The 144179-nt window shown below is 35.7% G+C and overlaps 2 protein-coding genes and 1 pseudogene across 3 annotated transcripts; 2 read left to right on the top strand and 1 right to left on the bottom strand.

The window, feature by feature from the left end:
• The first annotated feature begins 8801 nt into the window (after positions 1–8801).
• SLCO1C1 (solute carrier organic anion transporter family member 1C1) lies at positions 8802–57664 on the top strand. 2 transcript variants are annotated; one of them, XM_039249015.1, is made up of 14 exons: positions 8802–8930; positions 10108–10249; positions 16653–16785; positions 25440–25564; positions 29238–29384; positions 31158–31256; positions 33234–33479; positions 34539–34703; positions 42609–42804; positions 47059–47224; positions 49662–49846; positions 51865–51929; positions 55319–55436; positions 56969–57664. In XM_039249015.1, the coding sequence occupies exons 1-14, from the start codon at positions 8802–8804 to the stop codon at positions 57189–57191; spliced, it is 2139 nt and encodes a 712-aa protein (XP_039104946.1). In that variant the 3' UTR covers positions 57192–57664. The 2 variants fall into 2 exon arrangements, with proteins under 2 accessions (XP_039104946.1, XP_039104947.1); XM_039249016.1 differs by lacking the exon at positions 29238–29384.
• Positions 57665–77562: 19898 nt separating this feature from the next.
• SLCO1B3 (solute carrier organic anion transporter family member 1B3) lies at positions 77563–135680 on the top strand. The gene is made up of 14 exons (XM_039249012.1): positions 77563–77649; positions 105433–105574; positions 109537–109669; positions 112842–112963; positions 114088–114234; positions 114396–114494; positions 114760–115002; positions 116024–116188; positions 117970–118165; positions 121430–121595; positions 123666–123850; positions 129416–129480; positions 132597–132714; positions 135467–135680. Exons 1-14 carry the CDS (start codon positions 77563–77565, stop codon positions 135678–135680), a joined length of 2082 nt encoding a protein of 693 aa, XP_039104943.1.
• LOC120243013 lies at positions 106545–106923 on the bottom strand (annotated as a pseudogene).
• Positions 135681–144179: the final 8499 nt, after the last annotated feature.

The raw sequence follows: 144179 nt of genomic DNA, 5'->3' as shown, positions 1-144179 counted from the left end.
GAGTTTAACATGTGCTTTTTTTGGAGTATTATGAATTTATGAATTTAAACATTTTATATATGTCAACCATTATAGTTCCTATTCTTAATGATACTGGAAATTTCCTACAGTTGATTAGTGGGAGCTTGTTCAAATTCATCCATGAGTTACTGGGGCACAGTCTAGTCTTCAAGGCTTCCCTGCTATTTGGTATGACAAGATATTCTGAGCTCATCATATTCTCAGACCTGGTAACAGTCACATATCAAGAAGCCATAATTCCTTTTTTTTTTTTTTTTAATGTTTTTGTTTATTTCTAGGAGACAGAGAGAGACAGCGTGAGCAGGGGAGGGTCAGAGAGAGAGGGAGTCACAGACTGAAACAGGCTCCAGGCTCTGAGCTGGAGTCAGCACAGAGCCCGACGCGGGGCTCGAACCCACGAACCGCGAGATCATGACCTAAGCGAAAGTCGGACGCTTAACGGACTAAGCCACCCAGGCGCCCCAACCATAATTCCTTTTTAATAGTACTTATAGACCCCAATTCACTGCTAGTTGCACTTATTGCCACTGGTTGATCATTATTTTTAGACCTTTTCAGTGAAGAGAGCTAGGATATATATCACTCAGACTGAAAACTGCTGGTTCAAATCTAGAACTACAAAGTTTTTCTTAACCTCATTCATTTTCAAGTATAAATGACACTTTAAGCCATGAGCCTGGATGAGGTCATTAGGGAGTGAATGTAGATAGGGCAAAGAAGATATTCTAAGGACTGAACTGTGGGGTGCTGTGGCAATGAATATTAAAAGGAGGAAATGACCCCTGAGCCAGGAGGAAAACTAAGAGAGTGTGGGGTTCTGAAAACCAGGTAAAGAAAATGGATTAAAGAGAAGGACACAATCATTGGTATGCAGTTTTGCTAATAGCTCAATGAAGATGAAGCTCAGAAACTGATCACTGAATTTATTAATATGAAGGTCTTTGATGTTATTGATTAAAGTAGTTGTGATAGAGTGGTAGAGGCAAAAAAAAAAAAAAAAAACAACTATATCTGGTGGGAAAAGAATTGGAGAAGAGGAATTTTAGATAAGGAGTAGAGATGAAAGCTTGGTCTCAGAAACATGGACCATACAAGCATAGGAACAGAAGAGAAGACAAATCATACGAATACAATGGAGATTAAATGTGGTGAGAGCAGAATACAGTATTTCTCTCCTGATTTGTAAGATTTCATCATTGAGTTCCCTAAGCAAGGTCATCAGCTGATAATGAAAATTGGGAAAAAATGTTGAGGGTTTGAGAGAAATCATTTGGAAGAAAGGGAAAGGGATATTAAAGGGTATGTTTAACAATGCCTCTAAGACCCAGTGATGTCAGTGGTCATAATTTAAGATTAGCCCTTAGGGCATGTTAATGAGTTTTTCTTCAACTATTTAAAACTGTGTGGATGTAAATACAGAATAGAGAGAAATTTGAATTTAACCCAACTGTGGTTTGTCAAGGAAAAACAAATTGACAAGTGGACAAAGTGATGCACTGTGGAAGTGAGTGATTAAAACAGTTGTGTGAAACTCAACTAAGGAGGGAAATGACAATATGAATGATATGGGTTAAATTTTGTCCTCCCCCCTAAAAACATATGTTGAAATCCTAATGCCCTGTATCAATGAATGTAACCTTCCTTATTTGGAAATAGGGTCTTTACAGATGTGATCAAGTTAAGATGAGGCCACCGGAATGAGTCATCATTCACTATGACTAGTGTCCTTTTCAGAATAGAAAAAGACAGAAACACACAGAGACAATGGTCATGTGACACTAGAGGTGGAGATTAAACTGATGAATCTGCAATTCCAACAATTGTCAGCAAACACTGAAGGTAGAAGAGAAGGAAGAATCCCTTCTTTTGGTTTCAGAGGGAGCATGGTGCTGCTAACACCTTGGTTTTGGACTTCCAGCTTCCAGAACTGAGATAGATAATAAAGTTCTGCAGTTTTAAGCCCTCCCTCCCCCCAGTTTGTGGGGGCTTTGTTAATGCAGCCCAGGAAACTCATTCATTTATGGTTAATTTCACACCACAGCAGCAAAGTTGAGTGGTTATGGTAGGGATTATATTACCTGCAAAACCTAAAATATTTACTATTTGACCTTTTGCAGGAAAAGTTTGCTGATCTAAAATATGGAAGTAGGATACAGTCCAATGAAAGACTACATATGAGAAACTGAATATTATGTAAAGTAAGGACAATGTACATTCAAAACTGTAACATTAACTGTGGACTGAAGAGGTCGGAGAAGGAATCATGTTAGAGAGTGAACTTGAGTAAGCCGAGAATAGACCAAATTATACACTCTGGAAAATTGCATTTGTTGGTGGGGAAACATGGGCTCTCTGCACTTTGGGATAGTCAGTACTGCTTCCCTTTGAATGTACTAATGGCCATGCTGTTAAACACATTGAAAATACAAGACCTATTGCAATGCTTGACCACTAGGAAAAGCTGGTTTGATTGCTAAAATAAAATATTTGATCTTTCAGAATCTGAATGTGCTGTTGCTTCATTGTAATATTTATTGCTTTCTTTGTTTTTTTTTTCTTTTGTAGTGAAATGTACTTATAACATTTGATTTTTGGTTAATGATCCTTACCATTCTGTGAACTGAAATTGTATATGTAATGATGATACCTTCCAGTCATTTATAACATCCTGTTATTTGCGGTATGCTTTTGAATATATCATATAATTTAATCTTTAAAACAGCCCCATGAATCTGTTTTATTTTGAATAAAAACTCTGCTTCACAGAGGAGGAAGTTGAGATTCAGTAAAGTTTAGTGACCAGGTCAGAGTCACAGCTATTTAAGAATACGTTGGATCTTGGATGATACCAGTAGCAAATTTGCTTATACCATAAACCAAAGTCAGCTAATACAGCTCAGAATCCTCCTAAAATGCTACTCTTGGAAAAAGAATTTATTGTAATTGTAGAATTTTTCAGTGCAAGGAGTTCTTTCTCCTTGGAATTTAGATAGAAAAAACAATTGGATGCCAAAAATCCCATGTTTTGGTTTTGTTTTTTTTTTTTCTATTGAATTCTTGTCAGTTGTGGATGTGAGCAACTGGTTCTGTGTCTGAGAGTTAACTCTTTCTAGAAAGAACTCTGCAGAGCATTGATCCTGACCTGGTATGTGGTCCCTAAGATTCTAGAATCCCAAGTGGAAAAGAAATCCCGCAGAGATTTAGCCTATGAGCCTTTTTTTTTTTTTTTCCCCTTAACAGAAGGATCCCAGTGATGTCCTCAAGGAGCAGCTGGCTTAAAAACTTCTTGGAAGGAGAAGGAGGGATCTTTGTTACAGACTTCCGCCCCTCCTCCGGCTTCTGTTCCCTTCCCCTCTGCCCCCTGCAGAGTTGTGTTTCTGGGAATCAGCAAGTAAGATCACAAGTGGTCTTTTCTCTTTTCACTCCCATACAGAAAGCTTTATCACGTGTGGCCTTAAACTTGCAGCAAGTTACAAAGAAATGGCTCAAAAGCTTCAGCTCTCTCTGTGCCCTGGGAGCTGAGATGCACGTCAGTGGCTTTGCCAGCGTGGCCTGTTCTCTGCAGACTGCCAGAGAAAAGAGGCCAGGAGGAAAGAGGAAACAGTCGAAATTGCCCAGGGGTGAGACCATGCCCTTCATCTTTTCTCTTCCCTAATTTGCTCTGTCTGTGTCCCTCCAGGCTCTCCCTACCTGGCAAAACTGCTCAGAACTGCTGTAGAACTCACCCCGATTTCCTCTTTGAGTCTGTGGAATGGGGTCCAACCTCTCGCTGATCAAATTGAGAGGAATTGGCTGTCTTTGATCTCCACCTCCAGGTAAGATTTAGTTCTCTGCTTTCATATTTTGTGACTATCACACCAGTTTCTCATAGTTCTGCACTGTAGTATCTTATCCATACACACCATTAAAGTTGTTGGGGCTCTTGTCAGGTTAATAGAAATAGGAAAGGACACTGGTTAAAGTCAGGTCAACTCAGATCTGGGTTCAAATTTTGACTCTGTTGCTTATTAGTTGCGTAGTACTTGACAAGTCACTTACCTGCTCTGAGTCGTATCATTTTCTATAAAATGGGAATTCTAACGCTAACCTTGCTGAGTTGCTTTTAGGATCAACCAAAAGTATATAAGTCACCGGGCACATAAATAGCACTTGTTAAATCTAAATCCGACACAATTACTTGTATTTAGGGGGGGCGGGGTCAGCTTTCTTAACAACACACACTCCATGATGGCAGCAAGTACCATGAGATTATTTGGTGTCCAGAAGACAAGCCAGTCCAGAAGTTTTCCTGTTGAGACTCAAAGAAGAGGGTGAAGGGGGTGGCTGCTTGCTTTCTCTCTGGCAGCCTTTGGGATTTGACTGTGGATAGAATCTATGGTGTAGGATTCAGGGTATCTGCGTGATCCAATTACAAACTTTCTAGACTATCTATGCTCTTTCAAGACTAGAAGATTCATTTTCTAACTCATATGAACAGAGAATTTCATTCTTTTTAAGTGAAGGAAAAAAAAAAAGAAAAGAAAAAGCAGTTGGCTTCTTTTTCTTTGGCTTCCAGAGTAAAATCTACTCCAACCCAGGATGTTGGACGAAAACTTTGCTCATAACTCTTTTCCTGGAGGAATCTGTTCAAGTGGTGGAAGAACAATTAAGGATTTGCCAAATGCAAATCCTTCTAAATAGTTGTGTGCTCTTGTTCTACTTCTGCAACTGCAAATGAATAGAGAGAGGGAGAGAATCTGGAGGATCTTTCCATTCATGTCCTTGAGCTTTCCTTTCCCTTCTTTTCACACAGGAATGAAAAGCTCAACACTCATAAACATAGCCTCCTTGTAAGAGTATTCTTGAGATGATCTGCAAATTAGCCATCAAGATTAAATGATATTTTCAGTAAAAATATACAGTACCAGTGTTTTAAGCTGAATATTATTTTGCCCTAACACAACATCAACTAAGATGACTGTAGTTTTCTTATTTTTGTCATCACTTCTGGATTTTTGTGTCAACACCCCCAAATATAAAAAGACAATGGGTTTTGGTGTCTCAAGTTTTTAATATTGTTTGCAACATGATTGTTTTTCTCTTTAGCATTAGCATTTTAGATGTAACCCTTTGAATCTTTTAAAGATAAATTTATTATAAATGATAGTATATTTAATTATTAAATAATTTATTTGCATATTCTGGTAAATTGGCTTTATTATAACTAGCCAGAAATAATATATTGAAGCTCTGAAACAGTAGGCCAATTTGAATTAAACTTACATTTTTTCTGGGGTGTATATTTCTTGCTTGGTGATAGTTTTTATACCTTTGATATTTAAAATATTTTTGTATGTTCATTATAGACACGTTAGGAAATATGGAACACAAAACATTTTTAAAACATTGCCTGCGGTGTCACCAACCAGAAATAATGTGTTAACCTTTTCTTCATAGACTTTCTGAAACTTCATTTGTATTCACATACATATTTGAAAATGTGTATTTCTTTTGTAAAATTGACTATTATATATATTGTTCTATACCATGAATTTTTAAAATCAGCTCTATAATAAAAATATTCTATATAGCTATATTTACTTCTTTACACTAATTTCTAAAGGCTTCAAAAGATTTCCTTGCATGAATAGACTGTAATTTGTTAGACATTTAGATCATTTAGATGTTTTAACTTTTATTATTATTATTATTATTATTATTATTATTATTATTATTTGTTACTGGCAGTGGGTCTCCAGCAGTTTAATGAAACATACCCAGAAGTCTTTTAGTAGAGAAACCTATGTAACATTGCATAACCCAGTGTTTCTCAAACTACCTCTTCATTGTTCTGACAAAATGTAGTTCTAGAAAACTAGTTTCAGTATCTCGTTGGCCACTGGTATCAGATAGACAGTAAAGAAGAATCTCTATGTCCTTATTTTCTAAGAATTTGTGTTTCTTTTTTAATCAGGAATGGATGTTAAATTTTATCACCTGATGTTTAGCATCTACTGAAACTTTATTATTTTTTTACTTTGAATTTTTTCAGCTTTATTGAGATGTGATTAACAAATAAAATTTGTCTAAATTTAAGATATACAATGTGATGTTTTAATATTTATTATAACATGTAACATTATAAATGTATATTCATTAATGTAATGATTTAGGTGAATAAAGTTCCTAGTATTGTTACATTTGTAAACTAGATCTTAGTTTTAGAATATATTACTTTGGATTTCCTAGTATTTAAAATATTAGCATCTCTGAGTTTCATCTGAAGTGTTTTTTTCCTTGTGCTATCTTAATAATATTTTGCTGTCCAGATAACTCTGACTTCTTAAAATGAATAGATTTTTTATCATCTGTTTTAATTGCCTACTATTTTCTCCTTAAAGGATATCTTTTGATAAAGCTCTCCTTATTATTTTGTGTAAGGGATCTATCCTTAATATTTTTGTTAACAGCTATTTTTCTCCTCTCATCTGTATCCCTACAGGTAATGAATATTTGCCAGAAAGTTATCTCTTTGGTCAAGACTTTGGAGTTATTTCTATATATTGTGCATAACTTTTGTTTTATACTTCTAAACATCTATGTTTAGAGCTCACTAATACTGTATTCTTAGGTCTTTGTCTTTTGATCTTGCTTACTATTATCTACTCTTTGTTTAGTTCTTTGGTTTTTAACATTTTTCCTGGTTCACTCAATTTTCCTTGCCCATTTCTTAAAAGATAAATTTATGCACCAAATAATCTAAAAATCTAATATTTAAAAAAGAAAGGAAGAGGCCCTTGCTCTACTCTTCTCAACTTGTTTCTTACTCCCTGGAGGAATCCCCTCCAGTTTTAATTGTTCAGGTCTTACTTTTGATATATAACTCCATATTTCAAAATAAATTCTTGATTTTTCACTTTGGATAAGTTATCTATGAATTCAGACAGTGAAGGATAAAGTTTAGGAAACACAGAATAAGTATTACATAAAGTCAAGGTAATATACACATAGGCAGAATAAACCTAAATTTTCTAAGCACATTAAATTTTACTCCTAATGTAATTCCTTTAATTAGTGTGTTGAAAATATGCAAGATTTCTATTAACATGCAAATGCATCATTAGGGTGATCCAGAAATTATTTTGTTTTTTTAATCTCTTCACTTCTTTTTCAGGCAGGTATTGAGCCATGCAGAATCCTAAAGAAGTAAGGAGAAAATAGGTTCAGAACATGCGAATCTGTCCAGGGCTTGATAAAGATGGGAGGATGGGAAATTAAACATAGGAAGGGAGCCATCTTTCTTTTCTTTTTTGTTTTTTTAGGCATGTACGTTGCCTTTTTTTTCTAAATGAAAATTTCTTTTTTTATTTCATTTTTTATTTTATTTTATTTTATTTTATTTTATTTTATTTTTTTACAAATAGTTTATTGTCAAATTAGTTTCCACATAACACCCAGTGCTCATCCCCACAAGTGCCCGCCTCCATGCCCATCCCCCCTTCCCTCCCCCAAAATCCATCACTCCTCAGTTTTTGTCAGCATTCAAGAGTCTCTCATGGTTTGCCTCTCTCCCTTTCCCCCACCATTTCCGCCCTTCTTCTCCCCCTTGTTCCTCCATCAAGTTCCTCCTAATCCTCCTATACGTGCACACATATGATATTTGTCCTTCTCTGCCTGACTTATTTCGCTCAGCAGAACACCCTCAAGGTCCATCCATGTTGCTACACATGGCCAGATTTCATTGTTTCTCATTGCCATGTAGTATTCCATGGTATGGATAAACCACATCTTCTTGATCCATTCGTCCGTTGATGGACACTTAGGCTCTTTCCATGTTTCAGCTATTGTGGAGAGTTCTGCTATGAACATTGGGGTACATGTGGGAGCCATCTTTCTTTAGCAGGCTAAAGTAACTTTTGCCTGAGTTAAATGTAAGCCAGAGGCCCAAATCATGCTGCTTCCTTATGTGTCAAACTAAAATGATACATAAATTGGTCCTCCGCTTTCTCTTTTTTTGCCATATTTTAAGCCTTACTTTGGATGCTGCAGATCTATAAGAATAACAGTGTGCTACTGTTGAGCATCAGTCTTTTCTACCCATTCTGTTAAAATAGATTAGAAGGCTTTAATGACTTAATTTTTTTTATTTTTTTTTATTTATTTTTTTAATTTCTAGGAGAGAGTGAGACAGCGTGAGCAGGTGAGGGTCAGAGAGAGAGGGAGTCACAGACTCTGAAACAGTCTCCAGGCTCTGAGCTGGCAGTCAGCACAGAGCCCGATGCGGGGCTCGAACCCACGAACCGAGAGATCATGACCTAAGCGAAAGTCGGACGCTTAACTGACTAAGCCACCCAGGCGCCCCAATGACTTAATTTTAATGAATCGATATTCAAATGGTTGAATTCCTCTTCCTTTCCTGCTTGCTTCTAGTTTAAGCTGGCAAGACCACAAAGTTAGCAAAATTCTGTCTCGTTATGTATTCCAAAGACAACATTTAAATTTATTCTTTGCCATAATGAGGCTTAAACTGGAAGGATTGAGAAAGAATGCTGGCTAAAGAGTCCTGATAGCTGGGTTAGTTAATCAAATATCCTGGTTAATTTTAATTGAAAAACTTTGCCAGTTTACTGTTGTAAAATAAGGTAGCTTCACATCAAACTGTGTCTCCATAATTGTGATCTGTGAAATAAAAACATTATTTAATAAAGAGTCGATTTGAACTTTTGTTTTGTTTTGTCTTTGTTTTTGTTTTACTTTCAAAAGCTACCTTGACAGGATCAGAGTCAAGGAATATTTTCATAATGGACACTTCATCCAAAGAAAATACACAGTTATTCTGCAAAAGTTCAATGCGACCTGTTGGGCGACCTTCCTTAACGACAGAATATTCTTCCTCAAAGGAGAAACAACAATGCTGTGGTGAACTGAAGGTAACAAACAATCAAACAGTAAACAACCAAACAACCCTATGTCGTGAACTAAAGAGTAAAAAGGAATTAGGTGGGTGGAGGAAAGGGGGATGGATAATTTAGTGGAGTTCATGTTTTTTACTCTCCATCTAGATGTTTGCTACACAATTTTATAATTCATGTTTCAATACAATCACATATTTTCCATATGTAGTTAGAAGCAAGGATCTTTTTTCCTTTTTAAAAAGTATCTTTCATGCAATTTATTAAAACCACACTTTCCCAGGCAGTGAAAGCAATCTCTCCCTACCATGCAGGTTGTTACTATATATTACTTTCAGGCCCCATTTGAATGCCCCTCCTACACTGAAACAAGAGAGAGAAGAAACTAATGTTTATTCAATTTCTACCATGTACCAGATATTATGCTAAGTATCATTACAACATTTAATCTTTGCAATGTCCATATTATTCCCATTTTGTAAATGAAAATTTTGAACTTTCCTTGCTGCACAGTAAGGGGTGGCATTGCTTTTTAAAAGTGCTCAGTGTGACTCCCAAGTTTCTATTCTTTGTACCAAACATTCACTCAGCAAATATATGTGTGTGTTTTCGTACAAATGCTCACCTATTCTATGGATACTCCATCACAGACTCAAGTCTGGCAAAGTACCTTAGCCGGCTATTAAAAAGTGTGAATTTAACTTGAATATAAACTCAATCACAAGGATAGTAGTCATACTTCTTTTGGTCTATTATGTTCCTTGCTGGTGCCTGGCACCACTGTAAAACAGACAGTCATGAGTAGTAGCCTTGATAAGATGTTAAGTGTTTGATTTTATATTCTTGTTTTATTTTCTTACCTACGAATGGCTCCTTCCACTCTTTGCTTCACCATAAAATGAATCTTCTTTTCAAAGTGAAGACTCCTTTAAGTGTCCTTGGGAGGGGGAGGGGAAAGAAGGGAAGAAACAGAATTCAATATACATTCTGAAGGAAATCTGTTTCGGAATTTGTACTTTTAGGAATCTACATGAGCTTGAGGCTGAAGAAAGCCTGTACCTTTCCTTGAGAGAAATTGTCAGTGATATCAAGCTTGTTAGGTTGTTCTTGGTTTGCATTTTTGTCTATTTGTTTAGTAAGTTAACACTTGTGTGTCAAGCTGGAGTCAGACTGTGTGACTTGTTGTATTTTCCAGGTATTTTTGGGTGCCTTGTCTTTCGTTTACTTTGCCAAAGCATTGGCAGAAGGCTATCTGAAGAGCACCATCACTCAGATAGAGAGAAGGTTTGATATACCCTCTTCACTGGTGGGAGTTATTGATGGTAGTTTTGAAATTGGTAGGTATTGCAGATACCTGGCTTTACTTTTAAGTACAAAGTCTTCTAGGCATGACTAAATGACATCCTCACTGCTTTCTGTTGTTGCTAGGATCAGACTCTCTCTGTAAATTCATGTTTAGACAGAATTTGCTAGGGTCTGTTACAGTGGAGGCAATTAGTTCTCTCCAAGCAACTAACGATGCGTTTCCTGCCCCAGGTGTTCACTGTTATATGACTCATACAATTCAGAGTTTCCAATCAGAGCAAAAAGCTTTCCTAGAGGAGAGGTGAGATGATATTGGGATTTTGAGTTAAAAATATTTGGAAAGTGTCTTTATAGAAGAGTTATATATCCTGAGAGCCCTGTGATTCAAAACTGGGAAGAATTCACATGGGCTCTACAAAACTTTATTGTAATGATTTAAAAACTGAAACCATAAAAGAAGTTTTCTGCCCAGTGTGCTAGAAAGAAGAGAAAGAAATCCTATTAATGAGAACAGTAGAGCAAAGCAGGCAAGAAAACTTCTTCTCGGATGTCTTCGGTAGCAGTTGACTAGAGACTTCCTCTTGGCACTTGAAAAGACCAGGTGATTTCAGTCACTGTGTTAGAAGTACTTTAAAATGTATAATCACGCTTAGAGATTCCTGAATTGATAAGCTACAAGGCTATAATGCTTTGTTGAAATAAAGAAACAATTGGGGTCCTTACTACCATGGGTCTCAAATATATACTATATGAAGTAAACTCTCTAATGGCTCTAGGTTCAGCTCATGTGAACTTAAAGAAATGTGAAGAAATATTTTTCAACTCTTCAACAATGACTGTTTTAGTTCATACTATATATTTCTGTTCGTACCCTGAATATCACAGAAATAATTAAAAGAATGAATAGTGACCTTTTACCTTCAGAGTTTTCTTACCAATTCCATCTTTCATCATCTTACCCAACAATGGGATTGCTTAGCTCAGTACTAATCATATGTTAATGTACATGTGAATAACTGGGCAACCTGGTGAGAATGCACATATTGATTCTGTAGGAAGAGGAATAAGACTCTGCCTTTCTAACAGGCTCCCATATCACATAAAGCTGTTATTCAGTGGGCCATATTTTGTGTAGCAAGTTTCTGAAACATCTGATCATATCACACTCTTGAGTAAATTCCTTAGATAGGCCTGGATAGTTGATGTAGAACTTGTTGCCTGTCTTGTCTATAACCCGAAACTGAATGAAGGGCCATGGAGAGTCAAGATAAGGGTGACACACTTAATCACAGGGAAAAATGAGTATCAAAAGGCAATTAGTACCAACTGAAAGAATAAATGACACTTACAGAAAGAACAAATGAGCAGATAGAAAATTATATATTAAGTGGTACTTATTGCTTACTCTAGATTATAGTATAAAAACATTTTGGAGCTGAAAGGACTTAGAATATGGTCCAAACTTGAGTCCCCAGGTGCTGATACAACTTGAGAGAGTCTATATTTGATACAGAGTCCTCCTGTTTCCCAGAAGTGACAAAGGACCCTGAGAATAAATTGATATTAATTCTTCTGGACTATTCTAATAGAAGCCGTTTATTGAAGTAGATACAGTAAAACTCCTTGAAATCCTCTCACTTCCATTGCAAACCTTTGGTCCAAACATCACTAGGTTTGCTCTAGTTATTTGCAATCCACAGTTTTTCAGAAAAGTGGCTTTTCCTGACCATAATCTTACTTTATTCCTTTTGCCTCTCTCCACATTCCTTCCTTCCAGGATTCTGGACACACTCTCCCCGTTTCTTCTTATTTGCATAACAATCTCATTTATCCTTTGGCATCTGTTGGCATTATTATCTAATGTCCACACACCAGATACTCATTTTTTTCCCAAGTATTTTTTCAAACCAAAGACTTTCTCCAACAACAGAAAATAAAATGTTTTCTAGATTATCACCTCCTAATATATCCAGATACTCTTCCTTTCAAATGTTTTCCCATGTGTTCTTATAAATATTTAAAAGTTTTGCTTTTCATATTTTAGTATTTAATCAAATTCATGTGGGTGTTATAAAAACTTTGTTTCTTAGAGTAGTTTGGGGTTCAGATCAAAATTAAGTGGTAGGTACTGAGATTTTTCATATATCCCCTACTCCTACCTATATAAAGCCTCCTCCATGATCAACATCCCCCTCCAGAATGGTACACTGATTACAACTGATGGACCTATGATAACATTATTATCATTCAGAGGCCATACTTCATATTAAGGTTCACTTTTTGTTTGTGTAATCTATGGGATTGAAATATATATATAACATATATGTATAAAATGGTACATATCCATACAAACTACTTTCACTGCCCTAAAAATCCACATGTTCTACCTATTCTTCCATCATTTTCCCCTCCCCTCTGGCAACCACTGTCTCCATAGTTTTGCCTTTTCCAGAATTTCATATCGTTGGAGTCATACAGTGTGTAGCCATTTCAAATTGGCTTCTTTCACTTAGTAATATGCATTTGGGGTTCCACCATGTCTTTTCATAGCTGGATAGCTCATTTCTTTTTAGTGCCAGATAATAATCCATTTTCTGGATAGGCCTTAGTTTATTTGTCCATTCATCTACTGAAGGACATGTTGATTGTTCCAAAGCATTAGCAATTATGAATAAAGATGCTATAAACATCCCTGGGCAGATTTTTGTGTGGACATGTTTTCAGCTCCTTTGGGTAAATACCAAGAAGTATAATTGCTGGATCATATGGAGAAAATTATATTTAGTTTTGTGAGAAACTGCCAAATTGTTTTCCAAAGCTTCTGTACCATTTTTCATTCCCACCAGCAATGAACAAAAATTTCTTTTGCTCCATGCCCTCCCCAGCATTTAATACTTTGGATTTTGGCCATTCTAATAAGTGCATAGTGGTATCTCATTTGCATTTCAATTTACAGTTCACTTACATCATATGATGTTCACTATCTTTTCATGTGTTTATTTGCTATCTGTAAATCTTTTTTGGTGACCTATCTGTTAAGTTATTTGGCCCATTTCTTAATTTCACTGTCTGTGCTCTTATTATTGAGTTTTAAGTGTTCTTTTTATATTTTTGATGACAGTCCTTTATCTGATATGACTTTTGTAAATATTACCTGTCAGTCTGTGGCTTGACCTTTTATTCTCTTTCCATTATCTGTAACAGAGCAGAAACTTTTAATTTTAATGAAGTCCACCTTATTCATTTTTTGTCACAGATTATGTTTTTGGTGTTGTATCTGAAAAGTCATCACTAAACCTAAGGCCATCTAGGTTTTCTCCTAAATTATCTTCTAGAAGTTATAAAACTTCTAGAAAACTGTAAAGTTTTGCATTTTACGTTTAGGACTGTGATATATTTAGACTTTATTTTTGAGCAAGGATTATCCTTGCTCTATCTTATTACATTTGCTCCTTTGTTAAAGATCAGTTAACTATATTTATGTAGGTCTGTTTCTGGTCTGTGTATTCTGTTCCATTAATCTATTTGTCTATCTATTCACCACTGTTACACCGTCTTGTTTAATGTGGCTTTGTAGTATTATAGTAGAGTAGTATAGTAGAGTACTATAGTAGTATAGTAGAGTTTTCTGAATAGACAATCATATTGTCTGAGATTGCAATCAGTTGTATATTATTCCTTCCAGTTCTAAGTCTGTTATTTCTTGTTGTTTGCCTTATTACATTGGCCTCAGTACTACTTTAAATAGAAGCAGTGACAATGGGCATTCTTTTCTCTTATGTGGCCTTAATGAAAATGCTTTTATAATTTCACCATTAAGTAATATGTGTGCTGTATAATATGGTAGATATACTTTATTCTTTAAAAAATGTTCATGAGAGAGAGAGAGAGTGATGAGGGAAGGAGGGAGGGAGAGAGAGAGAGACAGAGACAGAGAAAAAGAGAGAGAGAGAGAGAAAGAGAGAGAGAATCCCAAGCAGGCACCATGCTGTCAGTGCAGAGCCCAACAAGGGGCTCAGTCTCACAAACCATGAGATCATGACCTGAACCGAAATCAAGAGAGAGATGCTTAAGCAACTTAGCCAGCCAGGTGCCCCCTTGTAGATATACTTTAAAAGTTAATATGCTCAAATATTTTTCTTATCATAAATGAGTGGTTAATTATGTTGTATGCTTTTACTACATCTGTTAGGATAACCATGGAATTTTTCTCCTTCTATAATTTAATACATGATTAAATTAATATATTTTTTCTTATTTGGTAGTACCCTTGCACTTCTGGAACAAATTGAATTTGGTATTTACTTTCATTGTCTTTGTCTAGTTTTGGTTTCAAGGGTATATAAGTGTTATGAGTTGGATGGCTTTCTTTTCTGTTATCTAAGCACTGTGTGTGCGTGTGTGTGTGTGTGTGTGTGTGTGTGTGTGTGTGTGGAAGAAAGGGGGGCGGTGAGAATCTGTTCCTTAAAAGCTTGGCAAAACAATTTTAAAACATTCTGAATCTGTTGTCTTTTTCAGAAGCTAGTGATAGTATATGTGAAAGAATTTTGATATCCAATTTAAGTTTTTAGAGATTACTTATCGCCATTTATTTTCTCTGTGTATCTTCTGAGAACTCAGAGGAATACTAAATAAAGAAAGCAAAACTTCTATAGATGTCACATATACTAAAATGATTTTATGTAGTCTTTGGCACACTGACTAATGTAATACAGAAACAATTTGTAAACCCGAGTCCTTCTTTGTGAAGTGTTGGTGGTGTGGGAGTTGGGGAGAGTAGGCAATGTTGGTTGCAGGGATACAATACCTATAACTGAAGGTCACCTTTCATTTTACTTTGGTTTCCTTACGGTACCACATTAACAAAAGTATAGACATAATTATCAATGTTATGATACAAAATTTCTTCTACCAAATGCTTAAATATCAAATGAGAAATCTCATACTCAATGTTTTGGTTTTACCCTGTGAAAATTAAAAGAAGTTTAATTCTGGAGCCATAAAATCTAGAGCCCCTGTGCAGGTTAATTTTCTCACTGTCATTATTGTCCTCAAGGCTATAAAAACTGCTGCTCTTTTTGCACTTGACTAAAACTGACAATGTGAACAAACAGTAGTAAATTAGATGATTGCTTACAGATGTAAGCAAACATACTCTTGCTAGAAAATTGGAACCATAGAAGAGAGCTTCAAAGCAACACTACCCATCAGGCATCACAATCAATTGGTGGGGAATTGCTAAGTTCTTACTCTGTCTAGCACTGAACATTTTAAAGACTATTCCAAATGCAAAGAACTGAAAGTTTAAAGCCTTTTGAAATCTAAGTTTCTAAGCAGTGTTTATCACATTATGTTCCAGGAACCATCTTCATCAGCACATTTTTAAAATTTATAAAAATATTTTACTTATTTCTGAGAGAAAGAGAGAGAGACAGCGTGAGCAAGGGAGAGTCAGAGGGAGGGGAAGACACAGAATCTGAAACAGGCTCCAGGCTCTAGGCTCTGAGCTGTCAGCACAGAGCCCGAAGTGGGGCTTGAACCCACTAACTGTGAGATCATGACCTGAGCCAAAGTTGGATGCTTAACCAACTGAGCCATCCAGGCGCCCCTCCATCAGCACATTTGAGCTGGTTTTAAAAATGCAGATTTCTTGGACTACCCCTAGATCCATAGAATCAGAAACTGCTAGAAACTCACAAGATACTACATTTTTAAGGTTTCTGTTTCCTTCACCATCTCCTTCTTATATTTTTGGGTATAGCAAAATATGAGGACATTTTCCTTAAAGCATGTTTAATTACTCATCACCATCATCAACTAAAAGTAATTTATCATATGCTTCTCTAGAGATATTGTCTACAAGCATAGTTTCTACTTTCAAAAAATTCTTTTTTGTATTAATATGAATTTCATAATTTGCTTTCATAAAGTAAGGTGCAGTTGTGTTTGTTGTACCTTTTCTAGAAAGGCTATCTGCTGAAGAAAGAATAGGTAGTGAATGTTTTATTAGCAAATGGGAAACTGATAAAAGTTTTAATAGCAAATACAAATGAATGAAAAACCGGTAATCAGGTTCACTTCCAAATCACTAAGGAAAACTTAAGAGAACACCTAAAGGAACTTTCTACAATTTGATTTACTGATAAAACACTTTAAAAGGACAAATAATTAGGGTGGATGACAATGAAGAAGTAGTTGTGTTGGTAATTAAAATATTTTGATAAATGGATGAGATAATTGAAGTAATGAGCATGAAGACAATTTCAACAGTCAACTCAGATTAAAGAGAAGAAAAATAGGATGGGAAAGACTGTGGGGAGAGAGTTTAGTTAAAACAAATGTTTGCCAGAACCGCTATAGACATTAATTCATTTAATGTGCCGATGACTTTTTCTAATTTATCTAACTGATGTACATTTTATTCTTTACCTGAAGGGAATCTCTTAGTTATAACATTTGTTAGCTACTTTGGAGCCAAACTTCACAGGCCAAAAATAATCGGAACAGGGTGCCTAATCATGGGAGTTGGAACACTGCTCATTGCAATGCCTCAGTTCTTCATGCGGCAGTAAGTCTAAAGCACTTATTGTTTTCTTGATTTAACCAACTGTATTCCTCCCTTTTTATAATTACACTTAATTATTCAAATTTAAGAAAATGACACATGGCTTAAAGCATGATAATTTATATACTTTTTTGTTATGTCGTCTGGGCAACATTTCAGAATACTTACAACTTTGTGTATAATTTAATAATCTGTAAAAAATTTATATACAACTATGTATTGATGTCAGCAAAAACTAAAGGGAAATTTCACTAATATATCTTCATTCAAATATTTATCTGTGGAGACAAAATAAGTAAAAAATGTATATATTGTGGTAGATGTCAAATGGATAATGAATGAATGCTTCTAAAAATATGGTGGATCACTTGACTGTCAGTCATTGACTAAGGATAGTTTATCAATTCAAATAGCTGTTCAGTATCCAAATACTATCTCATAGAGCTTTTTCAGTTGAAGCAGGTTGTCTATATCCTTTACCCCTGAAGTCTACCTCTGGTACTTTTGCTAGTAAGTTTGTTAGTATTTGCATACAACTTTAGTAGTTCCAGAGATTTTCCATCATCATTATATCATTTCACCATTACCTATGAAGAGCATAGTTTGTAGAAGAGCATAGTTTGTCTTTTTTACTTTAGAGCTAATGATCATGACGTAGAGAGACAACTTTTTCAAGGTTAGGTGTCCTGTAATTATAGAAATGGACAGTCCCTGGTACCTCTGGAATTATTAAAGAAAGAAAATTGTATTTATCATGATTTTAATGCTAAATGTTTTCTTGCATAGCTAAGAATTGACAGTTATCCTCATTAAGTGGTTCTTAAATTATTTTGGTCAAAAAAACTTATTTTGGTCAGAGAACCATATGATAAAAGTAACAAAAACTCTGAACTTCTTCCCTTAAATACTAACATAAATACAAAATTATTCTTACTTTGAGAATGTAAATTGAATATTCAACCCATAATTGTTACTCATGGCTGACCAGGATATTATCTGGCTTTGTATCTGCATTGTTCATCATAGAACAGGTCATAGAAAGGTCAATGTCTGCAGAGTTCCTATACAGATTCATTTCCCAGTTTTGAGAGTTGTTCTTGTAAGTTCACTCCCCTTCCTGCCTATTAAAATTCTATTCTTCAGATACTAAAAAAAAAAATGTTCTTTTTCTTTTTTTTTTTTTTAATGTTTTATTTATTTTTGAGAGAGATAGACACAGCGTGAGCAGGGGAGGGTCAGAGAGAGGGAGATGCAGAATCTGAAATAGGCTCCAGGCTCTGAGCTAGCTGTCAGCACAGAGCCTGACTCAGGGCTTGAACCCATGAATCGTGTGATCATGACCTGAGCCAAAGTCAGACACTTAACTGACTGACCCACCCAGGTGCCCCTTTTCTTACTTTTTTTTGGGCTCCATGGACCTAGCAAGGTATAGATTATCCAAAACTGATATAAGGTGACCCATCTATCAGTCTGTATATTTTAAAAACTCAACACATCTTTTTCTTACATGATTGTTATTGCTAATATTACAAATATTACTCTGATTACTAGTCTTTAGTCACATGGTACCTGAACAAAAAGAGAATGACGATGATGTTAAGAAAAAGATGCTATTGTGTTGTCCTTTTATCAGGTACCTCTTTTTGGAGGGTGCAGTGGAGCAGAGGAATTGGCTCATGACAGATAATTTGAGAGGGAGCATGGCTGCAGAACTGAAGATAGAATTATCACATTGCTACCATTCAGCATTGGCTTTTCAGTCTAGCTGCCATTGTAACCTTACATCAGAGGAAAGAATGGAATTAGAAATAACTTAGAGCCAGAACAAAAAACCCTAGAAAAAGTACCATCCAGATAAATAGTTCAAAAATCCCCTTTTCTCAGAGGAGAGGAAGATGGCAGCAAAATAGGCAGACCCTAGGCTCACCTCATCCCATGAACACAGATAGATAACTGTCAAATCATCCTAAATACCCCAGAAACCAACTTGAAGACTGACAGAACAAACTCCACAGAGAGGACACATGGAAGAAGGTAGGAAATGCAGAGATGTGGTATAGGAGAGAAATGAATCACAGGTGCTGCAGAAGGGAGGTAGTTGTGGTCACAGAGAAGGCAGAGAGAGAAGAACACACAGGGGAATGTACAAGGAGAAAGTTTCTCCAAAGCCATTGGCGTGGAAAAAAAGAGAGGCTGAACCTCATAAGTTCTTGCAACTAGCAGGGCATACAGTTTGGAGTTTAAAGGTCAGTAGGCCTGGCTAACAGAGTCCAGAGGGCACTGTGCTGCTCCTGGAAAGAAGGCAGGCAAACAAGTCAGGGGCATACAGCATGGAAACAGCGATCTGAAGAGCACCTGGAGCACACAGGGGTGAAATTATTCTCTCTTCTTGTTTAGCTTGGAGCACATTCCTGAGAGATCCCTTAGAGACCACATTCACAGAGATGCCTCTCAGAACAAAGGAGCTGGCTGGTTCCATTGCCCTTCCCCACTGTCCCTCAGCATAAACACAGAACCATCTGCTAGAAGCAACACAGCACCAACACTGGCTTCCTAACTTGCTTATACCAAGCGCCACACCCCTGTGCTCTGGCAGGACTGCTCTACTCCATCAAGCTTGCTCAGTCCCAGTGCAGCAGGCTCCACCCTCAGAAGACCAGCATAAAACCCTGCCCACACCATGTCTCCCTACCAGAGTTCTCCAGGGTCTCAGTTCTGACAGAAGCAGTATCAAGTCTCATTTCATGACTAAACCACAGCACACCTAGGTAAAACTCACCACATTCAGGCTAGGGACTAAACACTGCCTGCAGCAGGTAACAAGAGCCTCTGAGGATGACAACTGGCCTGAAGGATAGATCAGCTACAACAAAACAGCAAAACACATGCAGCACATGCCTGAGACACCCGCTTAAGCACTAGGTCCTGAACACTTCGTAACCTCTTCATAAACTCATTACTTTCAGGCACAGGAGACATAATTGGCTTTTCTAACACAGAGAAGAAGACACAGACTTAGGCAAAATGCAAACATAGAGGAGTTTATCCCAAATGGAAGCACAAGATAAGGCCACAGCCAGAGATCTAAGTGAAGCAGTTATAATATACCTGATAGAGAATGAGAATAGAAGAAATCAGTGAGATTCTTACCACAGAGATAACAGTGTTAAAAAAAGAATCAGAAATGAAGAGTGCAATAAACAAGGCTTGATGAAATAATCAGCATCTGGAAGAAGCAGAGGAATGAATTATTAACCTAGAGGACAAAACAATGGAAAATAATGAAGCTGAACAAAAGAGAGATAGAATTATGGAACATGAGAATATACATAGGAATTCAGTAACTCCATCAAATGTAAAAGCATTCATAGTGTAGGAGTCCTAGAAGAAGAGAGAAAAAAGGGTGCAGAAAAATTTTTTGAGGAAAATAATAGCTGAAATCTAGGGAAGGAAACAGACATCCAAATCCAAGAGGCACAGAAAACTCCCATCAAAATCAACAAAAGCAAGCCAACAAGACGTATTGTAATTAAATTTGCAAAATATAATGATAAAGAAACTAAAGGCAGAAAGTCAAAATAAGTCCTTAACTTATAAGGGAAGACTCGATAAGGCTAGTTGCAAATTTCTCAACAGAAACTTGGCAAGCCAGAAGCAAGTGGCATGATATAGTCAAAGTGCTACATGGGGAAAATCTGTAACCAAGAATACTCTGTCCAGCGAGGTTATCAATCAGAATAGGAGAGATAAAGTTTTCCAGACAAACAAAAACTAAAGGAGTTTGTGACCAGTAAACCAGCCCTGCAAGAAAGTGCAAAGGAGAGACCAAACATGACAAAGACAAGAAAAGATCAAAAAATCTCCAGAAACAATGACAAAACAAATAATAAGATGGCAGTAAATACATATCTATCAATAACTACTATGAATATAAATGGACTAACTAATAAAAGACATATGGTGTCAGAATGTTTTAAAAAAATCCATCTATATGCTGCCTACAAGAGACTCATTTTAGACCTAAAGACACTTGCAGATTAAAAGTGAGAGGATGGAGAAACATTTAACATGCAAATAGATTTGACATCCAAGTCAAAACCCAGAGTAGCAATACTTATATCAGACAAAATGGACTTTAAAACAAAGACTGTAACAAGAGACAAAGAAGGGCACTGTCTCAAAATAAAGGGGACATTCCAACAAGAAGATCTAGCAATTTTTATGCAACCAACATTGGAGCACCCAAATATATAAAATAATAAAAAACATAAAGGAACTAATTGATAATAATACAATAAGAGTAAGGGACTTTAACACCCTCCTTACCTCAATGGACAGATCATCTAAGCAGAAAGTAAACAAGGAAAAAATGGCTTTGAATGACACACTGGACCAGACGGATTTAGATATATTCAGAACACCTCAGCCTAAAAGAGCAGAATACATATTGTTTTCAAGTGCACATAAGATATTCTCCAGAATAGAGAATTATCTATTAGGCCACAAATCAGTCTTCAAAAAAAATTGAAATCAACCATACACTGACCATAACACTATGAAGTAAAAGTCAACCACAAGAAAAAATTTGAAAAGAACCACAAATACGTAAAGGTTAAATAACGTGCTACTGAACAATGAATGAGTCACCCAGGAAATGAAAGAAAAAAAAATACATGGAAACAAATGAAAATGAAAGCATGATGGTCCAAAACCTTTGGGATACAGCAAAAGCTATTTTTTAAAATGTTTTTAATGTTTGTTTATATTTGAGAGAAAGAGACAGAGAGAGAGTGCAAGTGGGGGAGGGTCAGAAAGTGACGGGGACACAGAATCTGAAGCAGGCTCTAGGCTCTGAGCTGTCCGCACAGAGCCTAAAGCTGGGCTCAAGTTCATGAACTGTGAGATCATGACCTGAGCCAAGTGGGACATTTAACTGACTAAGCCACCCAGGCTTCCCACAGCAAAAGGTATTCTAAGAAGGAAGTATATAGTGATACAGACCTACCTCAAGAAACAAGAAAAATTTCAAACAACCTAACCTTATACCTAAAGGAGCTAGAAAAAATAACAAATGAAATCTAAAGCCATCAAAAGGAGGGAAATAAATATTAGAGCAGAAATAAATGATACAGAAACTAAAAACAAAACAAAACAATATAGCCAGATCAATGAAACCAGATGCTGGTTCTTTGCAAATATTAACAAAATTGATCAACATCTAGTCAGACTTATCTAAAAGAAAAGAGAAAGTTCCCAAATAAATAAAATCACAAATGAGAGAGGAGAAATAAGAAGTAACATCATAGAAATGTAAACAATTATGAGATAGTAATATAAAAACCATATGCCAACAAATTCCTAGAAACATAAACTACCAAACCTGAAACAGGAAGAAATAGAAAACTTTAATAGACCTATAACCTGCAAAGATACCAAATCAGTAATCAAAAACCTCCCCAGAAACAAAAGTCCAGATACCTTCACAGGGGAGTTCTACCAGACATTTAAAGAAGAGCTAATACCTATTCTCAAACTATTCCAAAACATAGAAAAGGAAGGAAAACTTCCAAATTCACTCTATGAGACCAGCATGACCCTGATACCAAACCAGATAAAGACTCCACTAATAAAGAGAACTATAGGCCAATATTCCTCATCAACATAGATGCAAAAGTTCTCAAGAAAATACTAGCAAACCAAATCCAATAACATGTTAAAAAAAAATCATTCACCATGATCTGGGGCGCCTGGGTGGCTTAGTCGGTTAAGCGTCCGACTTTCGCTTAGGTCATGATCTCGCGGTTCGTGGGTTCGAGCCCCGCGTCGGGCTCTGTGCTGACTGCCAGCTCAGAGCCTGGAGCCTGTTTCAGTCTGTNTCGGGCTCTGTGCTGACTGCCAGCTCAGAGCCTGGAGCCTGTTTCAGTCTGTGACTCCCTCTCTCTCTGACCCTCCCCTGCTCATGCTATCTCTCTCTCTCCTAGAAATAAATAAAAACATTATTAAAAAAAAAAAACTAAAAAAAAAATCATTCACCATGATCAAGTGCGATTAAGGGTGGTTCAGTATTCACAAATGAATCAATATGATATACCACATTAACAAAAGAAAGGATTAGAACCATATGATTATTACAATAGATGCAAAAAAGAAAGCATTTGACAAAGCACAAATCTTTTCATGATAAAATATCCTCAACAAAGTAGATTTGAAGGGAACTTACCTTAACATAATAGACATGTACTCTAAAAACTATAAAACACTGAGGAAAGAAATTGAAGATGACACAAATAAATGGAATGACATTCCATGCTCATGGATTGGAATGTTTATACTACCCAAAGTAATCTGCAGATTTAATGCAATCCCTATCAAAATACCAACAGCAGTTTTCACAGACCTAGAACAAAGAATCCTAAAATATGTATGAAACCACAAAAGACCCCAAATATCCAAAGCTACCTTGAAAAAGCAAAGCAAAACTGGAAGCATCACAGTTCCAGACTTTGTGTTGTGTTACAAAGCTGCAGTAATCATGACAACATGGTACCAGCACAAAAACAGACACATAGATCAATGAAATGGAATAGAAAACCAAGAAATGAACCCACAACTGTATGGTCAGCAGTCTTTGACAAAGCAGGTAGAATATCCAATAGGGAAAATACAGTCTCTTCAACAAATGGTGTTTGGAAAACGACAGCAATATGCAAAAGAAAGAAACTAGACTACTTTCTTATGCCACACCCAAAAATCAAAATGGATTAAAGACCTAAATGTGAGACCTTAAACCAGAAAAATCATAGAGGAGAACACAGGCAGTAAACTTTCGCATCAGAAGTACCAATTTCTGGGGCACCTGGGTGGCTCAGTTGGTTAAGTATTCGACTTCAGCGCAGGTCATGATCTCACAGCTCCTGAGTTCAAGCCCTGCATTGGACTTTGTGCTGACAACTCAGAGCCTGTAGCCTGCTTCAGATTCTGTGACTCCCTCTCTCTCTGCCCCTCCCCTGCTCACACTCAATCTATATCTCTGTCAAAAACAAATAAACATTAAAAAAGTACCAACTGTTTCTAAATATGTCTCCTGAAGCAAGGGAAACAAAAGCAAAAATAAACTATTGGTATTTCAGCAAAATAAAAAGGTTCTGCACAGTGAAGGAACCAAATAACAAAACTAAAAAGCAACCTATGGGCTGGAAAAAGATATTTGCAAATGACATATCTGATAAAGGGTTAGTACCTAAAATCTCTACAGAACTTATAAAACTCAACACTCAAAAACAAATAATCCAATTAAAAATTTAAAAGTCCAATTAAAAAAGACATGAATACACATTTTTCCAAAGACATCCAGATGGCCAACAGTCATATGAAAAGATGCTGAATATCACTTATCATTAGGGAAATACAAATTAAAACTACAGTGAGATACCACCTCACACCTGTCAGAATGGCTAAAATCAACAACCCAAGAAACAACAGGTGTTGGCAAGGTTGTGGAGAAAGGGGAACCCTCCTGCACTGTTGGTTAGAGTGCAAAGTAGTGCAGGCACTATAGAAAACTGTATGAAGATTCCTCAAAATGTTATGATCTAGCAGTTGCACTACTAGGTATTTACCCAAAGAATACAAAAATACTAATCTAAACAGTTACGTGCACCCTGGTATTCATAGCACTATTATCCATAATAGCCAAATTATGGAAACAGCCCAAGTGTCTATTGACTGATGGATGGATAAGGAAGAAGTACCATATGTATTTTATTATTATATAATATATATTTTGGTGGAATATTATTTAGCCCTAAAAAAGAATGAAATCTTGCTAGTTGCAATGACATGGATTGAGGTAGAGTATTATGCTAAGTGAAATAAGTCAGTCAGAGAAAGGCAAACACCATATGATTTCACTCATGTGGGATTTAAGAAGCAAAACAAATGATCGAAGGGGGGAGAGGGAGAGAGAGAGAGAGACCAAGAAACAGACTCTTAACTATAGAGAACAAACTGATGGTTACCGGAAAGGAGTTGAGTGGGGGAGAGTTAAATAGGTGATTAGGATTAAGGAGTGAATTGGTTGTGATAAGCATCAGGTATTGTATGGAAGTGTTGAGTTACAAAAAAATATATTGTATACCTGTAACTAATATTACAGTATATGTTAACTAACTGGAATTTTAAGAGTTTTTTTTTTTTTAAGTTTTTTAAAAACCCACATATCATCATCAATTCTCTAGAATCAGCAGTGCAGTCATTCTACTAAATTTACAACTCCAAATACAGCGTACAGCACCATAGTTTTTAAACTATTGCTTTTCCTCTGATTTGGAGATAGTCATGATTTTATCAAACATTGGACATTTTTTCACAAAGAGAGTAGGTGATTTATAGTCATTATTTATACATTAAAATGAATGTGAATAATTCTTTTATTTTCTTTTACTACACTGTTGAGATATGGTGCAGTACCTGTGAATGAGACTTTCTGGCTCTCTCTTCAGGGCACTTTGCTGTTAAATACTGGTTTGGTTTAGTGATTCAGATTCAAGGGTAGTTGAAAATCCAAACAGGTTCCATAATGAGTCATGTAGTGTACATTTAATATTTTTGGTATGATGTTAAATGAATCTGTAGTGAAGAAAACACTCCTTTTTCAGGTACAGATATGAAAAGTATTCTCCTCTCTCTAATTCCACTCTCAGCATCTCTCCATGTCTCCTGGAGTCAGACAATCAATTACCTATCTCAATTACAGAAAAATCACAACCCAAAAGAAGTGATGGTAAGACGATTTTTTACTTGAATAAGATAGTTTTTTATAAAGACTCTATATTGCTCTAGTATGAACAAAAATATATATATGATGTTTTTCTGTCAAAAGGTTTACTACTTCAATTGAAATACTATAATGCCATAAAAATTCCTAGAATATAAGGCAGTATATGACGAGATCTGAAGAAATATTCAGAGAATAAAAGCTTATGTAAAGCGCATTAATTTCTGGCAACTGAGAAAAGCTTCCCACAGTTCTAAATAAGGTGGGCCATGAAATTAGGATAAAACTAGCTTAGCACATACAAATCTCAGTCCAGTGTTCAGATACAAATGAAATATATTCTTCCCAAGATCTCAATTTAACTTCTGAGTTCAGCACATTTCCATCAGAATGGGAAAAATTGAATCTCACTCAACCTGTCCCTAACCTACCTTTCCCCGGGGTTTGCTTACATTCTAGGGAGGTCACATAAAAGTAAAGGGGGAAGTTGTGGGAGTGACCCTCTTGGTGTTATTGGTCCCCTCTCAACTTAGATATTTTAAATCCGTCTGAAAAATAAAAAATAAAAAAATCTTCTGGCCACAGTGTTTGGTCACTTCAGGGCCATCCCATGTCTACCTTTAGGTCCTTTATGTTAGCACAGCAGCTCTTCCTGATGCAGATGTGACAATCCTGGAAACTTGGGAATAATCCTGTTTTCTACACAAGACAGGATGCAGGGAATTTTGTCAGGATGTCTAGAATTCCATATGACTGATGTGTATTGTATAGCAATGCTTTGTGTGAGCCACCCTTGGGAACGTGGAATTCGTCTCTTGGAAACCTTTTGAGGAGCCAAAAGCAGGACACTTAGCCACAATGTACTACAGAGGTAGCCATCTTATCTTTTGGGTTTTGCTACCTCCCTGGGCTCTACCATGGTGGCCCAGGTTCTTCCTGCTCAGGGAATCTATAAATCTCCCCACATGTGTTTGCCACGTCTCTGGGATGATACACAGGCAGGAGCTCAAATGCCCTCTCTCCACTGCCCTTGAGCATTGACATGCTCAGCGCTTCCCCTCATTACTTCCACCTCACTCCGTATTCCTGGCCTACAGATTGCTGTATAGGCAGTGTGGAAGCTTCTCTTTTCTTTACCTGCTAGTCATGCAAATCTTTTATCTATACCATAAAACCTTTTCTTTCTCCTAATATTATCATCAAGGCTTTCTTCTGAGATGTCATTTTTCTGAGCAATGAACTCCAGAGGTCTGGTTATTTGAATGAAGGGAAGGGCCAGAGGATTAATAGAAATATGAAACAGGAAGGTAGGGAAGATGTAAACATGTAAAAAATGTGCCCCACTCTGCTGTATGAAAAGAAGAAGAAAAGCCCTCTGGAAGAAGAGTGTGAAATGTGGGTTTGGACTTTCACCTCCACATAGTGTAGTCGTCAAAGATATTTTATTTTTGGTTTTGATAGGAAAGGTGATATAAATGGCAGTACAACTAATTAGAAAATATTTAAAACTTTAATGTTAAGAGAAACATAGCATCTACAGGTGGGAATTAAAAAATTTTTTAATATGGGGCACCTGGGTGGCTCAGTCAGTTAAGCGTCCAACCTTGATCTCCACTCAGATCAAGATCTCATGGTCATGGGATTGAGCCCCAGGTCAGGCAGAGCCTGCTTGGGATCCTCCCTCTCTCTCCCTCCCTCCCTCCCTCCCTCTCTCTCTCTCTCTCTCTCTCTCTCTCTCAGAGCCTGCTTGGGATCCTCCCTCTCTCTCCCCTCCTCTCTCTCTCTCTCTCTCTCTATCTCTCTCTCAAAATAAATAAACAAACTTAAAAAATGTTTTTAATGTAGAGACAAGTTATTACACAGGTATACAATATAAGACTCACAATCTTATCCTGTCCTTTAAATGAGGTCCTTCTCCCTTAAAGTCATAGATCTGTGTGAACATCAGATCTGTTGAACACAAAGTTTATCCATATGATAGCGGGGTGAAAATAGGACTCTTCTCAAAAATGTTCCACCTACAGTCCCCATTCCCACGACACTGGAGAGCAGAGCTGTCAAAAAGAATTCTCTGTGACAGTAGGACTGTTGTATATCTATGCTGTCCAATACAGTAGCCATTAGCACATGTGACTGTTGAGTTCTGTAATATAGCTAGTGTGACTAAGGAACTGAATTTTCACTTTTCTGTAACTTTAATTAATTTACTTTTCAGTAGCCATATGTGTGTTTTGGAAAACACAGATTTAATCTATCTTTACGTGTCTACAAGATTTTCCTACCAACAAGCATCTTGGGATCACACAAATGTTAGGGGTAGAATTGACATTAAGATCAACTGTTTGGAAAAAGAATTCACATTATATTTCTGGGAGTGGAGTAGAAATCTAGAAAACATAAGTGAAAAATGCTTGGTCAGTTGGCTACATTTTTAGAAGAGGCAGTATTAGAAGCAACATGACTATACAATAGTCTTGTCTATTACACAGTATGATTCATCTGCCCAAAAGAATTCATCCCAGTTCCAAAAAACGCATATTTTACATTCAAGTTTTACTTTAAGGGCTACTAATAAGTGGAAATAACTCTTACCTCATATGATTCTTATAGGGATTTAATTTAAAAATGCCTACAAACCACTCATCCCAGTGCCTGGCAGAAAAGGAGCACTCAGAAGCGGTGATTGTTGGAGATTAATAATATTATCACTTTTATTAAAGCGATCAAATTCTTCAAAGTATATTTCACTTGAGATGTGGGAGTAATTCTCCAGCTTTACCTGATTATATCAAGACATGACTTCTACAAAAACATTTTAAAATTGTTAGCTTTGAATTTCTAAGAATACAGCCAAAAGGTTCTTATTGTTAGAATAGTTATATTACTAAGCATATAGGGTTTTAAATTTTTATGTGACTTTGTTTCCTAAACTTGAGCCCTAAAAATGGCCATTCACTAACATACGATTGTAATGCTGTCCAAAGTTGAAGTATCGCCGATATAAAGTTTTGAATTTCAGATAAAATTTGGTCAGCAATAAAATTATAAGGGATTTCTGTTGAAAAATAGAAAAGTTTAAAGATTAAGGTGAGAAATGCCTTTGTTCAAAATTGTGTGTTTTGTCCCAGACAGAATATTGAATGTTACTGGAGCATAAGAATTCAAAGTACTGGGGCGCCTGGGTGGCTCAGTCGGTTAAGTGCCGACTTCAGCGCAAGTCATGATCCCGTAGCCCATGGGCTCAAGCCCAGCATCAGGCTCTGTGCTGACAGCTCAGAGCATGGAGCCTGTTTCAGATTCTATGTCTCCCTCTCTCTCTTCCCCTCCCCAGCTTGTGCTCTGTTTCTTTCTGTCTCAAAAATAAAAAAATAAACATTAAAAACATTTTTTAAAGAATCCAAAGTACTCAGTATAAATATAAAATAAAAAGAGAAGAGAAAGAAAGAAACAAGGCATCAGAAACAAGAGTCCCTTTATCAAAATGTCTGGGGATTTACATTGCCTAAAATATTGAGGACAAAATATTTTCCAGTCTTCCTCAGACTCCTATCAAATTAAATCTGTTGCACATTTCACTTTTACATTCTAATCCAATTTTTAGGACAGCTTGTAGAAATGCAGAATAAGTATTTAACTTTGATACTGATCTAATTTCACTCTTGTTTGCTTTCCTTTCAAGAATGTGAAATTGATGCCAGTTCTTCCATGTGGGTTTATGTTTTCCTGGGGAACCTTCTTCGCGGAATTGGGGAAACTCCTATTCAGCCTCTAGGCATCGCCTACCTTGATGATTTTGCCAGTGAAGACAATTCTGCTTTCTATATTGGTAATGCTTACCCCATTCGTCTTCTTGGGAAACAGTGTATCTGGTTCCCTCAACTCCATTCCCAGATAAATATGGTGTGGAATAGGGTGTTATACTTCATATCCAGTTCCCATATTGAGGTTCACACATTTCTGATGTCCACACTGAGGATTTAGATGATGAAGAAAGTTGCGTTAGAAGGACCTGTCACATTAGAGAAAGAACATCAGAGTAAAAGAAAATAACTATAAGATCAATTGCAATCATGTACGACTTTGTACGATTATCTTTATGGACTTCAGATTTCATAGGTCCTTTTTATTGGGTTAACTGTGCTACTCAAGCATTTAGGTGTCATTTTTATATATATATATATATATATATTTGTCTCCAGAGCCCTAAAAATTGCTTTCTTAGATATAATCCCTGATTATTTAAAACATCTTTTTTCCTATGATGGATAGGCAGCAAGGAATTTTGAGTTATCAGTAGCAGGTATGAATGAATAAAGGAAAACACAGAAAGGATGAGAGCATGGTCTAAGATGAACACATGTCTGGATGGTCCCAGTGGATAGAACAGCAGCTAAAATCACACACAAAAAACAAAGTATAGCAAAAGCAAACTCCAAGTCCAGATGCACCTAAGTAGTATTTACTGAGTGCCTCTTATGTCTTGGAAACTAAATTTTTCTCTATTTCACACATCAATCTTGATTTCTTGGGGTTCTGATCTTTGAGGGCCTGGCCTTCAAGGGACAGAAGGACAAGATTGAAATTCATTGAGAATGAGTGTGGCTAGCTCCACAGTATAGTGCTTTCCTGGCTATGCACACGGAACTCCAGAGGGCTCTGATTACAGTCAGGCAGGCTATAATTAAAAACAGGTTACCTGCTCTAATGGAAAACTGCAGCATAAATCAGGAATTGGAATAGAAGTTGCTAGGCAATGGCTCTGGAGACTAGAGGAAAGATTGCAAGCCAAGAGTTGCAGGCATATATCAAGGAGTCCCCTTCCTCCTCACTCTCTTCACCCTTTCTTCTCTTCTGAAAAGGTTTTGGTAACTGTCATTTACTCCTCTTATTAATTTAAATTAATCTGCCAGAGAATATGTGTATCAAGCTCTATGGTGAAATGAAAGACGTATTGTAGATACTTTGCAAGGAAGAGTTACGTTTCTGGTAACCAGAAATTATGTCATGTAGACAATCTGCTCCACTTTCCTGCTATAGCTGCCGAGGCTGGTCATGATTGTTCCAAAGAGCACCTCCCTGCACTCCGAGGTCTGCCTCCTTTTGCTGGCTGCATCCAGGCATCTGCCTAGTTACCACCCTCGCACAGACTCTGAACGTATGCACTTTTTCACTAAGGTGGAAGAAATTGATTTTAATGTCAAAATAACTCTTAATGCTTAACCAGCCACAAAAAGGTTTTGAAAGACCGTCAAAATAGTATATTTCCGATTTTTTTTTTTATCATTGGGGGAAATCTAATCCTAATGAGTAAAGTTGGCTTCATTTGGGGGAAATTAGCTTCTTCAGAGTCTTGGTGTTACTTCCTTACTAAGAGTTAATTAATGCTTTCCAAGTGTTCATTCTTCTTCCAAAGCTGAGAAGGACTTATTTCCTGATTCAATAAGGTTGAAAAAAATGGACAAATTAATCACATTTAAGTGAAAAGTTGATGAAATATTTTCAGCTACTAACTGGATTTCACTCATATTTCTTGTTTAAAAATGTATTAATTTACAAAAGCAGAGAAATGCTCCACCCACCCCCTCTTTTTTTGGTGCAGGGTGTGTGCAGACGGTTGCAATTATAGGACCAATCTTTGGCTTCCTGCTAGGCTCATTATGTGCCAAACTGTATGTTGACATTGGCTTTGTAAACCTGGGTAAGGAAGTTTATTTTTGTTTATTTATTTATCTCCTTCACTGCAATTTTTTAAATGGGGACGATGTAAAAAATATCAGATTCCCTTTTTATAAAATGACAGGATGGTAATCTTTCCTAGAATGAAAATAATCCACTGAAAATTTGTTGTTGATATAATCACCACATACATTAATAAATGAAATATGAAAAATGGGCAGTAATTGAACTGGACGACCCGTGGTTTGTTATTCAGATGTATCCTTTTTCACCTCTGGTTTGCCAGTTCAAACACATTCCAGCATAGTTAGGACTTAAAACTGTGGCTTCTTGTTGGCTCTTGTAGGTTCAGGTGTATCAACATGACAGTCACATCAATTGATCATGTATTTTGTAGATTTGCCAGGAAGACCAAGAATTGAAACTCTTTTGGCAACCGAAATTCATTCTTTACAAATCATTTTCAGGTGGAAGCATATTACAGTGAGACTACCTTACCCCCTGAGAAAGTGTTTATGGAGGAAATAAATGGCAGACCTCCTCTTTCCATAGCTATTAACTTGTTTCTTTCCTTGTGAGATGTACCTCCTAGAAATGAGCATTAATTTTCTTTCTTTATAAATAACGTCAAAAAGCAGTTAAAAACAAGAAAACAAGTTTCCTTTTTTAAAAATTTTTTTAATAGTTTTTATTTATTTTTTGAAACAGAGACAGAGCATGAGTGGGGGAAGGACATAGACTGAGGGAGACACAGCATCTGAAACAGGCTCCAGGCTCTGAGCTACCTGCACAGAAACCGATGCGGGGCTCAAACCCAGGAACCGTGAGATCATGACCTGAGCCAAAGTCAGACATTTAACACACTGAGCCACCCAGGCGCCCCCAAGTTTCCCTTATAAAAATTCTGAAATTGCATTTTGAAATCCTTTTGTGTTAAAATTAAGTGCAAAACTCTTGCACTAATTTTCCTTTTTTATCAGATAAACGAAGATACATTCCAAAAATTTTACTTATTCATTCATTCATTTATTAATTTCATTAATTTTACATCTATCCCAGGTGCTGTTCTACCCCCAGATAGTGAACAAGATAGTAGTTGAATTCCTTGAGTTTCTTAAAATCTTGTCATGGAGATTGGTACAGATAAGAAAGCATAGGTGTGATGAGTGGTACAGAGGGAAATTGTTAACAGGAAGCAATGAAGATGCAGTGAAGAACTAGTATGAACATTTTATCATATATAATGTAATGGTAATTGAGCCTAGTTGTCAAAGGATGTGCATTTATTTTGTTCTCATAGAATGTGGTGGAGTTAAACCTGTTACTTGCTTTATGGGTTATTTAAATAGAAAAGAAAAAACACTTGATTTTATTCATCAGTACTTACCTTGTAGTTAAAAAATGGTGTCAAAAATAAAGTTTTTATGATGAATAAGATATTGACATTTTATTTATATATACAAATCTTGCCTCAGACCTCAAATATCTCTGAGGTATTATTAAGCGTCATTTATTAAATAACATTCTGAATGGGTTAGACCGGATTTGGACCAGAAGTTGTAGCATTTAGCTCTTTCTTTGAGTGAGATATTAGACGTTCTCTTGGTGAACCAGATGAAAGTGGTGCTGATATGGGGTAGCTGGTAGAAGGTTTTGAGCCCTCATAATTCTCCCTTACATGTTTCTTTCCTCCTGCCGTGGACCCAGGTGTCCTTCTGCAGAACCCAAGGGCAGAGCAGAGAGCCACTCTTCCAGTATTTAGACTCTATATTTCAAATCTAAGGAACAAAAGAAGAACAGCATCATGTTCTAGAAACACCTTGTTCCCTTCAAAAAGCAAGATGATGATAATGTTCAGACTAGAAAGTTATCATGCATGAATTATTAGGTATTTTATGATATGATAGAGCTAATGCTAGGATTTTGTTTAGAATATAGGCTTATTTCAACACACCAGCTTTGCTGTGTATGCTATTTAGCCATCCCCTCTCTCTTTCAGATCATATAACCATTACTCCCAAGGATCCTCAGTGGGTAGGTGCTTGGTGGCTGGGTTATCTAATAGCAGGAATTGTAAGTCTTCTTGCAGCTGTGCCTTTCTGGTGTTTACCAAAGAGTCTACCTAGACCCCGAAGTAGAGAGGATTCCAATTCCTCCTCTGAGAAATCCAAGTTTATTATGGATGATCATCCAGACTACCAAACACCCCTTGGAGAAAAGTCAAAAATAATGGAAATGGCAAGAGGTGAGCCATATTCTCCTTGATTTTGAATCCCTTTCAGTTTTCCATTGAGACCCTATAGGAGATCTATAAATAATACCCCTCTCTCCCCATCATTTGTTCAGAAAAATTGAGAGATTGTACAGGAAGCAGAATTGAAGATTACAAAATCAGCTTTATTACTGGAGAGTGGATTAGGGAACATAACCCAAAGTATTGGTAATCTTCTTGATGACATTCCCACCCTTACACTGCTTCAAGTTCAACCTTGCAGTCGCCCCATATGGGATTGCTACTTCACATCAGTATGGAGGACAGAAGATAGTGAGTCTTCAGAGCTTGTGGCCTTTTTAACAGATGAGGTTCAGCCATTTGACAAACGTGTGTCAGTGCATGTTTCCCACCAGTGACCAAGGGAATGAGTGTGTTGTAGGGCAAAAAGCTAGACGTGGTAGAATGAATTCCTTCCACATAGAAAAGGGTGGCTGGCTACGAGGAGGATTGGTCCTTCACAATTGGGCCCAGCAAGCAATATTTACATTTATAGAAAATCTTCACATTTCAAACTCTTTAGCTACATAATAAGAAGAAGGGAGAATGCCAAAGCTCATTTCTTACACTAAAGTTCATTAAATTAAATGGAGGTAATTTGCATATTTCTTTCTCCATGACCATTACCCAAGTTTGAAGAATAGGGACCAGAAAACTGAAGTTCTTGATACCCTGCCAATGACTTTCAGCTCTGGAGTGAGGGAATATTCTCGTCCCTTTTTCCTTTTTCCCATATCATTTAGAGGAATCTATCCCTGTCTGTCTTACACCTCTAACTGTAATCTAAACTATATGCTTCATGCAAGTGCTTATGTCTCTATGTAAACCTGACAGATCTCAGTCTTGACTGGGGGCAGTGTTTAATATCCATAGTGTGTGTGTGTGTGTGTGTGTGCGCACGCGCGACACATTGTAAATACTCCTGATAACTGTGACAGTGGGACTTAGGCATCTGTGCCCTGCTGCCAAGGCTGTATCTTCCGCCAAGTGTAACACTGACTCTAATTTATCCGTGTTATTTTTGTCTTACAGATTTTCTTCCATCACTAAAGAATCTTTTTGGAAATCCACTGTACCTGTTGTATTTGTGTGCAAGCACTGTTCAGTTCAACTCTTTATTTGGAATGGTGACCTATAAACCCAAATACATTGAGCAACAGTATGGGCAGTCAGCCTCCAAGGCCAACTTCGTTATTGGTATGCTCACTTGTCCTTCACGCTTGCCAGTCGGCACTGTCAGCTGCATCTCTCTTAACCCTTAGTAATTATAGAGAACACAGTTCTTATAGGTAGACTGAACATGATTTATGGCATTTTACATACAAAGTCAAAAAGTGAGTGAATAAAAATTTAGCAGAATGGAAAAAAATTCAGTGCAAAAAAATATTTAGATAGTCTGTGGTATAACCTTTTAGCAAGAATTATTCACACTGTAGATGAGTGACCTTGAGAATATTACATAAACCAAACATGCATTTTATTAGGAGGCTGTGATACTGGATATATGTCTTTCAGGTATAGCCAAAACTTTGTAACAGTGGCCATTTTACCTGAATAGTTTCTAGGACTTTAAAAAGTGAATATTCAGACAGGTTAAAAGGTATTCATTGCAAAACAAAGTTTGCATTTGCTCAGAGTTAAAGGACTTTTCTGAGTCCTGGCATTCAGGTCATTTAAAAGGGCTGTGTTTCTAGTATAGCAGATCAGTCAAGATTAAGAAAGCTATTCAGGGGCAAAGAAACACATGAAGAAACGAACAGAGAAGAAACAGAATCTACAGATACGAGAAGGTCATGCTCCAAGTAATTGTGGATACTTTTAAAACCTGGATTAACTCCTTTAGCTCATGAAGATGTCATTTAATGCTACTGGTTCAAGGCATAAATATATTTTATTCCTTTGGGTATATTCCTTTATGGTAGGAGACTTCTAAAGATTTAAAGACATTTCTTCTTCATAAATATTTCAAGAATTGTTCTGCATATCTATCTCTGAAAGAGATCTCTGAGTTTATTTTAGAATATGTCATTGTCCTGTAACAATCCTGTATAATTTAACTCAGATGCTAATTTAATTGACTCTGTTTAGATTGTGCTAAATTATAAATATCAAAGCTATGCCACTGAACTTATATTTTCAACATTAATTGGTTCAAATTAAGTTAATCACATTATTTAGTGGTTGACCTGAGGAAACATTTTAGGATTTTTGCCACCCCCCCCCCACCCCCGATGTCAATCAGTGCTTTATACTGATTTTAAAAAGAAGAGAAATGAAAGTTTAAAAGACATTCTTTTTATTTGATTTTTAAATCTCCTTTGTGTTTATTGAGGTATAGGCAACAGTTAACACTACACCCCCTAAATGGGCAGTGTAGCTGGATAAAAGTTTGCACAAAAATCTATATAGTAACCATAAGCTAGAACATGTAGCCCATTTCAGAACCCCAGGGGCTCCCTCAAACCTCCTTTTACTCAGTACTCCTTCCTAAAGCTAATAAGTATTCTGAACTCTGCCATCATAGATCAGTCTTACCTGTTTTTGAACTTTATTTAAATGTAACAATACGTTATGTACTCTTTTGTATCTAGCTTATTTCAACTGAAGTGAAATCTGTGGGATCATTCATGTTGTGTATAGCAGTTTGATCTTTTTCATTCCTGTGTCGTATCCTATCACATGAATATACCACAGTTGATTCATTTTATGGTTGGTGGGCATTTGGATCTTTTTATTTATTTTTTGCTTTTGACAGTTATAAATAACACTGCATGACTATCCTATATATATTTTGGTGGTGTATACATACATTTTTCTTGGCTGTCTCTTGGAGTAGAATTGCTGGGTCATAGAAAGTATGCATGCTTAGATCCAGTAAAACATTTACAGTAGGGTTGTGCAGATTTATAGTCATGCTAGACATGTAAGAGCATTCCAGTTGTTCCACCACCCTGTCACACTTAGTATTGTCAGTCTTTTTCATTATAATCATTCTTATGGGGTGTGGTGATATCTTATTGTAGTTTATTTGCATTTCACTGATAACTAATGACGTTGAGCACTTTTTTTGCAGGCTTGTTGGTTATTTCAACATTCTGTTTTGTTAATTATGTTCAAATTGTCTATTTTTCTTGAGTTGTCAGTCTTTTCTTACCGACTTGTAAGGGTAGGTACTTTTTTTGATACAAGCTCACGAATTGTGATACAAGTTATTGAATATATGTATTATAAATATTTTCTCACAGGCTTCACTTCTTTTCACTCTCCTAATGGTGAGCTTCTTAATTTTAATTAAGTCTTCTTTCCAGTCTTTTTCTTTCTCATTAGTGCTATTTTAAGCCTCTTTTAAGAGATTTTTGTCAAACCCCAAGTCCATGAAAATGTCTAGCTTAAGTGTTTTAACTTTCACATTTAGGTTATAATCCTTTTTTCTTTCTTTCTTTCTTTTTTTTTTTTCTGTATGATGTGAAGAAGAAGGTCATGGTTGATATATCAAATGGAAAAGCTGTCTTTCCCCCATGGGTTGCAATGAAATGATACATCTTTAAGTGTATGTTAGCTTATTATTATTCAATTTGTGCAGAGCACAAAATCAAAAGCAGGTCATTTGGTTTTGCTGTCACTAGAATAATAAATACATTTTTATTTCAAATTAAAAACATTTCATAAGGGAAAATTAAGAGCATTGTTTGGGGAAAGGTATTTATAATAGAAAACAAAATTAGATGTAATCTACTAAGTAGATAATAAATGAAATACATTTTGCCTATAAAATTATTTTTATGAAAAATTAGCACAGATGAAAGAACTTGTAATTCTGAGAGATTCAATGTCCTGCCTAATTGCATATATACATTATGATGTAGCCAAGAATAGAATTATTCCCCCTGAGTTTCTGTGTTACATTTCTCCTCTGGACATAATTATTTTTGGAAAACTGACAAAAAGAATCTAATAATTCTTTTTTAAATTGTGAGTGATATCATTTAACCATAACCCTTCTCTGTACACTCTGATGGTCTCTGAGATCCAAACTTATCATCAGTATTTTTTGATTCATCTATCAAAGTTTGCCTAAAATTCTGATTTTTCATAGTTTCTAGCACATCATATCTTTAGCTAATTCAAGTACTTTTGTGAGAGATAAGTAATAGTGTCTAATGATTTCAATCATTGTAGCTAGGATTCTTTCCTGAGTGCATCTTGGTTTCACATTAGTTAAGTAAGGAAAAGAGCAGAGTAAGAATCAGTGGGTAAATTAGCCAACCACACTTACTTTCATTATCCTTAGAATGGCGAAAATAAAGGCATCATTAGTTTAAAATAGAAATTAAATAAGACATATAGAAGGCAATATATATGTCCATAGCTGTCATTCACTAAATAATGTTTTCTCACTTCTTTCTTTTCTATCCTATTTCTCTCCTTAATTTTTCAGGGTTAGGGGAGGCTTCTGTGATTAAGTAGGGGAGAAGCACAAAGAAAGCACATTTACCCTCTCTCAGAGAAGACATTTGACATGGCATGGATGAAATAATAAACAGAAATTTTCCTATGTGTTCAAAGGCCAATTGTTACAATGAGGATTTATTTTTGCTATACGTGTTTTTATATGTTGGTCATATTTCTAAAATTTAGAAATAATATTTTCTCAAGTTAACTACTTTAATTTTGCAAATAAAATTAAAAATAAGCAACAAAAATGTTTCACATTCAGGGACTAGGAAGTATATGACAGAATGATACTACTTTTTCAAGCATATAACTTTTTTCCCCATTGCTGTCTCAATTGGAAAAAGTTTAGACAGACAGTTTTAATTTTTCTCTTTTTACGTATTTAAGCTTCTCTCATCACTGTTGAGTTACATGAAAATGATCTTATGTTTTGTTTTCCTTCTTACTACAGAGTGTAATTACTTAATCGTTTTTCTTAATTTCTTAGAGTTTTTAATTAAATCAGTTTCTAGTGGACATGATGCATTGCATTGACGATCATTCATAACAATGATTAGCATTCTCAATTCTTGGAGATGTTACACAGACAAATGAGGAAAAATTATCATTATTTGGGAAAAGTTGCTTATAATAGAAAACATTAATTTTTGTGGCTAAGCTAGCATAACAAATTAAATATGTGTTAAGCTGTGTTCTATATCTAGGTCAAGTTATATTAAAAATCTGCGAGATTAGGGAAATAATCTTAGTTTATAAGGAAAAAATACTTGAATTATATCCAATTGGCTAATTTTACTTCATTGTCTCTACCCAATTGGCTATATGTATGTGAAAAGTCCCATAAATTTTTACATGTATTTCCCCCTATAAAATTGAAATCTTAATATTTATATAATGAAGGTCCATTATACATTACAGAATTTTACTTCACCAGAAGAGAAGCTCCAAAACATCCCAACGTACTATTATTATTATAGCCTATTTTTATTCATCTTAGTGGCTAAGGCTACCACATATTTGTATGGAAATCAGAGTTTCCAGTTTATATTGTTAACTGTAGTTGACCATCTTAAAATATTTTCTACAAGTCTCATAACTCTTATTTGGGACAGTAACAAAGAATAAAGTCTTCAACATGAGTAAGTATACTGATATAGCAATAACAAATTTGCTCTTAAGTTTCTCCTAGCTTCCCAGTTATTTGAGTAAATATATGAAATTCAAAAGAAATTTATAAAATAAATTGAAACAAATTGTGGACGCTAGTGTAAATTACAATTAGTATTTCCACTTGGAATATTTAGATGGTAAAGATTTTAAGATCAACACATTTTATGCTGTAAGTAGAGAAAAAGTGTGTAATAAAGAAATCAGAGTGAAATTTCTACCTCATTAAATGATTTTAAGATGCTTCAGATCAAAATAAAGAAACTGAGAGGCAAGCATCATATCTCACTTGATATTCAGGAAATTTGGTATAAACTCAACTTGACCCAGCATAGATTGCTTGCAGATCCTACAGAGTTTGAAAGGGAGAGCCAAGCTGACAGTATATTTGAAATATACTGCTACTGTTTAACAGACTGTTATAATTCCATTATCTTGAAATACGAGAGTAGATATGCAGGAGAAATGTTATATCTGAATAAACTTAACTAAAGTTTCGTCATTTAGTACATTTTTTTTAAATTTTTTATTTATTTCTGAGAGAGAGAGAGAGACAGCATGAGCAGGGGAGGGTCAGAGAGAGGGAGACACAGAATCCGAAACAGCCTCCAGGCTCCGAGCTGGCTGTCAGTAGAGAGCCCGATGTGGGGCTCGAACCCATGAACCGCGAGATCATGACCTGAGCCGAAGTCGGACGTTTAACCGACTGAGCCACCCAGGCGCCCCGTCATTTAGTACATTTTTAAGGAAAATTGCAAGGTGCACAGTATATGATGGTGAGCACAGTTCTTACCTTGAAGGGGAGTTTGGAGGGTAAGGGGTACAAGCCAGGCAAGCTAACAGGTCATTGTGATAAGGACCAAGACTGCTGTTTATGGGACAAGGGCCACAGGCAGAGGGAGGAAAGGAGGTTCTGATGATCAACGTGTGCACCCTGACGCTAGGTATGTCCCTGAAGGCACCATCTGGCTGGTGGAGGCTGTGATAAGTCTCTATGAGGAGAAGCCCAGAGGACTCTAGGAAAACAAACCAAATCTTGGAGTTAGAAAAAGTTCTCTAGCACAAGGTGTTGATGCCTAAATCAAGAGCAAAAGAATAAGGAGGTGTTAAAAGATGAAAATATGGGAAGTGGGGCGGTGTTTTGAAAGAACGTTGTATCAGATGAAGCAAACAGATATCTTGTAAAGAAAGGCCTGGAGACAGTAGAACACATGAACCTTTCTGGAAGTTTTAAGAGAACACAGGCCTCTAAAAGGAGGTCAGTCAAGAGAGGATATCCCTGATTTTTAACATTCTGTACTGTGGGGACAATGCAATTAGAATAATTCCATTTTGATTCTCAGGCTCTTCTAGGCCAGATCAGGGTTGGGAAAGGCCAGTGGAAACCATCAGAGCATGAAGCTTCAAAACAAAGGGTGTCCTTTGTGCTCTGACACCTTATGTCCCAGGTTTGATTGGTACCTTACAAAACAAATGAAATTCTAAGCACATTCTCTGAAGGTTTCAGTTTAGAGTCTGTTTTTCAAAAGATATGTTTTGTTTTTTTTTTAATGTCTGTTTATTTACTTTGAGAGAGACAGAGAGAGCACATGCAAGTGCGGGGGAAGAGGCAGAGAGAAGAGAGAGAGAATCCCAAGCAGGCTCTGCACTAGCAGGGGGTGCCTGACACGGGGCTCAATCTCACCGTGGGATCATGACTTGAGCCAAAATTAAGAGTTGGATGCTTAAGCTACTGAGCTACCCAGGCGTCTCCCCAGAAAATATACTTGTTATAAACTACTTTTGGGGGCATATTGAAAGAGAGAATGGACTCTGCCCTTTTGTGTAAGTCTTGGGTCTATGAGAGGGGGATTCAAAGTCAAGTACTATGAATATGTGTGTGTAAAAATAGTGACTCAAATGATACACATCAAATCCGTGGCAATGCTTAGTTCTTGAGAAGGAAGATGGGATCTGGAACAGAAAAAATGTGTTTTATGTATCTCCATATTTAAAAATCAGAAAAATTGGGAGAAAATATTAGCATTTAATTTGAGTCATGAGAACCCAAGTTTGTTATATTATTTCCTTCTCTCTTTTTTCAAATAAATAATAATCAGGTTCCTCTTAGTTGACGTTTGACTCTTTAGGGGCCTCATATACATTCATCTCTGCCACTTTTCATAGCCACAAACCTCAGTTTAGCTGAGAAAACAAAAACCAGCACCTCCTCTTTTTTTGATTTCACTAATTTTGTGATTATGCCCCCTTCAAGGTGAGTTGATATCTAATGTGACCATATTAACATTACCATTTACTAATTTAAAACCCAGCCAACAAGTCATCAAAGAGCCTCTTTCCCCACCTTTTCTAATACAGACATGTTCTACTCTACCCACCTATCCCAATATTTCCATCTTTGTGAATCTTATAGATTGAAATGCTGATAATAACTTAATTGAATGATATTTTTGTGCCATATATTGTGCGAGGAACTTGCCATGTTATTCAGCCACCTCAGCACTATTATTTGCTCCATATTATACGTAAGGAGACAGATTTATTGAAGTTCAGAGTATCACCTGCAGTTGCACAGCTATTAACATATGTGACGGAGATCGAAATCCAGGCAGTTAGGTCTCCAGAGTCCAAGTATTGTTTTAAAATCATATTTGATTACTAGTGAGGCTGCATATCTATAAAGAATCCTGTCTCCCAAACACTTAGAAGGAAAGACAGTATAACATAGTGATTGAAAGCATGGGATTTGATATTAGACTCTGTATTGTCAAATCTGGTTTTAACACATACTAACCATGACCATGAATAAGTTTCTGTCTGAAGTGAAATTAACAATATAGCTACCTACTAGGGTTGTGGTAAAGAGTAAATGGAAGAGATATATCAAATGCTTACCTGAGTGGCTGGTACGTTATAAGCAAATAATAAATATAAAAGTAATCTATTAATACATTGTTTGGCTACTGTTGTTTTGTTGTGGTTGTTAAGGACACCAAACTCAGCAGATAAGAGTGTAAATACAAAAAATTTTGTTTGGGCCAGAAAAAAGAACCAACGGTTTTTTTGCTCCCTAAATTCCATGTGCCTATTAATCTTTTATGCATAACCTTAAGAACCATAACTTCACCCAGATGCCCCTTGATTGTACCTGTCAATCCTGGGATTAGACCAGAAAGACATTGAATCATTGATTACCTCAGTGTTTATTGATTTCAGACTCTGTGCTAGACACTGTATTAGGCAGACTGCTGAGACTCTGTTGTGCTGTCCTTAATCTATAATCTAGACATTCATCAAAATCTCTTGACATGTCAATAGACAATAGTGAATGAATATTTCTATCACTTAAAATGAGCAACGAGTCTAATAATTTTTCAGGAACTATTATAATTTTGTATAATCCCTTAGAAAGTTTATGTCAGTATACTCAGATTTCTTTTAGAGATCCACCAAATGACATATATATCTTTTATTCCTCAGGGCTCATCAACATACCTGCAGTGGCCTTTGGAATATTCTCTGGGGGAATAGTTATGAAAAAGTTCAGAATCAGTTTGTATGGAGCTGCAAAACTCTACTTGGGATCATCTGTTCTTGGGTACCTCCTATTCCTTTCCCTGTTTGCACTGGGCTGTGAAAATTCTGATGTGGCAGGACTAACTATTTCCTACCAAGGGTATGTTCACTCACTCATTAAGTAATCTGAGGACATTGGCTTGTTTAATCAAATTATTGATAGAATTTCAAATTATTGATATAATTTCAAAATTTTTAAAAATTTGATTTTAAGCATCATAACTATGAGAACAGATTTACTGTTTAATTGTGAAATAACTGCCTGTACTTTGACATGGAAACTGTTATTGTCACCAAAATCTGTCATCTCCTTTGAATTTGGTTGTCTAAGAGAAATTATCAAAAATACTAAGTCTACATCTTACTCTAGAGAAGCAACCTGATAGTGGAAAATACAGACCTTGAATTTTGCCTCTACCCATTATTGGTGAAGTGACATTGTACAGATCATCTAATCTAATCAAGCCTCAAATTTTTAAATAAGAATAATAGCTACCTTATAAAATTTTGTAAGACTTAAGCAAGATAATATACATGGAAGTGATTAGTACTTGCCTGGCACAAAGTAGATGTGCCATTTATAAACAATTATGTATTTTTTTCTTTAAATACTTGGATAACTGGAAGAGTCTCTGTGCTGCTTTTTGTACTCTCTGTTATACTCAAATCATGTGAAGTTTCAGGAGAGAATGCTATTCCTAAGCCCAGTAATCCACATGACAGCTCTCTTTAACTCTTTGCAGGTGGTCAAGAGAATATTTATCGAAGCTCTCAAATCTATGTATATAGAGTAGGTGATTAACTTTCTTAGTTTCCAGGGTTTGTCACTCTTAATACAAAGCTGGAATCTTGAAGAAACCACTCTGTCTTTTCATGAGTCCTTAATATCATTCTACCTCTTAACAAGAGTTCCCAGAGGTAGCTCTTTTCATTCTTCCACCTAACTATGCATTATCTATTTTAAAAAAATTATTAAGCCACTACTGTGTGCCAAGCCTATCACTCTCACTGCACTGCCTGACTGCCCAAAACTCTACTGATATAATGTTCTGTCTTCTGCTAGTTCAGGTGCCTCTTATTTACCGCTTGTTCTCCAGCTTTCTTCCTGTACTTCCCTCCAAGCTCACCTATCTGTCTTGTTTCCATATTCCGATCTCCAGCACCTTCATTAACCTGGTTTCTCCTGCTGTTAAGTGAACGTCAGTTACACTTTTCACTGCCTAAAATGTCCAAAAAATTAGTGACTGCAAAGTTTATGTACCATTGCTTCTGGGAGTTAACACAGCAATGTTAGACTTAACTGAGTGTAGCATTGGCTTGGTAATAGTCAGCAATGTAGACTAAGGACATTAATTGTCAGCAGGAATTACAAGAAGATTCTGGAGAGAGTAGAGGCCCTGTGCTATCTTTAATTGTCCCTATGATCCTAATGGTAGATAGACAGTGGTAAAGTACTTTGTATTTTTGCAATTTACAAAACACCATATCTTTCATTATATCATTTGTACTCTCAGAGCAACTTTATGAGATAAGTCTGTTATCCTTGTTTAAAGGAAAATGCATTTAGAAAGGTCAATTATCTCTTCAAAGTATAATATTCTCCCTACCTCATCATGCTGTCTAGAATCCAAAAGCAAACACATAAACAGACAATACTTAACTTTTGAAGTTCACATTAAAAGTATACCCACAAAATAAATGATTAAATATTTTTAAACAAAGAAAAAATAATATATCCATTGCATGAGTACTAGCCCTTGAAAGCAGACACCTTGAAAGACAACAACTGCATTGCAATGATGGTATCATTGTTAAAACATTCTAAAACTCCTCTTTTGCAATTGCTTTCCATGTTTTTCAGAATATTCTCAGCAATGGCAAAGATTTAACCTTTACAAGTAGCTTTGCTATTGGAAGCAGCCAAAAGAAATGGCAACACCCTGTGAAAAAGCTCTCCCATCCAACTTGACTATTTTGAAAGAAAAATCTCATTTCAAGTATAAACATTCTGACTTATTTGTTTACACCTATCTCAAAATTTTATTTCAAAAAATTTTTTTAACATTTCTTCATCTTTGTGAGAGAAATAGAATGCAAATGTGGGAGGGGCAGAGAGAGAGGGAGACACAGAATCCAAAGCAGGCTCCAGGCTCTGAGTGGTCAGCACAGCTTGACACAGGGCTCGAACCCATGAGTGGTGAGATCATGACCTGAGCCAAAGTTGATGCTTTACCAACTGAGCCACCCAGGTGCCCCTTATCTTAAAATTTTAAATAACAACACTGTAAGCACATCCTTTGTAAAATATGTATGTAACTAATTTCTGCTTCAAGATTGTCCTAGATGATAAATGTAACTTACATCTAGTAAAATAACATAATTAGCCTTATAAGATACAACATGCTCCACAGGGATTATCCTCAGTTGCTTTCTTCCACAAGGCTCTTTTGATTCTGGACACTCAACAGGGACATTGTAGACAGCTTTAGATGTGGTCATGGAAGTAGCTTTTCTTCTGTAATATTGAGAGTAAGTCTGATTTTATACCAGAATTTGAAATCCGGAAGCCTGGAAGAGTTCTCATTTTGAAGTTTGTCACTAATAAACATTGTGAAATTGAGCCAATAATTTGCCCACTTTGGTCCTGACTTTCCTGATTTGCCAAATGAGAAGTTGACCTAGATCTCCCCCAAAACTCTTTCAGCACCAAATGTCTGAGATCTTAATCCTGCTATATCCATAGTGGCCTGATTCTAGGCCTTCAAGGCATTTATTTATACTTTCAGATACTACCAACAGTCTCAATTCATTTAACGATTAGTTGAAATGTTCCTACATAACTTCTCAGGAAGCCTCTACCTCTACCCTTCTATTTTGTCGGGAGACATCTCAGAGGCTTTTGTTGTTATGTTTGAGGTAATCAAGTGCATAGGAATTCTACTGGATGAAATATTCCATCAGTTAAGAAATTATAATTGCAATCATATGAAAAACCTCTTAAAAGAAGGGGCCAAAATGACTAATTTTTCCCCTCCAAAATAGAATAGCATTTTGCTTTGACTTACCAGAAATCTTGTTTCTTAACGGACTATATCCCATATTATTCTTAGTGTTGGAAATACAGGAGTGAATAAAACAAATAGTTCCTGCCCCCATTCAGTGTACATGATAGTGTATGTGGGATGGTTTTGTTGTTATTGTTTTGGTTTTAAGTTTCTCAAATAGTTCTGGGAAAAAATTGAAAGGAAAATAAGCAAATAAATAAATTCAAAATAAGAGAAAAAACAGAAAGAATGATGTAGTGCCAAGGGATGAAAAATAAGGTGCTGGTGGAAGAGAAATACCATTGCATAAGTACCCCCTCGAAGAATAAAGGAATATAAAAAAAAAGCAAGGAGAATAAGGGTGGAAGGGTTAGGTAATTCAGGTAAGAGGAAGAAATAGATGTGAAAGAGAAGGAATACAGACAGAGATAAAAGGGGAAGGTTAGACAGAATGAAAGAGAGGGAGAGAAAAGAGAGAAAATCAAAATTATGTAAAGGTAATGATTAAAACAAAAAGCCAGCTCCCTAAGGGCAAATATTGTCTCACTCATATTTGTAACTCTCTTCTCTCTTCCCAAAGCTAACACTTAGAAGGCTTCCACAAAATTTTTGAAACATGAACAAATGAATGGGTAAGTCATTGAAAAAGCATGTGCAAGAGAGTCAGAAAGAATGCCTTAAGGTATGGATGAGCTACATAGTTTGGGAGATTATGAGAGAGAGAGAGAGAAGAGTTAGATGAACTGGTGACACATTTATTAGTAAGATACATAAATAGGATATGTTCCTCTTCCAAACCAAGGTCTGTTAAAATAATGTTGACTGCTTGATTTTTTTTTCTTTCACCACATCATCAGCAATGCCCATTCTACTGATGCTTAGAAAACAGTTCTGAAGGAAATTTACACACATGCATGCACATGCATACACTACTTGCAATGCATTTAAGTAATGTCATAAATTACTATAAAGTTTACTTTACTTTTCTGCCTTGTTAGCTATCTTCCTACATCTTTGCATAGAAATATATTAGAAGGTCCTGGACTCTGTTGACTTTAGTGAAAACCATAAACCAAGAACTGGATATTATGTGAAGTTGTAAACTTCTAAAGATAACTTTCAAGAGAAAGCTGCTTAAAAAGTAGACTCACATTTAATCATCAGAAGCTGGCATTTCTGATGACACTTGTTTTCCCAAAAGGCATACTCGCTTGGCAGTGCCATTTATATGTCAAGAACATTGATATTTGAAAATATTAGGGTGCTGCCTGCTGAGAGGTAATATTTTATACTATTACATTTCTTTTCAGAACCAAACCTGTCTCTTATCATGAACGAGCTCTCTTTTCAGATTGCAACTCAAAATGCAAATGTTCAGAGACAAAGTGGGAACCTGTGTGTGGTGACAATGGAATCACATATGCATCACCGTGTCTTGCTGGTTGTCAAGCCTCCACCAGGAGTGGAAAAACTATTGTAAGAAAGCCCTAATGTATGTACCTGTGATGCCTGCTACAGCACATAACCACACAGCTCTGCAGGGGCTCAAGGACCAACCCAGCAGCAGACCACACTGGTAGCAGACCTGGCTCTTATTCTACCCTTATTCTTTTCTGTGGAGACAGAAAACATAACCATTGCTAGTGGACTAGAGTTGTTGAAAGAATTAGGATAAGAATTTGAATCACAAACCATGCTGGAAAAGCCTTGCAATGATGTATGCTAGTTCTCTCATTTTGCTTATGAGGAATATTAGCCTCAGATGAGGAAGTCTCAGTCATAAGATCGTATGATAAGATCTGCATTGGGATCCATGTCTCCTAACCTCAAAGCCAATGATCCTTGGAGGTTTTAGAGACAGGACAAATAGGGGCCAGTGTTAGAAAGTCTAGTCCAAGAAGTCTAATCCCAGGGACCACAAATTGAGGAGATGGGTGGTTCCAAACACTCTGCCTGGAAATCAAGCTGATGTGTGTAATAATGAAAAGAGTATGGAGCTGGAATGAAGGGGTTCTATAGGGTGGATGAGGGAGAGGAGGTTGGTAATAAAAATAAGAAATCAGTTATGAAGGACATTAGGTACTTAAATCATTAAAAGGCTCATTTCTCCCATCACATCTTTACATTTCTGTCCCAAACATAGACTCTTTCTTGTACTCTCTGTATATATGGCTAGTGGTCACACTCCTGTCCGCTTGGGTCCTGGAGGTCTGAAAATTAACACACATGCCTATTTACATATGCTTAATCAACTAGATAAGAATGCTTAGGGAAAGACTTTTGTAGACACAGAGCAACATGTTGCTTTTCTCTGTTTATTGTAAGGTTAACATTTTATTCAGAGCATAAAGGATTGGCTTCTAGCAGCAGTGAATAAGACTACCTACCCCTCTAAAATCTGAGGGGTTTTTTTACTTTCTCTTCCTCTCCTCCTCTCCTGTCTCCCTTCCTTCCTGCCTCTCTCTCCCTCCCTTCCCCTTCTTTCCTCCCTTGCTCCTTCTTCTCTCTCTCTCTCCCCTTCTTCCCTTCTCCTCGTTCTTTCTTGTCTTTTAGCTTCTACTTGTTTGTTGTTCAAACTGCTTGGAAGTTTTCCTTAACTAGAATTTCCACTTACTGAATGCGTTCATGCCAGGAACTAAGAGAAGTGCTTTTTAAAAAAATTGAATTTAAATATCATGGCCTTCAGGTAATTGAGTATTACTTATTTTCCTCATGTGAGAACTGTGGCACTGAGATACCTAAATTCACATATCTAGTGTGAAGCAGAGTCAAGGTTCAAAAGCTTTTCACCTGGAATTAAAAAATAATAATAATAATTCAACATTGCTACTCTTCCTTTAAAAGGAAAAAGTGAGCCTTATTTTCATTGTTTATCTAAAAACTCACAAACTCATTTGTGATAAAAGTGACAACTCATTATACATACACATTTATACATGAAATTTACAAAAATTGTGCCTATTTATTTAACAAAGTTTTATTGAGTGCCCAAATGAGGACCCATTTTAGGTCCTACATGTACAATGATGAGGAAGCAGACAGTTTCTACCAGAGGTTTCATTCTGGCAGGGATATATAATTTAAAAATAAATAATTATATAATATTCTAATGGGTAGTGATAAGCACTGTAAGGAAAAGATAGGATAAAGATGGAGAGATGGGGATATTTATTTGAATGGGTGATTACGGAAGCCCTCTTTAATGAGCAGAGACCTGAGGTATGTGTGCTAGCCTTATAGCTGTCTGGCACAGCTGCCCAGCAGAGAAAACAGCAAGGCTATGATGCATGAGTTAACTTGCCATGTTTGAGGGTTTGCAGGGGCATAATGGAAACCCATGTGTGTGGCTGAAGCAGATGGAGAGGGGGAAGGATCATTGAAGAGTGAAATTAGAGCAGCATCAATCATAGTGTGTAAGCCACTATGAGGATTTGGGGTTTTAGACAAGTGTGATAAGAAGCTATTGGAAAGCTGAGAATAGTGACTGCCATTTTTAAAAGCTCACTTTGGTTACTGTGTGGGTAACAGATGATAGCTGGGTAAGGGTGGAAATAATTGAGTGTAAAGAGATCAATGCAATAACCAAGGCAAGAAATAATGGTGGTCTAGACTTGGAAGTGGCAGAGAAAGAGATAAGGTATGATTGGATTTACTAGGACTTACTGAGAGATTGTTCTCTAGGGTCACTAGTTTGAAGACCAACCACCTTCTGTTTAGATTTTTTTAAAAATGTTATCTATATAGGTTTCACTTTGCTTGATATATCCTAACACAGAGAAATAAAAGAATATTTACCTTATTGTTTATATAATGTGTGTCTGTTATACTGTGAAGTCTTTTTAAATAAATACTTATCTTTAACTTTATTCAAATGTTACCTCAATAATTGGGACTCTTTTCTGTTGTGTTACAGATGTTTTATAACTGCACCTGTGTGGGAATTGCAGCCTCAAAGTCAGGAAATTCCTCAGGCATGGTGGGCAGATGTCAAAAAGACAATGGATGTCCCAAAATGTTTCTCTATTTCCTTGTAATTTCAGTCATCACATCCTATACTTTATCCCTAGGTGCCATACCTGGATATATATTGCTTCTGAGGTGAACACTGATTCTCTCTGCCCCAATTTTAATATGATCATCTAGAGCATCTATAGTCATCTACAGCATTGATTTCAAATTCTGATCTATGGAATTATGATTCCTTATAGCTCTTTTAGGGAACTTGTCCTGCATCCTTGTTCTGGTTTTATCCTTTTCTCACTTTGTGTTTTTATGTAGACACATGGTTGAATAGATAATTTTTAGTTAAAAATTTTTCAGATCATTGGTGTATGGAGCCATGTCAGTGCCTACATCACTATAGCCACTTAAGAGATACAGTATGCTATTTCTAATGGTGGCAGTAATGTTAACCCGTATAGACTAAATGTGTGTATGTGTGTGTGTGTATTTTAAGATTTTATTTTTAAGTAATCTCTTCACCCAATTGAATTGTGGGCTTGAACTTACCACCCTGATATCAAGAATTGCGTGCTCTACCAACTAAGCCAACCAGGTGCCCCTAGACTAAATGTGTTTTACATTAAACGTGACTTCACTGAATTATGGGTGATAAAATTTTAAGATACTTTAAAGACTGATCTAATACCACAGTGTTTCAAATTTATTATTTTAATCTGTAAGGTTATTTTTATTCTGACTGGAATTATCTGTAAGTGTGTGGGGGGGAGGGTGTTCATGACTTTTGAATCCATTTTCTCTGATCCATGAATATATGTTAATGACTCCAAGGGTTTTTGCTTATAACCCTAAAAGAATTCTTAAAATTATGTACCCCTTTTGCACATTGTTAAGTAGACATCTAGAAATTTATCATAAGTTTATTAGTAATTAAGCATTGATTTCTAGCATATTATAAATATTTACATTTACAAATATAATGATTTTATTTTATCTCAAAGTATATTTATTTTGAGAGCGAGAACTAGTGGGGGAGAGGCAGAGGGAGAGGGAGAGAATCCCAAGCAGGCTTCGTCCCGTCAGCAGAGCCCAATGCAGGTCTCCATCTCATGAACCATGAGATCATGACCTGAGCCAAAATCAAAAGTTGGACACTTAACCAACTGAGCCACCCAGGTGCCTCCCAAAATATAACGATTTCAGTGTAGATCAATCTTTTAAATGTAATCAGTAAAGATCTAGAAAACAAATTGGATAACTAATATTATCTAATTTAAAATTATACAAAAAATGTTTACAGTAAATATGTTACATATTTCTTCTTCTTGTGCTTATATCTTCATTCAACTTCCCTATAGGCTTCTCATCTGTTGTAATATAATTTTTGTTTGAACATTGTTTACTTTCTCTCCTATCATACAGTTCTATTTAAAAAGTATATAAATTCAAAGTTTAAAATATTAGTTTTATAACTAGTATTGTCAGTGATAAATTTTTCATTATGGAATTAGCCTTGCAAATATTACTATTTTACAGTTAATCAAAATAACCTTGGAGTGCCTGGGTGGCTCAGCCGGTTAAGCATCTGACTTCGGCTCAGGTCATGATCTCACAGTCCGTGGGTTCGTGCCCCACATCGGGCTCAGTGCTGACAGCTCATAGCCTGGAGCCTGCTTTGGATTCTGTGTCTCCCTCTCTCCCTGCCCTTCCCCCGCTCAAACTCTGTCTCTATCTCTCAAAAAATAAAGACATAAAATTTTTTTGAAAACCTAAAGTAACCTAAAATATTACAAATATTGATAAAACTATTAAACATAAAAAGTCAAATTTATTGGAAACCAATCTTATGAGATGGATTCAGGATTTTTTAATTAAGGCATATAATAAATGAGGAATATTATGTTACCTTAAAATGAAACTAATCAAAAGTATTGTATACAGCTTTAATTTCCTACATTATATTATGGAAATTGATTAGGAAAGATAAACAAAAAATAGAAACCAACATCCACAAATATGTTCTTCACAAAAGGACTTAAGAAGAACTTGGATAAATGTGTTTTCAAGTGGGAGCATGATGGAAATCATTGCCCCAGAGTTCTTGGACCAGGATTGTTCTTCACTATATTTTTTTATAGTACTTTTGTTGTTTTTAGGTGCATTAAGCCACAGCTTAAGTCTTTTGCCCTGGGAATCTATACCTTAGCAGTAAGAGTTCTTGGTAAGTATTATTTATGTTTTAATTATGATAGCCATGATAAATGTATTTTTCAATACCTTTCTAAGTATTTTTATAGAATTATTGTGCATAACTACAATAATATAGGTGGTTAGGTCCATATTTTTTTTTCTTCCTTTCTTTCTTCATTTCTTTATTCCCTCCCTCTCATCCTTGACTTCTTCCATCCTTTGTTCTGGAAATATTTCTTCAGAGCCAGTGCTCGATCCATGGTATAATAAAGGGATTTTGTAAGATTAGTGACATTTTTTGTTTTAACAATCTTGTCGCTTCCAGCATTGGTCTATTGTCAAAAAGTCTATTCTTATTATGAAAAAGTCCTCTGAGAGAAAAGGAAGATATGAATCAGTAAGAAAGGCTGAGACTTTAATATAATTTTTTTAGTTATTAAAATTGAAGTCATTCTTTTGAGCTACTCTCAATGTTAGGATGTATCATTTGGTAGGAAGATCAGTTCATTCATGCAATCAAAACAGTTTGGCTTTGAATTAACAATTTTCTAAATGTAATTGGAATGTTTTTCCTGACTTGAAGATTTTTCAATATGCATTTAAGTTAAAGTCCATAAAAAATAGAGTTAATGAGTCAGATAAGTTTTCTCTCTGTACAAAGTTTATATTCTAAAGAAGAAAGTGGAACAATCATAAATATTCCTCTGTAATTTAACAGAAAAGAAGTACTAGAGAGAAAAATAAACTGATAACTTTAAAAAAATCTGAAAATAAATAGATTTTGATAGGAAATAGGTATATAGAAGATGCAATATAATCCTGACGATATTGGGGAAGCAGCAAATATGGAAATGTATGTCATCACAGCCGTCTTTAATTCTATGACATAAAAACAAAGATTGTTTTGAAAAATGTCAGATTATCAAACCTGAAGTATGTCCCTGGCTGGAGTTGGTTTCTAGATCTACCTCGCTTTGGAAATATAATGTAACCTACATTGTGAAAAAGATTTCAAGTAATAAAAATGATTCATTGGAGTGTCTGGCTGGCTCAGTAGAGCATGTGGCTCTTGATCTCATGGTCATGACTTTAAGCCCCATGTTGGGCATGGAGCCTACTTAAAAATAAATAACTAAAAATAAAGCATTAAATATGATTCAAAAATTAATTTCATAAAAATATATACAGTAAAACCTTGGTTTGAGAACATAATTCGATCTAGAAATATGCTTGTAATCCAAAGCACTTGTATATCAAAGCAAATTTCAAGAACTGTTGACTCAGTTGTGATCACGTGATGCTTGGCATCACATACTAAGATTGTAAGACACTGCTCATTTATCAAGTTAAAATTTACTGCAAATGTTTGGTCATCTTACAGAACACTCGCAGAACAAGTTGCTCACAATCCAAGCTTTTACTATACTTGAAAATGGCAAAAATATAAACAAAGTCAAAAGGCAAATAGTAAACCTGGAACAATTTTTATTTTTGCAACTTATGTAACAGAAAATGTATAATATCCCTATGATAAAGAGAGCCCCTAAGTATTTAAAAAAAAAAAAAAACCACTCATGTTGAAAAATGAGTAAAATATATGAATAGCCATTTCATAGAAAAATAAATGTCTCAATATATAAAAAGATGATCAAACTCTCTCACGATAAGGAGAGCACAAATTGAAATTGCACTGATATGACATTTTTTGCTTATCAGATTTGCAAATTACCAAATGTTGTTTGCAATGTATGGGAAAACAGATATACTTAGACATTACTGTTGAGCAAATGGTACCATTTCTCAATGGTCCCACCACTCAGTGGAGGTCTCTGTAGCAATAACTAACAAAATTACATGCAGATTTATCTTTTGACTGAGCAATTCCACTTCTAGGCATTGATACCAAACACTTGCTAGCAAAACTACGAAATAAGTCAAAGTTTGTGAATGTCTCATTATTGTGTCATTATGTATAATAGGAAAACTGCAGTCTAGTTGTCCACCAAGATGAGATATTTGAATACAGTATAGTGAACCCATATAATGGAATCCTCTGGAGCTGTAAGGACAAATGGGGAAATCTTTCTCTAATGTTAACAAATATATTAGTTAGCTCTAACTGCCATAACATAATACCATAGACTGAAGGACTTAAGCAACAGAAATTTATTTTCCCACAGTTTGAAGCCTGGGAAGTAAAAAGTCAAGATGCCCACAGGCCTGGTCTGTGATCTCTTTTCCTGGTTTATAGATAGCTGCCCTTTCACTGTATTCTCGCAAGGATCTTTCTCTTTGTACACATGGAGAAAGGGGAGAGCTTCGGTATCCTTTCCTCTTCTTATTAGGACACCAGTCCTATTGGATTAAAGCCCTACTCTTTATGGCTTCATTTAATCTTACTTACCTCCTGAATAACTCTATCTCCAAGTACAGTCATATTAGGGTTGGGGTTTCAACATCTGGATTTTGGAGGGACATAATAGTCTATATACCAAGGGATATCCAGGAAAGACTCAAGGGAAATGAAGTAAAATATAGAACAATGTTCATACTATTATGCATTTGGTGTAAGAATAATGGAAAATTGGAAATATTATACACATATGCAAATGTATTTGCTAATATTAAAAAAAGAAACAATGGTAGTATAAACTAAAACCATGATAACGATGGTGATGGTGGTGGCGTTGGTGGTAACTGCAAGGGAACAAAAAGTAAGAGAGGACAGGATGGAAAAAAGAGTTTGTAAATGTAACTCTTATTTATGTTTTAATTTGAAATTATGCAAAGGTTTTATATAATTAAAAAACAATGGAGAGAAACTAAGACATTTTTCAAACAAACTGAAGTTAGCTGTGTATCATATAGGCAGGCACAACCATAAAGAAAATCATGTTGACTTAAAAAGACATGATGATTGCCAAATCCACATAGCCTCACTACATTTTGTAGTCTTATCTTTAATACTAACTGGTGTTAAAGATACTAATTGGCATTGTTATGTTGAAACTATTGCATATTTTTAGCTAAAGCAAGTGAGATATTATGTTAATATCATTAGACATCAGTATTCTCAGCACAATAGGAAAGTGATAAAAGCACAAAATAGTAAAACCCATTCTTAAGTAATGGGAAAGTGGCCAGGAAAAGTAAAGCAAACAAGGGTTAGGTTTGTTATGGAGATTTAGGTGTGTGCCTTCTCCTTCAGAAAGCTCTCTTCAGAGCTCCTCCTGTGCCTTGTTTCTCAAAATAACCTTTATGCCAGAGGAAGATGATGAGGTGGCGCATCCTGGTGTCCTATAGGTACCCTGTTATCTCCAAAGCAGTATTTTTTTAGTCTGAAAGTAATTGGTTCCAGAGACTCATTCATTACAAAGATGTGTGTATATTTTTAATAGCAATTATTTGTTTTCCACACAGCAGGAATCCCAGCTCCTGTGTATTTTGGAATTTTGATTGACACTTCATGCCTCAAATGGGGATTTAAAAGATGTGGAAGTAGAGGATCCTGTAGATTATATGATTCAAATGCTTTCAGGTACTATATCAACCTCGTTCCTGCGTCTCACTGCTACAACATCCCAGGTTTGCCCAATGAAATTGGTAGTAATCATTCCTTATGTAGTTTCACCGCAAAAGGATAGTCTAAGAAGTGTGTTCTATTTTATAGAATAATTTTATTATTATTCATTTGGCTAGACCTGTATTTGTCCCCATTCCTAATCTTGACTCCCATTTTAAATAAGTAATCGTTTTTGTTTTTTTTTTAATTCACAAAAGATTCCAGAATACAGTAGAATTTTGCAAGTTTATGTGCACAAGTGGGTAATTCTCTGGAGCTCAGAAGCATTTAAATTTAGGTCACATTTTGGGTTCAATTCTATTCTTTTCAAACTGAGCCAAACTGTCCCATTTACGTCAGATATAATCCCCCTGGGCAAGACTTGGATTTGGCTCTAAATCTGTCTAGCTTTTATTGCCAAACTGATGTTCAATTATTCCAGTACTTGAGATGCATAAAAGTAAAAGGTTTTTACTGTGTGTATGAGTGTGTATGTGGCTGAGGGGCATGGCTTTTTCACTATGGTATCATTCAGTTCAGTTCATCAAACATTTAGTCCCCTTATTGCTTAAAGCAATGCTTCAGTGGCTTAAAGTAAGTTGTAGGTTATGCCTGCCTAAAAGCAGGAAGGATTTTTTTTTTTTTTAGACTTACAGTCTGAGCATTTTCTGGAGAAACTTGGTACTGAAGTGTGTAAGTTGGAAGTTGGATGTGAATTGAGCCAACCACCTCAAATAAGTTTGTTTGATTTAATAGGCTTTGATGTTATGTGACAAATTTATTTTGGTTTGAAAGGGACTTGACCTGTGAATAGAATTTGTACTTCGCTCACGTTTGCTAAGGCTGCACTCACTTTAATGTAAAGGCAGTGTACTTAAATCAGAAACTGAATATGTGTACAAGGTGACCAGAATAAATCATTTAACCTGTCCTGTTTTATGATAGAATGAAGAACCAAGGTCTCCTTTTTGAAGAATGTGATTCAAACATCATTCTTCTCTACTTAGGGTCTGATTCTCACTCAACATTGCTTCTTGCAGTTTTTTTGTAGGAGTACATTTGGGCAAGTTTCAAGGGTAGGGTAACCACATAATTTATCATTCAACCTGGACACTTTTGAGAGTGAAAAGGGGTAGTATTAAAAAGTACACTGGGATAAAACCAGCATAAGCTAGGACTGTTCTGGGCAAATGGGCATATGGTCACCTGGCCTAAGGGAATAATTTATAGAGAAGATGGAACTGATTATGTAATTAGTAACTAAAATTATGGCATCACTATAATATGGCTTTGTATTAGTACACTGCCTTCAATAGTCTGCCCAATGTTCACAGAAAGGTCTTTTATAGCCACCAAATCTGCATTCTTAAAGAAAATTATCCTCATGATGGTTTCATTGATAGATTGGTTTTGTTGATATGGATATTTACTGAATAATGTTACTTTCCTTTCACACTTTAAAGTTGGGTAGTTACAATAATTATGACTGAGCGTCTTTCTTCTTTTAGACACATATATCTGGGATTAACTGTGATGCTGGGCACAGTGTCCATTTTCCTAAGTATTGCAGTACTTTTCACTTTAAAGAAAAATTGTGTTTCAAAACATAGAAGCTTCAGAACCAAGACAGAAGGAACAATGGTGTCTACAACAATCAGGAAGGAAAACTGTATTACAAGTGATCATTTGCTACAACCCAACTACTGGCCAGGCAAGGAAACACAGCTTTAGAAAGATTACGACTTGAAGCCATGTTTTTCTAATTTCTGGAAACTCTGTAAACAAATAGATTTCAATCAAAAGGGTTTTAAAAGTGTACTTTTTTTTCCTTTCAAAAGATGTTTTGGATTTGACCCTTGGTATTAGATCAGATACCTGATAACAAATATAATTAAATACATAACAGAAAAATGTAGATAATAAAGCTAATCTAAACCTTTTAATTAATCATTATTTATATAAATTCCTTATATTATTTACTCATTCTGTTTAATTTTACCTTGTGCCCATTGATACAGTAGCCATATTCCTAGTAGAACAAGTGCCTAATAATCTAATGGCTGAGTATAATTTCTAAACTAAGATACATGTCAAGGAGAAGAGACTACTGTTAAAAAATAAAATTATATCTTGACCTCCTTTAAGTATGACAATAATGAAGATGTTAGGATAAAGTCAGAACATGTAGAGAAAGATATTTTTAAGCTCCTCCTTTTTTTTTTTTTTTTTTTTTGGAATACAGTGATTGATACATAAATATATTGTGGCAAATAATCTTGGGGGTTAGAATTTTGGATTATTACCTCTTCTACCATTCATTATATGTGCATTTTGTGTGATGCTTGAAGTGAACATGGTGGTAAAGTAATAAAATTAATATTAACATGCTTTATTGTCTTTCTATAAATTTAGTGGAGTAAAAGATACTGTTAATACAGTACTGCCCAAATTTGAATGTAAACTTTTTCACATGTATGCACATGCACACGTAATCCTAAAACATATTTGAAAGTTGAATTTCTGAAAGTACCGTAGCCATAGGTGTTATAACAGGATTGCAGAGGGAGGGGTTGAGTGATGGTGTGGTTCTTCAGTGCTCTAACTGGCGCTCATCACAGAGCTTAAGGGCTTCTGGGCAGGGTGCTGACACTGCTGCAGTTGCCAGATAGCTCTCTGTTTCTGCACAACCAAATGAGGCAGGCCAGCCCTTTCCTCTTGGTGGCCTTCCTGGTGCTCCTCTGAGAAGATATAGTAGGTTCAGCGGTAGGTTTAATCGTCAGCTCTGTTATTTTTATTCCTCCACTACAGCTGCATAAGAGGGGCTTGGGCCTCACAAGAAAAGTGTCTCTACTTAAGGTAGAGACACCCCAGTGGAATCTTGAAATTGTATCACAATTCTTAGCAGCCTTTACAACAAACAGAATGTACAATCAGGACGCTCCCAACAAGCAATTTGTTTGAGGAGTTTTGTGGAACCTATGTCCAACAAGAAGGTCCAGCTCAGAAATGCAATAGCCTTCAACCCTGGAAGTATCACAGAGTGCAAACAAAATGGTTTGCTGTCTTTTCATTTTTCCATTACATATCAATCCTGTAAGTATGAATGGGGGAAAAAAACGAGATGGAAAGCTTGGGGATGGAGAGAAGAAAAAATTTCCTTTAAGTGTATATTAATTTTGTTATTTGAATTAGTGATGCAAGATTTTCTCATATCTTACTATTTTGAAAATGAAAATAGACATTTTGTTTCCAGCATGCCTACATCAGACCTGCTGCTGTGCTAACTTGAGAACACAAATTCTTTTTTGTCATCTCAGTATTAGTCTTACCCACAACACATATACAGAGTGGGTGAGGGAATACACTTGTCAAGAATTTGCTCTGTAAAGATGTAATTAAAATTCAAGTTCCTCATCCTGACTCCCACATCCTCTTTATTTTTTAAAGCATTTTGTAGCAATATCCTGAAAAATAATTTTTGCAAGTAAATTTCTCTTCTGAAAAATGCAAAATAATCAGATAATAGGTGCTGTCTATTGACTCTCTTCATGTAAGATTAAACATTTAAAATGTTAAATTTAGAAGAATTCAATGTAAGAACTGAAACCATAAAACTCCTAGAAGAAAGCATAGGAGGTAAGCTCCTTGACATTAATCTGACAGCAATTTTTTGGACATGACAGCAAAAGCAGAGGCAACTAAAGCAAAACTAAACAAGTGGGATGACATCAAACTAAAAAGCTTCTTCACAACACAGGAAATCCACAACAGAATAAAAAGGTAACCTACAAAATGGGTGAAAGTATTTGTAAATCACATAGCTGATAAAGGGTTAACAGTCAAAATATATACGGAACTCATACAACTCAATAGCAGCAAATTAAACAATCCATATTTTAAATGGACAGAAGAAGAGAGTAGACATTTTCCAAAGAAGACTTGCAGATGGCCAATAAGTAAATGAAAAAGTGTTCAATATCACTAATCATCATGGAAATGAAAATCAAAACCACAATATGATATCACTTCATACTTGTTAGAATGGCTATTACCAAAAAGACCAGAGATAATAGGTGTTGACAGGAATGTGGGGAAAAGGAAACCCTTGTGAACTATTAGTGAGAATATAAATTTGTGCAGCCATGATAGAAAACAGCATGGAGGTTCCTCAAAAATATAAACATAGAGCTACGATATGATCCACCAATTCCCTTCTAGGTGGAATATCCAAAGAAAAAACAGGATATTGAAAAGACATATGCACTTCCATGTTCATTGCAGCATTATTCATATAGACAAGATTTGGAAACAACCCAAATGTCCATCAGTGGATGAATGGATGAAGAAGATGTGGTATATATCTATATACAACAGAATGTAATTCAGCCATGAGAAAGAAGGCAATCCTGCCATTTGTGACAACATGGATGGACTTTGCTAAGTGAAATAAGTCAGCTAGAGAAAGACAAATACTACATGATATCACTTACATGTGAAATCTATAAAAAAAAAATTCTTAGAATCAGAGAGTAGAAGAATGATTATCAGAGGCTACAGGCTGAGGGAGATAAGGAGAGTTTGGTAAAAGGGTACAGACTTTCAGATAGAACAATGAGATCTGTGGATCTACTATTAAACATGGTGACTATAGTTGATGACACTGTATCGTATAACTAAAATCGCTAAAAGACTTGAACTTAAATGTTCTCACACATCAAAAAAGTGAGGTTATGGATGGGTTAATTAACTAGATGGGGTATTCTTTCACAACATATATGTATATCAAATCATGACTGTATACTTTAGATATCTTACAATTTTATATGTCAGTTTTACCTCAATAGAATTGCAGTTTGCTTTAATTTAAAAAGCCAATCTAAAAAAAAAGGTTTTTATTTTCTATTTCTTCTTCTCACAATTCCAAGGTTGTTTTAGAATGTAATCAAAGAGGGCTAAGCTTCCATCTTCAGCTCAGGTCATGATCTTGCAGTTTGTTGGTTCAAGCCCCGCATCAGGCTCTGTGCTGACAGTGTGGAGCCTGGAGCCTGCTTTGGATTCTGTGTCTCCCTCTCTCTCTGCCCCTCCCCCGCTCAATCTCTGTCAGTCTCTCCCTCTCAAAGATAAATTAACATTTAAAAAATGATAATGTAATCAAAGATTTAAGACTTAAATTATTAATAAATTATTTTTATGTGACTTCTTTTTGGCATATAAAGAAATACACAAGGAAAATGTCATGCATGCATCCTTTTGCCTATATTTCTTCCTTTCTTTATAATAGATTCCTAGAAATAATATGTTTCAAATATACTAACCAGTGGCATTTCAAAACGGAAAGACAATAGAACCTCACAAACAGCATTTGAAAGATTAGCTGTCCTCAAACTTCACCAATCTATCAAATTTACAAATTAAAAAAGACATTTCAATGTTTCGATTTCTATTTTTTGCTAGTATGTTAAAACTTATATATCAGGGTGCCTGGGTGGCTCACTTGGTTAAGCGTCCAACTTTGGCTAAGGTCATAATCTTGTGGTTTGTGGGTTCGAGCCCCGCACTGGGCTCTGTGCTGACAGCTCAGAGCCTGGAGCCTGCTTTCAATTCTATGTCCCTCTCTTTGCCCCTCCCCAACTTGCGCTCTCTCTCTCTCTCTCTCTCTCTCTCTCTCTCTCACACACACACACACACACACACACACACACACACACACAAACGTTAAAAAATTTAAATTTAATGTGATCTTTGACTTAAATTTTTTTTTAATTTTATAATCCTATACTCCTGTATAGGATCTAAATTTATAAATGTGCTTAAAATAATCTTCTTGCCTTATGATGATATGATTACCTACATTTATCTATGTTTTATGATTTAGTTTCTAAAAATATTTAATGTCTTTTGATTTATTTATTTTATAATTTTTTTAACATGTATTCATTTTTAAGAGAGAGAGAGAGTGCGAGCCAGGGAAGGGCAGAGAGAGAGGGGGAGACATAGAATCCAAAGCAGCCTCCAGGCTCTGAGCTGTCAGCACAGAGTCTGATGCAGGGCTCAAACCCACGAGCGCTGAGATTATGACCTGAGCTGAAGTCAGACGCTTAACCGACTGAGCCACCCAGGCACCTCTGGGTTTATTTTGATGTAGTATTGTTTATGAAGATTTTTTTAAAGTACACCCAATGTGCAGCTCAAACTCACAATCCTAAAATCAAGAGTCACACACTACCAACTGAACCATTCACACAGCCCTTGATGTAATATTTTGAAATAAGGAACTTAATTATTTTGACAAATTGTTAACCACTTGCCCTAATAGTCTACATTCTCTGCCTTTGCAAATTCTTAAATTATGAGTGTCTGGGGTTTTCTAATCTCATTAATATGACTATTTCTGTCCAGAATGACACAATATAAGAATTATATATACATGAAGTATAAAAATACATTTTAATTTATGACAGCTCATGCTTTTCTTCATATGATTCATTTTCAAAGTTTCTTAAATATATTCATTTTTTCCTTCTAGATAAATTCAAGATTGTTTTGTCAGCTTCTAAAAATATCCAGTTGAGACCTAAGAGACCATTTTTATATAATCATCATATATAAGGCATTTATACATAATGCATATTTCCTTGGAGTCCATAAAGCATTTTAGTATATGTAATTTTTTATTCCACATAACCTTAAAGATCAATGTTTCTTTCCATTATAGATTTAAAAATCTGAGCCCATAAAAGGATTACATAAATTTACCTGACTTGCTAAGTTTGTAGTTTCAGGTTTTGACAGAGTAGAAGCTTAAACATATCTTCTGTTGCCTAGTCTAGTGCTCTTGACACTCACCATATGTGGTTAAAATATTTTCAAAGCTCCCAACCAGCAGAGACAGTCATACAATGCAGGGTACCATATATCCAGGATATTCAGTTTTTATTTTGATAGAATCACGTTTTCACCTCTGTTCCACAATCTTTGCCTCTATCTAAACAATAAAATTATTTTGCCTATGTTGTTGTTTTATTTTTCCTTTTTTCTTTCTGGTATGTATATCTAGGCTGGCTAAAGTGGTCTACTTGTTTAAAAAAAAAGTATTCTATATTCGGTTGCTCATGCAATGCAAAGACCCTCACAATGGTGGTAGAGCTGACTAATGAAAACAGAGTACCTACCACCATAGTAATCAGTGTCAGCACTGGAGGTGAACTCAGAAGTCATTAGTCAGGAGGATCAGGACCACAGAAGTGAAAGTTCTCAGTGTGCACAAAATCAAGTTACTCACTATCAGTGTGTGGGTTGCTGTGCAAGCTGGGCACCCTCTCACCCCCAAGATCTGTCATTGACCAACCTGAGTGGAAAATCAAGGCCTTTGAAGTTCAAGGTAGATTAATCTGGATAAAAACTTGTATGAGAAACCCTAATAATTTTATAAATAAAGCACTCACACTGATACAGCATATAATTTTTGACATTATATATATTTAATGTTACCATGGCTTTCCCAAGCCATACATATTTTAAGCACAGTTACCTCTCACCATAAATATATATATATATATATATATATATATATATATATCCCTGCAAAATATATATATATATCCATTTGTCCCTACAAAAATGTGTAAATAGACATCAAATACTGGAAGCTCACAAACTTTCTACACAAAGTTTTATATGATGAATTTTTACTGAAAAGCCTTATTTATTAAGGTATTATTTACAATTAATTGTACTTCACTACTGAGGTTATTCAGGTGCGTCTACACATAAGACTCTTTAACAGATTTCATTTTCTAACATTCAGCCTCCAACATCAGTACAACTCAATCTTAGGCTATACAGTGCTGTCGGCCAAGGCCTGGCTTGGATTATATCCATATTTTAAAAATTCAGGCATTGATTTATTTCATGCCTAAGGCCAATGTGATTGGAACATACTCCATGCTTCATAAGCAAAATCCAAAGTAGTGAAAGATTCCAATTCCAAGACAGAAAAGTATTCAGGAGGCTAACAAGTGCATCTGTTTTGCCTTATTCAGAAATGCATATTTTTTAAAAAAAAACCTGCCAGAACCCTGACCATTTTGAAAGTATTTAGTTTATTGCAATTCTGCTTGTGATGAGTGTTTATGGTAAATTTGTGAATGGAGTCTTTGCCATTGTAAATCTGAGTCTGGATTGCCTGGGAGTTGACAAGGTGCCATCACTGTACATGGATGTCAACCTACTCTCCTGTCCACTTCACCATACCTCAGGGAATCAGGGCTCCCTGATTCTTTGCCTCCATCAAAACATTCTGTGATCCCTAGGAATTTTCCAGGTAGCCAAAGGCATTAGTTGCCATAAATGTGCCCCTGCTCTTGAATGCTGCCTCCTCCCTGTTATCTCTGTGCCTCCTATTCCTCCAACTTGTAGGGACAGGGTTGCTCAAGCACTTAATTTCTGTACAGAAATGCTTGTTAAAGCTCTGGGTTCTGAAATAAAGTGCTGATTCCGTTTCCAGCTTTTTTCTTTTATTGTATTCCAACTAGAAGGTAAATTCTCCTTCATCCAGGAGATTGATCAAACTTTATCTCCAGAGTGAACAGGATGGACAGAATAGCAAATGGAGTCTGTGGGAAAATAGAATACCTATGGTTGAGTGAATGATATCATTATGATCAAGCTGGCATGCCCAATATGGAGTAAGATCTCAATCTGAGGTAATAGTAAATGAAGCAGATTCAATTTCTTGGAAGAGAATGGGCTAACTGGAACTATGGTCAGTGGTCTAGACAACTAGGATCATTTCTAGAGTGGAACATGATAACTAGATTATGTTTAAGATATCAAATATATTTATCCCCCAAGAAGGAAATAACAAAATAACATTAAATTTCATGTCCATTGGTCAGTTATGTTCATGCAGTTAGAGATATGTGAGGTGCATACTCTTAGGCACTAAGACCATAAGAAAATATAGTAATTTACTATAGTAATATAAGTGGAAAGAATTTACAGTAGCTGTTAACAGTATAAATGCCATTGAACGGTACCTGGAACCCACCCATGAGCCATGAATCCTGGATATAGTACAGCAACACTTATCACAAACCCCACCCGCCAGAGATTTTGTACATACAACATTCAGTGACACTCAGTTGAACATTTCACTACTGACAGTCTCTGGAAGAGGTAGGTATATGGAGGACAGCAGAGGAAGAGAGAGGAGGGTTGAAGAAGGCAGTTACCACCTGTGTTATCTTCCTATTGGTACTATACAAGGTACCACAAACTTAGTGGCTTACCACAGCACAAATTTATTCTCTTCTGGCTCTTGAAGTCATAAATCTGAAATCAGTTTAACTGGGATAAAGTCAGGGTGTTGGCAGGTCTGCCTCCTGGATACACTGAGAAGAGTCTATTTTCTTGCTTTATTCAGCTTACTGTGACTTCTTGTATTCCTTAGTTTGTGGCCTCTTACTCCATGTTCAAAATGTATAGCTTCAATCCCTGCTTCTATCACCATATCACATTCCCCTCTGAGTGTAGTCAAACCTATCTCTACCTCCCTCTTAAGGAACACTTTCCATTGCATTTAGGCCCAATCCAGATTATCCAGGATACTCTCCCCATGTTAAGTTCCTTAAACTTAATTATATTTGAAAGGTCCCTTTTGCCACATAAGTGAGCATTCACAGGTTCCAGGGATGAGGACACAGATATGTTTGGGACCATTATTCAGACTCCCACATCATCATTCTCCACTGCCTTTCAACTTTCTTTTATACATTACATGCATTTTACAAGGAACCTGCAGAAATAGAAACTCATATGGGAACACCATTTGAACTTCTGTTTAATGATTCACTGTTTTATTCAACAAGTATTTGATGGATATCTACCAGATGTCCAGAACTGTGTTAGCCTATGAAGCAAACATCACAGATATATCCCTTTGCTCCTGGAGCTCACAGGTCACATTATTCCCTTTACTAAATTATGTATGCCCTTCCCCTTACTGCTTTTATTGCTTCTATGAATTTGCCTCCCTGACCTAAAGTGAAGTAGCACTGTCTTTCTTAGAGGGTGGGACAAGAACATAATTAATTTAAGCATATAGCATAGTTAGCTTACTAGCACTGAAAGCCTGAGATGATATTTTACTATTTAGTTATTATGTTTACTTCACCTAACTTGAAATTATGTGGGAAAATAATGTAATATCCTAGGCATGGGTTAAATTAGTGAGGGCCCCTAATCTACTTTGAATAGGGATTAGTCACTGCATAAATATTGCCCAAGAAAGAGCTGATCCCTAGAGAATGAAAGCTGCTTTTACTGCACAGTGCTAAGTGACTACTCAGATGTGTGAACTGTTTATAGTATTCATTTTTTCAGATAGGAGTCTGCTTCCATCTACTGGCTGGAGAATTTTACAATCTTCGGTACCACACAGGTAATTTTTGCTTGGATTGTTGTATTTGTCTCTGATTTACAGGCATAATATCCTGTAGGCTCTTGTCCACCTAGCCCTTCATTACTCCAAAATTAACCAGCTCTTTCTAGTCCTACCTTCTGGAATGTTTATTAAATTAACCAATGTATTGTCTTATGAAAATTGATAGGTAGCAACAGATACCCAAGGTATCCAAGAGGACATCTGCAACCATGAGGAAGTCCATAGGACACAAAACACATGTATAGAGGCCCAAGGAAAAGGAACAAGGTGATCCAAGGAGGTAAGGGCATGACTGAAATTTCAGGAGGCCTGGGGTTAGCAGATATTGAGGACAGGAGAATTCCGTTGCTCCAAAGACAATCTTGGGGATTGTGACTAGTCTTTATTATGTCATGTAAGAGCAAACTAGAGAATTCTTTAGGAAAGTTATAATTTCAAGAAAAAAAAACTATTTGTGGTCTGAAATGTTAAGAATCTTTCAGAAAACAGTGTTAATTAGGATTTATATTTCAGAAAACTGAATGTTATACTGGTGCTATTCAAGAGGACATATTTTTGCCATTTGAGTATGAAAAATATTATTCTGAGTTTGAGCCAAAGTGACCTAGAGAAAATTGAGAGAAATAAGATTTGTAGCATATGCAATATAATAGAGGACTCTGTCATGAAGTCTTCTAGAATTAGCATGAATGTAGTCCATTATCAAATAAATGCAAAAATGAAACAGTGAGATTTCATTTTGTAATTGTCCAAGATTGAAGAAATATATGATTGATGGATATGAATTAAGAGGTTTAATATATTTGTAGGCATTGTTCCTGATATAATCTTTTTTGGAGAGTAATTTGAAAAGTGAGCTTTGAAAAGCTTTTACTCTTATTTAATAATTTTGATTCTTGGATACATACTATAGAAAAAATCATAAACATATTTAAATATTTACATAAAGGGATATTCATTATAGCATTGTTTAAAATTGGAAAAGGTCAGAAAAGGTTTAGGGGAGTCTGAGTGGTTCATTTGGTTGAGCATCCCACTCCTGATTTCAGCTCAGGTCTCCGTGGTGGGCTCTGCACTGAGCGTGGAGCCTGCTTAAGATTCTCTCTCTCCCTCTACCCTTCTTGCCCACTCACTTTCGCTCCTCTCTCTCTCTCTCTCTCTCTCTCTCACACACACACACACACACACACACACACACACACACAATTAGAGAGGGGTGCCTGGGTGGCTCAGTCGTTTAAGCGTCCAACTCTGGCTCAGGTCATGATCTCATGGTTTGTGGGTTTGAGCCCGGTGTCAGGCTCTGTGCTGACAGCTAGCTCAGAGCCTGGAGCCTGCTTCAGATTCTGTATCTCCCTCTCTCTCTGACCTTCACCTGCTCACGCTGTCTCTCTATCTCAGAAATAAGTAAAATATTTTTTAAAAATTTAAAATAAAATAAAATAAAATTAGAGAGACCTATTACAATAACTTCTACACAGTGAGTGATTATAATGTTTCTAGCATTTGTGCTTGATCCTTGATCCTGAGAGATAGCAGGAAAGTAAAGGGAGAGAAAAGAGAAGGAGAAAAGAGGAATAATATAAGAAAATAGAATTAATAGAGCATTACTTATCCCCTATGTTTCCTAACAGCCTAATGATATGGTATTTCATCCCTTGGAAAGAATTAGACAACAGGTAAAAGCCTTAGAAATGGTTTAAGTAAGATTTTGTGACACTCATAGGAAAATACCATTTTTTCCTCTGCTCTACCTCAGTCATGCACATGATAAGATCCTCAACATCATTAGCGTTAGGTAAATGAAAATTTGAAATCAGAATTACATACTACTACATATCTACTAGAAGGAATAAAATTTTAAAAGCTATTCATATCAACTATTAGTGAGGTAGAGAAAGGAAGAACAGCAAATATAAATACTCTGAGGAGGGAGAAGAACAAAACTCATATTTTCATTGCTGTTGAGAACATAAAATAATACAACTATGTTAAAAATTTCCTAAAATCTTAAATACACACCTCCCATATGGCCCAGGCATTCCAAGAGAATGAAAGCATATGCCCACACAAAGTCTTATACACAAATGTTGATAACACTTATTTGTAATAGCCAAAAACTGGAAACAACTCACATTTCTATAGACAGTTGAGTAGATAAAGAAATTATAATAATTTGTATAATGTGAGCTAATCAGCATAGAAAAGAATGAACTATTGATATATGCAACGGTATGGTTGAGTTTCACAGTAATTATATTGAATGAAAGAAGTCAGCCAAAAGCTATGTTTTGTGTGTATAATAAAAGATGGTGATGGAGTGGGCTACACAGATACCTAGAAAAGAATGGAAAGGAAGAACAGCAAATACAAATACTCTGAGTAAGGGGCCTATATCTTATAAACCTTAATGCCACCCTTTGGACTTTATGCTGAGTGGTGTAGGAGGCCATTGGAGGATTTGAGCAGAGCAGTGTCATGACATGACCTGGGGGTTCTGGCTGGTGTAGTGAAGTTTACATGGGTGAGTGCAAGGAGATAAGGAGATAAGCTGAAACACAAATTGGAGAATGTTGCAATAACTCAGGACCAGAGTGACAGCCATGGTCTTGGTGAGAAAGAGTCAGATTCTGGGTATATTTTGAACTTAGAGCATGATATGTTTTAAGGAAAAGAAGAGTCAAGAATGATTCTAATAGCATGTATGTGTGTGTGTGTGTGTGTGCACGTGTGTGTACATGTGCACATGTGTACACACAACTAAAGGATAGAACTACAATTGACTGATACGGGGAATAGTATAGGAGAGGTTTGAGAAAGGAAGATGAGGGGAACAGCTTTAAATTTTTTAAATATCATAAGCCTATTATCTATATAAAGGGAGATAGTGAGCAGTCAATGGAAAAATCCAGCATAAAGTCTTGAGGAAAAATCTCAGGAATAAAATCTTGACCAGAGGTAGAAGTTTTTAAATTATCAACATAGAGAGGATATTAAAGATATGACAATAGACGAAATCACCAAAATACGATGGTTGAATCCTGAAGCTATCATGGAATAACTGGGAGTGATTTGTAAGATTGTCATAGAATAAGTGGGAATTGAATCCTGAGGCACTCCCATTAAGAGGAGAAAGTTATATAGAATATTTAGTAAATGAGGTAAAAATGGAATAGCCAATGAGTTAAGAGGAAAGCCACTAAAGATAGTATCCTGAAAACTATTTCCAGGAGAAGGCAATAATCAGCTCTTGAAAATGGCTAATAGTTCAAGTCAGATAAAGTCCATTTCATTACAGCATTTAGGCAATTTATAACTTAGGGAAGAGTAGTTTGAGTGGAGTTGAGGGTATACATTTGATTGAGTGAATGTGAAAAAAGATTAGAATGTGAAAAAAAGGAATAGAAAGCGATATTAGAGATAAGGCTTTTGAGAAGTTTTAGTTTTGTGTTTTAAACAGTACAAAAAATAGTGCAATACCTGTAAAAGGAACAGAATCAGAAGAGGGACTTTTGAAGCTGGGAGACTGACAGGATGCCTATATGCTGATAGGACCGTTTCTTTAGGGCAGGAAAATTGATATCCTTTGGAACACAAGGAGAGGAGACAATCTGGTATACAAATGGAGGATGATCTTTGCTAAAGCATGGACAGTCCATCAAGGCAAAATATGTAGTACTGATGCTATAGGTAGATAAATGTGTTGGAAGGAACTTTTGTAAGTTTTGTTTTTCATTTTTGGTTAGTGATACAGTCACCAGCTGAAGGTAAAGATAGGAGAGGATGTTTTAGAGTTTTGAGTAGAGAGATGAAGTTTAAAAAGAGAAACCAAGGTGACACAAATTAAGAAAATGCAGCATGATACCTACACAACATAAAAGGCTCATTTGAGTTCCTTAACCATAAACTTAAAGTCAACATGTTGAGGGTTTTCTTCAACCTCATTCAGTAGCATGGATGCATTGACAGAGTAGGCTGAGAGTTGGGGTCAATCAAGGTTGTAGTTCTGTTGAGCAATTAAAATGATGCAGAGGTCACTAATGACTTGAAGAGCTATGGAAAAAATGTTATTATGATGACCATTAAATTTAACCCAGAAATGCAGGAAAATGAGGACATGAAACCAGGAATAATGCAATCTCTGGTAGAATCAATCAGTGGATTATAGATCCTGATTAGTGAAAGCGTTGTTGCATCTGAGGTATTACAGAGTGTATGCTGGAAAGGTAGACAGTGTTAAACCAATCCTTGGAACTGATATTACGGGGAAATTCCAGTTTTTGGTATAACAAGGTCTAGGATATATCCATTGGAGCAGATAGAAAAGCAAGATTATTGGAGAAGAAAAGGTTTTTAAAAAGCAGCCAGAAAATTAAAAGGATTATCTTCATGGTCATTGAAATCACCAATAATTATGATAACTGTAACATTCTGAGAGACTGGCTTTGAACTAGGAGCTGAAACTGTCATAGAGTAAGTGGAAGTGAATGAAGGATCAGTAGATGATCCCAACAAGAAGAAGGATAAGTGATAGTGTCTTTTCATATGAAATTCAACACTATGGCTTCTGAGGGAAGAGGGTATGAACACAGAAGGGAAGTAGTAAAGTAGAGCAAATTGAAACCAGCCCATCTCGTATGGAGCAAAATGGAGAATAGTACAGCTCCCACTGATTACAGCAGCTGGTGAGGTAGTCTTCAGGAAAGGGGAGTCAGGTTTAAGTTAGAGCAAGAGATGAACTCAGAGAAGAGGCTGAAGGTAAAGGGAATTCTATATTTGATTAACCATGAATTCCAAAAGACTCCAGAGAAGGGTCTCAGTTCAGGACTGGGAGAGGCAAAAACAAGGATGTGCAGAACCATATGGGGATTAGACAGGAGGTAATGAGACTGGTCAGGAAATCCCTTCCTTCTTATGGTGGTACTTCTAATAACAGAGATGATGGTCAGACTAAGATAAATCATGATGACACAAGCGCATTAGTATCAATACATACAGAAATGTTGGGTTCTTTCCAGGAGTATACATCCTCCTGGAACTGCCTCATGACCACTGCCAAGGGAAGTGGGGCAGACAGGTAGCAGCATGTTTGCTTTGAGCCTGAAGGCTTTCCTCTTGAAGCACGCCTGTAGCACCCACCTGAGAACTCTGGCAATAAAAATTGCCAGAAGAGACTGCTAGACACATGTCTTAGAGATGTTATGTTTACTAATTTGATGTGAATTAATTGCTGTCAATATTTATAATAAACATCATACAATGAATCCTATTAGGAAGTAGATATTGAACTATAATATCAAGTACTGTGCAAAGCACTTTACATACACTATTTAATCCTTACGCCAAGTATTATATTTTACAGATGAGGATATTGATGCTTAGAAAGCTTAAATAACTTTAAGTTCATACTGCTAGCAAGTAACAGAGACAAATGACATTGAAGTTTATCAGATTTCAAGGACCACGATATGCCATCAGAACTATAATCATTACCTCTGAAATAAAATATCAGCAGAATGTTTTTAGCAAATTTTACGATTCTCCTGAGCCATGGATGTTAGCATAATATGGATCTTGAAGGAACTATTGTAACATCTTTCCTCTGACCACCTTCTCCACAAATTGCACAAGCATGGCCTGTTTAGTTATTACACAGTCATACATTAGGAAGAGCATGAAGGTGCTCTTTGACCTATGAAAACACTCTAGGATTTCACCAGAAGGCTTTAGTTTAGAGATTAGAAAGGTTCTTAATTTGTACTATTATACCTTCATTCCACCTTGGGTGGAATGTAAATTTGAAAAGAATATCACTACTGTAAAGCACCTAAACTGTATTTCCACTCTGAATAATAGGGAAGTCCATACTATCCTGCAAGCATTCTTTAGATATGCTCTAGTGGTTCTCAAAATTTAGAGGTACATAAATATTAAATGAAGTGCTTATTAGAAAAAAAAAACCAACTTAATCTTTAGGAAATGAATCAGAATCTCCTGTGGGGAGATTGGGGGGTGGGGGGGTGAGCCTGGACTACGATTCTGACTCAGCAAAGGGCTATCTGGAAGCCCATGTCTTAATTTTCTTTGCCCCAGGTCTGCATTTCTCAGTTCCCCTTACTTGGAAAATAAGGGATATCCCAACTCTTCTATCCCTTCACAACCTCTGGTTCCTCCCGTGATTCCAGGGCTTCCACGAATAAACATGGACAGAATTAATGTATCAAATAACTGAGATACAGAATTTAAATATATATTGCTGCAGCTGTCCCAGTAATAGTCTTATAGAAGCGATTAAGGGGTAATGTTTTCATATATGTACTCTCACACTGCTATATATGGATGTGTGTGTGCGTTTATACACACAAGCATATATATATATATATATATATATATATATATATATAGTCATCTCTATATAATAGCTATAAATATGTGTGTAGTAATAAATATATATATACAGTGTATGTATATATACATATATATTCATATATATATGAAATGTATATATATACAGTTCATTGACACTGTATTAGACCTGTACCAAAGTATCAAGCAAAAAGAGTATGTTTTATCTTAAATGCTAAAGGAACCAGTAGATACACTTGAAAAAACTGCCTTTCTAGTTCTAAATATCTTGGATAATCTGCTGTCTTTGTATTTTTAAAGAAAACATATGCAACCAACTCAAGAAAATATGTTATTTTCAGAAATGAAGCTTAATAGTTAAACTTTTACATAAAAATAATTTATAAATTCTGAGAAATTAATATAATGTATAAATTCTGACAGTTTTTCCCCTTTTTTGTAACGCAAGTACCTAGGTAAAGCTCTGATTGCCAAAGCATCCATTTCAAAGAGGTAGACACTTCCAAACTGATCTCTCAAATCAACAGCTGCCAGCCACAGACCAGATAAAGAGCCAGCCCACCTCCCCCACCTTTGAGGCATCTTTGTTTTAGAGATCTTCCTTGATTTCAAATACTGACCATTTGGGTCACTTTTGTTTTTCTTGTCCCGAGCTTTACATTTTCATTCTTATGTTTTAAATTCACCAATAAGAGTGATCTGGTAAAACCCTAGGCCTCGACCCTCAACCCCAATAAAAGCAGAACCCTAGGCTTTGCACTCTCTCCCTCTACCTATGACCTTGCTGTTTGCCCTTACATGTGCTGTATAAATCCCAGGTCCTATAAAAAATAAACCTGTATTGGGGTGCCTGGGTGGCTCAGTTGGTTAAGCATCTGACTTCAGCTCAGGTCATGATCTCAGTTTTTGGATTCCAGCCCCGCATCAGGCTCTGTGCTGACATCCAGCTCAGAGCCTGGAGCCTGTTTCAGATTCTGTCTCTCCCTCTCTCTGACCCTCCCCTGCTCATGCTGTCTCTCTCTCTCTCTCTCAGAAATAAATCAAAAACACTTTTTAAAAAATAAATAAATAAACCTGTATTATTTCAAAGTTCCCTGATGGTTATTGCTGAAGGGCATCTTGAAATCATAATGAAAACCACCCGGATGGGCCCAACCATGACATTGGTAATTGATAGACAGATCAGCACAAAATATATAACCTGTAAAATGTAGAAGTCTGGAGCAGGCTCTTAGAATAGTTAGTTAATTTTCTTGTATTTGCTTAGGACAATGACCTAATAAAATGGTTAATCATCACTGAACTGATAAAAAAAAAAAAAAGTCAACTCACTATTTAAAGAGAGATTTTAACAACAGATAAAGGGATGGACTCCTTGCTACTGCTGTAGGATTCTAAGTCCAGGTAAGAACTTCGAGACCCTCTAATTTCAGTGTTTCTTCTATGTGAGAAATTGCCACAGATTTCAATGGAAAAAATGTTTTCATTAACATGATAAATATTACATGTTTTATACTTTGTGTCTTTTACACACTTATATTTAAGCCTGTAAATTTTATTAAATATGCCTTCTGGAGATAGATGACCTTCAGATTTATATACTCTGAAAGTTAAAATATAGAAAATAAGACATTCATAATTTAAAAATAAAGTTTGAAACCCTGTTCCCATTACTTTCTAAATAAGTGGAACTTCAAGTTTAAAAAAAAAATGGATCTCTGTTTACCTTCTCAAAATATACCACAAGGCAATTATTTTCATTGACTATGTGGAATAATTAGATGTATTCCCTATTTTTTATTCTACCTTAACTGGATAATATGGGGTGGAGAGTTGGTTGGCAAACATCAAAGAATGGCACATGTCTAAAAGTCACCTTCCCACCCCTACATTCCTGTTTCAACTCATTTGACTCAAGATGAAGATGAAGAAAGAAATTTTCTAGATAATTTTGTCTCTAATCAAATGAGAAAAAAATTTACCAGCATGGTTCCTGGCACAAATTAAGAACTCAATAGATATTGGTTCCCTTCTCCAACTAGAAAGTGGCTACACTTAAAAGACCATGGTTATTGTCAAAGTGAGGTAGAAAATGGGGAAAGTCTTTTTAAAAGGTCTAAAAAGTTAGTAAATCTATTTTCACTTTTTTTTCCTCCTCGGTTCTATAGGTACATAGAAACTGGGTCACCTAGCTTGCACTGCTTTTTTATGATTTCTCAAACAGTAAAAGCTTGACACAGGTAAGGAGAGTTTGGTGAAATTCTGCCCTCTACTCCAGCCCAATCACATGAGGAAGAACTGAGTGTTCTGTTGAAGGAAGAATGGCAGTTCTGTGTCTGAATGCCTGTGGTCCTGTCTTATAAACATATTGTGTCCCCAAAATGTATTCAAATGTCAGTTGTCTTGAGGCTCTGAGAAAAAAAAATCTCCAGAGAAAACTAAGTAAAATTCTCCAATCAGGCTTAAAACGTCATGATGAAGTAAAAAGTGTAGTGTTAAGAGTCAAACCTAAATTGATATTCCAACTCTGTAATTACTTTGAGGTTCCCTATTACAATTTAGCTTTTCTGAGACATACGGGAGGTAAGTGTCTACATTTCCCACTTTTTTCCGGATATTACTTCTCAGTATGTAGGAGAGAGGTATGGAATTGTAATCTGTCTAGGAATGTAGCAGAAATAACAGGGAAAAGTAATGACTGTGTTACAAGTTATATTCTCTAGTGGAGCAACAGTGTGAGAGAGGTTTTTTTTCAATTGGGAGTAACTGGAAAAATATTTCAGAAGAGTGATTTAGGGAAGAATTACAACCAAAAGATGAGGAAGAACATTAACAGGTTAAGAAGAAACATAGGGCAGAGGATTTCTAGGGACAGTTGATTCCATAGGACTGAAGGTGCTAATGGATGTGTTGAGAACTGAGACTGAAAACAAGGGCTGGGTGTAGTTTGTAATGAATCAAATAGGAAGTGTGAATTTTATTCTGTATGATACAGGGAACCTCTGAAAAACTCTGAAGATGACTATGATAAAAATAAAATAGAAAGAAGGCTGAAAGATAGGATAATCATAATTTAATCAAATGCAACAAACAGGGCTACACTGGTGAGATAATGATCTTTAAGAATACTTGTTCCAGGGACACCTGGCTGGCTCAGTTGGTTAAGTGTCCAGCATTTGAAATTGGTCACGTCATGATCTCAGGGTCATCGTGGAGCCTGCTTGAGATTCTCTCTCACTCTCCCTCTCTCCCTTCCCCTCCCCTGCTTGCTCTATCTCTCTAAAAAAAAAAAAACCAAACAAAACAAACAACAAAACAGAAAAACCCAAAGAATACTTGTCCAGTAGCCAAAAAAAAACAAAACCAACAAAACTAAAGCTATAGGGTGTATATACACCTCATAAATCATTCAGAGAGATTTGCAATAATAGAATTAAGTGGTAAAAATTACTTCCTAACTTTTCAATTCTGGGTAAAGATACAAAAAAAGGTATTCATGAAGAATATAACAGGAAATTTATCAAAGGACTGCTTATGACATTGGGACACCCTAACTACTGATTTCTTCCTCATTCCTCTCCACTTAGTAACTGAAAAGTTACAGGCATGTTTGGAGCACATGCAGAAAAGTGGAATAACTAGGATTTACTTAGATGTACATAGACGTGGGTTTTTGCATTGATGCATATGTTAATATACACACGTGATAATATCTTCAGATATTTTACATTTCATTGTTATGTTTTAAATTCACCAATAAGAGTGATCTGGTAAAACCCTAGGCCTCGACCCTCAACCCCAATAAAAGCAGAACCCTAGGCTTTGCACTCTCTACCTATGACCTTGCTGTTTGCCCCTACATGTGCTGTGTAAATCCCAGGTCCTATAAAAAATAAAACTTTATTGGGGCGCCTAGGTGGCTCAGTCAGTTACAAATAAATTTTAGTGAGAAGGCAAGTTCACAAATACTGAATACATGAATAATAGGATCAACTATATATTGTATTAATTTATTCATTGTGTTTACAATATAAGGAATCAATAAATCCTGTTATGATCACATAACAATCACTGTGTTAAATCACTATGTATTATACCCAAACCTATATTACACTGTGTTAACTAACTGGAATTTAAATAGAACCTTAAAAAATTAAAATTAAAAAATAAAATAGAGGCTTAATAACTTACAAATTTATAATTTCTGACCTCAAAACTCATATCCTACACATAAATAAAATGACATATTAAGAAAATTTTCTAGTATGAAATATTTAGATACAACCTAAATGTTTATCAACATGTAACTAGATATATTATGGACAACAGGATAACCTGCAACCATAATAAAACTGAAAAAAAAGTCATTTATTAGTATAAAGTAGCATTGAAAGGTAGAGAGCAGTGTTAATTGTATGCTGCCATTTGTGTTTAAAAAGGAAGATATATGTATTTCATTAAAAATGCATATCACATTTCTGGATAGTATTCACTGAAAACTGGTTTAATTATTCCTCAGAATAAGAAACTGGATGTTGGGTGGACAGGGGCTACAGAAAGATTCTTTAATGTATGTCTTTTTGTTATTTTGTACTTTCAAATACATGTGTTTAAATATATTCAACTGCATACATTTTCTGTTCAAAAATAAATGAACAAAACTAAAGTAGGATTGTGATGGTGGTAAGGTCAGGCATTGCCAGTCTTTCTGAAAGGTACTCTTTAACAAATCCAAACTTAGCCTGCATTTCATACCTGGTTCCCAAAGTATCTCTTCATGAAACTTTCCTAGGCCACTCTATTCACAGTTCTTTACATTATTTTTCTACGCATTTTGACTGTCTACTATGTACAAGGCACTGTTTGGTGCTTTGTAAAACTATAAAGATGAATTAAACATATATTTGCCTTCCTAAATTTTATAATGTAGATATGTGAAACATTTAAATTTGTATTTCTGTACTTTAAATTTTTTATCTCATCTAGTATATGATCTAGACTATTCATTTGTTGTTTCAAATTATTTTCAGAAATTTATCTTCCCAAATTATAATTCCCAAAAGTTAGGACTCTGTGTTTTCATGTGTTTCTCCTCCTTTTGTGTCTAGCATTTGCGTAGTGCTCTGGACTTTGAAGACCCTGAAAGAGTATTAGTGGTTTCATCAATTGATTGATGTCAACTTTGCAGCGTATTCCTTAATTATATATTGTCAGAGTGAAATAAGTTATCCTTTTTCTCCTTAAACAGGTGGTCATTTCAAACCAAGAATCAACCACAATTGAAAACACTCAATGATGGACACAAATCAACATTTGAAAAAGACAGCAGAGGCAACACCTTCAAAGAAAAGGGAAACTAGATGCTGCAATGGATTCAAGGTAGAAAAAGTTTCATGTTTCTGAATTAAAATAAGTGAAGGGGGGATTTAAAAAAAACATAGCCAATTTTAAAAACAATATTGTATTTCAAATTAGCATTTTTAACTAAAGCATACACTAAAATATTAATAGAATGCTTTATATCTTGATTTAAATGAGTCTTTAAATCTGAAAAAGGGAATTTCTTGGTAATATTTCCAATGGGTAAGAGTTTGTTAATGTTAAAAATTTAGAAATCTTTTGATTTAGAAATCTTCTCTTTGGCTCTTTTTGTCTTAAAATCAAATGGTAGACTGTATTGGGATTTTTCTAGAATTTCATAAAATAAAGTACTCCCTGAGCACAGTGTTGAAGAAACCAAGATTCCGGAAAATTGAGAAGTTTGCCTGTACTCACCCAGCTTGTAATCAAAAACCATAAACCCACGTCAAAGCCTTTAAACCCCTGTAGAAAAGTTTTGAAGAAATTTTAAAAAATTGTTTTACCAATATTTGAATGCTTTGTTTTTTTTGTTTTTGTTTTTTTACTCAAATCTGTAGTCGTAATTGCTGAATAAGGACTATACAGAAATCCGACTCAGTTGGAATAATGTTATGTAAGGTCCCTTTTAACTTTGTCCAGAGAACATGTTTGTTTGTTTTCAGATATTACTGATAAAGTCTGTTCTGATGAAATATTTGAATAGCAGTCAATAGGTAAAAGGTAGTGGTGCATGTAAGTCTAAGGGTAAAATGGTGTGCTGGGTTGTTTCTGCTTCTTTTTAACATTGAGGGTTACGGTAATTTCATTTGCATATGCATAGTAAAGTGACAGCAATCTGGCTGAAATAATTAAAATTGCCCGAATGGTCCCTTGCAGCATATCTGGAGAGGAGCTGGAAGTTAACAAGTTAGTGTATATAACGTATGCTAATTGCAGTCTGATAATCAGGATCAGAGAGTAATAAATTAACAATAGAAGCTAACATTGAGCACATGTTATATGCCAGAGACTGTTCTAGTGTTATATTTCTTTCAATAGATTTATTCCTTACCACGACTGCATCGTCCAGATGCTATTATCTCTCTTTTACAGATGAAAAAACTTAGATACAGAGAGGGCAAATGAATCCTTTTCAGTCCCCAAGCTGGTAAGTAGTGGAGCGAAGGTCTGAACCAGGCAGTCTGATTCCAAATCCCATGCTCGCAATTCTCTTCCTCATTGCTAAAGTAACTGTAGCTTTCCATAATATTAGTCCCCTTAAGACGTTCTGGTAGGTAGGGATTTATAAGTAGGCTATTCAAACATCTTCCTCATTCTGTATTTTCAAATATTCACCTTCATATGAAATAATCCAGTATCAAGAAACCATAGGATTCTTACACTTATTTACATGCAGGGGCACACATGTTTACACATGTTGTTATCGACATGTATATACAAACTCAAAACTGCATAAAAGTGGAAATAGATAATAGGCCTTTTAAAATAACAACAGTATAATTTGATTCTTTCTTATCCCTGTCCCTCAATTTTTAGACTAAACCAAAAACATCATATTATATGTATATATATTCTTCATCTTTACACTTGACATTTCTGTGTTTCATATTTCTTGTACTTTTATGTAATAATAAAAATTCTAGACAGGACAGTAGTAATGCATCATCATCAAAAACCATAAATAATAGGACAAAAGTACCTTCATTCCCACTCACCCTCCAAAAATAATGAGAATAACCATCCTTTATGTAACCCTCAATTCTATTTATATCCTGTGTTTCCTCTCATTTACTTTCCATATTAGCCTTTAGCCTTATTAGCCTTTTTGCTATTTATCGAAAATGCTGAGCAAACTTCTGACTTGGAGAAGTTTGCACTTGCTGTTTTCCCATCTGAATGTTCTATTTCCAGATACCTTGCTCCTTCATCTTATTTACGTTTCTATTTAAACATAACCTCATCCTTGACCACCCAGCATAAAATACCCTTTTCTATTCATAAGTCTTTAATCAAATTTGTTTTTTTCAAAGCATTTATCACCACCTGACACAGACACACAAACACACATAAGTATATGTGTGTGTGCACACGTACGCCTTTAATGGCTTAAAAATAAGTATGTTAGAGTTCTCTCATAATCATAAAGTCCTGAGGTTCAGAAGTCTGAAATGAGTCACAATGTACTAAAATCAAGATGTTGGCAAGGCTGTGTTCCTTTCTGGAGGCTCTAGGGAGAAAATCCTTGCCTTTTCCGCCTTCTAGAGGCTGTCCAAAGTTTGTGGCTAGGCTCACTTTCATATGCAGAAAGGTCAATCAAGTAATGCTCACGCCGCATCATATGAATACTGACTTTTAATCCTCCCTCTTCCACATTTAAAGGACCCTTGTGATCCCATTGGGTTAACCAGGATAATTTAGTATAATCTCTCTAAGGTAATCTGATTAGCAACTTTAATTCCATGTATAACCTTAATACCTCCTTGCCATGTTACCTAACATAGATAGGCAGAATAACAGCCCTCAAAGAAAGATGTCTAGGTCCTAATCTCTAAAACCTGTGAAAAAATATATACAGTTTGTGCATGTACTTATTTATTTATATTTACATATGTATATACATATATAATATGCACTGTTTGTATATGATATATGTTTAATATACTTATATATTTTATAAGGAATCCCCAGGTTGAATTTTAGTAGCCTCTCCAGGCCAGAAGCCAAGCCAAGTACTTCCCATCAGGCCTATAATACCTATAGAATTGGGCAAATTCTTCTTCAAGAGGTCCCCCAAGATATCCTGAGGTTCCAGCACCTGCCAGGAAGTGACCTTCTTTACTCACCTGGAGAGACTGCTGGGAACTCTGTAAGCAAGGTGTCTGGCCAACATTTCCAAAGGCCTTATGGCTCCATGTTTCATAAAGTCAACATTAGTTCCTTAAAGCTGTCTGGTCATATTTGAGTCTATGCATGTCACTCTCAAATATGACACTCCAGTCAAAGCCTTGGTAAAATAACCAGTATTTCCAGTGATAACCTGTTACAAGATGAACAGATTCTTAGCAAACTTATGCAAACAATTGTAATTGCCATAAAAGAAAGAATACTCACTGGGAGTTTTTGAATTTTAGAGGGTTTAGGTAGAGAGAAAAGATAAATGCTTCAGTTTACAAATGAATACTTCATGATATTTCTGTATCTCATAGATATCTTAAGAGAAAGTTTCCTTAATCTGGATAAGCAAACATTAGAGGACCAGCAATATTTCCAACAAGAGTCACAAAACTATAATCTTCCTCAGTTCATTTAGTCCCATGTTCCCTATTCTTGTTCAGTTTGAATGCAGCTTTTTAGCTCTAGAAATTCTTACCCATTTCAGTATTAATCTTAAAGATGTCAAATACCTGTATTTGTCCCAGAAGTCCTTTCTATGCATATCTTTGAAGAAGAAACACATTTTGTGAGAGAATAAGAACAATTATAAATGACAAAATCTCAGAAATGGACATCGTTAAAGATCTGACGAGCGTTCATGATGATGCAGTTAACAAAGATGCAATTAATCAGAATATTAAGTGATGACCTTATACCAAAACATTAAAACTTTAGGAATTGCATATATATTTGGATAGTTACAGCATTTACCCATGCAATATAACCTAAGGTTTACCATTGTATGACAGTGGTTTTCCAAGTAACTTAGCATCCCAAATAAAAGGGCCTAATTGATCAAAAGACTTCTTTTACCATTTAAATCATGGGAAGTTTGTTAAAACCTTAGGAAGTTATAAAGCACATCCTAAATAGGATTATAGATCATTACAAACCTTAAAACTTTATTTATTCAACCAAAGTGGCAATAAAAGATCCTAAAGGTGACTGTATAGCACTATATAGTTGTTAGCAAAACCTAGCTCCTTTAACATTGAGAAGTTTTAACTAAGCAATCAAAGACCTGATAAAGATGAAACCTAAAGCTTTGGTTTACTTGGCAAACAAAAGAGAAAACCACTGTTTACATTGTCTTATCAAGAGCAAATCAACAATTCAAGAAAACTTTGTCTTTTGAACAGAGCGAAAAGCAGAGTTTCAAACTTATACCAGTGTACTTTTCAAATTCCGTTCATCTCAACCTTAGTCCATCCTGAACACACATAAAATTCCTTTCCAAAGATTTCCCTTCACGAACCTTCTACAACTTTCCTTTGCCTTCAAACTTTGTCCCAAAGCCATTTCTCTCCAAACAATCCGACTCATTTAGGACATAATTACCCTCAACAAAAATGTGTTTTCATTCCTTATTCCTTTCTTACATACCCCCCACTTGCCTACATACAAGGTTGCTTTCCTTCTTTTCCAGCAGTCTTAAGTACACTTAGCAGAATTTAACTCTTGGGAAACCTTAGTCTCCAGTTGAGGACTTAGTAACCAATGGAGAGGTGTTTACACCGGAATTGTTTTAGATGGTAAATTCATGAACCAATTAAGCACAAAGCATTTTTTCCAATGGGTCCAAATAGCCTTAGTTTCTGTGCAATAGGAAGTTAAAAACCCAAACCTATGTTCAGTAATCATACATTCCACTTGGAAAAGACCTAGATGTCCATGGAGGTGCACTTTGCTCCTTGACCTCCAGGGTGGGAGGAGGAGCCAATGTGCCCCAGGCACTGAGGTTGGTATAGGAACCAGTTATGCAGACCACGCCCAAGTTAGTGCAGAAACAGGAGGGAGAGGAGAAGGCAGAAGAGGCAAGGTGACAGCAGGAGGCAGAAAAGAAAAACCTGATTCAAAATCTTAGCTCAGACAGAGGAGCGGAAGCCATGTTTTTTCCAACAGAGTGGAAATATGGAGTCCACATCAGGCCAGAGAAGATTGGGAATTTCCCCCAAACAAATGGAGTTTCAGCAACTGCTTGGGAATATTCCTTAAAGTCCCCATACTGAGGTAGACTAACCACAGTTGGCTCCAATTACAGCTGTTAATCTGGGAAATGAATGAGAGAGAAGCCCTCACATCTATTAGGCAGAGGAAAAGAGAGAGTTAGCGTCCCCTTCAGTCTGATTCTATCTCAGCCAGACCAATAAGGTCCCCTTCTCAAGGTTCCTCCAGATATCAGCTGAGTTTGGGGAGCCCTTTCCAATTCAGGCACTCACTCTTCCAGTGTCCCTTTTCCTTGCAGTAGGCACATTGGTCTTTTGCTAGAGGGGGCTCTGGGCTTTCGCCTTCGATGACTGAAGCTTTTCCATCTTTGCACTGTCCTTTTCTTTCTTTCTTTCTTTTTTGATGCTTTATTTTATTTCTGAGAGAGAGACAGCGTGAGCAGGGGAGGGTCAGAGAGAGAGGGAGACACAGAATCTGAAACAGGCTCCAGGCTCTGAGCTGGCTGTCCGCACAGAGCCCGACGTGGGGCTCGAACCCACGAACCGTGAGATCATGACCTGAGCCACCCAGGCGCCCCGCACTGTCCTTTTCTTCCAGTGCTGCTGAAATAGGGTGACCCTCTTCTTTAGTCTTTTCTCAGCTTTCCTCTCAGCTGTGACTTCCCTGTTCTTGAAAACTTTATTGGCAACCTCTATCAGCTGAGTGATATTTGTCCTACCAAAGCACTCTAGCTTTTATTTCTCCTGATACCTGGGGCAGTCTGGGCCACAAAGTAGATATTTGCCATTTGTTGACTTTCCAGTATCTTGGGGTCAAATAGGATGTATACCTGTATGCCTTACATAGTCTTTCATAGTAGTCTCTGGGAGACTCTCCAGGTTGCTGAGTGACCATTGATACTTTAGGCATGTTCATGGGCTTTTTGGCTCTAGCTTGAATTCCCCGAAGGAGAGCCTCTTGATACCAATGGATGTGAGCCTGTCCTTCTTCTGTGGTAAAGTCCTATGTTGGGCGTTCTTCAGGTGTGGCAGTTCAAGCCTAGGCAGCAGGGTCATTAATCTCCAGCGGTGTGTGGTCTTCTAGGTACTGTCGTGTATCCCTCATTATTCTCCTACCCTTAAACAGAGTACAGAGTAACTGTTGGCAATCTTCCCAAGTTGGTTGATGGGTCTGGAAGAGGGACTCCATCAAGTTGACCATTGCTTGTGGCTTTGATGGAGTGTTGTGTTTTCAGTAAAGGAGGTCAGTTGTAGAGAAGAGCTGCTAATACATCATGGAACAGCCGGGCTGGGCTATTCCATCCTCATTCTGTCTTTCATGTTCTCTCGTCTCCCTTACTGGCATTTGGAGAGCACCAGGTCTGGGTCTGGGGCACAGTCTGGTGGCTGGCCCTGGTGAGAGAGGATTTTCCAGGTTCGGGGGTGGAGGAAAGACAGATGGCAGAGGAGTTTCAGGCCCCAGAGCAAGAGGGAGGGGGCCCAGTGAGTCATAAGGTGGCGGAAAGACAGAGACTTCCTCTGGGTCCCCTTCCAGAGGAACTGGGAGAGCAGTGGGCTGCCTCTTCAGTTCTCTGGGTGAGTCTCCAGGTATGGGAGCTAAAACCTTTGCCTGACTCTGCTTGTTATAGATGAGTCACACCCAAGGTGGGAGATTTCAGACAATTTCAGGCCAGGAGTTGATATATATAGAAATTGGTCAGGGTGACCTGAGTTTCCAGTGACTATTAGCCAAACCTGCTGTACCACTTGAGCATCTAATGTCCCTTTTGGGGGCCATCCTACATTGAACATGGGCCATTCTAGTTCACAAAAGGTCCTTAGCTTCCCAGGTGTCATTTTCATCCCATAGTCACCTGATAATCCCTTCTTTGCACGGTCCCAACCCTGTAATGTTCCTGTGAGCTGGTGTCACAAAGACAAAGGGGTAAGGGTGCCCCGTCTAATGAGGAGTCCAGTCAGATGCCTATCTGGCCATGTCCTGAAGGAACTTGGGTGATACTTAGCTGTAGCTGTCTCACCTTTGTAACTTATAATTGGAAACTATTCTGATGCCGCCATGGACTGTATGCCATTCACCACGAATCGCAGATGGGCCCACTCAGAGTCCATAGGCTTTTGGGGACATTAAGGGTGTCCACCCATGGAGCCACAGAATCAAACCCAGCAGGCAAGCCAGGCCGAGTCGCACATTCACACTCACATACACCTCAGAGGTTATTACATTCCATCCCATAGAATTTTTACAGATGAGACCACTGGGGTCTCCAGGGAGTGATCAGCTCTCCCTTCCACCACTGTGGGCGGGCAGGACAGTACAGATTTAGGGCCCAGGCCTTACTGGTTTCCCACATCAGTTCCAGATCCTTACTTGCCAAGTCTCCTCATAGTCCAGCAGGAACAACAGAGCGGGGCTGCGGAGCAGGAGACTGCCACGTGCCTTCTCCTTTTTGATTCCTCACTTGTCACTGCCTCACCATTCTTCCAAACCAGTGGCAACAATGGGCCAGTGCGGTTGGGTTTTCCAGTCAGGGAACTAAATACATTATGGAACCAGGCTGGAACGCTGGCAGAAAAACCAAGTGGCACTCGGAGGTCTTGGTGGATCAGAGGCTTATTTAACATCTGCTGGCTCAGAGGAGACAATTTCTCCAAAGATCTGAGCCCCGAATGCAAGTGGGAAGGGGTAATTTATAGCGTCTACTTCTGCATTCCTGGTGGTTTTCGCAGGTGCAGCAAACAGGGAAGGAAGGACCCGGAAGAGGAGTCTCTAAGCTAGGAAATAGAGCATGTTTTAGTCCCATTGGCTATCTTATGGTGCAGAACTTCATTTATTTTCCCAACAGCTAGGTAGAATATTCTATATATGTTGTTCTGTTTCATTTGGTTTATAGTATTGTTCAAGTTCTCCATTTCCTTATTGATCTTCTATCCAGATGTTCTATCCATTATTTAAAATAAAGCATTAAAGGCTCCTACTATTACTGTATTGCCATATATTTTTCTGCTCTATTATATATATATTTCTGTTCTGTCAATGTTTGATTTATATATTTAGGCACTCTGATGTTGGATACACATATATAATTGTTCTATCTTCCTGGTCAATTGACACTTTCTTGATTATATAATGTCTTTTTGTGTTTCTTATGACATTTCTCCTTAAATTCTAGTTTGTCTGACGTCAATGCAACCATTCCTGTTCTCCTTTGGTTACCAACTGTGTGAAGTTACTTTTTCCATCACTTCACTTTCAACCTTTATGTGTCCTTGAATCTAAAGTGAGTTTCTTTTAAACAGGGCAGAGTTGAGTCTTTTTGTACATTCAGCCACTTTATGTCTGTTGATTGGGGTATTTAATCCTTTTACATTTAAAGTACAATAGTACTATTAAAGTACTTTAAATTACATTTAAAGTAATTATTGATAGGAATGATTTACTATTGCTAAAGTATTGTTTTCTGTTAGTCTTATAAAAATATACTTCAGAGATATTTAGGCTTTGGTTCCAGACCACCCCCAGTAAAGCAACTATCATAGTAAAGAGAGTCAAATGATTATTTTGGTTTCTTAGTTCACACAAAGATAGATTTACACTATAATGTAGTTTAAGTGTGCAATAGCATTATGTCCAAAAAAAAAAAAAAAAAGAAACCAATGTACATACCTTAATTAAAAATACTTTATTGTTAAAAAATGCCAACCAGAAATTTATAATTGTTTTGCTGGTGGAGGGTCTTGCCCCAAAGTTCATGGCTGTTGAATGATCAGGGTGGTAGTTGCTGAAAGTTTGGACAGCTGTGGCAATTCCTTTTTTTTTTTTTCCTAATGCTTATTTATTTATTTTGGGAGAGAGAGAGAGAGAGAGAAAGAGACTGAGAATGAGCAGGGGAGGGGCAGAGAAAGAGGGAGAGAGAGAGAGAATCCCAAGCAGTCTCTATACTGACATTAGGCTCAACTCATGAACTGTGAGATCATGACCTGAGCTGAAATCAAGAGTCAGACACTTAACTGAGTGAGCCACCTAGGTGTCTTGTGCTGTGGCAACTTCTTAAAATAATACACAGTGAAGTTTGATACATTTATTGACTCTTCCTTTCACAATTTCTCTGTAGCATGAAATGCTGTTTGATAGCAGTTCACCCACAGTAGAACTTCTTTCAAAATTAGAGTTAATCTTCTCAACTCCAGCTCCTGCTTTATCAGCTAAGTTGATGTAATATTCTAAATTGTTCATTGTCATTTCAACAATCTTCACAGCATCTTTACCAGGAGCAGATTCCATCTCAAGAAACTAATTTTCTTCATTTATCCATAAGAAGCAACTCCTCTTCCATGAAAGTTTGATCAGGAGATTGCAGCAGTTCAATCAAAGCTTCAGGCTCTACTTCTAAGTCTAGTTCTCTTGCTATTTCTACCGTATCTGCAATTACTTTCTCCTGAAGTCTTGAACCTTCAAAGTCATCCATGCCAGGTGAAACCAACTTTTTCTATACTCCTGTTAACGTTGATATTTTGAAACCTTCCCATAAATCGTGAGTGTTTCTAATAGCATCAGAGTGGTGAGTCCTTTCTAGAGGTTTTCAGTTAACTTTGCCTAGATCCATCAAAGGAATGACTATCTATGGCAGCTAAACCTTATGAAATGTATTTGGCAAATAATAAGACTTGAAAATAAAAATTTCTCCTTGATCCATGGGCTGCAGAATGGATGTTGTGTTAGCAGGCATGAAACAAAATGACAATAATAACATCAAAGATCACTGATTACAGATCACCTTATTAAATATAATAATAATGAAAAAGTTTGAAATATTGCAAGAATTATCTAAATGTGACACAGAAACATGAAGTGAGCAAATGCTGATGGAAAAATGGTGCTGATAAATTTACTTGCCAAGTTTTTGTTTGTAAAAAGCACATCTGCAAAGCACAACAAAGTGAAGGCTCAATATAATGAGGTATGCCTTTAGTTCTTTTATCTGTTTTTTTTTTCTGCCTTGTCTTTCCTTGTGTTTTGTTATTTTTTTAAATACATGTATATTGTTCTGCTTGATGGTGCCCTCTTAAGTCCCTTAAACTTTCTTTGCTCTTTTTCTTTTTTTTTAAATTATAGTTTATTATCAAGTTAGTTTCTGTATAACACCCAGTGCTTATCCCAACAAGTGCCCTCCTCAACGCCCATCACCTTTCTTCCCCTCTCCCTCACCTCCATCAGCCCATCAGCCCTCAGTTTGTTCTCGGTATTCAAGAGTCTCTCATGATTTGCCTCCCTCCCTCTCCCCAACTATTTTTCCCCTTCACCTCCCCCATAGTCCTCTGTTAAGTTTCTCCTGTTCCACTTATGAAGTGAAAACAAATGGTACCTGTCCTTCTCTGCCTGACATTTCACTCAGCATAACACCCTCAAGTTCCATCCATGTTGCTACACATGGCCAGATTTCATTCTTTCTCATTGCCATGTAGTATTCCATTGTATAGATAAACCACATCTTCTTAATCCATTCACCAGTTTTTGGACATTTAAGCTCTTTCCATGATTTGGCTACTGTTGAAAGTGCTGCTGTGAACATTGGGGTATATGTGCCCCTATGCATCAGCACTCCTGTATCCCTTGGGTAAATTCCCAGCAGTGCTATTGCTCAGTCATAGGGGAGTTCTATTGTTAATTTTTTGAGGAACCTCCACACTCTTTTCCAGAGCAACTGCACCAGTTTATATTCCCACCAACAGTGTAGGAGGGTGTGCATTTCTCCACATCCTCACCAGCATCTATCGTCTCCTGATTTGTTCATTTTAGCCACTCTGATTGGCATGAGATAGTATCTCAGTGTGGTTTTGATTTGTTTTTCCCTGATGATGAGTGATGTTGAGCATTGTTTCATGTGCCTATTGGCCATGTGGATATACTCTTTGGAGAAGTGTCTGTTCATGTCTTTTGCCCGTTTCTTCACTGGATTATTTGTTTTTTGGGTATGGAGTTTGGTGAGTTCCTTATATATTTTGGATACTAGCCCTTTACCTGATATGTCATTTGCAACTATCTTTTCCCATTCCATAGGTTGCCTATTAGTTTTACTGATAGTTTCCTCTCCATGCAGAAGCTTTTTATCTTGATGAGGTCCTCTTTGCTCTTTTTCATTCTTTTCTATTTTAATTATTCTGACTGAATTCCTGAGTCATACAACTGTATTGAAGGCAGCCAAAAATAATATAATAGCTGTGTATTATAATACATTGAGTAATTTAATTGCTGAGAAGGGAAACTAAGATCAATACTAAGAGTATTGAGTCCAAAGTACAAAGGTGAAGTAGACGATAAACTTGTGAAGACTTCAGAGCAGAGGCTTTTAGTTGCTAGGAGGTTTCTCTTTATTCCTTTTAAAAGGAAGTGCTAGTAAATGATTAATGAATTATATCAAAGTCTGCCATTTTGAAACTCTAGTACATATTAAAAGATTATACTTAAATTATTATATTAAAGACCTAATTTATGACAGAAGTTCACTTTTTTGAAGTTCACCTTTTAATAAAGCATTTTAAAATTTGTAAGTAGCTAAAGGTAATCACATAGTCAACTGGCAAGATATCATGAAAAGCTTGGGATTATGACAGTGAATCCATAAAACTGGCTGAAATGAATCAAGTAAGAAAGATGGGAATACACAGAAATAAAAATGACAGTCTGTAGCAGCGCCTGGGTGGCTCAGTTGGTTAAGCATATGATTCTTGATTTCAGCTCAGGTTATGAGCTCACATTTTCTGGGATTGAGCCCAGAGTTAGGTTCTGTACTAACAGCACAGAGCCTGCTTGGGATTTTTCTCTCACCCTTTTGCTCTGCTTTTCCCCCACCTACATGCTTCCTCCTCCTCCTCCTCCTCCTCCTCCTCCTCCTCCTCCTCCTCCTCCTTTTTCTTCTTCTCTTTCTCTCTCCCTCTCTCAAAATAAATAAACTTAAAAAATGTTTTAGGATCACCTGGGTCCCTCAGTTGGTTATTGGCTGACTGACTCTTGATTTCAGTTCAGGTCATCTTCTGACGGTTTGTGAGATTGAGCCCCACATTGAGCTCTGAGCTGATAGCTCAGAACCTGCTTGGGATTCTCTCTCTTCCCTTCTCTCTGCCTCCTCCTCCACTCACATGCACTCTCTCTTGCTCTATCTCTCAAAATAAATAAATAAACTTTAAAAAAGTTTTTTTTAATGTTTAAATTTTTCTGAGAGAGAGAGAGACAGTGTGAGCAGAGGAGGGTCAGAGAGAGAGTGAGACACAGAATCTGAAGCAGGCTCCAGGCTGAGCTGGCAGTCAGCACAGAGCCCGACGCGGGGCTTGAACCCACGAACCGTGAGATTATGACCTGAGCTGAAATCGGACGCTTAACAGACTGAGCCACCCAGGCACCCCTAAAAAAGTTTTTTAAATGACAAACTGTAAAAACTCCAAGTGTAATTAACCATAAGATGTTTATTTAGCCAAAGTGACTGCTAATGAGAGTATAGTTGCTCATAACTAGTTACTAATAGAAAAGAAGAAGGAAATTTCAAAAAATTAAAAAGTAGTTGTCTCAATATATTAAAATTATATAAAGTAATATTAAATAAAAGACATGTAGATTTAAAAAGACAAAAACATTTTTTAACCATAATGTCGATACTTAATACTGCTTAAATCTTCAGGTATGGGACGCACTACCCTATTTATGGTAACCACTACACTACGGAAACCTGCTGCACTGCCCTATTTATGTATCAGAGAAGTGCTTTATAATTTTTCTCTCTATAATATGCATCTTTCTAACTCAGTTATAGTATATCTTACAGATCTGGTAGGCAGCATCTTGACAGTCAACACGATTCCTATTCTTCTCCCACTGCCGAGAACAATTAATATAAACAGAAAGTGTGAATGGGGCAAAGTCTCATTGAAATAAGTTAAATATTATATATCATCCTTGTATGGATGAGGCAACTGAAGTTCAGTGAATTCAGTGAGTTGTGTAACACTTCCATCTTTGTTAGGTTATTAAGTGGAAAAGGGGGCATCTGGATCTAGACTTTGTCATTGCAAAGTACATTCTGTTTTCTTGCATCACATGCACACCAAGTCCGTGGATGGTTTTCTTCTTTTGCCAAGAAGAAAACAATGAAGAGAGAAGGAGGTATAAGGAAAAAGAAGGGGGTTAGGGGGATATGAGATATAGAATCCAGATACAAAATAAAATGAGGTGAAGAGAGGAAGAATGTATCTGGAGCCTAATTATTCTGAAACACACCAGTAAATTGTCTTCTAATCCTAGTCGGACATAATATATTAAATTTATAATATTTACATTCAATTCTAAATTAAACTAAAACTTATGGAAGTTGAGAACTAACAACAAAGTCATTCACAAAGTACTCTAACTAGTGATTATTTTGAGGGACTGCACAACTTGAAGAGGAGCGAAAAATAAATTTATTTCACTAAAGCAAATAGCATAATTTTACATTATAAATATTTCTAAATTAAGATTAATTTATAAGCTGTATACCTTGACCTTACAAGGCAGGGAAAATATTAGATGTAGTTTTTAAGAGATAACTAAAAGCAAAAAAAAAAAAAAAAAATCAAATAATAATTTGTAGATTTCAACCAGGAAAATTTTGCATTTAAGTAAAACATGCTGAAAGAGTGCTTTATATCACTATATTAACGTGGAAAATAAACAAGTTTTGAAGCACAAGAACTCTAAGAATAAAAATGAAAACAACGAAGGATTAATTAAATTTCAACAAACATTTAATGAATTTTTATACTCATCCAATATTTCCAAATTTGGAAATATTTCCAATTTTCCACCCCTCCCCCCACCACCCCACCACCTACCTTCTCTGAATCTCTCCTTTATAGGAATCTCCCCCTAACTTTTAGGTGGCTCTGGTTAACCTAAACTCTTTTTCTCATTCTTCAGGTTAAAAGGACTATCAGTTTTCTAAAAGAGTTTTAGCTTTGTGAGGTTCTGTGACCTCACTTTAAAGCCATAAGAATGAGAAACTAACTTTAAGCATTTTCTTCTAAGTGTCATCTCCCATGCAGAGTCTGACTGCTTTTGTTTGCCCTCCCCTGTCTTCCTCCAGGTGATTTTGTTTTCCTTTTGACTTCATAATTGTTACTGCTGGAGGGCCCATTTGGTGGGAATTTTCTGAGCTCCTTTCGGAAGTAGAAATGGTTATACATATTTAAATCCACCCTGGCTGCAGCAATGAGGAAAGAGAGATGCTGGTTAGAAAAGATGGTAATTGAGTGAAAGATGATGGTCATTGAAGTAGAAATATAAAGTGAAGTATGTTGAAAAGAGAGAGTTTTATAACACTTTTACATTTTACATTTTTAACTTTAGAGGACTGGTTGGAGGTAATCTATAAGAGAGCAGCTTCCGGGCTGGGCAGCAAGTGGAATATGGTACCCCAGGAAAAGGAGGTGAAAAATGAGGAAGAAGACAGTGAGATCTGTGCATAACCATGAAAAGCCTGCATGGAGTTCTAATGTAGGCACTTTGGAAAAGTAATCTAAATTCAGCAAAAGCAACCTTGGCTCAAGATATACATTTGGTAATTATCAGCTTCTAGGTGGTAATAAAAACAATGACAATTGTGGAGTTTTCCTAGAAAGAATATGTGGAGTGAAAAAAGAAGAGAGCCTGAAACAAAACCCTGAAAAACAAATTGAAAAGTGAGAATAATATCGCCTGCGAAGGATACTCAAGAGAAGTAAAGCAAAAAATAAGAGTTGATTTATGCAAATGTAAGCAGCTCTCACTTTTTACTGGAAAGGACAGATTTTTTTTTTTTAATGGAATAAAAGGGTAGGAGTGTTTTTTAATGGAATTGATAATGTTTTGGGGTGATGGTGGGGTGGTCTGGAGCCCACAGCCAAGAAAGAATTCTTGAAGACATCTTTGGTGCAAAAAGGTGATTTTATTGAAGCATGGGGAAAAGGCCCTGTGGGCAGGAAAAGTTGCCCTGGGATCATGACATGTAACTCATTATATACCTTCAGGTTGGGAAGGGGTTAGGGATAGAGTAAATCTCTAAGATATTTTAGAGGCAGGGTTTCCAGGATCTTGAGGGTCTAGGTGTTGCTAGGGAAATGCCATTTGTTACCATTTAATAAAACATCAATCATGAGACCCTTCAGTTGTATATTGGGGGGTCATAAGCGTGGAGTATGATTGCCAGCATATATCTTGGGACTGTAGAAGTAAAGGAAATAGACTTATAAGATCCTCCAGGTTGAGATAAAGTTAAGCTAAGATTCTCTTTTGGCCCTACCAAAGTGTCATCCTTGAGGCAGCTGAGCCTCTAGAGAGGGAAGTCACTCTACTGGTTTCAAGGACTTGTCATTGGGCTATAGGCAGTAAGGGAATTTAGGTTTTTCATTTTCCTTAGTTTTCTGCATTACCATGGCAAGCGCCTTTCCTTTGTCCTTAGGTGGCCAGAAATGTCCGAGAAGTATCACACACATTCCACCTGGGGTGGGGCAGGATGTTAGCCTATATTTTGCCCTCAGCTTGCTCCTCGCTTCCTCATCAGAATAAACTTGGAAATGCATTAATTATACAGCTATTCCCTAGTGAATCTGCAAAGGACCTCCAGACAAAACACCCTCTTGAGCAGCAAACCTGCCAAATATGTCTATTTGATGCATGCTTATTTTTAGGAATCTCAAATTTGACTTGTGACTTCATTGTTTTTAACCCCAAAACCTCTCTTTTTTGCATCCCAAATAACAATCGTTATTTGCTCATAACTAATGTTCATAACATACAGTTATCCAAACTAGAAACCTGTAAAATAAAATTAGAAAACTCGTTTTCTATTATTCTCACAGCTTATTGATTCTCCTCTTAAATTCCAAAGTGTGTCTGTGATCTTTTGTTTCCTTCTTTCTAACTCATCTTTATTTTCTGAAATCAGGCTTCAAATAAATTTGTCATAAGTCCATCTTCCACAGGGGTACCAGAATTAGCCCTCTAAAATTTAATATTCTTATGCTACATTTAAAACTACAATTTGATCTCCCAGTGTTTACATATTTCTATCTTTATGTTCCACCTAACAGATATTCTTTTTGTTTTTCAAATGATCTGTGTTCTTTCATGGCTCAGGCTTTTCATGTGTTTCCTATTTTGTTTTAAATGTATTTCTTCTTTAATTTCTAAGTTTCTACTATCTCTCTTTTAATTTTTTTAATGACTGTTTAGTTTTGAGAGAGAGGGAGACAGAGAGAGACAAGCATGAGCAGGGGAGGGGGAAGGAGACAAGGAGACACAGAACCTGAAGCAGGCTCCAAGCTCTGAGCTGTCAGCATAGACCCACAAACTGTGAGATCATGACCTGAGCTGAAGTCCTGTGCTTAACTGACTGAGCCACCCAGGTGCCCCAGTTTCTATTATCTCTTAAAAGATTTAATTTACATGTCACCACACCTATAGAAACTTAAACCACTATAGACAGAATTAATAATCTTTCCTATGTATTCAACACATTATAAATTTATAGTATTCATTATATTATTATACTGGAATTATTTATTGTTTTTGCCCAGAAGATTACTAGTTCATTTAGGGCACTGATTTCTGTCTAGTTGTTAGTGCCCTTATTACTCTGCACCTGTCTCAACTACAAGATGTAGCAGATTAATTGCCATATTGGAGCTGCTCAATAAATGTTTGCTGAATAAATAAATTGAGGTTCAAATGAGTTAGCTGAGTTAATCTGGCTGTACCTGTGGCAAAGTGGAAACTTGGAACTGTCTTCACACTTCAATTCCAAAACTCTTGCCAAAAGCCTAAAAGACTGACTTGCCATGATTGCAGGTAAACATCGCCTGATCTTTTATCTGCATGCCAGTTGTCTCTTTCTATCTGTGATGCTTTAAAATCTATTTGGCACTTGTGAAAATTTGTATCTCTGTTTTGAAATCTCTCAATCTTAAATTTTCTGCCTAGTGGCACAGGTGTTTACACGTTTTTTACTCAAAATTTCAGCTGTTTTATTCCTTTTGATTTTTTTTTTAAGTTCTAAGAAAATCATTGTGTCATTCTTTCTTTGCACCTCAGTTCAGCATTAAGAGCAGGGTTAAAAATACCCATCTCATAGGGGTATAGTTTTATTAAAAGAAAGCCCATTTATGGGCATCTGGGTGGCTCAGTCATTTAAGTGTCCAACTTCAGCTCAGGTCATGATCTCACCATTCATGAGTTCGAGCCCCGTGTCAGGTTCTGTGCAGACAGTTCAAAGCCTGGAGCCTACTTTGGATTCTGTGTCTCCCTCTCTCTCTGCCCCTCTTCTGCTTATGCTCACTCAGTCTCTCTCTTTCTCTCTCTGTCTCTTTCTCTCAAAAATAAATAAACATTAAAAATTTTTTAAAAAGAAAGCCCATTTATAAATCTATCTATATTAACTCATTTCATATCTTTTTAAAATCCCAGCTCATTGGAGAGAATCTATGGTGGCTATGTATTTCCATCTATTATCTCTTTCCTTTTTGTAAAAGCAATTTAGAATTATACTGAGATTTTTGCTTTTTTTAAGTCCCTCTTTTATCTTGAGCTAATTTTCTTTTTAAGATTGGAGACATGGAGTATAGAAAATTTTCTCTGAACTTTTAGAAATTCCTTCCTCTATAGGACAGTTTATATTTGGTTATACTTACATCTGCTTTAATGACATGTTCTGTTACTTTGAAATTTTCTTCTCTTTGATTTCAAAAATGAGTGATTTCATAGTTAGCATTTAAATAAGAGTTCACTTTTGTATTTCTTAATAAATCCTATTGTCAGTATGCTCATTATTGATTCTGCAATACCTATAATAGTGTATGACATAAAACTTTATTTAGCTAAATGATCATAAATCCTGTTTTGATCTAAATGAACTTAAACCTAAAATATGGATGATGGCAGTTCACAGTGGTAATAAAAATACACTTGTCAGTGCTTTCTGTGTGGCTAGCACTTTCTGTGTGCCAAAAATTTCATGTAGATTATTTCAATTAATCTTCATTGTTTATATAATAAACAGTGTTATAATTAATGCCATCTAAGAACTGAGGACACTAAGAAATGAGAGGTTTCACTACATGTTGACTGTGTACCAGATTTATAATAGGAATTGGAGGAATAATAATTTTTCCAACAAGCCAAAACATTTATTGAGTATTTGCTCATTATGTGTCAGGCATCTGAGTTTGATGGAGAACCTGATGACATTTTTTCTATTTATTCATTAGAAGAGAGCCATAACTTGAAGCCTTCCAGTTCTTCATAGCAGACTGAGAATGATAAGGCAGAAGACCCCTCTTCCTCTCTCAATTTTAATAGTTTCATAGGTATTAAAAGCAACTTATAACTCTGCTAGAAAACAAGAAGAGATATATCCTGTCAAACAGAAACCATGAGGGTTTTCTGAAAGGTAAACTGAAAAGCATGGAAGTAGCTCCCAAGGGTGCTTCAAAGGCACAAGACACTGGTATGATGTCCCAGGGAAAACTGGCAGGTGGTTAGTTAGGGTATCCCATTCAATACATGAAAACATACATCTTTCCTTGTTTAACATGCCTCTCTTTGTCATCATGTATATTATTATACTCCCTCTTAGTAGGATGCACATTTTAACTTTGGCTAATATGGACCTTTAAACAATATCACATCTTCCAGTCTACTAGCACAGATGTCCCATTTATTTGACCTTCTTTGATTTTTTTAACAATGTTTTGTAGTTTTCAGTATATAAGGTTTTTACCTCCTTAGTTAAGTTTATTCTTAAATATTTTATTACTTTGACGCTATAGCAAATGGTATTCTTTTCTCAATTTTCTTTTCAGATTGATTATTTTCACTGTATAGAAACACAGCTGTGTTTGAGTGTTAATTTTTTATCCTGTATCTTTGTTGTATGTGTTTATTGGTGCTAATAGCTTTTTTGTGTATAATTTTTTTAGATTCCTACATATAAGATCATGTCATCTGTGAACAAATAGTAATAACAATATAAGTTATATAAATTATAAATAAGTACTAAGTATAATTATAAATAAACAATATAGTAAAAATATAATTTTACTTCTTTTCCCATTTATATCCCTTTATTTTTTTTTTTCTTGTCTACTTGGTCTGGCTAGAGTTTCAAGTACGGTGTTGAATAGTAGTGACTAGAGTTGGCATCCTTGCCTTGTACCTAATCTCAGAGTAAAAGTTTTCAATATTTCACTATTGAGTATGATGTTGGATATGGGCTTTTCATATATAGCCTTCATTCTGTTTAGTTAGCTTTCTTCTATTCCTAGTTTGTTGAGTGCTTTTATCATTTCATTGTTGAATTTTGTGAAATGATTTTTCTGTATCTATTGAGATGGTTATGTGGTGATTATGTGGTTTTATTCTTCATTTTGTTAATGTGATGTATTACATTGATTGACTTTCATCTGTTGAGACAGACTTGCATTCCAGTTGTAAATCCCACTTAGTTATGGTGTATGATCCATTTAATATGTTGTTGGATACTGTTTACTAGTATTTTGTTGATAATTTTTATATCAACATTCATTGGGGATATTGTTCCATAGATTTCTTTCCTTGTGATGCCTTTGTCTGGCATTGATATCAGGTAATGCAGCTTCATTTAATGAACTTGGGCCCTCTTCAATTCTTTCGAAGCATTTGAGAAGGATTGGCATTGATTCTTTAAGTATTTGGTAGAATTCTCCAGTGAAACCGTCCTGTCTTGGGTTTTCTTTGTATGGAGATTTTTAATTACAGCTTCAGTCTTCTCACTAGATATAGGACTGTTAAAGATTTTTTATTTCTTCATTATTCAATCCTGGTAGCTTGTTTCTACTAACTTATCCATTTCTTCTAGGCTACCCAATTTGTTGGCATGTAACTGTTATCGTAGTGTCTTATAATTTCTTTTATTCCTGTGACTCTATTTGTAATGTCTCCTCTTTTATTTCTAATATTAGCTATTTGAGTCTCCTATCTTTTTTTTTTTCAGTTAATCTAAGAGTTTGCCAATTTTGGTGGTTTCTTCAAAATCCAATTTTTAGTTTCATTTATTTTTTTTCTATTGTTGTTCTATTCCCTTTTTCATTTCTCTCTCCTCTAATCCCTATTATTTACTTATTTCTGATATCTTTGGGTTTACTTGTTTTTCTAGAGTGTTGAGGTGTAAGTAGAGGTTGTTGATTTGAGATCTTCCTGGTTTTTTTAAATGTTATCATTTATCACTATATATTTTCTTTTAGTAGTGCTTTTACTACATCCCACATGTTTTAGTTTTAATTTTAATTTTAATTTGTCTCCAGATATTTTCTAAATTCTCTAGTGATTTCTTCTTTGATCTGTTGGTGATGTCAATTTCCACATATTTGTAGATTTTCCTGTTTTTCTTCTGCTGTTATTTTCTAGTGTCACTCCATGCAGTCAGTGAGAATACATCGTATAATTTCAATTTTATTAAATTTGTTAGGACTGTTTTGTTACCTAATGTATGGTTAGTCTTGAAAAATGTTTTATGTGCACTTGAAACACATGTGGAGAATGTACATTCTGCTGATAGATGGAGTGTTCTATAAATGTCTAGGTCCACTTGAATCTAATTGGCTTATAGTGTTTTTCAAATCTTTTGTTTCCCTATTGATTTTCTGTCCAGTTTTCTGTTGAAAGTGGGGGTATTGAATCTCTTATACTTAACATGTTTCTATTTCTACTATTTGTTCTGTCAGTGTTTGCTTCATGTATTTGAGTGCCCTAATGTTAGACACATTTATTTATAATTATGTCTTCCTGATGATTGACTCTTTCCTTATTATCTAATGTCCTTCTTTGTCTCTTGCAACACTTTTTGGCTTAATGACTATTTTGTCTGATAAAAGTATGGTCATCCTTGTTCTCTTTAGGTTCTTGTTTGCATAAAATATTATTTCTCACCTGTGTGGGCAACTATAACAAAAAAAACATAGACTGGGTGGCTTAAATAATAATAAATTATTTCGCATAGTTTTGGAGTTTGGGAAATTGAAGACCAGGGTATTAGCAGATGAGGTTAATGGTGATGGCTTTTTCCTGATTCACAGATAACTGTTTTTCATTGTGCCTTCATAAAATGGAAAAAGGGCATGACAGCCCCCCTGGGGTCTTTTATAAGGGTGCTAATCCTATTCATGGGAGCTCTGCCCTTATGACATAATAACCTCCCAAAGGCTGCACTTCTTTATACCATCACTTTGAAGATTAGATTTTCAACATGAATTCTGAAGTGACATAAACACTCAGCTTATTACAGACCCTTTCATTTCTAGCCTTTTGGTGTCCTAGATCTAAAGTGAATCTCGGGGCGCCGGGGTGGCTCAGTCAGTTAAGCATCCGACTTTGGCTTAGGTCATGATCTCACGGTTCGTGGGTTCAGCCCGCGTCGGGTTCTGTGCTGACAGCCAGCTCAGAGCCTGGAGCCTGTCTTTGGATTCTGTGTCTCCCTCTCTCTCTGACCCTCCCCTGCTCATGCTCGCTCTCTGTCTCTCTCTCTCTCTCAAAAATAAATAAAACATAAAAATTAAAAAAATAAAGTGAATCTTGTGGACAGCATATGGTTGAATCTTATTTTTTAAATAAACTCAGACAATCTTTTAATTGATGCCCTTAATCAAGTTACATTTAAAGTAATTATGGATAGACACTCTACATGGAAAACCCGACAGACTCCACCAAAAGTCTGCTAGAACTAAGACATGAATTCAGCAAAGTCAGAGGGTTCAAAATCAATGTAAAGAAATTGGTTTCATTTTTATATATCAATAATGAAGCAACAAAAAGAAAAATAAAGAAACTTATCGCTTTCACAATTGCACCAAGAACCATAAAATACCCAGGAATAAACCTAACCAAAGATGTTAAAGATCTGTATGCTGAAAACTATAGAAAGCTTATGAAGGAAATTAAAGACACAGAAATGGAAAAACATTTCATGCTCATTGATTGGAAGAATAAATAATGTTAAAATGTCAATACTACCCAAAGCAATCTACACATTCAATGCAATCCCAATCAAAATTGCACCAGCATTCTTCTCAAAGCTACAACAAACAATCCTAAAATTTGTATGGAACCACAAAAGACCCTGAATAACCAAACTAATATTGAAGAAGAAAACCAAAACGGGAGGGGTCACAATCCCAGAAATTAGCCTCTACTACAAAGCTGTAATTATCAAGACAGGATGGTTTTGGTACAAAAACAGACACATAGTCCAATGGAATAGAATAGAGAACCTGAACTGGACACACAAATGTATGGCCACTAATCTTTGACAAGTCAGGAAAGAGTATCCAATGGAAAAAAGACAGTCATTTTAACAAATGGGGCTGGGAGAACTGGACAGCAACATACATCAGAACGAAACTAGACCACTTTTTTATACCATACACAAAGATAAACTCAAAATGGATGAAGGACCTAAATGTGGGATAGGAAAGTATCAAAACCCTAGAGGAGAAAGCAGGAAACAACCTCTTTGACCTCAGTCACAGCAATTTCTTACTTGACACGTCTCCAAAGGCAAGGGAATCAAAAACAAAAAGTGAACTATTGGGACCTCATCAAGAAAAAAAATCGTCTGCACAGCAAAGGAAACAATCAAGAAATTAAAAGGCAACTGATGGAATGGGAAAGTTGCCTTTTTGTCAATTGCATTGTATGGTTGCATATGACATATCGGATAAAGGGCTAGTATCCAAAATCTATAAAGAACTCACCAAGCTCCACACCCAAAAAAACAAATAATCCAGTGAAGAAATGGGCAGAAGACATAAATAGACATTTTTCTAAAGAAGACATCAGATGGCCAACAGACACTTTAAACAATGCTCAACATCACTCATCATCAGGAAAATACAAATCAAAACCACAATGAGATACTATCATGCCAGTCAGAGTGGCTAAAATGAACAAATCAGGAGACTAGATGATGGTGAGGATGTGAAGAAACAGGCACCCTCTTACACTGTTGGTGGGAATGTAATCTGGTGCAGTTGCTCTGGAAAAGAGTGTGGAAGTTCCTCAAAAAATTAACAATAGAACTCCCCTATGACCCAGAAATAGCACTGCTGGGAATTTACCCAAGGGATATAGGAGTGCTGATGCATAGGAGCACATGTGCCCCAGAATTCATAGCAGTAGTTTAAAGAATAGCCAAATTATGGAAAGAGCCTAAATGTCCATCAACTGATGAAAGGATCAAGAAGATGTGGTTTATCTATATAATGGAATACTACATGGCAATGAGAAAGAATGAAATCTGGCCATTTGTAGCAATGTGGATAGAACTGGAGGGTATTATGCTAAGTGAAATAAGTCAGTTAAAGACAGATACCATATGTTTTCACTCATGTATGGATCTTGAGAAACTTAACAGAAGACCATGGGGGAGGGGAAAAGGAAAAAAAGTTACAGAGAGGGAGGGAGGTAAACCATAAGAGACTCTTAAATATGGAGAACAAACTGAGGGTTGATGGGGGGTGGAGGAAAAGGGAAAGTGTGTGATGGGCATTGAGGAGGGCACTTGTTGGGATAAGCACTGGGTGTTGTATGGAAACCAATTTGAGAATAAATTATTTAAAAATTATAATTATGAATAGAAAAAGAACTATTGCATTGCCATTTTGTCAATTGTTTTCTTTCTTAAATTTTTTGTCTTCGTTTTCTGTATTACTCTTTCTTTCCTTCCTTCTTTCTTTCTTTCTTTCTTTCTTTCTTTTTTTTTTTTTTTTTTTTTTTTTTTTTTTTTTTTTTTTTTTTTTTTTTTTTTTTTTTTTTTTTGTTTCTTTGTAATGGTGTGTTTTGCTTCCCTTCTCTTCTCATTTCACTTTATGGATACTCTATAGACATGTTCTTTGTGGGCACCACTGCAATTACATTAAACAAGTTACAGTTATAACTATCTATTTTAAACTGAGAACAGCTAAACTTCAATTGTATATGAAAACTCTACACATTTATATATTTGCCTCCCTCCCACTTTATTGTTAATGACATAGTTACCCTTTTTATATTGCTTGTCCATTAACATAGATTTACAATGAATTTTTATGCTTTTAAAAATCTGAATTAGGTATGTGATTTACTCACCTACATTACAATAATACAGGATTTTATATTTCCTTTACTAGGGAATTTTATATTTGATATGGTTTTGTGTGGCTATTCAACATTCACTTCAACTTGTAGAACCTTCAATGTTTCTTGTAGGGCAGATCAAGTGGTAATGAATTCCCTAAGCTTTGACTTATCTGGGAAAGACTTGATTTCTCCTTGCTTTTATAGGACAATTTTGCCAGGTATAGTATTCTTGGTTGGCAGTCTTTTACTTTCAATAATTTGAATATTTTATTCTATTCCTTTCTAGCCTGAAAGGTTTTTTGCTGAAAAAATCTGATGATAATCTAATGGGAATTCCCTCTTGTGTGATGACTCACTTTTCTCCTCTTGCTTTCAAGGTTTTCTTTTAGTCTATGACTTTTGACAACTTGATTATGGATGTGTCTTGGTTATGTTTATCTCGTTATGTTTATCCTAGATGAACTTCTTGAATTCCTCAAATTTTTATGTACATTTATCCACTTAGATTTGGAAATTTTGGGTCGGTCATCATCAAATAATTTTTATGCCCCTTTCTCTTTCTTCTGGTATTCTCAAAATGCATATACTGTTCTGCTTGATGGTGGTGTCCCATAGGTTCTTTATATTCTTCATTTTTATTCATTCATTTTCCCCTCTTGGGCCATCTTTGAGTTGTTGATTCTTTTTCTGTGTAGTCAAGTTTAATTTTGAATTCATCTAGTGAAGTTTTCAATTCAGGTAAGAATTTCTTCAGTTCCAGAACTTCTCTTTGGTTCTTCTTCCTAGTTTCTATTTCTTCATTAATCATCTCACTTTGTTTATGCATTGTGTTTCTGATTTCATTTAGAGGTATATCTATTCTGTCTTTTAATCCATTGAATATCCTTTTGATGGTAAATTTTAATTCATTTTCTGGCAATTCATATATGTCCACTTCTTTAGGGAAATATGGAGATTTAATTTCTCCTTTAAATGTGTTGTGGTCTCCTGTTTCTTTATATGTCATTATTTCTTGTTGGAATTTTGGCATTTGAAGAATCAGCCAATTCTGTGTGGTTTTGTACAGGGATAAGTTTCACTACTTAGCCAGACTAGAGATTCTATAGACCTCTCAAGATTTTTCTGGGTGTGTTTCCTCCCCGGGCTCTTTGAGGAAGTTTGCTGGTGTCTACTTAGTTCTCCCTAGTGTTTGAGATACTGCAGCCTCTTTGGTTTAGTAAATTGTAATACTGGTTCTCCACGTAGTGTCTATCCATGGTACTACATGATTCTAGTGCATGGTTTATTGTCTTTGTTCCGAGAGCCTCAAAGCTGGCCATCCACTCTTGTAAGTACTTGGATACAAATTGGTCCCTCATGTAGCCCCCTACAAGTCAAAACATTGGACATAAGTTCTACTCCTTTCAGTCCCCAGAGAGAAGACAGGAGTTGGGGGTTTTGTCCCAATTGGCACGAAAGTTGACAGTGCCACAGATTTTTCCTACTGGACTTGCATGGTTGGTTTCACTCAGTCTAGGATGAAAGAAAGTTTTAAGTATTTCTGGTTTTCTCATAGAGGTATTTGTTCAGTTGTTGTCAAATCTATCTATCCATGGGGGAAGGTGGGTTGGGGACTCCTATTTTGTCATCTTGCTGACATCATTTCCATCTACATTTCTTAATTTCTGATGTCAGTAACATGATATTTTGGGGAAATGATTAGAAACTGAAAATTGTCGTTTCTGTTTTATAATGTAATGACAGTAGATGATTCTACAAGATGTCATAATTGGCATTCCTTGAAGAAAATATTCATAAAATTTTGTCTAACCCCCCTGGACAAATTTAATATCTTTGCCCTGTGAGTCTTGTTCCCTTTACCAACTAATAAAACTGGTTTTGATATCCTTCCACTTTTTGTGTTTAATTCTTAGATGACTTCCTATATCTTATATAAGAATCCTTAATTATTTCTAATAAGTTGTAACATTTACAACTTTTCTCAAGTCTTTTCAACTTCATTGAAAGTTCCAGATGTAGGAGAAAAGTAAACACATCTTTCCAGCCATGGAACGATGGTATAGGGCCTTTTCTCTCTTTTTCCAAGCATGACCTCATGCAAGACACATACTAGATTCTAGTTGGACAGAAGATAAGCACGTTTTTTAGCATTTTTGTTGGCACTGTTCTAAGCCCTAGAGATATACCAGTGGACAAAACAGACCAAAAAAAATCCTGCCATGCTGAAAGTTATAGTCCAGTGAGGGCAATATACATTAAACAAACAAATAAAAAGTGAGGAGAAAGTGGCATAATTTTAAATAGGTTGGTCAAAGTAACCTCACTGTGAAAGTTTCATTGAGCAAAAACCTCGAGGATGTGAGGGAGTGAGTGATAGGGACATAACTATGGGGAAGAAGAGCTTTTCTTGCAGGAAGAAAAGCAAGAACAAGTAACCTGATGCAAAATAATAAACCTGGGGTGCTCCAGGCACAACAAGAAGACTAGTGTGGATGGAGAGGAATGAATAAGAAGTACGGTAACAGAAAATGAGATCAGAAAGGTAAAAGGGAATATTTGTGAGGAAGAGAGAGTCAGGGGGGCAGACAGATCATTTAATGTCTTGTAGGCCATTGGAAAACTAGATATTACTAAGTGAGATGGAAAAACAGGGAGTGGTGGCATCATCTAATTTTTATTTTGAAAGAATTTTTGTAGCTACTGTGTTGAGAGAGGTGAGAGCAGAAGCAGAAAGATCTAATAGGCAAATATGATGATCCACGCTGGACATGATGGTGGCTACCCCCAGTGGTGTAGGACCTGTGTGAATCAGCTTGGGTTGCTATAAAAATATACCACAGACAAGGTGGCTGAGACAATAGAAATTTATTTCTTAATGTTCTGTGGGCTGTAAATTTGAGATCTGGGTACCAGCATGGTTGAGTTCTGGTAGGAACCCTCTTCCTTGTTTTCAGATAGTACCTTCTTGTGTCTTCACCAAAGCAGTACGAAAGAGAGAAATACGCTCTTATTAGGATACTAATCCTATCACGAGGGCTCTACCTTTATGACCTAATTCCCAAGGGATTCATCTCCAAATATCATCATATTAGGGATTAGGGTTTCAATATATGAATTTGGTGGTGACACAAACATACAGTCAATAACAGAATAATATTTTAATTCTAGATGTAAAAGGAATTAATTTATGGGTAAATCAACAGATATTGGTAAAATGAATTTGAAAATAAAACACCTATAACCACTAGAGTTAAAGTATTTTTTAGAACATTGAATATACTACTTTGCTGTTTTCATTTTAACTTGGATTTCTCCAATAATAGTGAGATTTTATAAATTTTTTTAAAAAGTTCCATTTCCAGCTGAATTCCTGACAATGCCACCTTTGAGAATATCTAACCACTTCCCTCTCAGTTAGCCTATACTATTCATGGAAGAATAAAGAATACCTTAACAACATGGCCATCTCAGATTAGCATCTAGTGTCTTAGAAATCTTTAATAACATTAAATAAAAAATAAGAGCCTTGACTGTTCTGCTTTAATTATCTGATGTTGTAATTAAATTAGGAAAATGTTGTTTTGTCGGTATAGTGATGGTAATCTTAAAGAACTAAGATGTATCAATTGGTATAGAGGAAAGGTGGGTATGCTTTTTATGATAAAAATAATGTTTTTAGGTAAAGAAGATAAGCCATTTTAATTATATGAATACGTAAGAATTATAGTATTTTTATTAATCATTTTCCCCTTTCTTTATGCTTTTTCTTAGGTGTTCTTAGTAGCCCTGGCATTCAGCTTTATGTCTAAAGCACTAGGTGGAGTCGTTATGAAAAGTTCCATCACTCAGATAGAAAAGAGATTTGACATATCATCTTCTGTTTCTGGCTTAATTGATGGAGGCTTTGAGATTGGTAATTTTTATTTCTATTTTTACCATTACTTAATAACCAGGTTTGTAGAGGTAAAATTGTTCATATAAACTCTATACCATTTTTTCTTAGGAGTAAATTCTACCCAACCCCACCCTCCTCCCCAGGGGCAATTTGGTGATGTTTCATGTTAGTTTTGATTGTAACTGAGGGGATGGAGATTGTTATGGACCTCTAGTAGTAGAGGGTAAAAGTGCCACTAAAAATCCTACAATGCACAGGACAACCCCCACAACAAAGGATTAATCCAGCCTAGAGTGTCAATAATGTAGAGGTTGAGAAACCCTTATCTATACAAACTCATTGCTTGCAACTAATACTTTGGAGAGCTATACCTTCTCTCCCTCTCTCAAGGTGTCCTAGTGCAAAAAAAAAAAAAAATTTTTTTTTAAGTTTGGAGAGAGGATTATGATTCTGATGATTTGAGGAAGGAGCAGCTTTGGAGCAACCTCTGTTAGGTTTCAACTGTTTAACTGGGTATAAAATTTGGAGCAAAAAGATTTTTTTTTTAAACATTTAATGTATTGCTTTGTTGTCTTTAATTGGGATTTCTCTAATAATAATGAGGTTCTATATAATTATTGGACAATATTTTCTCTCCTTTTTGAATTCATAGCTCATTACCTTTGTCGTCTACCCTTCAGACTTTTTCTATTTTAAATAATATCCAAGTTTATTGAACAAATGTTAAAAAGGATTATAAGAGACACCTGGATGGCTCAGTCGGTTGAGCGTCTGACTTCAGCTCAGGTCATGATCTCACGGCTTGTGGGTTCGAGCCCCACGTCTGGCTTTATGCTGACAGCCAGCTCAGAGCCTGGAGCCTGTCTTCGGATTCTGTGACTCCCTCTCTCTCTGACCCTCCCCTGCTCACGCTGTTTCTCTTTCTCTCTCTCTCTAAGAAGTAAATAAAAAATATTGTAAAACATTTTTTAAAAGTATTATAAAATGTTTAATTTTCATCAACTTCAAGGTTTACATCGCTCCCGAATTTTGCATGTAACCGAATCTGCTAACACTTGCTGACTTCCACTCTAGATTCAAAGGCATAAGTTTCTTTTTGCAAATTCTTTGCTTCTTTTAACTTTTTCTGTGTTTCTTCTTGAGGATAGCTAGTGAAAATATCACCAACTGGATAAGATATCATTAAGTGGTCATCATCTCGTAAGCGTGATGTCCTCACAGTACCTTCTGAATTTTAGAGTGGTCTCTTTTTCACGTTCTATTTCTTCCGTCAGCTCTGTGATTCTGCTTGCATTCTGTGCATGTTTGCCAATCTTTTGTTGATCTTCAAAAGTAGCATTAACATCTTCTGCAGTCCCTTCCTTCATAGAGTCACCATCTTCAAATATTTTCTACAAGTTTGCTATTCATCTTTTAAATTAATTTAAAATATATTTAGCTTTTAAATGTTTTTAAAAATAATTGTATAGGGGCACCTGGGTGGCTCAGTCGGTTAAGCGTCCGACTTCGGCTCAGGTCATGCTCTCACAGTTCGTGGGTTCAAGCCCCGTGTCGGGCACTGTGCTGACAGCTAGCTCAGAGCCTGGAGCCTGCTTCAGAGTCTGTGTCTCCCTCTCTCTCTGACTCTCCCCTGTTCACACTGTCTCTCTCTCTCTCTCAGAAATAAATAAAACATTAAAAAAAAAAACATAATTGTATAAAGGAAGACCCACCTATCTTTTTATTATGAATTCTGTTTTTTCATGATTAAGAAGCTATTGATACCCTGTATCCTTTATTCTTCACCTCTGAGATTTCATGAAACCACCTAGAATTTTAGTTTTAGATTGTTATTAGCTTTAAATTTTAATTCACTGTTTGTCTCTTTTTATTGGGGAGTGGATGCTTAATATTTTTGTTCAACTTTGTAGCTACTTGACAACACTTATATGGACATGGTTTTAAGTTTTCCTGGTTTCTTTGCTTACCACTGTTAATTGAATCTTATGACTTCAAATCTCATCTTAGTTTTTCCAGATAAAGATCTGGAGTAGATCTTTAAGTAGTTATTTTTTTCCCAGAAATAATTGAACATATAACATATTTCCCAAATTCTTGCTTGTTAGAAAATGTATTTACTATTATATTCAAATAATAATTTGAGTATGGAATTAAAATTTCAGGATCTTTTCCTCAACATATTTAAATATTTATCTACTGCTCTATAACACCCAATATTACATATAAGAAATCATTATCAATGTCATTGTTATGCACTGATGAGTACCTCCTCTTTATCTTTGAATTTCAGAAATTCTACCAACATACAGCAGGACTGTTTTTTTTTTTTTATTCCTTATTGTTGAAGAAAAGTAGACATTTGTGTCTGAAGGGTTAGGTCTTCCTTTAACTCAGGGAATTTATTTTCTATTTTTAGATGTGTTTCTTCCCCTCTATTTTATTATTTATTTTATTCTGAAACAATATATATCATATATATGACAAATATTAAGTTTCCACACAATTTTGTTCCTTTAACTTTTTATGTCTAAAATTCTCTTTTTGGGGGGACACGTGGTGGCTCATTCAGTTGAGTGTCCGACTTTGGCTTAGGTCATGATCTAGTGATTCATGGGTTCAAGACCCATGTCAGACTCTGTGCTGAAAGCTCAGAGCCTGGAGTCTGCTTTGGTTTCTGTCTCCCTCTCTCTCTCTGCACACCCCTGCCCCAACTTGCACTCTCTCAGAAATAAATAAACATTAAAATTCAACTTTATTTTTACTTTATGTTTCATCAGTCTTCTCTGATACTGTCTTCTATCTTATTAGGTCCCAATATGTACATTTCTCTATACTATTTTTCTAAAAAAGTTAATGTTTATATTTGGAACGGAGGGCCAGAGAGAGAGAGAGAGGGAGATACAAATTCTGAAGCAGGCTCCAGGCTCTGAGTTGTCAGCACAGAGCCAAACTTGGGGCTTGGACTCACTAGCCACAAGTTCATGACCTGAGCCAAAGTCAGACACTTAACCAATGTAGTCACCCAGGCACCCCTTACTATTTTTAATTTACAAAAATTCTTTATTATTCTCTATTTTTAGGCTGCCCGTTCTTACTTTATGAATGCAACATACCATTGTACCTCTAGAGATACTAGCTGGATTTTTTCAGTTTCTCCTCTTTTTAGTTTCCTTATTTAACTGTTTCTCCATGGGTTGCTTTATCTGCCAGTTCATTTGGGTATTTTTATTTAATATGTTTTTTTTTCCCTATCAAATGTTTTAGTAATACTTGGTTTGTGTCTATTTGTTATTATACATGTAGCTCCAAAGGGATTAGGTTGGTAATGACTTCCTCTACTTGGAATTCTCTTCTTCCCCTTTTTAAGCTAAATAATTTATACTTGACATTAAATCTCAAGGAAATTTTCTTGTAACACCTACTTAATTTAAGCTCTTCCTTTCTGTTGTCTAATACTAGCCCTGTTCATCTGTTTATTTTTATCGTGGCATATATATATTCTTGATGGACAAATACTATGGCTTATTCCTCTTTAAAATATTTCTAGCTCCTAACATTATGACAGGTACTTAATGGGAATTTAAAGAATGATAGGAGTGAATCAATAAATCCTTGAGTGAACACCTTTCTCTCAGGTCAGGAAGATTTTCTGAATTTTTTTCCAGCCAAAAGCAATTCAGACAACGCTAAATTCTTTAATAAAATTTTATGTTACTAATATTACCTGGTAATTCAAGTGCTTTCTTTCCCATCTAAAACTCGTTCTTCTTATTATTAATACCATACAATTTTACAGTGTGTGATTTAATGTAAGTGGGTTTCATCTTCTCAATTAAGTTACATGGCCTTTGGGGGAAGGTACCATGTCTTATGCTCTGTTTGTATTCATTCTGGGACTTCCCATTCTACTGGACACAAAATTAGACTATCAATGCTTGCTATGATGAATCATATCAAAATAAATTTTATTCTTTTTCTAGGAAATTTGCTTGTGATTGTATTTGTGAGTTACTTTGGATCAAAACTACACAGACCAAAGATAATTGGAATTGGTTGCTTCATTATGGGAACTGGAAGTATTTTGACTGCTTTACCACATTTTTTTATGGGATAGTAAGTGTTAAATAGTTCTGTCATTAATTATTATTTAATTGTAAATTAATGGTAGAATTTAATTTTTTTCTTTTTAAATAAGCTGTCACCTTTTGAGAAGAATACCCAGTAAGCATATGTAGAAATGAAGTATATTTTCTATGTTATAAATGACTTACTGCTTTATCAGCCATGACTTTCATAGACCTTGAGAAATGAATAGCACTAAAGAAGGTATACAGTTTCATAGGAAATAAATGAACTTTTATGGCCTTTTGATACAATATACACTGCATGTCTTTGCTTACTAGATGTTTTTTATACTCAATAAGATTTCATCACCTAACCCACTACCATATCCACTGAGAGTATTCTTCTGAAGTTCATTGTACTGTTATAATTAGAGTCATATACTAGTGAAAGAAAACCTAAAATAGTGATGGTTTAAATTAAGTAGAAATTTATTTTCTACATAAAAAATTATGTAGCCAGACCAGGCATGATAGTTTCATGCTTTTTTTTATCATATTGTTCTGCCCCAACAAATGTTTATTTCTTTATTTTGAGAGAGGGAGAGAGAGAACATGAGTGGGTGGGGGCAGAGAGAGAGGAAAAGAGTGAATCCAAAGCAGACTCCATACTGTCAGCACAGAGCTTGATGTGGGGCTTGATCCCATGAACTATGAGATCTGCCAAAATCAAGAGTCAGACACTTAACCAACTGGGTCACCCAGGTGTCCCAATATTGCTCTGCCTTTCATGGCCTCAACCTCACATTCCAAGCTGTGGCAATGTTGTACCAGGCAACAAGATAAAAGAAGGAAAGAAGAACTAGAAGAAACAGTGCATGCTAGCTGGGCTTAAGAAATATTTTCAAAAGTATAACACTTCTCCTGATCTCACACTGGTCAGAACTTTGTTACATCTCACGTCAGAAAAAGTAGACTTTATTCTAGGCTACCATGCTTCTAGCTAAAAATCCTACCTTCTATTACAATGGAAGGAGAGAAGAATGGATACTGAGAGTCAAGGAGCAATTTTTGCTAAAAATACTACTTATTCATTGTCAACACCAACAGTCTTGCCTTTTGGCATATTAACTGCTTTCCCCACCTTTATTTGACCCTGATCAGAACTTTCTTCTTCCTGGTGCTGCTGCTTCTTATATTTTCATTGTATTTCTTTCTGTCTCTTCATTTATATCCTATATATAGTTTCTTATCATGCCCATACTTTTATTCTGCTGCTGAAACCATAATGTCAGTATCCCCTAACCTCCCTCTTCAGTCTTCTTCACTTTTCATTCTGGATTATTTGTATGAAGTGTGTGCATTATATGTATCAATCACCTATATACATTATTTTTTTCTTATGATTAGGCTCTATATAATCAACCACCTCATGGGTATCTCCAGCCTAACATCTGATAAGAATTTCCCATTCATCTATTCAAAACTAAATTCATCCTTGTGCCAAAACCAGCTCAGATTTTTCGCATTCACTCTCTCAGTAATGATTCATTTAACCACAGTGGAACTCAGAGCAAAGTGAAGGGGCTCATTCTAGATTCTGTCTTTACTTTGACACAGATGACAAGTGACCACCAAATCTTCCTTATTCTATTTCCAATCCATCAAAGTTCCCTTCTTTCATCACCATTGTTCCTAACCTAACTTAGGCTTCTCACATCTCTGACCTAGACTTTTTGCCTTCAGTCTCCATTCAACTCCATTATAACTCATCTTCTATACTATTCATTTTCAAACACAAATCTGTTATTTTATTCCTACTTAAAATTCTCCATTTCCTACAACAGTGTTTTCAAGCTTCAGATTCTGAACTACTAGTGGACCAATAAATTAATTCAGATTATTGAAATCAACAACTTTTGAGAAGATAAGATAGAAAAAAATGGAAGAATATACAATATGAGAACAAATATTGTTCTATGAAATTTTTATTTTGATTGTACATCTATTTGTGAGTGTGTGTGTGTGCGCGCGTGCATATGTATATGTTATGGTTGTGATGTGAAATGTATTTCTTACTGTTGATCATAGTTGAAAATGTTGAATGCCTCTTGCCTATGGATTAATATCTAAATTCATTTACATATCTTGACTGTCTTTCTAGCTTCATCTTACATTGCTCCCTAGAGTGGAGAATCACACTTAGGGCTTCTGGTTTTCCATGTGTTCCATGATATGTTGTATCTTTGTACATAGTGTTCCTATAGCCTTGCATAATTTTCCTTCTTTGTCTACCTGTTAAGTGCCTATCCTTTTTTTAAAGATTTATCTCAATTGTCACCTTCATTGTGAGTTCTTCTTTAATCCACCACGTTCCCCACCTCAGAGCAAAGGTGATCATCCCCTTTTCCTTTATGACAATTCAGGACCTGTTATATTAACCTTATCATGTCTTTTATTGTATATGTTTATCTTATAGAGAACAAAATGCCCTAGGTACAAAAGCTGTGTGTTTTATTTCTAGTTCTGTGGAGCTGAGCATAATGCCTGGCCTGCAGTAGGCTGCCCTTGGAGCTCACAGGGTACCTAGTATTTTTGTCTCAGCAATTGTCCTTATCATAGCTCCATCTCTGTTTTCCTTATTAACTTCATCCTCACTAAATTGAAATAGACTAGAATTTTTTTTAAACTAAGTTTTATAGAGTCAGACATTTGAGTGTGCGTGAGAGAGATGGGAGCATGAATATCTTTGACAGAAGATCAGACAGGTTATTGATAAAAAAGAATATAGATGAAGTGGTATGCATTGTAGATTGACTTGTAAAACACTAAAGTTTATTAAATGTTATCAGAAAGTTTATCAGGAGGTTTCAATAGTGACCACATTTGAGGATAATTCAAATGGGTGGATAGTAATAGTTGTAAGTAATTTTTTTTAAACAATGCATGAAACCAAGTTATTTCATATCTTCAACAGAATATAAGCACTCAGAATGGTAATCCTCCTTTCATGGGGAGTATTGAATAATATTTCTTAGTGAGCATTCCCATTCATTTGTACCCATTACTTCCTCTAAATACAAGCTGGGAAATTCACAAAAAGGATTCTGATAATTTAGAGACAAAAATTATGCAAATTAAATGGGAAAATTTCTCTGTATTTCTGGGAAAGTGAAACTATTCAGTAGATAAGCAAAACTTTAAACCTGGTGATATTCTTACAGTTACAGATATTCTACAGAAACTCTTGATAATCCATCAGAAAATTTAACAACAAGCTTTTCAACCTGTTCAATTAGTGAAAATTTGTTTCTCAATAGGACATCACCTATGATAGTAGAAAAAGGTAAGAATTGACAGTGTCACTAATAAATACTCTAAAACTGGTTAATTTAATTATATCTGAAAAACTATTATGAGATTTATTAGCAAAAGTGATTAAAACAGGAAGAATTTGCATCTTATGTATATAAGACAAAACCGTGTTACTATATGTTATATATAAGAAGCTTTTAGAAGTAATAAAAAAAAAGAATACTTCAGTAGGTAATTGGCAAAGAATATATGCATTTAAATTAGGAAAGTGGTATAAATATGTAAAAAATGCAACTTTACTCTTAGGAAAAACACAATTACACAAATTAAAGATTTTTTTTACCTATTAAGACACAAATTATAAATTATAATTTTTTACCTATTGGGTGTTTCTACTTATTAGAAAAACATTAAAAATAAAAAGATTTTTCTACCTGTTCTTATTAAAAATAAAAAGAAATGATATAGAGGGAAAGATGTTTTATGTATTGCTGGGAGTATATAAGTTTCTAGCTTTATGAAAGTTAATTTTCAATATAGTAAAGAACAGTAGTATGCATATATGCTTAAATCAGCAATTCTGCTTTTCCTGACTTATCTTAATGAAATAATCAGAAATGTGACAGGATTTATTTACAGTTATAGCCACGGCATTCCTGTTTAACATAATGAAAACTTCAAAAACTTTTATTTTGTGAGTAAAAAGTAAGAGATTAATTAAATAAATTACGAAACTTACTCAGTACACCGCCATGCAGTCATTAAAACCCTGATATAAAAGACTCCTTAAAAGCATGAGGAAATTGACATAACATGGTATTAAGTATAAAAAGATATTATAATATGACGTGTACAGTTAAATATATATGTAAATAAATATTATGCCTATATTATGTAAAATGAAAATGTGGCAGGTACATAGAAACATGAGAAGTATCTCTCTGTATGTGGTGGGATTATAGATAATTTACTTTTTGCTTGTTTACATTTTGCTTTTTTATATTGTCAAATTTTGTAAAGTGATTATGAATCACTCTTACAATTAGAAAAAATCAAAAAATCTTAAATGGAATAATTAAGGAGTTAAAGCAGTTGAGTTTCTAATATAAATGCTAATATTAATATTTAAAATAAAACACTCTCTTATCTGCTTAGGTTGTGAAAAGGAATCTGGATCATATATATGGATATATGTATTATTGGGTAATTTGCTCCGTGGAATCGGGGAAACCCCCATAGTACCCTTGGGGGTTTCTTATATTGATGATTTTGCTGAAACAGGACATTCTTCTTTTTATTTAGGTAATATACAGAAAATATTAAATTTTATGATTACTTTCCCTGGGTCCACCCTTGAAATAATAGTGTTCCTAATTTCATTTTTTTACTTATTAAAAAATTATGTGGAGACTTGTATAATGTTATTCTTGGCATCTGATAAAGTTGTTTTATAATATTTTTAGGTACTTTGCATGCAGTATCAATGATTGGCCCAATCATTGGCTTTATACAGGGATCTCTGTTTGCTAAAATGTACGTGGATATTGGATATGTAGATCTCAGTAAGTATAATAAGAACAAGGTAACATAATAATACTTTTCAAGTACAGGACATCATTCTTCCAAATACTGAATTCACTTTTTCAGTAGTTCTTTACTGACCATTTGTGTGATGAAATGTGAACAAGATGAAAAACATAGTGTCTCAGGATTGAGTTTACTTTCTGTATCTATGAAAGACAGCAATCATTATTATTATTGCTCAGAATTTATTGCAAAAAATCAAAATGATTTTTTTGACTGGCTGCTTCTAATTCTTTATTCTAGGCAGTATCAGAATAACTCCTAAGGACTCTCGGTGGGTTGGTGCTTGGTGGCTTAGTTTCCTTGTGGCTGGACTATTATCCATTATGTCCTCCATACCATTCTTTTTCCTCCCCAAAAATCCGGATAAACCACAGAAACAAAGGAAAGATTTAACATCTTTGCATTTGCTCAAAACAAATGAGGAAATGAGTCAAATGGCTAATATGACTAACCATGGGCAAAATGTTAGTGAAACTATAACTGGTAAGTATATCACATTTATAGTTAATTCTAAATTGTTCATTTCAAATGAAAGTAGATGAAACTGTTTCTTTGTTGCCATTGGGCAGAAAGCGTAGTTCTGACTCTATCTGATGGAAACCTTTAGAGACCTATAGAGCGAGATGTTTCAGAGTCCATGTCATCCATCTCTAAATAACCAAACCTGGTTCTGTCTTACTAGACTCTGATATTTACTACAATTACTTCTAAGGAAGTCCTTCTACTTTTAACTTCCATTACAATTGGTCACCTTTCTAATTATAGACCCGGATCACAAAATTCCTGCCATGGACAGAAGTTATGAATTTGTTACACACCTGTTTGTAGGCACTGATGGTTGTACTAGTATTGCAATAATATCACCTGAGACACAACATCATTATTACCTTCCTCTCCTTGTACTACAAGAAAGGTGACTTGTAATACTATACAGTATTTTATATCAGAAAAGCTGTATGCCAAGAAACAGATCTGAGTCCTGCATTAAATAGAACTTTCTATATCTTTTAACTTTAGTCTTCTCATTTCTGTGAACTTTCTACTTAATAATTATATTATTAACATAAAAATTAATACCAAATGCTAATAAATAAGAGACATTGCATGTCTATTCACTTTTGTTTCTTGAGCAGCTAGCTTATTGCCCAGGACCCAATTGAAAACCAAATATTTGTTGAATGAATGAATAAATGAATTAATCATATACATAGTTGTATGGTAGAGTGCTAAGAATAGCCGAATATGAAGGAACTGAGCAAGTTGCAAAACAGCGTTATGTATGATTTCATTTTGAGGTAAAATAAACTAACTGAATAGATATTAATGAGCATATGGGAAAAATGAAAGTATAAAAAACTGGTGACAGGAGAATTGCAGGGTACTCTTTCTATGTCATATACTTAGGTAATTTTCAATCTTATATAACTTTTACTATATTTACAAAATTAAGATATTAACATATGTTTAAGCTGCATTACAGTATCTTATCTTCATAATTTTATAGGTTTTGTCCAGTCCTTGAAAAGTATCCTTACCAACCCTCTATATTTTATATTACTGTGTTCATCATTGCTACTGGCCAGCAGTCATATTGGTGCTGTTACTTATGTCTTCAAATACATAGAGCAACAGTATGGTCAATCAACATCTGATGCTAATGTTTTGCTTGGTAAGACACGTTATTTATGTTTGCCCGATAAGCTATATACTACCAAGTAATTGAGTTTCAAAAGTGACATTTTGTTGTTAAGACAATTCTATATTTTAGTAAGTAAACGTTCTATATTCTTTTGCAAATCTTATCGAATTTGTCTATCTCATGATGTCATCATTCTTTTGCATTTGAAGTTGCATCTCATGTTATTTTTGAGAAGATGGATTCCTAGAAGGAAAGTTGCAAGTGAATGGACTATTTAGAAATAGTATCTGCATATTTGAATTTTATAGTTTAGTGTTGAGATCTTGAGACAAATCTTTTTGTAGTGTAATCATTGTAATTTCGTAATTCAACGACTTTAAATCAGAACTCAGCTACCTACAAAAATTAGAATAAGATAAAAATTAACTTAAGCACATCCTTGATGTCTACATAATTCAAACAAGTATCATATATATTTTAGGAGTTATTTTGCTACAATATCTATATCTAATGACATATTGAGACTTGCTTATAAAGAAAAGATTTTCTTATATCATTCTTCCCTCACCACCAGTATAATATGAGATTATTATTAATTAATTAATTTGGAGAGAGAAAGAGCAAGCGCGCACGCAAGCATGAGCTGGGGAGAGCAGCAGAGAAAGAGAGAATCCTAAGTAGCCTCCAGGGTCAGTGCAGAGCCCAACACAGGGTTCAATCCCTCGACCTTGGGGTCATGACCTGAGCTGAAATCAAGTGTCAGACCTCAACTGACTGAATCACTCAGGTGCTCCAATATGAGATTCTTTTTTTTTTTAAATGTTTTTTATTAATTTCTGAGAGAGAAAGAGAGAGCAGAGGGGAGTCAGAGAGAGAGGGAGACACGGAATTGGAAACAGCCTCAAGGCTCCCATCTGGCTGTCAGCACAGAGCCCGACATGGGGCTCAAACCCACGAACCGTGAGATCATGACCTGAGCCGAAGTTGGATGCTTAACTGACTGAGCCACCCAGGCCCCCCTCCAATATGAGATTCTTAAGAGCAGTACATTACCTAGTACAGTATTAAGCACATTGTAGAATCTCAGTAAATATTTGACAAATTAACCTATCAAGTGTAATGTGAGTAGGTCATAAGTAAACAAGAAAATTATAATTCTGTTCAATACTTTTATTGAACTTAAGGTAAAATTTTAAGTGTTAAAAGTTGAGTTTGACTCCCAGTAAGGCTCCCCACCCTAATTTTTTGTTATTGTTGTTAGAGGACTCTTTACCTTTAATAACTCTTGCAGGACACTGACATGGAAAAATTATAACAGGGATCATTTTTAATACTATGTTTAGGCCTATTTATCATTTCATGGTATACGTGTGTTTGGAATAAAGAAGAAATATTCTACTATTTAATTTTAACATGGTAGACAAATTTGGAGTGAGTTTTTAACGATTGGAACTCTTCATTTTGAGGAGATGTAAAGGATTTAGATGGTAGAATTCAAGTCTCATAGGCAGGTGATATTTTGTTGCTGTTTTCCAGAAAAAGAAACTCCCTCATAGAAACCATCTGTTCCGACATTCAAATATTGATTTTTTTTTGCTATTGGGGAACCCAAATCCTCAGCATTGGCAGCAAGAATTAATTTTTGTTTCTCCCATGTGGCACACTGATATCCTAGCTCCATACAGGGCTGTCAGCTTTCTACTTAAGTAGTAATAGGGGATAAATTTGGTTGATGCACTCTGTGTTTCATATTATAAGACATTTCAGAATAACCATATTTATATAACAACAATTTTTTCTCTTATTTCTAGGAACCATAACCTTACCAACTATTGCAACTGGAATATTTACAGGAGGATATATCATTAAAAAATTCAAACTTAGCTTGCTTGGAATTGCCAAATTATCATGTTACTCTATTGCAGCGTCTGTCATAATTCAACAATTCAACTTTGCAGTAATTTGTGAAAACAAACCAGTTGCTGGCCTAACCTTGACCTATGATGGGTTTGTATATATCAGTATATTAATTGCACAACATATAAACTATCCAGTGTAAAAGACTATGAGAAAAACAGGGCAGATAGCAATATTAGCTAAACTTTCTTTTAATTGAGAAGAAGCTCAATTTACAAATTCTTAAAACCTCCACTTCCTAAGTACTCAAAATGTTCTCCTTTTGTTCCTTCCTAAAAGAAAAACTACATAAGTTGTAATAATAATAGTTATCTTTTGGGGGGTATTTATAATGACTGACAGGTACTTTTACCCCCATTTTGTAGATAGGGAAATCAGGACTTAGATAAATACACATATTACATGACTAGCAATGTTAAGATTCTGATTTAAATTGGGGAGTTTTGACTACAAAACTTTTAGGCTTAACTAGTACAATTTTGGATGCATTATAAGAGAAATGTAAATGACATTTTCCAAAAGTGACTAAGCAGTTCTTATCTACAGTTAATTGTAATGGTTAACAACTATCTTTATAGGAAAACACTTACTTACATTGTATTGAATTCTTTTCTGCAAGCTAATACTGTTTCTTATGATATTATCTTTATTAGCAGTAGAAAAAATAAATATCCTATATATAATTGTATATTAGACCCTAGAAAACCTTCACTTTGTAGTATTATCAAGTATTATGAAGTATTCCCAGTACTCCAGTCTCTACCCCAAATTAGGGGCAGGATTCTGGTGTACATTTCTTAATCTCCTAAATATAGCCCACAATTTAAGCTTAGAAAGGTTCACATTCAGATAACACAGAAAGATCTTTGGTTTACACTTGTGTAACTATGCTAAACAGTGCTGTTTATTGGTGGCTCTGAGCTTCTAAAGTCTGGATCCCACGAGGAGTCAGTTTGAACTTGTCAAATTTCCCCACAATTCCTTACCTAAACACCATCCTATTCTTGGAGCCCCTTCAACCTGGTCTTGAATTATCTCTCTGCTTCCTCCTAATCCTGACTGTTGGTAATTACTCCTATCCACCATTACCCACTCTGGTAAATACAGAGTACTTAAAACATTGAAAAAGTTTTTTATTCCAAGGTAGTTAACATATAGTGTAATAATGGTTTCGGCATTAAAACTTAGTAATTCATCATTTCCATATGACCACATTCTAAGAACCTCTGCACTAATTCATATTAAAAATTTAGTCCTGTTACTAGTACTTTACAAATGTTGAATACATCTATTCTACTATTTGCTATCATTAAACTATGATAAATTCCAGCATTTCCCAGTGCTCATCAGAATAAGTGCCCTGCTTAATACCCATTAGCCCATCCCCCTGCCCAGTAGCTTTCCAGCAACCCTCAGTTTGTTCTCTATATTTAAAAGTCTCTTGTGGTTTGCCTCCCTCTCTGGATCTTATTTTTCCTTCCCTTTCCCTATGTTCATGTTTTGCTTCTTAAATTCCACATATGAGTGAAATCATATGATATTCCTCTTTCTGTGACTGACATATTTCACTCAGCGTAATACATTCTAGAACATTAAACTTTTGAGGTAAAAGAACCTTACATATCATGAAGCTCAAACCTCCTGTATCCTCTTAATTTATTAGTTGAGACCCAGAGGAACCATGACTTATTGAAGTCACACAATGACTCCATACTAATGCTGTATCACATCAGTAGCTCTAAGGGCTCCCGAGTTATCAGATATGCTTTAGCCTAAAGCCAGGTCCCTAAAAGCAAGTATAGTAACTGCTATCTATTCAAAAGAAAGCAGTTAAAGTTGTATGAGATTCTTTTCATTCAGTAAAATTTTACTGAATACCTCCTTAAAGGTCAAGAAGATTTATAGGATACATCGCTGCCTTCATGAAAATCATAGTTTAATGATAGCAAATAGTAGAATAGATGTATTCAACATTTGTAAAGTACTAGTAACAGGACTAAATTTTTAATATGAATTAGTGCAGAGGTTCTTAGAATGTGGTCTGAGGGTCAATAGGGGTCCCTGAGACCTCATTGAAGGCTCAGGAGATTCTAAACTATTTTTATAATAATACCAGGATGGTAATTGTCTTATTCTCATTTTCTCATGAGTGTATAGTGATATTTTCTAAGGCTACAATAATGTAATGATAGCATCAGTCTGGTGGCTAATAATGTGTGCTTGTGTATTCTCATTTATTAAAAATGTTTAGTATTAATTTCTAATTAGAGTATATACATATCAATATCAATACATATAATCCACTTGAAAATACTTAAATACTGCTTAGTAACACCCCCATCTTCACTCAGACATTTTATACTGAGAATAAAACTTGAGAACTGCCATATTAATTTTTTTTCTAAGAAGTCCCTATGCAATTGATGTTATTATCTGTGACTTATAAGTTACAAAACTATTTCAGGAAGAGTAATCACAAGTATCTTATTCAAAGATAATTAATCAATTCTCAGTTATTATTAAGATTTTTATGAGAAACAAAAGCATAATCTAAAAAATCTACAAGCAGAAAATTAAATTATATAAATAATCCATTTTATAGTTTTAGCTGTACTATGAAATCATATCTTATATATATAACCACATTTTATAGTCCATCATTTAAAAGTATGTTGCCGTTTCATTTAAAAACTGTATGGAGTTTTTCCTGTCTTTTTCAACTGAATTTATTATTCTTGATTTTTAAAAATTGATCATTAGGAGTTCTGCTTTGACCATGTTGAATTCTTTTCTTATGTGGTTGGAATATAGATTTGAAAATTCAAACTAAGTAACACTAACAGATTCATGGGACTTTATAGTAAGCTGAGGAGAACCTTAGTTTATCACCTTACTGAAGAGAAACTGAGTCTCATAAAATGAAGTGACTTGTTTAATGAATAATTTCTTGGTAGGATCATGAAGATCTCCTATCCTAGTCTTACTGATCCTCTTTTACATTTTACAAGTCATAAATCACGTCTGCGTGAAGATGGGGAGTGTCAATAAGCAGTGTTTAAGAACGCCATTTTTGCATCATCATTCATCAAGTTTCTCTAACTAATTAAAACCCAACTGTTTTCCTTGTTTCTCTTCTGCTCTCCCCTGCTTTCTCCCTCCCTGCCCTCTTCTTCTTTCTTCTCCTTCTCCCCTCGTGCCCTCCTCGATTCCTCCTTTCTCTTTGCTTCCCTTTCCTGCTCTACCCTTCCTTTCTCTTCTCTCCTCCTCCTGTTACTCCTTCTTCTCTCTCTCTCTCTCTCTCTCTGTCTCTCTCTCTCTGTCTCTCTTTGATGTATGTCTACCTTATATTTCCAGAAACAATCCAGTGGTATCTCACATAAATGTACCACTTTCTTCTTGCAACTCAGACTGCAATTGTGACAAAAGTCACTGGGAGCCAGTCTGTGGAGACAATGGAGTAACTTACATGTCGCCTTGTCTAGCAGGTTGCAAATCGTCAAGTGGCAATAGAAAGCCCATAGTGAGTATTTGTTTTTACTTTCTCTTCTTGATCAAAATCACTTATTTTATTTAGCAAGTACTTATCAAATCTTTCTGTAACTAAGGTCTCCAATAAAAAGATAAAGGAAAAAGGTTGTGTAAACAGAAGCCTCCAGTAAAATTCTGCTTGAAACACAAATAGATTTTTCTGTTGCTTGAATTCTCATTTGAGAGTATTCTTACTTTCCCCCTTGAATTTATGAGACTATGACCTTCGGGAATTTAGGTGCATTTAAGATCTCTAGGAAGCACTTCACTTGACTAATTAGATTAAATTAGAGGTACTTTATCTCCTACCCTTCAGCAGCTAGGGGAAAGTCCTGATCCAAACACGTGTCAGCACTTTCTGCCTTTCCAGGAGAACAATCTATATGCAAAATTGCCTTAGGCTCACTACCCTTTTGACTTTCCAAAAAAATAATCAAAGCTTCATGCTCACTTGACTTTCCAATTTTTAGTTTCCAATTTTGATATCTCCAAGGGTGGCACTTCTATCCAGGATAACTTAGTCATTTGTCTGCCTTTTCCCAACAACTTCCATAGAAATACTATGCCCTTCTTCACATTCCCTTCCATGCAAACCATGGGTTCTCTCTAGTTCTCTCAGTTAATTTCCCATAGTTGGGTATCAGGTATTCCACTTCCAATCTACTGAATACTCACAAAGTTGAGGAGCCATTTTCCTATCACCAACATTAGCAGTATAATCAGCTATGATCATTGCCCTCTTCCATACCTGTCTTTATTTTCAAACTTTTTCCATCTTTTCCTTGTCCCTAATCCTATTAATTATATTATTGAAGTGCACTGAGAACTTTGAAGAATAAAACACCTAGATTCTTTGATGCCAGGCCATTAAGTAGCGCAAACAAGGTCCAAGGACTGTACTTAAAAATCCATATTTTATATTCATGGCTTTAGTGCCATTCACTGAGAGTGCCCCCATTTAATCCATGGTCCCACTTGGCCCATTGAGAAAGGCCTGGAAGAGACATGATGTTAGAATCCTAAAGAGATGTCTGTGTACTGTGGAAACATTTTCTTAATCCTGGCAATGACTGTAACATTTGGGGACTACTGTTCTTTTGCCAAATCCTTAGAAATAATCCCTCCCTTAGTAATCTCTTCCTAATCACTCAAAATAATGTCCTTTTACTTGATTTTGGTTTTATTGGTCAATAGGCTTGATACAGAAAGGATTCCTCCATATTATTTCTAGTGAAGAAGAAAAGTTTGATCATCAGATAAATATTGATTCAAATTCTTCTCCAATTTCTTCTTCAGTAAATAGTCTAGAGTACTAAGAGGTTTAAGCTTCCCTTAAACCTTAGTTTAGCCTAGCCTTAAAACAGAATTTATTAAAACCACCTATATAAATAAACTGCCTGCCAAATCAAATCTCTAAAATCATTCGTTCCTAAGATTTCTTCTCCTGTGCTCTATTCATGAGTATTCTGTTGTGTTGAACCTCCCTGGTAATGGCATCATATATCCTCTAATCTGTCATTGTGCTCTTGGATGTTGTGCTCACTGGACAAAGTAGTTCCAGTCTGCCTGCCTAGTTCCTATTACCCTAGATTCTGCCCCAATTCTAGTGGGTAGCTCTAGTCCCAGGTTTTGCCCCCCATAAAGATACTATATTTTCTGGATTCTCTGAGTAGCCTCTCCCCAGAGAATGTTCCTGACACTCGGTAGGATTGCGGAAGAGAGTAACTAGATGTTTTATAGAAAGTAAGAGTGAGTGGGAAAAAAATATTAAAAAGAATTTATATTGATGAGAAATTATTTACAGCATTTCAAACATTAATTTTTCTATTCTTTTCTAATTTTTAAATTAGAAATGAATTAAATGTTAGTAGTGAATTGCTTTTTTGTTTTCTGGTGAGTAAAACAGGAAACAATTTGCTGTCCAACTATTAAACAACTGTATTTTTAAAAACTGTAAATATTTTAGCTTGATGGATGAGACTTCATTAGCTATAGTGAAATGTATTTATAACCCAGTCATATTTTACAAATATATTTGTAATATTTCAAAAACTATTTTTAGGTGTTTTATAACTGTAGTTGTGTGGAAGTAACTGGTGCCCAGAACAAAAATAATTCAGTGAATTTGGGAGAATGCCCAAGAGACAATCAATGTACAAAAAATTTTTATATTTATGTCACGGTGCAAGTCTTGAATTATTTTTTCTCTGCATTGGGAAGCACCCCAACTATCATGCTGGTTTTTAAGTAAGTATGACTTTTTAAAAGCATTTAATCTATATTTAGACTATAAACACACCTAATAATGTACATATTTTCCATAATATATTTGGAACATGAATTTATATTTTGTTACATTTTAATTTTCAAAGAATGCATTTTCTTAGGATTATTGTGATACTGCAATGCCATAATTAATGATAAAAAGATTTCGCACTTTCTCCTTTTACTAAGAATTTGTGACATAGAATGATTGACGATCGCTTCAATTGTGAAAAAAAAAAATCCATGTTGTGATTCCAAAAGAACTTCTAATTTTGAGATGCCTTACACCAGGATGGGCCTGTCAGAGTGAATCAACCATTGATTTAATTGAAAGAAAACATTTGGGAACCAGACTGTGTAATATAAACCATCTATGATATTCTAAAGATTTTAATTTATTCTCACAATAGCTTTTGACCTGGTCTCTCAAATACCCTCAAAGATAAGAAAAAATATATGAGCAGAATTCATTCCTTTTTTCACTCATTAGACAAATACTTAGACCATGCTTGAAAAATATTCCATGGTGAATAAAACAAATACACATTAGAGTATGACAGGAAATACTGATGTAAGAAAAATAAGCTTAAAGATGAATACATGATTACAAATTGTCATTAGTACCAATAAGAGAAAAGAACAATATTAAAGAGAATAAAGAGGAAAACCTAATTTAGAATTGAAGTGAGGAGCAGTGAGGAAGAGGACTCAGAGACTTCTCGAAAAAAAAGAAAGCAACATTGAATCCTAAAGTCTAGAGAATAAGTTAACATTAGCCAAATGAATAACTTTATAGAAAAAAGGCATAGGTGCCAATTCCTCAAGATCAAGGGAGCTGGAGTGTTTGAGTTGATTGGAACATGCTGAGTGAGAGGGCTATGACATAAAATAAGATTGGAGAGTTAGGAATGGAGAAGATCACACAGGCCTGTGGGTGAAGTTATTATTCAGTTACCTAAACCTGAAAACCTATTAAAACTTGTGTGTAGGTCTCAAAAATATAGAGGTGTAAATATGGTGACCTGGGATAACATCCAATTTAAACTTTTAGGACCTAGGTAGTTGACCACAAATTCACTGTCAGCCAACAAACATGCCATGGAAAGGAAAGAAAACAAATGTGATAAGCTGTGTTAAAATCAATATACACGAGTAGACAGAGTCTATAATTGTTTACATTCTATTCTTTCCCCAAATCTTGTTAAACTATTTATGCTAGTGTATTCTACAGCTATATCTCCACCTTAATATAAAATATTGTCTACTCAAAAACAGAAGTCTTCCATATTTACCAAAGTACAGATTCATTAACTATTAGAAAAAAATCTCTCTCAAAACTCTTTATTAGCTTTATCTCAATAGGTCTTAGCTTTTTCATTTAAAATCCTTGCACAGTGAAAACAGTTTTAAAGAACATTGTTTCATCATTAATGACATTTATATTTTACCTTATTAAGTAATTAAGATAAACATCACCATTTGCCAAAAACATTTACTGATCTCGCACCAGCTTTTGATTTTAATAAAAGAAAACTTTTGTGAAGCAGACTGTAGAATAAAAATATAAACTTCAGTCTATTAATCATTTACCAATGCTTACATCTTAAGGCTATTATTAAAACTAGACTAAGCAGAATAATGATATCCACTCATTCATTATATTCATTTTGTATGTCAGTCACAATTCTAGGAGCTGAGGAAAGAACTATGAACATAAGTGATAAAGACTTTGCTTTTACCAGCTTCCAGTGAGGGTGAAGGATGGGGCACTTGATGGGTATAAGAGAAGAAACAATAAGAAAGTAAACATGTAAAATAGAAGTGTTAAGCACTAGGAAGAAAAATAACTTAGAGTAAGAATTTAGAGGTGGGGTAAATAAATGACAATAATTCAAATATTGTGCATTGGAAGTCATTTGATAAGAGAGCAGAATAAAAAATGAGGGTGTAAGCTATGCCGATCTGGGGATAAGTGAAGAGCATGATCCAGATAAAACATATCCTGTGGGTCATGGTAACAACTTTGGAATTTATTCCAAATGTATTAAGAATCCAGCAGAGCCATTGAGCATTAGAATTATACTTATCCAATTATAAGATGAATCTGGCTGTTGTGTGGAGATCAAGTTTTTTGGAACTCAAGAACGGAATCAGGGAGAATGGAAGGCTATGATAGTTCTTCACAGGATGGGAGTTTGATTGAGGCTGGTGATGGTAATGGAAGTAGAAAGTGATATGAGTTTGTCTTTGATCTGTTTAAAGACCAAGTCAATAGGATTTGCTGATGGATTGAATGTGGCATGTAAGAAGAAAATTTAAGGATGACCCCAAGGTCCTAGCTCAGCTCTGAGAAGATGGTGGTGCTTTCAACAAAGCACTAAGACTAAGGAAGGGTAGGTTGAAGAAAGTGGAAAAGCGAGAGTTTGTTCTATCCCTGTAAGTCTGAGATGCCTATTGATGAAATATCGGAGCTGGAGACATTAATTTTGGAATGAATAGCATGCAGATATTATTTAAATTCTTGGCATGTTGAGATCTTCTAAGGATTGAGTACAGACAGAAACAAGATTCTAGAACCAAGACCCAGGCACTCCAATGTCAGAAACTAAGAATAGGAGGAGAATCCATGGAAGGAAACTAAGAAGTAGACCCCATGAGATTGGAGAGAAACCAAGAGGGTGGGTCATGGCAGTTAAAGGTTAGGAAGTAAGTGTTGGATTTCATTATGTGCTGGTAACCACTAGCTTTAACAAAAGTAATGCATAAAGATAGGAGGAAAGAAGGGCTGCTTTGCAAAGGATCAAGAGAAAATGCAGGAAGGGGAAGTGAAGATACTCAGGGAAAATCCTTTATATTAGTAATGTTATATAAAGAAGCAGAGAAGAGGTATGGTAAGTTTGCAGGGGTGTGGTGTCGATATTTCTGTTTCTGTTAGATATTATAGCTTGTGTGTGTACTGATAAGAATTATCCAGTACAGCTTAAGGAAATTGATAGTACAGAAAAGAAAGGGAACAATGACAGGGGAAGATGAAGGGGATATGAGCAAATACACAGAGTTTGCTCTGTAACAGAAAGGAATGTCTTCTGTATGAGTAAAAAAAAAAGTTAAGTCATACAAGGGTATTGAAAGTCTGTTCTGATTGTTTCTACTTTTTCTGCTAAATAAAATGCAAGGTAATTAGCTAAGAGAGAGGATTAAAAAGAAGAGGCTTGAAATGAGATCAGAAAATGGGAACTAGTCATCTTGAAGGCTGGGAGAATAAACTGGGAAAATGGACTAGTAAAATACAGTAGGATTGTACCAGAGGCCCTGGGGGGTTGTACTTATGAATTTAAAATGTGCTTAGTCAGGGTATTTCAATGATTTCCTCCAGTCAGCACAGCTCTTTAGGTATAGGTGCAGAAAAGGGAGTGGTTGAATGAAAGCATTTTTGTTTGGCTGGGACAATAACGGATGAGAGTGACAGGAAAATTTAAGGTATATGAAAAGAAGGATTATAATGAGAGAACATGGTAGGAAAGAAGTGAGGATGTGAAAATGGAGATGGCTTGGGACAAGGCGGAGGGTGGCAAGGTCCTGAGGAGCCCTGTGGGGCCGAGCTTTGTTGGAGTTGTTTTATCGGAGAGAGCGAAGTTAAGAGGTGGTTATGAAGAGGGATGCTCAAAACTGGTAATTAGGGAAGTGAAGTATGTACTGATTGTCATGGCCATGCAGTGGGTGAGATAAGACCAAAGGGATGAGGAGGGCAAGAAACATGTAGGCAAGAGTATTGGAAGGATGGTTCACATGGATTATTAAAATAACTGGAAATAGTGGCAGATATAGTTTTGGGGGGAAAATGACAGTCTAGTACTAAAATTGCCAAGAAATGATGGAGGTAGTGATGTGCAAGTTTGTAGATACTGCAGCCAGTAAGTTAGACGATGGTATATTAGAATGTCACACCAGTTGAGGGAAGTTAGAGATCTTTCAGAGTAGACACTAGGGTCTGGAGGTAGGTGAAAGAAAAAGAAAGAAAGAAAAGAAAAGGGATAGAGGGAAAGAGAGAGGAAAAGAAAAGAAGGAAGGAAGGAAGGAAGAGAAAAGAAAAAAGCAAGGACACTTATTCTTGAGGCCCAGTGAGACTGCAGGCTGTGGGAGAAAAACAGCCCCCCCTTGAAAGAGTTGCATAGAAAGTGAACCATCAGGGGAAACCAGGCTTTGTTAAAACAAGAAAGTGAAAAGGTTCCCAGGAACATATGATCTAATGATTTTGCTGGTAACAAGGGATATAATGGAAGAGTTTGAGTGATGTAAGAGGAGCAGGAGACTGGCTGTGATTAAAGAATGAACTAAACCATGTGAAGGTGGGAGCCCAGGCACCGAGAAAATGGAAACTGATGCTAAGAGAGATTACATGATTTCTCCAAGTCACTTATTTAATATGAAACACGATTTATCTCTTTATTCAAGAGCAAGAACTGGCATGGAATGTCATAGGGGACACTTAGCAAATGTCTGTTGAATGACTAAGTCTGCTTATCTTTATGAACAAATACAGTCATCCAAACAGTTCAAATTTAAAAAAAAAAAATCTTTGTATTAGTTAATCAAGTATTTCCGTAAAAATAGGGTTTTTGAGCCCCAGTCAACTCCTCCCTATTCTGCCACTGCTGCTGGATAACTGATTTCACTTGAAGTGTATTAGGCTATCACAGATGTGGTAGTGTCACTATCTCATTGAACGCAGAAAAATGCAATGATGGAAAGAAATTTCTAAATAGAAGAGTGAGTTAATTTCTAAAAGAGAGGAAAGAAATATGCTTGCTCCTTTAAAATGACATGTAAACATTAGACACTAGAATACACAGATATCTTTTTTGACCCTCCTGGTTATATTACATGGTTTATGAATCACATTAGTGAACTTTGCTTTTAGCAGCAATGGCAGAAATAAGATGGTAAAAGAGTTCTCCTCATACCAAGACCTAGGTAAAAGTATCTGCTGTATCATGTGGCCTGTGTCAACTGAATGGGTCATATGAGATCTGTGTCTTTTTAGGCATAATAAAATCTGCTCCAATCACAAACCGAGAGAATTTCAAAGGATCAAATGTGAAAATGTTAAACTATCTTGAAATCTCAACATATTGAAAAATAAGAGAAGAATAATTATTATCACTCAGATGTTCCCCTTTAAAAACAACTGAAAGACAATTTGAAATAATGTCTGCTAAACACTTGAGGGTTTTCATTTGATCATGAAGAACAATGCCACTGAGATTTTACTTATTTATTTGTTTGTTTATGAGAGATAGAGAGTAAACAAGGTCAGGGTGAGAGAGAGAGACAGAGAGACAGAGAATCTTAAGCAGGTTCCATGCTTAGCTTGGATCCTCATGTGAGGCTCTATCTCATGACTCTGGGATCATGACCTGAGCCAACATCAAGAGTCAGATACTTACCTGACTGAGCCGCCCAGGCACTCCAAGAAATGTTTTACTATTGAACTCAGTTTGGTATTTTGGAGATGTTTAATGTTTCTTTGCCTTTTTCTTATTTCAGAAATGTTCAACCTGAGCTGAAATCCCTTGCAGTGGGTTTCCATTCACTAACTATACGAGCATTAGGTATGCTAAATATATAGATTAAAATTTTAAGACATAAATTTTCATGACAAAGCTCACAGACTGAATATAATTAATTTCCAATTATAAGAAATTTTTAAAAGGTACAACTCAAAATAATTTCTATGTTTGTGGTAAATAAAAAGTAATGAGAGGAAAACTAACTTAAAAGAGAATTTGATTGTTAATTCTAGTTGAAGCCACAGTTTAACGAGAACAAGGAGTCATCATATTTGTTTTACACTCTTTCTAACACAAAGATAAGTGATACCCCAAGTTTCTCTACTTTCAGAATTAGGGATATTACTTCCCATAGGCAATGCGGAGGGCGTTCCTTCTACACAAAGACTTACCATCTTCCAAAACAGCTTGGAAGTCCTGGGAATCCAGTCAGGATAAGATTGTGTGAAACAACAGGAGCGGGTTTTTTGCTGTCCCACTTCTCTAAGGCTGGGGAATCTAACCTTTATCAGTAGTTAAAAATGCAAGAGGAATGAGAACTAAATGGTAGGACTGAGCATCTTGAACTATAGGAGTGTTCTGAATGAAAGAAAGCTCAGAAAATTGGTATGGTTTGGGTTTTTGTTGTTGTTGTTTGGGGTTTTGTTGTTTGTTTGTTTTGTGAAAGAGTAGGACTGTAGACTCTAGAGATTAGAGTCCTATTTTTAAATATTCAAATGAAGTGATTAGTACAAGATTTAGGATATCATCCTTTACCCCTTATTCTCATTTGCCATTTATACCACACAGATTTCCCTTGTTAGCTCAACAACTCCTAACTCCTGTGCAATCCCCTTTGTAAGTCATATTAACATAATATGCTTATTCCTGGGAAATGGGGAAAGAGCATCATTCCTCTAGGGATTGGGATGGAAGACTCACCATGGCCAGGAAGCAGCCACCGATGGTAGAAGGAAAAGTAAGTGGGAGGGGTCAATCCCTGGGATCTCTGTAAGCAAAATAAAGAAGCATAACTCTATGGCTAATTGCATTGGAGAAGTTGTGCAAGAAGTATATCTGGGGAGAAGGCCACAGATCTTCAAAGGTAGAAAAGGGAAATACAAAGTGCCTGGAGAGAAGAAGATGGAGGTGCTGCAGGATTTCACTTAGTTCTCAACCCAGGCTTCCTTCTGTTCTCTAATCTCACAGCTCTGTCTGTCCTGGAAGCTCCCTGCTTCCAGATACAGTGGACATGCCTCAGTACTAGAAGCTAGGCCATCACAGCTAGAAGATGAAAATAGAATGTGGGGAGCAAGGACTTCTCCTTAGATACTGAAATAAGATTGAGACTAGAATAAATTCTTCTAATGCTATAAAACAGAAAGCAAGAAGTTTTGCCATCCTAATAGCGAGCACATTATTTTGATATGTCCAATATATGGCACAATAGAATCTAACTGCTTTTATGGAGGGAAAAACTACATCCTGAGTAATGAACTTTCAATTCACAAATAATTGTCTTGAATACAAAATATGTGTAAATTGTGTGGGGGAGTCCACAGAGAATCATTAAACTGAAAAGGATAATCAAAAATAGATTATTTGGAGTTTTAAAATTCTAGTAATGGTTTAAGACCAAGGTTGTCATGTAAAACATTTAATGCATTAAGTTTGGTCATTAAGTTTGGTGGTATTATCAAGAGAAAATAAATTATTGGCATGGATTTTTCATGTTTCAAAGGGTGTCTGTGGTTTTTGGAAAGCTACAAATTTCAACCCATCTTCTCAGTACCAGTTTTCCTCAGATATGTTTGGCCCCAGACACCAGACTTTTATCACCTCAGATTTCTCACTCTCAGAAAATTGAGACTACTTAAAAGTAAATGGAATCAATAAAATTTTTGAAGTGTGAATCACTACCACTTTTATGTAACAAAATAAAAATTGCCAGTCACTCCTCAAAATACAAAGAGAACAAAGTAAAATCATGACCACTTCAGTTCCACTATATGGAATATAGATCTCTACTAGCATGTCCCTAAAGTTTTATTCAAATTATCAGTGCTTTGAACTAGGAGTTTATCTCAGAGTTTATTAAAATAGCAGTAGGAACAGACAGGCACTTCTGCTATAAGGCAGCAGATGTATTTCTAAAAAGTCTTGCATTCTGTAAAACCATACACTCAAATAAAAACTGGGTTAGGCACAGACTACTAGACACCTAGGCATTGTTGTGATCAGAACATTAACAAAAACAAAATTCAGCCACAGGCCCTACCTTGAACTGCCCACACTGCTTCAGGAGGTTTTAAAAATGTGCACAATCAATGGAGAGAAAATGCAGGATTGTGGGCTTTAATGACACCAAGAAGGTGGAAGGGAGTTCTGAGCCAAGAAAGGACAACCTATCAAGAGCCTAGAATTCTGTCAAGCTGGGCCTCTACTTGTCTGGGGAGGAAGAACTAAGTGCTAGCATTTACCTTCCAATTTTTTGCTTATTTATTTATTTTTGAGAAAGAGAGAGGGAGAGTATGAACAAGGGAGAGGCAGAAAGAGAGAGAGATTGAAAATCCCAAGCAGGCCCTACACTCAGTGTGGAGCCTGACACAGGGCTCGAATTGTGAGATCATGACCTGAGCAGAAATCAAGAGTTGGACGCTCAACTACCTTAGCCACCTAGGCACCCCTATCTTCTAATTTTCTTAAGAATAGGGTTCAAGACTCTCTGACTTTGCAGTAATTGAATTGAGGGCATTTTCCTTTTCCTGTGAAATTACAATTCTACTCCCATTCTGCAGCTCTCCTTGCCTAAAAAATTACATATGAACCAGCACAACTTCCATGTTTTACTGGCAACATTCTCCTTTTCACCAGTTAGGCTTAATTTGCTTGGGAATTAGAAGAAGAACAGAGTGTACAGGCATTTAATGTTCCGTCTGCTCTTCCCTATGTATGTTGGCATGGTGAGGGAGATAACAGACATCTATGCTATTATATGTGATTTGAGACTTTGAGATTCCTAACATTCTCAATTCTTGAGTAAATTTAGGTAAAAACAATGAAAGAGTGCTCTAAACTTTTCAACTTTCACTTCATCTAAAGTGTACCAATGTGGAATATCACCCAGTTGTGTTTGAAACATGTTCCTTGAATTGACCTTTTCTCATCTCATGTTGCAGGAGGAATTCCAGCTCCTATGTATTTTGGGGCTCTGATTGATAAAACTTGTATGAAGTGGTCCACCAGCAGCTGTGGGAAGCGAGGGTTTTGCAGGATGTATAATTCCATATTATATGGGTAAGTTGTCCTAAATATATTTCATTAATTGATTTTTCCTTTGTATTAATTCCTAAAAGATGACATGTAATTTCCAGTATAATCACAATAATGATTATATGTACCATTTAATGAACTTTGTATTCCTATTGTATCAGGCAGCATGGTTTCTCATTTTAATACTCTTAGCAACTGTAGGAGATGGATATTTTTTCCTTTTTCCTTAAATATGAAGAAATAAAGACTCAAAAAGAATAACTAATTTGTTCAAAATCATATAGACAATAACAAAAGGATCTGGGATTTTTACTCAGTCTTGTTGTTATTGTTGTTTCTAACATCTCTCCTAATTTCAATAACCTTTTGGCTTCTCTAAGGAGACACAAAATGATTGGCTGAGGCTCAGGTCATAGATCTGGGAAAAAAAGATAAGCATTGTTTCTACACTCTTCTATTCATGAGGAAACAACTGGATGGTCATCTAGAAAAAAAATAGTTGCAATAATACTTTAACCTTACATAAAAACTAAGTGCACATTAATGAAACACATACATTTACATATGAAACTACAAGGATTAGAAAAAACTGTGGTAGAAATATTTTTAATTATCTAGGAAGCAAGAATGTGTTTCTCAGTATGATCCAAGGCCCTAAAACCCCAGTAGAAAAAAATGATTAAATATTTTAAAATCTTTGTGTCCCAAAACTCAGGCAAAGTTCAAAGACAAAAGGTAAATTGGAAAAATAATGTCTAACTTATAATCACACAAAGGCAAATGTCCTGAATATATACAGAGCTCCTTTAAAAAATAAAAAATAAACCGTGTCAAATGCTGGCAAAGATAAGGAACAGTAGAAAATCCATTTCTTTGCTGGTGCAAATGCAAAATGGTATTGGCACTTTAGAAGAGTCTGACAGTTTCTTATAAGGCTACACATAGGTTTGCTATATGGTCAAGCAATTGTGCTCCTAGGTATTTACCTAAATAAGCTGAAAGTGTAGACCCATACAAAAACCTACATACAAATATTTATGACAGCTTTATTCATAATTAGCAAAAATGAAGCAACTAAAATGGTTTTCCATAATAAATGGGTAAACAAACTGTGGTACATTCATACAACAGAATACTATTCAGTCATAAGAAGAAATGGGCTATCGAGCTACAGAAAGCCAAGGCAGAATCTTTTGCCCAGAGTAGTGAATTCAAGCCCCACACAAGCTTGATCTCACTACCCTGAGATAAAGACCTGAACTAAGATCAAGAGTCAGATGCTTAACCAGCTGAGCCACCCAGGCACCCTGAGACAAGGAAGGATCTTAAATACACATTGCCAAGTGAAAGAGGCAGTTTAAGAAAGCTACTACAGTATGATTCCAACAAGATGGCCTTCTGTCATGAAGTTTGCAACATTTCAACTAGCTGGCAATAACTAACCCTTTTTAGAACTCAATACTTTGAAGCTCACTCATGGCCCTTAGTACTTTCTTTTGGTCAGTTGTATTCATTGCCTACTTTTACTTTGCAAAGTAACTGCCTACAGATTGCCTAAAGTGGAATTTTTTTAAAAAAAGTAGTGTGTTCCCCAGTGAAGAAACAGCAATAAGTTAGTTTACTTTATGATTTTTATGGATTTAATATTTTGAGGTAACCAGATAATTGTTCACTGATTTCATCTACAATAGACAAATAATGTAAACAATTCCTACTCCAAGGGGTAGAAATCTACATTATGATATCAATCCCAAACCTAAACACAGTTTACTCAAGTTTTCTCATCAACAGTTACATAACCAGAAACTCATAGTAATTTTTTTGGTAACAATAGAAGTTCTGAGAAATTTAACATTAGTGTGAAATAACTTGACATAACCCAAAGATGAGACAATATATTTGAAGGTTTAAAATATTTATTTTATTATATTTGCAATACCACAACATTCTATTGTAATTTTAATAAATTTAAGATTATATGGCTCAAAATTCTATACATTTATTGATCTTCAATTAAGCCTAATAATTGCTCACATATTTTTGTATGTGTGTAAAGCTTGTCAACAGTTGACAATGTCATGTGGCCAGTGAATGTCCCCTAACCTACCAGGTCAGTGACCATCAGTGTTTATTACTCATTATAATCACCTGAGGAGTTCTAAACACTACAGATATTGGTGTCGCATCTTCAGAAATTTTTATTTAATTGTTCAGGGGGTGTGTCCGGGGCACAGGATTTTAAAAAGTCTCTTAGGATAATTCTAATGTGCAACCAAAGGTGAGAATCATAAGTATCGACCACGTATGCAAGATAACTTACTGTAGTTTTGTTAAAAACTTCCAGTAGGCCACACAGCAGGGGTTGTGGACTGCATTTAGCCTATAAATTAAATTTTGGCTCCCAGTTCAATCTAAATGGATTCAGTTTGATGATCTAATAATTAATTCATTTCCTTTATAGTCTGTTTCCATTACATATGAATTAATCCATCTTTGAGAAAGTTAAACATTCCAAGTATACCTTACTTTTATGGAAAGCATTTAGGTAGATCATTAATCATGCTTAGTTTCTGTGGCTTAAATCCTTTTAAAATAAAAAAAAAAACCCTCCCATGTATCAATAAAAAGAACCACTAGAATTGCTGTCTTAATATTACTATGTATAATTTCAAACACCATTTTTTCCCCTTTTAAGGTCTTCTGGTTACTGGAGAGCAACACTGTAAATTGTTCTAAATGATTTAAAATGGAAATTGACTTTTTTCTCTTTTAACAGAAAAACCTACTTGGGCTTGATTGTGAGCTTAAGATTTTCAGCACTTGTTCTGCTTGTTGTATTAATTTTCGCTATGAAGAAAACATATCAAGGAAAAAATACCAAGGCATCAGAAAATGAAAGAAAAGATATGAATGAAGCAAACTTAGAACCCTTAAATAGTGATGGATATTTTGTACCTTCTTCCAAAGCAGACAATGAAACACATATGTAAGGGGAAGAAGAAAATTATGTTGCTGTGTTTTAAATCAACATTGTATTAAATTAGTAAGATGTTATTTTGAGCACTTCTTGGTCCTTTCACTGAGACTTCTCACACTCTTCACTCATGAAGGTATAGTAAATCACCTATGAATTTGTAAAAATGGACCAGACTATTAAAAGCAATGAGAGTACTTTGTTTAGGGTATGGCTATGCATTTGAAGTGAATATTAGAACATATGATCAGTACAAATTTATAATGATATGGTTACTAGGTAATAAAACAAAAAAAATGCATAGGTAATTGTAACTCAATAAAACCAGTGACTAGAAAATAGAAATAAAAAGGGAGCAGAGAAATAAATAACCTAAATAAGGATTTCTCCTAATACTTAGGAGAATGCTTTAAAAAAAAAAAGTATTAGGCTATTTTTTTTTAACCAGTTTGGTTAACTTGTTACTCAAGCATGAAGTTAATGTGGTGGAGACTTTATACTCTGATGACATCTGTCATTCATGTATTAAGTCATGTATTTCATAAACCTCGTTAGTTTATAAGTTGAAATTGCATTTGACCAGGACCCCCTGATGCATCCTTTTCCAAGTTTCTATTAAAATACTAGTGAAGAAGAAGAGATAATTGAGAATTTGCAAGCTATGATTGTCACACAACATTTTATAGAATGTTAAGTTTCTTTCAGGCCCATGGAAATGGATTAAGAAAACTGACATTAAAATAAAAAGAAAGAAAGAAAACTGACATTAACTTGAGAAAACAAAGCCCATTTACAAGATGTGTCTTCATTCCATTTGTCTGCTCCCTGGAAGACATGGAGTTTGTACCAGATAATTTACCAGCTGTTTCTCAATAACATGTTTGTGTGTGTGTGTGTGTGTGTGTGCGTGTGTGTGTGTGTGTGTGTGTGTGTGTTTGGTGCACCAAGAGACGGTTGTCACATCCCCACAAATAGGATAAGAGAAGAGTGGATGAGAACAAATATTTGAATATTGTACTTCTTAGGTGACAAGAACTTTATACTGAGTGCTAAAAAATTGTAGTTTTTATACTCAATAGGTTAAAGGACAATTTTTTTTTTTGCATAATAACATGTGAAACTTTTTTTTAAAAAAGAAACCAGTTATGCAACCACTCCAGAGATTCTGATTAAAAACATTTGTCAGGCATCCTGGACATCTCCTTAAAAAAGTGTATATACAGTCCCTGATAAAGAAATACAGAAAACCACAGGATAGGAGAAGGTATTCCTGAGTATAATAAAGTCACATAATCTGAATGCTTGCTAAAGCTGAGAATTAGCCTAGTAGTTATGTATATTAAACTATTCTCAAGCTGTAGCCCTAAGAAAAGATTCATTACTCCCACAAGCAGAGATTTGGAAAAACCATCAACATGTTAAGTTACTATATTACAAGTCTGATGTGACCTTGTCTCAGAAATTTGAGAAAATTATGAAGCTGTTTCTTAAAGTATTGTAAACAAAAATAAAGGCAACATCTTGAATATTTATTCAGCAATTTTTGAGTGTCAAATATCTTTCAAATGTCAAATATCTTTCAAGAAAAATGGAATATAATAGTAAACAAAACAAAGGACCCTATGTTGTAGAGCTTATACTTTAAAGGAAACAAACATTACCAATGTTAAAAAATTAGCTGTTATAAAATTATAAAATATAAATTAAAAGAATAAATTTATATTTATAAATGTGATATGTGCAATAGAGAAAAAGAAAATTAAAACGTATGCCTCAGATTATTTTATCTAGTTCAGAATCCAAGAATCCAGGATATTAACCCTTAATTTCAATGTCATTTATTAAACGGGAATATAAATCCTAGGGGAAAGCAAAAGAGTGGGAATTCTACTCCCTATATGGATTTGGTTCTCACTTTTGTTACCCAGAAATAATCTGTGTCTCCCAGCTGTATTCCACTCTTATTCTTACTAGATGCTTGTACTACAATGGGGGTTAGAGGTACAGAGGAGGGAGACAGACAGACTCTGTGAACCTGGGTCTTGGGAATGACCTGCCTTTCCTCCAGGAGTGACACTGTCCTTTCTTGCTTCCCTTCCCAATTGTAGTAGTTTTCACCAGCACACATGAGTTACAGTTTTTCTTGCCCTTCCCCACTGGAGAAAAAGGCTGTTGTTACTTAGTAAAGAGGGGGTACTGGTCTGAATAGAATTTGAGCAGTGGCTGCTGCTCTTTCTCCCCCAGCCCGCACTAATAGTGCTTTTACAAGATTCTCTCTAATTTTCCCTGAGGATGCCTGGTAGGGTTCATGGAGGAATCACCTGCAAGAGGTAAAAAACCCCTTCTGTCTGCCATCTTCAAGGGCTTCGCATGCCAACCCACACATGGTCTTCAGCTACTCATTAAACATTTCTAGCTGAATCGTTTTACTAACTTATATGGCATTGAGTGGCGTCTGCCCTAAGTGAGTAAATGTCCAAATTCCATTTCTCCCTGTAGAAGCCTCTCCTTCTCCAGCTTTCACCACTAATATCAGTTCACTGATGGATTTGAGAAAAGTTATAATTTGCATTTTCTTACTGTAAAGTTGTGGGTGCAACATTCTTTCCTGCTCTGTGCATGCCTGAACTGAAATGGGAAGTCTCACTTTAATTCCTTTAATGAAAAAGAAAATGTGGGGTTTTTTTTGTTACAAAGAAAACCAATTAGTTTATTTTTTATGTTAATTTTTAATTTATATCCAAGTTAGCATATAGTGCAACAATGATTTCAAGAGTAGATTCCTTAATGCCCCTTACCCATGTAGCCCATCCCCCTCCCACACCCCCTCCAGAAACCCTCTGTTTGTTCTCCATATTTAAGAGTCTCTGTTTTTGTCTTCCTCCGTTTTTATATTATTTTTGCTTCCTTTCCCTTATGTTCATCTGTTTTGTACCTTAAAGTCCTCATGAGTGAAGTCACATGATATTTGTATTTCTCCGACTGACTAATTTCACTCAGCATGATACCCTCTAGTTCCATCCATGTAGTTGCAAATGATAAGATCTCACTTTTTGGTTGCTGAGTAATACTCCAGAGTGTGTGTGTGTGTGTGTGTGTGTGTGTGTGTGTGTGTGTATGTGTGTGTGTGTGTGTGTGTGTACCACATCTTCTTTATGCATTCATTCATCGATGGACATTTGGGCTCTTTCCATAGTTTGGCTATTGTTGATAATGCTGCTATAAACATTGGGATGCATGTGTCCCTTTGAAACAGCACACCTGTATCCCTTGGATTAAGGTGTTTTTCAGAGTGGCTGTACCAGTTTGCATTCTCACCAGCAGTGCAAAAGAGATTCTCTTTCTCTGCCTTCTTCCCAGCTTCTGTTGTTGACTAACTTGTTGATTTTAGCCTTTCTGAAGGGTGTGAAGTGGTAGCTCATTGTAGTTTTATTTGTATTTCCCCGATGATGAGTGATGTTGACCATCATTTCACGTACCTGTTGGCCATCTGGATGCCTTCTTTGGAGAAGTGTCTGTTCATGTCTTTAGCCCATTTCTTCACTGGATTATTTGTTTCTTGGGTATTGAGTTTGATAAGTTCTTTATAGATTTTGGATACCAACTCTTCATCTGATATGTCATTTTGCAAATATCTTCTCCCATTCCATCAGTTGCCTTTTAGTTTTGATGATTGTCTCCTTCACTGTGCAGAAGTTTTTTATTTGATGAGGCCCCAATAGTTCATTTTTGCTTTGTTTCCCTTGCCTCTGTAGATGTGTTGAGTAAGAAGTTGCTGTGGCCAAGGTCAAAGAGGTTCTTGACTGCTTTCTCCTCGATGATTTTGATGGCTTCCTGCCTTACGTTTAGGTCTTTCATCCATTTTGAGTTTATTTTTGTGTATGGTGTAAGAAAGTGATCCAGGTTCATTTTTCTGTGTGTCGCTGTCCAGTTTTCCCAGCACCACTTGCAGAGACTGTCTTTATTCCATTGAATATTCTTTCCTGCTTTGTCAAAGATTAATTGGCCATCCATTTGTGAGTCGATTTCTGGGTTCTCAATTCTGTTCCATTGATCTGAGTGTCTGTTCTTGTGCCAGAACCATACCATCTTGATGCTTACAGCTTTGTAATACAGCTTGAAGTCTGAGATTGTGAGGCCTTCTGCTTTGGTTTTCTTTTTCAAGATTGCTTTGGCTATTCAGGGTCTTTTCTGATTCCATATAAATTTTAGGATTGTTTGTTCTAGCTCTGTGTAGAATGCTCATGTAATTTTGATAGGAATTGCATTGAATATGTAGATTGCTTTGGGTACTATTGACATTTTAACAATATTCGTTCTACCTATTCAGGAGCATGGAATATTTTTCCAATTCTTTGGTGTTTTTTGCAATTTCCTTCATTAGCTTTCTATCATTTTCAGTGTATAGATTTTTTTACCTCTTTGGTTATGTTTATTACTAGGTATTTTATGGTTTCTGCTGCAATTGTAAATGGGATTAATTCCTTGATTTCTCTTTCTGTTGCTTCATTTTTGGTGTATAGGAATGCAACCAATTTCTGTGCATTGATTTTATATCCTGCCACTTTGCTGAATTCCTGGATCAGTTCTAGCAGTTTTTTGGGATTTTTTTTGAGGGGAATCTTTTGGGTTTTCCATATAGAATATCATGTCATCTGCAAAGAGTGAAAATTTGGCCTCCTCCTGGCCGATTTGGGTGTCTTTTATTTCTTTATGTTGTCTGATTGCTGAAGCTAAGACTTCCAACACTATATTGAATAACCATGGTGAGAGTGGACATCCCTGTCTTGTTCCTGATCTTAGGGGGAACACTCTCAGTTTTTCCCCATTGGGGTTGATATTAGCATTGGGTCTTTCATATATGGCTTTTATGATCTTGAGGTATGATCCTTCTATCCCTACTTTCTTAAAAGTTTTTATCAAGAAAAGATGCTGTATTTTGTCAAATGCTTTTTCTGCATCTATTAAGAGGATCATATGGTTCTTATCCTTTCTTTTATTGAAGTGACAAATCACATTGGTTGTTTTCCAGATATTGAACCAGCCCTGCATCCCAGGTATAAATCCCACTTTGTCATGGTGAATAATTTTTTTGATGTATTGTTGGATTTGGTTGGCTAATATCTTGCTGAGGATTTTTGCATCCATGTTCATCAAGGAAATTGGTCTATAGTTCTCTAGTTCTCTTTTTTAGTGGGGTCTTTGTTATTGGAATCAAGGTGCTGCTGGCCTCATAGAATGGATTTGGAAGTTTTTTTTCTTTTTTTTTTTTTTTTTGGAACAACTTCAAGAGAATAGGTGTTAACTCTTCCTTAAATATTTGGTAGAATTCCCCTGGAAACCATCTGGCCCTGGACTCTTGGTTTTTGGGAGATTTTTTATTACTAATTCAATTTCTTTACTGGTTATGGGTCTGTTCAAATTTTCAATTTCTTCCATTTTCAGATTAGGTAGTTTATATGTTTCTAGGAACTTGTCCATTTCTTCCTGATTGCCCAATTTATTGGCATATAATTGCTCAAATTATTGTCTTGTTATTGTTTTTATTTCTGCTGTGTTGGTTGTGATCTCTCCTTTTTCATTCTTGATTTTATTTATTTGGGTCCCTTTTTTTAAATCAAACTGACTAGTGGTTTATCAATTTTGTTAATTCTTTCAAAGAAACAGCTTCTGGTTTAATTGATATGTTCTGCTGGGTTTTTTTGGTTTCAATAGCATTGATTTCTGCTCTAATCTTTATTATTTCTTCCCTTCTGCTGGTTTGGGGTTTATTTGCTGTTCTTTATCCAGCACTTTGAAGTATAAGGTTAGTATAAGTATATATGTATCTGAGAACTTTCTTCCTTCTTTAGGGAGGCCTAGATTGCTACTCCCTCTTATGATTGCCTTTGCGGCGTCCTGGAGGTTTTGGGCTGTGGTGTTATCATTTCCATTGGCTTCTATGTACTTTTTAATTTCCTCCTTAACTTCTTGGTTAGCCCATTCGTTCTTTAGTAGGGTGTTCTTTAGTCTCCAAGTATTTGTTATCTTTCCAAATTTTTTCTTGTGATTGATTTCGAGTTTCAGAGTATTGTAGTCTGAAAATATGAATGATATGATCTCGATCTTTTTGTATTTGTTGAGGGCTGATTTTTGTCCCAGTATTTGGCCTATTCTGGGGAAAATTTCATGTGCACTGGAGAAGAATGTATATTCCACTGTTTTAGGATGAAATTTTCTGAATATATCTGTTAAGTCCATCTGGTCCAGTGTGTCATTCAGAGACATGGTTTCCTTATTGATTTTCTGTTTAGGTGATCTGTCCATTGCTGGAAGTGGGGTGTTGAAGTCCCCTACTATTATGGTATTATTATCAATGAGTTTCTTTATATTTGTGATTAATTTATTTATTTGGGTGCTTTCACATTTGGACCATAAATGTTTACAATTGTTATGTCTCCTTGGTGAATAGATCCCTTAATTATGATATAATGCCCTTCTTCATCTCTTGTTACAGTTTTTATTTTATTTTATTCTTTTTTCTTAAGTAGTTTATTGTCAAGTTGGTTTCCATATAACACCCAGTGCTTATCCCCACAAGTGCCCTCCTCTATGTGCATTACCCCCCTTGACCTCTCCCACACCCCTTTCAGCCCTCAGTTTGTTCTCAGCATTCTAGAGTCTCTCATGATTTGCCTCCCTCCCTCTCCCCAACTATTTTTTCCCTTCTTCTCCCCCATGGTCCTCCATTAAGTTCCTCTTAATCCACTTATATGTGCAGACATGTGGTATCTGTCCTTCTCTGCCTGACTTATTTCGCTCAGCATAACACCCTCAAGTTCCATCCATGTTGCTTCAAATGGCCAGATTTCATTCTTTCTCATTGCCATGTAGTATTTCATTGTATAGATAAACCACATCTTAAAATAAAAATTTAAACATGGAAAGAGCCCAAGTTTTTATTTTAAAGTCTATATTGTCTGATATAAGTATGGCTACTCCAGCTTTCTTTTGGTGACCATTAGCATGATAGATGGTTCTTCATCCCTTTACTTTCAATCTGAAGGTGTCTAAAAGTGGTCTCTTGTAAACAGCATATAGATGGATCTTGTTTTCTTATCCATTCTGTTACCCTATGTCTTTTGATTGGAACATTTAGTCCATTGACATTTAGAGTGAGTACTGAAAGATATGAATTTATTGCCACTATGTTTCTTATAGAGTTGGAATTACTGGTGTTTCTTTTTTTCTGGGCTGTTCTAGTCTTTGTTGCTTTTGGTCTATTTTGTCTTCTTTCCCCTTTGAGAATTCCCCTCAAAATTTCTTACAGGGCTGGTTTAATAGTCATGAACTCCTTTAATTTTTATGTTTGTTTGGGAAACTTTTTATTTCTGCTTTTATCCTGAATGACAGCCTTAATAGATAAAGAATTCTTGGCTGTATATTTTTCCAATTCAGCACATTGAATATATCCTGCTACTCCTTTCTAGACTGTCAAGTTTCTGTGGATAGGTCTTCTGCAAACCTGATCTGTCTTCCTCAGTATTGTAAGGATTTTTTTTCCCCTTGCTTCTTTCATGATTCTTTCCTTGCCTGAGTATTTTGTGAATTTGACTATGATATGGCTTGTTGATGGTCAGTTTTTGTCGAATGCTGTGGGAGTCCTCTGTGCTTCCTGGATTTTGATATCTGTGCCTTTTCCCAGGTTAGGAAAGTTTTCCGTTATGATTTGCTCACATAACCCTTCTATCCCTTTTTCTCTCTCTTAATTTTCTGGGACCCTCATGACTCTGATGTTCCTTTTTACTGAGTCACTGATTTCTCTTATTCTTAAATTGTGTTCTTTTGTTTTACTCTCCTTATTTTTTTCTGCTTCATTATTTTCCATGTTTCTTCTCTATATTGCTCATTCTCTGTTCTGCCTTATCCATCCTTGCTACCATGGCATCCATTTGAGATTGCAGCTCAGTTATAACATTTTTTATTTCATCCTGACTACCTTGTATTTCTTTTATCTCTGTAGAGAGGGATTCTAATCTATTTTTGACCCCAGATAGTATTCTTGTCATTGTGATTCTATATTCTGGTTAGACATCTTGCTTGTATCTGTGTTGGTTAAGTCTTTGGTTAACATTTCTTCTGGCTCTTTCTTTTGGGGTGAACTCCTTCATTTTGAAGGAAGAAAAGGAATTAATAAGATTTGTTAAAAAGTATTTTAGTTAAAAAAAATTGTAAACAACACACTCAAAGAAAAATCAAATAAATGATTCTAGATCCTACATGTGCTTTGGTCTGGTTATTGAAAGGAGCTTGATTAATTAGACATAAAATGGGAAAATTTTAACATTAAAAAATTAAAAACAACACACACAAACACCGAATCAAATAAGTAATGCTAGGAGGAGAGGGCAAGATGGCGGAGAAGTAAGGAGCTCCGTACTTGCACTCGCGCCCATACATCACACAGAAAAGATCTGAAGCCATTGGAAACCTTACAAAACCTGAGAGATTGGGAGAAAAAAGACGCAGAATCCAC

This window comes from Hyaena hyaena, unplaced genomic scaffold (genome assembly GCF_003009895.1).
Source record: "Hyaena hyaena isolate Hyena2069 unplaced genomic scaffold, ASM300989v1 scaffold_326, whole genome shotgun sequence".
Classification (NCBI taxonomy): domain Eukaryota; kingdom Metazoa; phylum Chordata; class Mammalia; order Carnivora; family Hyaenidae; genus Hyaena; species Hyaena hyaena.
The sequence above is the reverse complement of the archived record's forward strand: the minus strand, read 5'-3'. Positions and strand labels throughout refer to the sequence as shown.

What these genes read in the sequence shown, in the direction of transcription:
- SLCO1C1 (XM_039249015.1), top strand. Translation starts at nt 8,802, where the DNA reads ATGGACACTTCATCCAAAGAAAATACACAGTTATTCTGCAAAAGTTCA. An exon ending in AATAATGGAAATGGCAAGAG is followed by an intron (nt 33,480 to 34,538) that starts GTGAGCCATATT and finishes TTTGTCTTACAG; the next exon opens with ATTTTCTTCCATCACTAAAG. An exon ending in GGATATATATTGCTTCTGAG is followed by an intron (nt 49,847 to 51,864) that starts GTGAACACTGAT and finishes TGTTGTTTTTAG; the next exon opens with GTGCATTAAGCCACAGCTTA.
- SLCO1B3 (XM_039249012.1), top strand. Translation starts at nt 77,563, where the DNA reads ATGATGGACACAAATCAACATTTGAAAAAGACAGCAGAGGCAACACCT. An exon ending in GATGCTGCAATGGATTCAAG is followed by an intron (nt 77,650 to 105,432) that starts GTAGAAAAAGTT and finishes GCTTTTTCTTAG; the next exon opens with GTGTTCTTAGTAGCCCTGGC. An exon ending in CCACATTTTTTTATGGGATA is followed by an intron (nt 109,670 to 112,841) that starts GTAAGTGTTAAA and finishes ATATTCTTACAG; the next exon opens with TTACAGATATTCTACAGAAA.